This window comes from Lipophrys pholis (assembly GCF_963383615.2).
Source record: "Lipophrys pholis genome assembly, chromosome: 11".
Classification (NCBI taxonomy): Eukaryota; Metazoa; Chordata; class Actinopteri; order Blenniiformes; family Blenniidae; genus Lipophrys; species Lipophrys pholis.
Window position 1 is genome coordinate 10,353,311 of NC_137631.1, and position 144,179 is coordinate 10,497,489.

General features: G+C 42.0%; 2 protein-coding genes and 1 long non-coding RNA gene across 3 annotated transcripts; 2 read left to right on the top strand and 1 right to left on the bottom strand.

Moving 5' to 3' along the window:
• Positions 1–21,971: 21,971 nt before the first annotated feature.
• On the top strand, positions 21,972–24,357 carry LOC308116452 (T-cell surface antigen CD2-like). Its single transcript, XM_080474650.1, is given in 2 exon segments — positions 21,972–22,568; positions 22,570–24,357. Coding segments are annotated over 2 exon segments (1,005 nt in total). The 5' UTR covers positions 21,972–22,068; the 3' UTR covers positions 23,075–24,357.
• A 17,018-nt stretch (positions 24,358–41,375) lies between these two features.
• LOC308117156 (A disintegrin and metalloproteinase with thrombospondin motifs 20) lies at positions 41,376–116,358 on the bottom strand (the record flags this gene model as incomplete). Its single annotated transcript, XM_080475847.1, has 39 exons — positions 41,376–41,486; positions 41,743–41,847; positions 41,961–42,052; positions 43,629–43,762; positions 43,849–43,943; positions 44,041–44,135; positions 45,652–45,781; positions 45,891–46,091; positions 46,369–46,539; positions 47,398–47,571; positions 50,706–50,873; positions 62,698–62,874; positions 63,344–63,505; positions 64,876–65,145; positions 65,716–65,880; positions 67,606–67,713; positions 69,547–69,666; positions 70,665–70,835; positions 71,407–71,571; positions 71,882–72,092; positions 72,179–72,305; positions 73,017–73,146; positions 73,312–73,478; positions 75,482–75,577; positions 79,880–79,997; positions 80,242–80,378; positions 81,194–81,375; positions 81,570–81,715; positions 90,417–90,521; positions 91,030–91,171; positions 94,144–94,290; positions 97,761–97,866; positions 98,114–98,154; positions 98,228–98,352; positions 99,353–99,436; positions 101,808–102,061; positions 110,936–111,104; positions 115,637–115,998; positions 116,268–116,358. The coding sequence occupies 39 exons, from the start codon at positions 116,356–116,358 to the stop codon at positions 41,397–41,399; spliced, it is 5,733 nt and encodes a 1,910-aa protein (XP_080331973.1). The 3' UTR covers positions 41,376–41,396.
• Positions 116,359–129,265: 12,907 nt separating this feature from the next.
• Positions 129,266–131,826, top strand: LOC308116323. Its single transcript, XR_013935768.1, has 7 exons — positions 129,266–129,359; positions 129,464–129,557; positions 129,651–129,969; positions 130,212–130,502; positions 130,591–130,881; positions 131,450–131,561; positions 131,687–131,826. It is a non-coding gene; the product is annotated as an uncharacterized lncRNA (long non-coding RNA).
• Positions 131,827–144,179: the final 12,353 nt, after the last annotated feature.

Below are 144,179 nucleotides of genomic sequence, written 5' to 3' on the forward strand. Positions count from 1 at the left end.
CTGCAGCTGCATGGCTGACAGGCCCAGGATACAGGGGCAGGTGTGAAGACCGGACCACCTACGGTCCAAGCTGAGAACACACTGTTAACATTCCCTTCTCCGTCCCTCATAAACAATGCAGGTGTGCCACCACATAACAGTCAGTGACATGTCAGGGTCATGTGAATCTGACCTTTATAACTCTCTGTGTCCTTTCACCATATTTACATATTTCTTTTGAATTGACAATACTTGGCAGTAGCTGACAGAAAATATAATGTTGAACGCGGAGCCTAAAATTGCTAGATATATAGATTAGAAACATCTAGATGTGTTTGTCCAGCTTTTTAGCATCTAACCTTAATACCATATTAATTTTATCTTGCTCACGCTTGGTTCAAACAAGCATTCTTTGTGTGTTCGATCAGATGAAAGGCTGATTTTAGAGGCACATGGGAAGAAATTGAAGTTGTCCACAAAAGAAGGAACCAGCAAAGTCCTTCTCTTTATAACCTTTCATTACTGCACCCTGATCTACTGTCATCTCATAACACCTTAAAATGACAATGATATAGCTTCAGTCACTGTGAAAGGGAGAAAAATCGCATCTCCCCTTTGATAGAAATCAATCAATTGGGTCAACCAGAGGGGTCGTACGCTGGACTAATCCCCTCAAACAAATTGCACCCTGTAGAGAAGGTCTGGTGCATTGTCATTGTTTTGCTACAGTGTTGATTTTGAGCCTTATGCTGCTACAAAAAAAAAAACAACTTGTTTGTGACATCACAGTTTTAATATATGCATACAGCGAATTTGAGGCAGGCTGGGTGAGGCTGTGATTTGGAAAAAGATAATGAATGACCAAATAATTATTACAACTTGTGAGCATTAAACTTAGCCATTGATGACAATGTCATTAGTTGTTCTCATCCATCGTAAAACCCTCTTCTGCCCTGAAGTCATGATTTACAGAGCAAGAGGCCCCTCGGTAAACTGAGGGAGCAGACGTACTGCTCAAGGGCTCCTCATTCATCTCATCATCCCAAGGACACTGACAGCTGGCCTTCGTGACGGGACAATGAGTCCAAGATGAGATCCAGCAGTGACACGCTGGCCAAGGGCCCTTTCTGCTCTCTCTCTCAGAAGGGGTTAAAGTCTTAATCCGCCTCTATTCTCTATGGAATAAGGATTAGCCAGACAAAGTTTAATGCGCACACCTTCAGGTTAGGGACCAGGGCACGATCCCTGCTCTGTGGCTGCACCGACTGTCGACTGTTTGCAAACAACATGTGGCCTTCAGCACCCGTTGGCCGTGGCGGTGCAGAGCCCGTCTGTAACCAAGAGGGTGACCACCCCAATTTCAAAGCCTTTTATGTAGAGAGAATGGATTATGTGACTTGTCCCTCTGCCCTTTCTGCATATGCGCTTTGTCACCACTTAACCCCTGAGCTAGGTCATGATTGAGATAGAATTTGCATTCATTTGCAATTAAACAATCGTTGGTTATGTAAACAAGGGTATAAATTGAGCAATTTCACAGCTCCCACTGCTGACCCTCAGAAAGGGTTTTGTTTGCTGCAGCTCAGAAGTATATAAATATTCAATTGCCTGTTAGCCACGGCTGCTGCTAATCCTGCACAGAAGTCCCTGCCAAGTCGGAACATATTTGAGGGCAGCTGGATAATAAATCACAGGAGCTGCAACACAGAAATATAGCAAAGAGCATGTTGTTTATGGCTTTTGTTCTGGAGCGATGACTGTTGTGACAGTGGGACTCACGAGACAGGCGACTAAACCCACCAGGAATGCGAAGCCCTGCGTGGACTGTCAAAGCTGAGGCAGGCAGAATTAAATGACACTCGCTGCGCAATAAAGTGTAAAGACTGTAAACTGGGTACTGTGATGTTTTGAAACTGATACACAGGCCCTTACACAGTGGGTGTCAACATGTCAGGTGTGTGCCAGGAGGGCTGCAGTGGGAAAAATCTTCAGGTCGGGAGAATAGCTTTACCATTTGGTCTTTTCCTTTCAATTGGTAAGACGAAGGCATTAATTTAAAGAAACGGGTGAAATGTAAAACTTTTTAAAATACATATGTATATGTGTATGTATCTATATATATCTATATATCTATATATATATATATATATATATATATATATATATCTATATATATATATATATATATATATATATATATATATATATATATATATATATATATATCTATATATATATCTATATATATATATATATATATATATATATATATATATATATATATATATATATATATATATATATATCTATATATATATATATATATATATATATAATGAGGAAATTATTTCCCTCTGACATTCATATGCGAACAGTTGTCTCAAAGATCTTACAGAGTCTGACTGAAAAGCTCTAATCACACAAGTGGAAAATTATTAACGCTCCCAAACACTAAAGGGAAAATTGCATGCCGGCTGCCTCGACTTTTACTTTTTACAGTACAATAATTCACTCAAACTGTTTATTGGCTTGAGCAAGCCGATACTGGTATGTTGTGTAAGTGAAAACAGGTGTCCAGTGCCGTGGCTGCATTGAAGACATACACTCTACAGTTTGTCTGTACTGAAACATATGGTGTCCTTCTCGTATCTCTGATATCCATCTCTAACATTCCCTGTGTGGACTTTTGCTTATTGCTCACGTAATCCATATAAAAACAAAGTTTTTGAACATGTGTGAAAACCTTTAGCAGTAGTATGTACATTGGGTATCTGGGGAGATATCGAAAATTAGGCCTACAATAGCCAGGCAATATTCAAATTTGGTTTACAGCTGACAAGCAGACCACATATTCCACAGAGAGACACTGAGACAACTCTGAGAATATTGTGGCTTATTTGTGTGACACTCAGGGATGTAAATTGTTGCCTTTGCTCACGCCACTGTTGTCAATCATGTCAGATTGCCACAGCGAGCAAGCATGTGCTTGCTGAAGCAATGTCTGCCACAATAGTATGTTGAGAATGGTGAATGGAAAATCCAGCCAGTTCCTTCCAAAACACAGACTTTAGTCCTCATGGACACAGAGAATATTTGTGATACTGATAGGGAGGATATTGTATACTTCCTTCACAAATGGAAAAGCTTTGGGTAAATGCTGTGTCAGCACTTCTCAGTCACCCACATTTCCACAGACGCCCGAGTGGTACGTCCCAACCTACCCATGATGTCCAGTGGGCGGCTCTGCTGAAGATGAAGGCGACTTGACTTGAGAACCAGAGAGCAAAAATACAGAAAAGACTCACATTTACGTAAACGTTGCATACTGCTGGATTTTGAACTGGTCGGGACAGCCAGATAAAACGTAAGTAAACTTTTTTTAAGAATAACGAATCGTAATAAATAATATATCTAATAAAAGCAGAAGAACCATTTAATATCTTAATTTTTAATTTGTTTCTAAATATTATTCTTTCAGAATTGTGATATGATGCCCTTTTGTTTGCACTCATCATTGGCCTCAATAAGTTTCTTTGTTATCTGTGGAAATACATATTTGGCTTTTGATTTGAATGGTTATGAATGTTAAGATGCTACAATGTTAAGTGAAATAATACATTCTATTTTGTCTCAACTTAAAATGCTGTGCCTCAATCCAAAAATGCAGAAGAATTATATATATATATATATATATATATATATATATATATATATATATATATATATATATATTCTTCTTTATATATATATATAACAATAGAAACTCCATTATCTGCTAATCTAAGAAAACTCAAAACACAAAAAGGGTACGAACCAACAAAGAACTATTTCTAACATAAAACAACCTACATGGTACAAAATGTAAATGGTTCCCCAGACTTCCTGAATCCACAACCTTCCTTCACAAACCTTTTATTTCTAACAACACCATCAGTGTCAGTCGTGTGATCATCTGGTGAGCTCTTTTGTTTTCAGGGGCTGAAAGCGGCTAGGCTGGCTCCAGTTTGCGACAGCCAATAGTGACGGCCTCCTTGAACCCCACAAGTGGACAGCAATCAATTACCACATACCAAAACCTGGCACAAGAGAGAAAGAGACGGAAAACACACCCACAACTGGCACATAGCAATCCATACAGGCAGAAAATGTTCCATTTGAAATGAAAAGCACTTAAATGACAATACGTACATCACTCATTTTAGCTGTATTGCTCTGTTATAAACTATTAGGATTAGTAAAGTGCTTACTCTTGGTTCATTTCCTTTACTGGAACACAATCAGTGGAGCATTTTCTGATAAACTCAAACAGACCAAATAGAAAAAAATGTGTGTGTGCTATGGCCTCCAAATAATGACACAATTCCATCTGAATGTGTTCAGAAAATCAGTTAAAGTCACCTACACAGGGCTGACCACACACCTAATGTCACAACAACACTATTGAGTTACAACTTTGAAGTTACTTGTTACTTTTAAAGAAGTCACCATCTGAAATCACAACCCTGTTATAGTCACAAAGAATTCATCGATTATGAATCACAAACCATCCTTAAAACGGGATTTTTCCCAAACACATATACTGTCCTCTTGTTTTACATTTCCACACCATATCCCCGCAGGTATCAGGGGAATCTGTGGAATGACAAAGTGGTTTGCTAACATCATTATGAGATTGGCCTGATCTACCTGTAATCCCACTAGGAGGATGAGTCCATCCATCCTTCAGGTGATATGAAGAATACCTCTATTCATCTTATCAATGAGAGGATTCCTCTGTAAAGCTGAGAACTTCTTCTGCTGACCAAAATATCAATCACTAGTCATTAGGACATGAGTGGCAAGTGGATAGTGCCAACATGGCTAAGCCAGGTGAGATTCTACCGCTGATCCAGGCAGGCAAGTTAATCCTCAATTCCAACTCTCTGCCGGCCGAAAGGCACAATGCACGATATCAGTAAGAGAAGCCGGAGCTTTAGAGGGCGGCTTTAATCCGCAGTGAAACCAAGCGGCCTCTGTCATCGAGCCTTGTTTATTACGGGGAGGATTAAGGTATTGCTAGGTTAAGAACAACTTTGATCATGACCGCCGGCTCCTGGAATGCACAATGGTTTGAGCATAAGCCAAGGCAACAATTACCAGCCGGCTGTGGGTCATTAGAGTAAGAGCTGCTGCCCACGTTCCAGACATCTCCCCCCTACCCAAAATAACCATGACCTATCAGGACCTTTGATAACATCAGACCCAAATCTACCCGTCCAAGCTCTGCCACACTCATGCCAAGCAAAGCACGCCTCGGCCAGATCCTGATCCGGCCATCTCTGCAGTTAAAGATGAGAGGAGTGGCTCAACAGGAAGTGTCCAGGGTGGGCCAGAGTGGGCCGCTGTGAGCCCTTGGGTGGTTAGATCCATGGAGAGCGGCTCAGATGTGGTTCAAGTGTGATGCTATCGTCCTCCTGTGCTTAATTTCTTCATGAGCTGATTTACCCAGGAGGCAATACCTTGACCTACAATAGGTACAGGTTTAGTGGTGTTTATTTTACTTTTACTGCTGTTTAGGGATTATTTCTTCCTAAAAACCAAGTAGGATTCTTTAAACTCTTATGTTACTTTAAAAAAAAAAAGAAAAGAAGAAAAAACAGACACATTTACAGCCGTACTCTTCTAAATAGGAAACAGCACTTTCAGAGTTGGGTCTGTGAAGAATTTTAAAGCTATGAGCTCAGTTTAATAACATTAAAGGGCTAGGCTACATTGATGTAATTACAAAGTTTCTGTTGTAAATTCTGATTTCTATCTGAAATCAGAGACACGCAACAAGTTAAGAATGGATTTGTTGTTTATTTTTTGATAAGGATATATGTCTCCATCTGGATTACCTCTGGTCTGAAGACATTGTGTACTCTGACTTAGTTTTATTCAGTTCAGTGGTTCGCACTCGCCAAAGAGTGAGAAGGTGTTTTTGTCTGGAGTCTGAATGTTCTTCTTTTACATGACAAGTAGTTTCTGATAAACTAGTGACAATGTTGCCAGATCTTGCAAAAGAAACAAGCAGCCAGGCGTCTTAACTTGCAGAACTTTAAACCAATATTGTCATGATTTCAGTTTCGTTTCCAGTGTCTCAGAAAAACAAAAAACAAACAATTAAAAAAGAATAAAGGAACTTAAGAGCAAACATGGAGACATGTGTCACAAGCAGTGCAACAGAGACGTCAGAAGAACTCAAATATGATGTGAAAGTGTATTTTTTTGAAATTTTCCATCCACTTTGGTGGTCCACTTTTAATGTCCATACTTCCATTTGAATTAATCAGTTATAAAACAAATAGACTGATTCACTGTGCGACTGATTGCTGTCGCAGGTTTTCCTCAAAACCAGAACCAATCAGAAGCAAGATGCAGGTTGTTAAGTCTGTTGTCCTTGTTGAATTGTTTGCTGTGTAGAATTCACAGATATATCAATGTATATCTGTTTGGCAGATGAGAACAAGCCCGACTAAACAAGCACATTTTACAAAGAAGCCCAAACAAACACAACATGCAACTATGGATGTTTACAAGAGCCTTCATAAAAAGAAAAGCCCAAAGTCATTTGCTGTGTAATAAGTGGACTTGTTAATCCTGCTCGGGATTTTAGACTTCCCATCGGTGTTTCACCTGTTAACAGGGCCTCAAATCCAAGGCTGGATAAAGCGGTTGAAAAGATGAATGGATGGATGAATATTTAACGTGTTCACCTTTTTAATTATCTATTGTGAGTGTGTGACCATTTGTACTTTCTCTCTGAAATACTCCTTTCAAATCATGTCTTGTCACAAAATGCCCCTCCAGCTGTTTGTCTTCCAGGTCTAACCACTGCACTTTACTTTGTAGGTGGAATTCAGTCATTCACACAACAATAGTGGCTGCGGCCATGCAATGACCTTGAAGCCCATCGTGAGCAGTCGGTTCAGTGTCGAGCTAAAGGAGACTTCAACATATCAACAAGAAATATCTGGACAGGACTGACCAACTGAGCCACACAAACGAACACGTCTTACTTGTAACATGTATGTTGCATATGTTTTGTTTTGGATAAAAGAATCACATAAGGTCAATGTTTTACACACCGTCGCAATGTCTTTGAAATTGGCCTTCTTAACACAATCTGTTTACTCTTCTTCATGAAAGTTGTGTTCCATTCATCTTCTAAAGAAAGATCACCAAGTGCTCTGACCTTACCAAAGGTCATTAACCATTCCTTAATCATTTTAAGCCTTTAAAGAAGAAGAATCAACGTGCCTGAAATGTATTCTCTAGATGTCTCGTCCTGAAAAGCGAGTTGCCGGAATCAGAAGGACCTTTGACCCACCCAGTCCTTTTGCCCTCTTGAGTTTTAAAACCTAGGTCACGGATGGGTCAATGTACCTGAAAACAGGGAAGTGGATAACATCACAAGGCTGAGCTTCTGTTAAGAGCCTGGCAACGTTTGAGAGTACTGAGGGTCAAGTCGCTGTTACATTGAATTTCAGTGTAATTTAAGAGGGTCAGGAATTTGGGGAACTCTGCTATTTGTATGAGTGTCTTTAGTATAATTCAGAACAAAGTGTGTTAAACTACCACCAGCTGGGCGGATTCCAAGTGCCAGGTCTTTCTTCTAATCATCCAACTTACAGCGTTTGCTTTGTCTCAAAAAAAAATGGTTACGTAACATCTGAAGCCCTCCTAAATCTTTGAGTCGCCAATCAGAATTTCAACTCAGCAATGTTTGTGAATGAATAAGCAGCATTGACATAATCAACAGCACTCCCTCTGGATTTGATTATGCCACAAATTTATTCAGCCCCAACAATGTTTTCCACCCGCTCTGGAATTATTGCTTTCAGCTGGCCAAGCTCCATTGATCCCCATCCCGAGCGCTCATTGTGCAAATCAACCGGAAACAAATCAGCAGTGAAAAAGCCGCAGTGTTTTGATTAAACTCACATAGACTAAGTGAAGACCGGCAAGAAAAAATGTAAATAAAAGCTTGGTTTCTGCCCAGTTCTCCCACAGGAGCCGCAAAGGCTTTCATTTTGACAACCCTTGGTGGTAAACAGAGAAGCATCTTGAGAGAATGGGTCATCAGCAACAACCTGACACAACATCTTGCATTGGTTGTAACGTCTTGAGAAAGATAAAAAAATGTCCTTTAATCCAGATCTTATGTCTTTAAACAAATGAAAGCATTTACAGCAAAAAGCTGCAATAAAACAGCAACAAAAAGAAGTATGCAGCTGACAAATGTTTCAAGCTGATGTTTATTTAAAGCTGCTATGAATTACTCATACTTGAATATCTTCCATGTTGCTGTCAGGAAGACAGTGGTTTAAAGTCAGGACACAGGAGTTTAGGGAACTAGTTAAGGGAAACTCTCCTGTTAGCAATAGAGCTAATAGCTTGAGAGCAGGTGTGTGAGAGACAGCAGCTCTGTTTATGCTTTCATGATTGACCAAATCAATGAGCTGATGGAAATCTCAGTTAATCTGTTACTGAGCCATTACTTCTAAAAATAATTATGTTATAGTAACTTAGGCCCCTTTTACATGACAGGACGTTTTTGCCTTTTCATTTCAGACAAGTTTGGCGTTTACACGGTAACGTTTTGAAAATGATGTCAGTTTACACGGAAATGGCAGAAATGTTGAAAACGATGTAGTTCGCATGTTGGGCCACTAGTGGGTGCTGTCTCACACAGCAGAGGACATTCCGCTATAAACAGAAACAATGGCGAGTACACAGACATCGCTATTGACAGATGATGAAGTTGGATTGTTATTACAGGCGACTCTCAACTATGGGCCACTCTGGAGGCAAATATTGTTGTTATTACACAACTATTACAAAATTTAAAGATAATACATACTATCAGGCTTTATTAATCCCACATGGGGAGATTTGGATTTCTTGCAGCTGAGCTGACATCACAAGAATAGTCCTCCAACTGTTGTTACCACAGATTCCATGTCAAACTAAAAGACAACATTACTAAACATTATTCATATTCAAAACTTGGGAAATCTGAAAAGGCCCCCTGATGCACTCCAGTATGTCATTTGTTCATCAATGCATCTGAATGCTGTGTAATCAGTATGTCACCTCCCACCACCCTCCAGCCACAATCTGCCTTCAACTCTTCAGAATAGAGAGACCTTGAGTCACGGCGAGAGGAGAGGCATTAATGTTCAGCGTAGTATCTGGCAATGGATCGTAAGCTTACACAAACATGCCAAATATGATTGCATTTTGAGTTTCCTGAGAGCTGTAGTCTTTTACGCAGCCCAAAGAAAAACACCAATTTACTTTCACTTGCTCAAGGCTGATTTTGGAACCATGGGCGATATTTTGACAAGGCTTTTGGGAGCGTTATCACAAACACAGCAAGCTGAGTGTTTCTTAGACCTTTGTTATCCCCAGATTATCTTTGAACTCTGTGTTACCTGCGGTTGGTAAGCAGGGCAGGTCCTGACACCGACATAGGTCAGATGACACACATTGCTGGCCTTTGTTTTATAATTTTTTGGGGATTAGACGTGGATTTGATTCATTTCTCTTTCATTATGACCATAAATGGAGTATAAGAGTTCCCATTTTATCTTAGATTCAGGGCCGTACTCATGTGACCAGAATCTCCTGCAGAATAAATGACCTTCTGGGAACCGTCTGCAACAGTAAAACAATTCTGCTGAGTGCACACATTTCATACTTGGCTCAAATATTGCCTGTGTCAATGTTTCTAAGTGGAGCTTTTCTGAATAGGGGGTTTTGCCTTTTCACACTTCGCCTCCCACTTATCTCTTCTGGCATACACGCAAAGTAAAAGTGTAGCATATCATTAGATCAGCAATGACTCCAAGGTCTCTGCCCTCATGGCATGTTCAGACTTTGCAGCGATTGCTGGCTCTTATCAGAAACAATGCTGCATTCCACCGCAGTGCAGACGGAGACGCATTTTTCCTCCATCTGAAGACAAGATTTACAAGTGCGCCCACTATCTCTGTGATTTGTAGCTACAACCAACTTGGAAATTATCCTATTTACCGCTACTCCCTCTGGCGTAACACAATGCAGAAATATGGTGATAAACGTCTGGTGTGCGCATTTGCACTCATTTGTCAACGGAAACAGATACTTACTTTAGAAAAACACACTTTTTTTTCCAAGCAATTATCATTACTATTTATTTATTTGTTTTTTGTATTTTTATAAATATGCTGTGTGAAAGATTTGGTAGCATCTAGTGGTGAGGTTGCACATTGCAGCAAAGTGGATGTGAGTATTGACTCCAGCTCTGTGCAGTGTTTGAGCTGGAAAAAAAAAGCTGGCAGAGAAGATAAATACATGGATGAATTTCTCCCCTCGTCCTCCTCTTACCATGCTCGAATGAAGCTCCAATGTTTTAAGCGTTTCCACGGACGGTGACCTACTTACAGAGTAGATATGAAGACTATTAGCACATCGCCACAAATCAAAACAGAGTTTAATTTAGTTTGTGCTACTAAACCCCTGCATGGTTGGTTTAATGTGTTCTCGGGTGAGTTTTTAGGAACAAGCTGGTGATCAGCACTCTCACAACCTGGTGGGAACCAAAACAGCCACAACTAGACCAGCTGAGGAGGTGGTCTAAGTTCAGATTCAGATGCTCTCTGGTTGTGTGAAAAGAACCTTATCAGGGGACACAAGGGCAAGGGAGAAAGAGGTGCAACAGAAGAGATTCAATAGATTGCAAGACGGACGTATGAAACGGGACAATGCAGAAAACACAACATGATGGATTCTTTTTAGCAAACACTCTCATTGTTGTGCATCACCTGGTAGTCAAGCCTGATATTCCCCCAAAAAAGTGTGAAACAGATACTGCCAGTCAGTTTGATAGTATGTGTGCCCAGTTAGTATATCAACTTGCCCATGTGTGTGCACACACTATCACATTTTTACATGCACAGGGATTTGATAGATCAGGCCCCAAATTTACTTTTTTCTGTGTTTGTTTTTGTTTTATTCCATGAGTGTATCACACATGAGCAAAGGTGGTTAAGGAATACAGTGGCTGAGCTGAGATTCAATGCAATCTTATATTGTTAATAAATCCGTATGTCATCATAGAAAGGGGCTTCAATCACATTGTGCAACAGCACCTCAAAAAAGACACACACAAAAGCAACCGAAACGTGGAACATACCAAAATGTACGATACAGTCTATCGAACAGGAAGAAATGGCGCAGTAAAAGGAAAGTATACTCCATCGCAAGTGCATGATAACTCCTTATAATGTCATAGAAACATTGTGCTCTGTCAGTTGGACGAGAGCAGAAAAGGTATGGCTGCAGACCAAACTCCAACCTGTCCCACATTGATATTTTCCTTATGCTCCAGCAAGTAGTTTGCGTGAACAATAAGATACAAACGGAATCAATATTTGTGCCGTTCATCCTGAGACCAACAACATTTTGCCTCTCAAGCCATTTATGGAGAGAATTGCTTCCTGCAGTTGTTTTATAGACTCTGTATGCTCACCACCAAAACATAGAAGCTCCAGGGTTCAAATAATGCTTGGAAATATTGATTCTGTGGAGTGATTACAACCCATGAATTATGGAGCACAGGGATTATGAATAAAAGACAGAACTTTGAATCGAAGCCCCCTTTCTGTGTCTCTTCTGGGTCCACAGATAGCCATGTCCATGCTGAAAAGGGCAGGCAACCACACCATGGGGCCGTTTGCTGTCTGGCCCACATGAAAGTGTCACAGCAGGAGAAAGCGGCCTGACCTCTCCTTCCAGCTCAATGTATCCTTCCAAAAAATGATCTGAAGTTCAGCTCTGTGTTAAATGAATCTCTGCTCTGAAAAGATAAGGCAGTCTTTTGAAGGTCTCGCCTTCATATTGGTTGGCTGATAAAAAAAATTGGTTCCATTGAATTGGTGGAAAATATGAGATATAATTCAGTTGTCTGTATTATTGCAGAAAGAAACTCTTTTGGCCAGGTGGTTTGAACCCCCCCCCCCCCCCCCCAAAAAAAACCCCTCATCTTTGCTATTTAACTTCACAAAAATTATTTATTTGAATCCTGGATATGTTTTGTTTTTATTCAGTCAATTGCAAAAAATCATTGGACTTTGTCCATTTTCAGTGTCATATTTTTAAAAACAAAACACTGTGTGTGTCAGGCTTAATAAACTAAAAGGTAAAGCAAAGAGTTGGGACAAGCTAAACACATATAATTATACATTTTAACTGGTTCATTTATATTAGACACACACTCTCACACACACACAAAAGAAGAACAAAAAACAACCCAAGGAAGACCGGATATCTGCCCGGATTAAGACTGAAACTGTTTTATGATAAATGCTATTCAAGGTATGCCCTTGAAAGAGCCCATCCTTGTCATTCTCACATAGATGATCAGATGGTTGTCAAAGACTTCTAAAGATTTGGTTGGGGTTAAAGGAGGAGGAGGGCAATTTCTGTCAAAATTACTGGTTTCCTTTTTGGCTTATCCCCTTTTCCGAGGAATGTCGCATATGTAAATAACTGTTTGTGGATTTGATGGGTGGAGACCACACCCCAGTATCCCTCAGGCCCCGCTGTCTCATCTCATGTGTTGGAATCCTGAACATCTTATCACCTGAGCCAAGAACACTGCTTCGCCACGGCTCTATCAGATTGAACTGACAGACATGACCCACAGCTCTATCTCCTGGATGCGAGCAGGATTTTGATCTTTTCTCACGTTGCCAACCACATCAAAAGGCTTCAAGCCATTCAGGGAAGGTGGAGAACATGACATCCTGTCTTCATGTGAACTAATTCAGCCCAGGTGGAAGAAGAAAAAGGGAATAAAGAGTGATGGACGGCCCAACATACAGATGTAACCTGCCAAACTGGCAAACCCCTGGACATGTCACTACTGTTAATACTAATGCTTCAGCACTGCATTCAGTCTTTATAGAAAAAGAAAAAATCTGGATCCGTCTCCAGTGTCACAGTCATGTGCCTGAACGTGTCTACCATCCACTTAAACACCACTGCCACGCCAATGATGCTGAGCAACAATTTTAAACTGATTGACCAATCTTCCCGCAACGAGAAACATCTTTAATGTCATATTAACTTATTGTCTGGGAGACATGAGTACATATTAATCATCATGTGATCGTTTGTGACAACTGTGGGAGCAACATGGACTTTTAAACTGTGGCCACAACCTCGGTACTCTATTTCCAATTTTAAGCCTTACTAATTTAATTGCCACCTGACTATAAAACTATAGTTATGAATGAAATTGAGTTGTTTTGATCTTATTCTATAAAGCTCATCAGATAAAAACGATGTGCAGTAGTTTGTGTTTGTAACGAAACCCCACAAAGAGAACAATAGGCTATAAACACATCAGTAGCAAGAATATGAACATTCGAGTGAACAGACATAAAAGTTTGATTGCTATGAGGTGACTGTCAACTCTAAAACGACCAACTCTCAGGAGAATATAGCCTGGGAGTGACTCACTGAAGCAACTCATTAGATTTTAAACAATGAACTCAGCTCAACATGGCCAGTAGGAAATGGAAAGCTCAAAGAACAGAAAGAAATCGGGTGCCCTTGTCGGCAAAAGGAAAATCTCCACAGTCATGCCAGCGACTGGATAGATGAAACTAAAAGATTTGTACTGCGTAAACTTGAGCATGACCAAATTACTTTGACTTTTAATTTGCTTTCCCTTTTAAGAGCTGGCACCCGCTGTTTATAAAAGATCCAACGAATGATATCATGTTTCCAGATTCAAACATTACTGTATAAACTGCAGCCCATACAGAAGCACCGCAACATTTTTAATGGTTTTCCTTCAATAACTTTTAAGCGTTGCGCCTAAGAAAGCGGCTGACCCAGACTATGAAATAAATAAAACCAACGTCATCTTCTTTTTGGGAAATGAGCACGAAGAAATTATCCATTTTTCACAGCACTTAGTCAAGCTGCTCTTCCTCACCTCCAGCCATGCAGTGATTTACGCTCCGCTCTGTCTGTATGTCCTGCTAGTTTGTTGCACGCCGTGTTTTATCTTGTTGAACAAAGTCACTTAAGTAGATAAAGACGCGTTAATCACAGGTTTCCACGAACGTTTCTGTGGTACTGAGAGTGCCACTGTTTTGGGAAAAATAGTTCCACGACGAGACAACATCAAATCATGAGCAGGTAATTATACATCCACCTATCCCCTGCAACACTTGGGCAAAGGCAAGGCACTTGACAGGCTGCCTTGCTTCTAATACAAAACCTTCTTGCTACGCGCCTGTATGAATTTTCCACAGATAGTCATGCAAATTTAAAATGTAGATATTGGTGAAGAGAACAAAAATCATCAATCAACATGACTCACTAACCCACAGTTTGTTTTGTTAGCTTGTTTTCTTTTCTTTACACGTAGATTTCGAATTGAGCCCAAATGAAAATGGTCACCAGTCCATCCCAGAGCGAATGTGGCCAATGTACAGACATCGATAAGCATGTTTTTGTTCCGTGGGATGAAGCCTGAGCACCACACATCCATGCACGAGTAAAGATGAAGATTTAAAAATCTATAAAATATAAAGCAGAAAAAAAACAACATTTTCAACAGAAGAACAAGGGTGTTGAGTCTGTCAAGTGAATGTTTGACATGTACACTATTAACAAGAATCAAAACGCAGAGCAATATGTTTTCCTGGTGTATCTGCAGAACGTTTGCAATATGCGGCAAACAAAAAAGACCTGGAAACAACAGAGATGCTTCATCTGTGGAGGATTAGTGGGCCATTAGTCATGAAAGCAGAGTGCAGACAGGATAACCTCCAGGCAAGAACAAATGACATAATCTGTGGTGAAAATCTCTGAAAACAAGTGTTTGTTTCATTCATTCCAGCTGTCCAGCAAACTTTGTTTTAACAGAGTTTTTAAGTTGGATTTGACGGATTTATAAACGCTGTTTGGAGGAGAACAGACAAGTGATTGTGAAGAGATGGTTTTGGTATAAACTCGCACATGTAGGAAATGTAGCTTTGTGACTGAACTAAATTACACAAAGCTACATTAACTTGATGGAGTGTATCCCGTGTCCGGAGCTTGTGGTCAGCCACAAAACATCTCACTGAAGTATCCTCCTGAGCCTTCATTGACTGAGGAGAACAGAGAGTAGATGTCCTGCGGCCACATAGAACAGTAAAAAAAAAAAGGGAACAAAACAATCTTCCCATTTGTTTAAACTTGAACTCCGTCAGACAGGGCTCGGGGTCATTGGTGCCGGAGTGCTTCCCCCTCGCTGCGGAGCCCCTCACATCAAAGATCCCCAGCATCAGCAGATAGCTGGTCAGCCTGGTGAGAGAAAGCAGCTGGGCTCCAGCAAAACAAAGATGATATAAGCAACTTCCTCTTCGGTGGCGGCTCCAGAGCGGTCAGCAACGATAAGCTCCAGTCTATATTGTGTTTGAAGCACTGCGCCTCCCCCACCACCACCACCACCACCACCTCTCCAACGGCAGCACCACCAAAACCCAGACAATTTAGAGCTCCAAGTAATGCAAGAGGAAATATAAACGCTGATCCCTTGAACCCTGTCAAAAGAAAAGGGCCTGGCTTTTGTCTCTACAACCATTTTGTAGAAGTAGTGGGAGTGACTTTAACGTACAGGGACCGTGATCAAAACCTTCGAATATCCCTTAATGTCAAGTAAAGGGGAGAATAAGTGAAGTATAACAGACTCTATGGAGGCTATGATTGGATATGAAAAAGGCGCAGACACGAGGGATGCCTGACTTTGGTGAAAAGCCAGACAAATTGTTTACTTGTTCTTCTGCTGCCTGAGTGGAACATGCAATGAGCGCATTTCATTTGAGCCTCAATAACAAACAGTACTCAGTTTGTCCTTCATCAAATAAACAAGACAAAACCAAGCTCTTAGTATTTCCTATGAAGGCATTTCAACACATATTGTCTCACAAATAAAATATGAAAAACATTTTCAGGGCAACATTTTTTCCCTTTTCAATCTGGGATCCATCTGACAGCGGCCAAATGATTTCAATGATTCTTGCAGAGAAAAACAGCAGACTGTATAGTCTGCCATTAAATTGACAGATAGAAAATAAATCCTGGATTGTGCCCAATTTAGAGGTAAACATTTCCAAGTGATATGCAATTCCCCGTTGGATTCAGCTGACGATGGCTGAGGCGTGCATGACACCGGGTTAACAATAATCTGTCTTTAGAGGCTGCCAGGAGCAAAATTTCCTATTTGCATACACAAGATCCATTTCTAAACCACTGCAGTTTAAGTTACTGTGTTCCCTTAAGTCTTTACCTGCAGTTAACGACACCTGAGCTTTTTCTGCATTAACTCTGACACTCTCTTATTATCCACACAAAATTACAAGGTTATTGGAGCAGGGATATGTGAGGGATTAAGCAGTGTCATGTAAATGAGGGGGAAAATATGATTATGGGTGCACACATTGTAGGCTGATAGGATTACATTTGACTTTGAATGGTGAATATGCTTAATTTCCTTGTAATATGTAAATGCTTGTCGACATGTCAGTTAACTTGCCACCTGGGTCTGGACCTCATTATAATTGATCATTTTTAAAAACACCTTCTAATCTTTGTTGACATTGTTCCCACATTCTTTGAACATCATGAGATGGACACTTTTAGGAAAATAGGCTGCAAACCGTTAATTTCAGAAATGTCCTTCTTCCTAAAGGTACCCACAAACCGTGCAATTTTCACCCGTCGGGGTCTTCAAAGCCTTCGCACTGTTCATGGCTCTACCAGACAAATCAAAATAATCGTTTTTGCGGACTGTTCGAGCTGAATCTGCGCCGACTCGACGTGATTACACAGTCGCCGACGTGATTCGACGCCATTGCGCAAGAATTAAAACGCCATGAGCATGCGCCATCCATTCAGGGAAAATAAAGGCAGTAAAAATGGACAGAACGGGATCTTATGTTTGGAGAAAAATCCCCAAAAAAGAAAGAGGAGAATAGGGATGCAGTCGTGTCTCAGAAGGAGAGGCGAACTGAGGATGGTAATTTTGCAAAGAGAGATTGAAGTAAGTACTTGTAAGCATGTACTAGCGATCCAGTGTCACGTGGATAGCTACATCATATCATGCTGCATTTCTATTGGTTTGTTTAAGTGGACATGATCGCTGTTGCCGCTATGACTCCCCAAATTACAAACGCATTCGGATAGTGATCGGGGGCTTATGGCCGATACCTGAGCTGTCCTAGAACTGTACACAAAGCCTGACCGACGGCGGATTTGACAAACAATTCTCCCACGATCCGATCTTTCGTCTCAGATGGCCGGAAATCGCGGGGAAATTTGGGGAAAATTGTGGGAGCCTTAAATTAGAAGACTGTCAGTTAATGAGACATTGAAAACCATCGCAAAATACACGATCAAGCAGTTGTGCTATATATTATGTGGGATTTCTAGAACTAGTGATAATGTTAAGAATGCACAGCACCTTTTCTTTTCACCTATCATGGTAGCCTTAACAGTGTTTTGCCTCTTTGCCAAATGGCAAACGTAACTCCCACGCATTGATGTATTTAACGTGAAAATATGGATAAATGTGGAAAATGGCGTCATTATATTAAAGCATATTCACTGTGCACAAAAAAAAAATGGTCAAGTTAAAGTATTTGCATTTTAACAATACATCAAAGTGTCTAAAATGTCATATTTTTTAATGGAAAATGTTATTTTTTGAAAGTTTTCTGCTTTCTGAAATGCAACACGGTCGTCGTAAATTATTCTTTTGCACATGCTCAGTAGATGGACAATAGTGCAATGTTTACGCTAGAGTGTCCAGACCCCTCGTCCATTTTCTCCTGGGATTTGGTCGTTTGTAGTTAACAGTCACCTGTAATAGCAATGCAAATTCATCGTCCGTCAGTCCATACCAATGCCCGTGTAGTTGCTACTGCTTGTGCGCGGTTTCATTACAAAAATAACCAATAGCACCCAAGAGTGGCCCAGCATGAAAATCTGATTATTTTTTGTGTTTCTGCTGTTTCCATGTAAACGGACAATGTTTTTCACAATGTTGCCGTGCAATCGTGAAACTTTTCTGAAACAAAAAGGCCAAAACGATGAGTTTTCACTTGAAGTGTTGTGATGATATGATATGGGAACCTTTTACTTCAGACCATTGACAGTTTAAAGCTATAAATAGTGTGATTCTAAGTATTTAACAAGCACTATTTGAAGTATTTCAGTGACTGTCCTATAAAAAGTTACATTTCTTTTCATTTGACTTTATTTGAATTCCATTAGTAAATTTCAAACTCAAGCCAAACAAAGTGGTAATTCATTAGGTACCTGCTATCTAAAATGTTTAGTCACACTATAGTGATTATTAAAACTGGTGTGCAAATAAGAGATAAGAGGATATCTTGTGTGCTGCATGGACATATGCATCAGAAACTACTGAATCCATCAGCTTTCTGTTTAGACTCGTGCTCACTTGAATGGAGGCCAAAATAACTCAATAACTGTTTCTTCAAATAATTTTGAACTTGGTGGATATTCTGATTGGGAAAGTGTTTTCCAAGCGCATGACAGGCTATCCGCAGTTTTACAGATGCAACAGTAACAGACCTATTTTATTTAATAATTACAGGTTGGCACTTTTATAATAAGTGTGTTTATTCTGGTTGTATCGCTAATGGTTATATCCTCATTCATCATATGAGGTCGTATGATCAATGTTCTTTTATTGTGCATCTATTTATCCCTCTTTCATACCACTCAGTTGTGAGCGTCTATATAATATTGATGTCTAATTCCATATACAAAAGGTTCTGTTCATTCCGCTCACACTAAGTGGGCTTGGCTCTGGGAAGGATGTCCTCAGGATTACCATGACTTTGGAGTGAAGGAGGGGGGCCCCCAGAGCCCCCCTACCCCACCCACCCACCCACCCGCCACCCCTTCATCGCCACAGACGTGTCTGCTGAAAGTGTGAGTCAAGGATGTCAAAGCCAGGCTGTCACGCCTCCATCTGGGCCCCTGAATTAAACATCAGCTCGGCAGACGGGCTCCCTGGCTCAGAGCTTGAGGGACGAGGAACTGGGGCCAATTAACCCATGCCTGGTCTATTCAGACCTCACTGTGTAGCCAATTAGAAGGGCATGTCAAAAGATGATAAAACGGTTGTGTTTGGTTTGCCATTAGGCACACTGGCCGACGTTTGCATAGAATTATAGCAGTTGAAGTGGTACACTTTGTCCTTGGCAGTAATGGCAGTCTTTATCACCTACGTAAACACATTACAAATGCTCAGATAATCATTTCTCCTTGTGTTTTTGTTTCAATTCAACTTTCTCGTGGCGTCGGCAATATTTCTCTCCAGTAAGTTGAGAGTGTTTCTGTTGTACCCCTGTGCTATGAATTGAAAATCTCGACATGTGTCAAAATGTTGTGAGATACTCGTCTGTCGTCACCGCAGCTCAGTTCCTCTGACACACAACCAGTTGGAGGAAATACTACTGCAGATAAGCTAAACCCAGATAAGGCAGTGGAAGCAGACTTATAACCCACGATCACTAAAGTTCTCCAATCACAAGCTTCTACCAGAAAATATTAGTTGGACTGGGATTGGGATCATTTTCACTCAAACAGGATGTGGGCAAAGTTCAACTGAATGTTTATGGAGCCGTGTCATAAATGCCCGGAAACAATATCTATCTGTTGAAATGATGCAGTCGGTAAGTTTTAACACAGTAATAAGTTTTCCATTGTTTTGGCTACAGTCCAGCCCCCACCATTGAAAATGAAACATATTCTGCAAGGTCAAGGTGAAAATCCTCTGCTTTGAGGGTGTCTGGGAGTGTCCATATGAAGACAAGATGAACAGCATCGCTCTCTTTAGCCACTGGAAGGAGTGGGACCGATGAGATTCAGTGTAACAATGTTTTCAGGCAATGAAACTTGTGAAAAAATTAAATAAAATCTCTTTCGAGGTCTGGTTTCTTATCTTTTTTTAATAAGGTCTGCCCCAGCACGTTTTACATTTCCACTCCCCATAAATACATCCACACATTCACACACTTGTTAATTCACGTGTATTTGTCATTGCTGATATTTCTGTTTGACTGATCTTAATGTTTCCAGTCAGCGGCCCCTCCCTGCGTTTGTCTGCAAGCCTTTGTTACCAGGTGCAGTTTTACAGACACTGATGAAAATAGATGGAGCCTTTGGATCAGGCGCTCTCTGTGCTTCATGCCAGGTCAGATACTGTATAAGCACAAGGCCACCATATGCTTGCCTGTCTTTCTTGTGTGTGTGTCTGTAAACCACAGGCACAAGCGCTTGTTAATTCACTCGCGGAGTCCTACTTGCAACTGGGAGTTCATTGCACTCGGTTCTCGGTGCGAATAGCAAACATTTCACATCAATCCGTGCCCTCGGGGTAGGAAAACGTGTAATGACGGTGAAACTAAAAGAAACAGGTGTTGTTCTCACTGTGGGTATCTTTGAAGGAGCTGAATGTTGCAGAAAGATTGTGAATCACTGCTAATTGTGTGAAATTACAGTTGTGGGGTGCAAACTTAACTCATCCCAGTATATCTCCGACGTAGTTGTGTAGATATAGCGGAGTGTTGCCGCTGTATAAATTATAGTAGGATGGTTTTATCTGCATGTCAAGCCAACAGTGAACTGATTCAGGTTGACTGGAAATGCTCCGGGGGACTTGCAGAAAGTGACCTTGATTATGGTGATTGGAGAACGTCTCAAAAGCAAATTGTTTATTCAATGATGCGAAGAAAAAATATGCCGGCGTATTTTCAGAAACCTCAAATTATAAAGCAGAAGAAAGTTCAATTATCTCAACTGGTGTGCCCCGAGGACTTTAACAGGCCAAATGAGTCAGAAAATTGCTGAGTGAAATTTCTGCACTGGTTTATTATCAGTAAAATATCATTGCGTGACTTTCTGTAAAAGTCTCCCTTTCTCTCTTGATAATTTCATCTGAACAATTTCATTTCATTGTGAATTGGTAGCAAAGGTGACGCCATCTCTGATTACATGTGCTATAGTGGAGCTGTTCAGCTGAAGCCTCTGAGACTAAAGTGTTAAACGAGGTTGTGGTCTCTCGTTGTTCAGCTGCTCCGTCAGAAACGATGTGAAAGCCGTGACTAAACTAATTGAGAGGAGACAAATAAAATTCATTTGCATTGTTTGACAGGCAAAAAACCAAGAACCAGGATAAATGATGCAAAACCCAGCAGGGAAAATACGTGACTGATGATGATGATTCTTAGCAATTTGACATGATTTCCATTACTATATAGACTCTGCATATTGAGATTTTGCAGTAATTAATAAATGAAGAATTATGAAATAATTGCATTGTTCGAAGTTGTTTTTTCGAATGATGCAAAATGCCTCAAAATTCAGTTATTTTTGCAGCTTAATCAGTTAGACTAAAAAGTTGACTGAATTGTGGCTTTTACATACAAATAATTGACTTATTCTTTATTCCTAATAATGTGCTGCTGATTTGACAACTTTGAACTGATGTGATTCATTTTCCTCTTCAGACAGACGAAATAAAAAGAGCAGATTTTGAAGCCTGTTGAGCCAATCTTCAGACGTGATCCTGATTGAGTAACAAAATGGGAAAAAAAAAAAAAAAACATAGCTTGAACAAAGTTCAAAATCACATCATGTGGTTTGAAGTGTTGACCACAGTTGTTTCATCACAACAGGTCATCCATGAAAATATAGACATTTATAGATGCATATCTGGGCCTCTTAGAGGTCGATTGCCCCATGACTTTCATAATGTCGTCAGTCATCTTTCGAGAACTGAAAGGAGACTCTTGAGTAATGTTTTCCTTCCCACTGAGGTTTCACTTCCCTTTACGTAGAACCCAGTTTTGTTGTACTCAGAACCGTTCATTTTACCAAGACTGTTAGTTGATTAAGGCTCTCAAAGGCAGCTGGACTAAGGGATTAGCAATAAGACTTTGTGACAAAGATCCAGAAGAATACCTTGGATCCTCAGGACATCTGTGCGGCATGGCTTGTTTTACCTCTGTTATCTTCCTTTTTGGATTTATCAACCTCTCTGCAGAAAACAAGGGCACCTGTGACGTCTATGCTGCCTTTGGACAAAGCCCCAGCCTCTCGTTTGCTAATAAAAAGCTGGCAAACTCTCATGTGCTGAGATGGACTCACAACGACACGATAGTTTTCTACAGACAGCAAGGCCGAGTGTCTGTGGGGAAACCAGACGACGTCTCTGCCACTGGAGCTCTGATGCTCAGGAACGTGAAATTCTCAAGCGCCGGGGCTTACCACGCAAATTTGCTGCAACCCAATGGCACTGTGGCTACAACGTGGGCCAGTCGCCTCTGCGTGATCGACAAAGTGCCAAAGCCTGAAGTCCGTTACGTTTGTGATTTTAAGTCGAGTGCTGTTAATCTTGAATGTGTCGCGGCCAAGCCCGAGGAGTTGGGGTTCTCATGGACACTTGATAAGAAGACATTACCAAGTGAAAGAAGTCAAAGGCTGAGAATATCTGAATCAGCTGAAAGGAGAGAGGAGCTTCACCTGCAGCGTGTCGAACAGAGCCAGCCGGGACACCAGTGACACTGTTTATCCCACCTGTAAAGCTCCTCCTCCACCGCCTCTACTTTGTTTCACGTCTAAGACTGTGATGGGAGCGGCGGCAGGAGGAGCTGCTCTGACCCTTCTTTTGATCACCATCATCGTGGCTTTGTGCTGCTGCGAGAGACGCAACAAAACTCAAATGAGAGTCAAGGATAAAGGGGAGCTCAGGATGCTTTCCATCAACAGGCGAGAGCTTGACTCCACTGGGCCGGAGTACGAAACGATGCACCCGACCGAGAACCGTCCTCCCCCAAGCCCCCAGCCTTCACCAAGAGCCTGTTACCACAAAGTTTCTCAGCCTGAGGCGGAGACTGCAAACACACCTCCACAGCTATCCGTGGCAGCTGAAGGTCAACGACCATCACCCGTGCCGAAGCCAAGGACGAAGAATCCCCAGACACCAAACACCTGAACGTGTCGTCCTCTCTTTCAGTCCCAGGGATTTTTAGGCACTGAGATTAGGAAACGCTTTTTTGTGTGTGTGTGTGTTTTTTTAAAGCTTGATAGTATGCATGACAAATGTGAAAATAAAGACAAGACAGTGTTGAATTTTGAATCAGCAACATCATTTTTACCACTTTCTTTTAATCGATAGTAGACATTATGTTGTTTTTCATTCATTCAGTACCATAGTAGACTGGGTTTCTTTTGATTTCATGACTGTAGAATTGTGAAAAACTGTGAAATAAGTGAGGGCTTCTGACATTTTTTTACAAGTTAAGTTCAATTGTCATGTTACTGTGTGTTATGCGTGCGTGTGTGTGTGTGTGTGTGTGTGTGTGTGTGTGTGTGTGTGTGTGTGTGTGTGTGTGTGTGTGTGTGTGTGTGTGTGTGTGTGTGTGTGTGTGTGTGTGTGTGTGTGTGTGTGTGTGTGTGTGTGTGTGTGTGTATCCTGCTTTGAATCTCATCTATGTGGAAGTACAAGTAAGCCAATGTGATGACTGGTACATGAACGAAGCATAAAAAAAGTTTTTGTTTGATAGTTTATTAGATTTGTTTTGTTTGTTTATTTTGTTGTGGTGGTATTTTCCATTTTTCAGATCTCAAACTGTCGAGATGTTTGGGTTATATGCAGAATGTCAATGGTGAGAAGATAAAAACATTGTTTTAGTGACTTTAGAAATTATATTGTTTTTTTTCATATTAAAAGAAACTTAACTAATCGGAGAATATCATCGGTGAATACAAGAATATGTCACGGATAAACAACGGTGTGTGATACATTACTGACGGTCTGGTTCCTTTTACAATGAGCCATAGAGATGGCTTACTTTCAAGAAATAAAAAAATACCTTTCAGATAAAAACAGTGGAAAACTACACAAAAAGTATTTTTAGACTTAAAAAAAAAAACTGATATAGAGTGACCTTGACTTGTTTCATTGTCTCTCAAACCCTAAAACATACTGCATGTTATAATCTATATATATAGAATATATGCTGTGCATTTATATACAGAATATAGTCAATTGTTATTCTTTTGTTTCTTCTGCAAAACACCCGGGCACCATCGTGTTGCAAATCTTCATTGTTGTTGAGGTAGTACTTTTAGCAAATATAGATTTAGAGCGGCGGCGTTTTGTTTATTTTCAGAGTTTGGAAAAGCATCTTCATAGACTTTTCCCTGTTTCCTACATTTGGTCTGAAATGTAAACTTTACGACGGACAAAACATGAAACAAACCGTTGATCTGAGCTTTTCATGATCTGACCTACTTTTGTTTGCATCATTTTTAAGGAAAATATTTTCTAGCTGGTCCGTTTGGCGTGTGTGTATATGATGTGCTCATACCCCGTGTTAAAATGTGTAATCAATTGTAATAAAGGTGTCACAAATGCTCCTGTTTCTCATATTAGTACGGAAAACGGCATCAAGCAGTGTCACCCACAGGCTTTTGTTCCAGCTTCTTAGTCGTCAGCATTCTTGCACTTATTAAAATTTGCTTACTTGCAAGAAGTTATTAAAGGAAAAAAAAAATCAATAGAGAAATGGATTAGCTAAGGCAAATATCTATTATCTCCAATGGGCGAATGGTAATCCACACATGAAAGTGTTTGCTGTCTCGCCTAATGCTGTGTGACAGCCGCATAATGGAATCCCCCTGAGCGTCATCGTCTAAAACTTACAAGCCAATGTCATCTTTTGTCAGGTCCTGCGCTCTTTACATGGCTGAAATTTTCTGTCCAGCCGGCAGGGATTTGGTAGTAAAGCTGGTATCTGCTGTTGGAACAATGCCCGCACCCCCCGACCCCCCCCCCCCCGTTGTTATTTTCAGCGTTTCCCCATCTCAGACTCAGTTTTCCTCAAGAAACATTGAGACTTGGCTGGCGGCGAGCCATGTCACTTCCTCTCACTGGCTAAAACTCTTTATACGGACAGAGAGAGAGAGATAAAACAACACATATGCATGCGCGTACAGCGTGCTTTGAAATATAGTGCACTCACCCATGGGGGACTATAATTCACGCTACAACTTAATGAAACACATGTCGTAAGTCCACCCTGGAAATGAGAGGGAAATACCTCTGAAATGTGTTTAATCAGTGACTCCTGCAGTCTAGAGGATATGCCCTTTTGATCTTGGTGTGCGTGTGTGTGTGTGTGTGTGTGTGTGTGTGTGTGTGTGTGTGTGTGTGTGTGTGTGTGTGTGTGTGTGTGTGTGTGTGTGTCCAGGAATCCAGGAACAGGGTCAATTACCCATGGAAAGTATTTACACTGATGTCAGGTCATTCTTATTAAAGCTCTGGTGTTGTCAAGAACTGCCAAGTTCGGGAAACGTGCAAACTAAAAAAAAAAATCCTAGTTCCGCCACAGCAATGGCCTTTTTCATCAGATACGTTTTTACATTTCTGAGCTATTTAGAAACCATGAGCATTTGTTTGTTTATTGTTTTGCCATCTTAGTATTCCTGACCTAAATTGAATTTTAAAAGCTAAGATTTCTCATCAATAAACTATTGAATGTTTGACATCCTTGTTTTTTTTTTTTTTAATAAAGTAGAATAAATTAACTTCTGACTTCCATGACATTACTTTTGAAGTAACAAGTAACAGATTATTATCATTATGAAATCTTTTCATCAGTGTTTTCACTTTTTTTTTATTATTATTATTATTTTTTTACCACAAAACGATGTGTAGAAAAGTACGGGTGGGAAAGTAAGAGGCTCATTCAACGTAATGCATGTTGGGGACAACTAAAATAAACAGAGTAGCAATATTGAATCAATAGAGCCCAATCTGCTTCTACATCTACGCGACAATGTTTCAAGTGTTTTGAAAAAGTTGTCTGTTACCTGAACCATAAGAAGACTCAAGCAGTCTGATTGCTGAAGCGAAAAAAGCCTCTATTGCCTTACTGATTAACAACAAATTTACAGTCAGTAGTAACGCATGGAGACTAATTGTTGGGAAAGATGATTTAAAAGCACTTTTGTGTTTGATGTAAATACTATTAACGTTCACAAGTTATGAGTCACTTTCTTGACTTGAATTCAGAATGATGACATTGAAAGTGACTGAAGCCTTGTGAGGACTTTCTAAAATCCAACATCTGCTGTGAATGTGAACGCAGTGTGAATTCTGGGGAATTTTGGGGGGGATAAAAAAAAAAAAAAAAGCTTTAGACTGGTTAATGGAGGTAATAGAAGCATTGGATATGTAATTCCTGATTCACTCGGAAAGTTTTCATCATCACCAGAACCTGAACAGCAATACAGAGCAGACTGGGGCTGAAAGCCACATGTTTTGTCTTCTCCTGAAGAATCTAGAGAGATGTTTGGGAGGATACAAACTCTCTGGTTGACGTCAGCACAGAGCTCAGTAAACTGTAGATTTAGTTGTTATTAATTTTAGAGAGGAAAAAAAAAAACCCCAGTGAATCCCATTTTTGTCTGCACCACACCTATTCAGGTGTGGAGCAGCTAAACCCTGAGAGAATCGACATGATCTGCCTGAAATCTCACAAGACAATGGCCACTCTTTCTTTCCACAATCCATCATTCTCACACGTCAACACATGAGTCACCACAGATTAGAGTTCTAGTCCATAGTATTACATTTTTAATGGCAAGAAGGACAAAGACGAACATCTCGGACTCCCGCTGAAATTTGATGTGCACAGACAAGTTCAAAAATGCAAAGAAATCCCTCAAGTTGTTTATGTAAACACCCACGGCACTGAAATAAGAATATTTCAATCCCGCTTGTGTGACTTTCAAATCCATCTCTAAGTACGTAAATGGCAAAAGGCCTAAAGTCTGAGAATGGATGTTTTTTTTTTTTTTTTTTAAATGATGTATTTTGGTTTCATGAGCATGCTGTGACAAAAACCTGTGTGTTTCCTCTGAGAACTGCCGTCAAAGTATGTGTCACTTGATGCTTTGGTGTAAATTTTGAACGGGGTTCACATGATCAGTGGGGATTAATTCTGATTGTGGACATGTTTCAGTCCAACAGAATGTCTGTTTACTACTCACTGCCGCCTTCTCACAGTGAGTTGCCATTGAGTAATGTGAGAGATAGCAGCGGTTCAAAGATCCCACGGCTGGATGTTTAATCCTGTGTGTCGTGTCCCTCGCCAGGTGTTTCTCTGAGCTGGTCTCCTTCTGAGGAGCTGCAATGAATTCCAGGCGAGTCTCTCATGCAGGGGATGAGTCCAAACAGCCATTGCTGGATAATCAGCTGTTGACAAAAGAAAAAGGGGGTAAACTCCCGTCCACGAATGCCGTGAAGGAGACCTATCATCTCCATTATGACTCTGTAATAAAACGGCTTCTATCGGCCAAATTACCAGTCCACGGTCTCGCACCTGATATAAATCAGATGGGAGAAAAATTCCACTTTCGGCTCTAATAAGCATCTTGCTCAGCGTTCATGCAAAGATCAAACATTTCTGTAACATTCTTGAAGGAATAGCATGCGGCGCGTGTGCCAATGCAAAATTACAACCTGGCAAAATAACAAAGATTGAAAACAAGAACCCTTGCTGCTTATGATGTACATTTTGCACAATAGAGCTTTTTTTTGGGGGGGGAGGGGGGCTTTGACATTTCAGGCACAACCATTTAAGATGAGTCTCCCAGATAGCCGTAATACCTTTTGATGAACACCCAGAAGAGATCATTTGGATAGTTTGAAGCCTTTGTCCCGGTCTATGGGCCTACCTCCTCTCAGAGAAAAGGATCCCTTAAGCCTTTTTGTGTGCGCGGATTCACGAAGGGATAACGGCATGTTGGCAAAGAGCCGTGTGACAATAGTTGAAGATGAGAGAGGTGTAAAGGTGCAACGAAGGGCTAACAACACCAGGTTTTGCTTTGGCTATGCTGTGCCTATCTGAAAAAGCATCAGCGTCACACTCTGGTGGGCGCCCTGCGTGTGGCCTCGGCTCTTCAGACTGCGCCGCTCTTTGTGGTGGTCTCACTCTGGTAAATTGCCCAGAAAAGCATTTTATCATTAAAATAGATAAGAGCTCCGAAAAAGCATGGATTTCTGAATGTTTGCTCCTTTTTTTAATGTATTTATTTTGTTGCCATAGAAACCACCTGGGGAGAATTAATGTGGATTTTTTTTCATCTTTCATTTATCATGAACTGACCTTTATGAGAGTTGTCTGCGTATTTACAGTTTGTTTTGTTCCTACATGTATTATCATTCATTCGTAAATATAAAGTTCTTTAAAGACGCATTAACATTCCCTTTAGGACGTCTTCGTACAACTCAAGTAAACTTCAGCTCAGCTTAATCACATCTACATTCACACAGCATTATTACATCAAGAGCTTCCAATTCTTCTAAATAGATTACTTGTTATATTTAGTTTAGTAACTAGTAAAGTAATTAGAAAGTAAATAATTTTTTTATTGCTACCACCTTGCTACTGCAATCCCACTCCACATCATTTCATATTAGTAGAAATGATATTCTGGCAATTCTAACTCAAGTTATTAACTAGTAGCCCAAGAAAAAAAATAAAAAATCTCAAAGCAATAAATGGGTATGCAAAGTTTAAAGCTGTAGCGCGACTGTCTAATTAGGAAGACATTGAATCATCTGTCTAACAAGTCTTCTGGGCCAATTAATTGGAGTCCAGTCTTGTCCTTATGGCAGCTGACAGACAGTCTGGTCAAAGTGGCTACTGATGCTGCGCCGTGCCAGTAAATGTGTGGCAGGCAGCTGGGCGGGGTAGGTCGTTGAGCTGCTCCACCATATGGGGTGCTAAAATGAAATAAATCCCGCTGCCACTGTGACATGTGCAACGCTCGTGAATCACTCCGCCATGGCGCGTTATCCCGCAGTCAACACTGTCTGGGATATCCACGTGCTAAACGCAAACAGTGTCTTATGTTTGGGACATAAGGCTCGAATTTGAACATGGAAAAGCTTCACTGCAGACGTTGTCCAACGTTCATCCAAGCAGTTATGATAAGCACCAGAAAGTAATAAAGAAAACCTTTTTTAATTTGGTTGTTCAAGAGGAGCCAGACATTTGATTTATTTCTTGTTTGCTGGAGTTATTAGATCTGGTTAAAGATAACAAAAAAAAAAAAAAAAAAAGTCTCCAAATTAGCTGAGAAGTTTGCAAGGCAATCAGGGTAATCATCTCAAAGCTCACACACACAAAAAAAAGAAAGAAAGAAAAAAATGGGGCCTTGATCCACGTCCCACATGTCATTTCATCTAATCTTCAAGTGTTTACACGTCTCCAGTCAGGCCCCATCCAGACATGAATATAATCACTTGTAAAGCACACCCCTCACTGAAATTATGGGTTTGGAGGATTTTCTTTCCTTAAGAGAACACAGTTTTTAGCATCTAAACATTAAGAAGTCGGATCAGTTCAAGTGCTGCTTTTCACCACTTCTTCTCACACGGTGTTATCAGAGGACTCAGACGGCCGGTGTTCTGTGTCTATTTCCAGATGCTGCATTAAAGTCAAAGGCAAAAAAAAAAAGTGCCACTGATCATTTACTGGTGATGCCAATGGACAACGACATCGTAGCTCGTTCTCTCGTTCAATGGACATTAAATTATGACTTGGCTGATGACTTTAGTGACTATTTCTGCCATTGAGGGAGTTGTAGCTTGTTGAAATGTCTTTTGTCTGAGTCACTTCAATCCCGATTATCTCCTGGTATGGATTTGTGACTCAGCTGATTCTGTCTGTTAATGTTCAGACTTCCCTTGGCTCGACGCCTCTCCTCGTCGAGACGTCCCCTGACATTTGGATTATAGCCTTTTAAACTTTCATGAATTGTTGTGAAAATGTATAAATTGATTAGCTAATTGTGTTTAGCAACCAATGATGGAGAATAACGTAATAACTCCAAATAATATAAGATCTGGACCATTTTAAATGGAATAAAGTCAACAAAGGGTTATCTTGCCAATGGAAAAATATACTTATACATCCTCAATTTAATATTATCATATTATTATTAATAAAGTCCATCAAGAATACTTTCCAATATTTCCTTTTTCTAAAACACAGATGCATACAAAGTGCAAGAAAAAACTATTATTTCTATTACTTTACATTATTTGCTGCAGTTTTTACATTTTCAAAGGACATTTTTCAATGCTACTATAATTACCAAGTAATTATCAGCCAATAATGTAACATTAGTATTATGAGGCTATTTTATTATAGTATTGGAAAATGATTACGTGATTGGCTTTATTACATTTAGACTAACAAAAATTATTACATTATTGGCAATAATTAGTTCCTCCATGCCACCCGATGAGCTGAAGCTTGTTTTCTCACAACATTATTAATGTGACAAATGTGTACATAATCTAATGAATATTTGTACAAACATTATGAACCCAGGAAGTTCTCGGGGAGCCCTTTTCAAACACATGTCAAATTTAAAAAAAATAAATAAATAAAAACTTTTAAAAGACTTTTAAAACAGTTAATAACATCATCAGCATGTGCTTTGGGGGAGGAACTAGATACAGGAAGTGGAACATGTTACATCTCAACCAAAGTATTCTCTAATAAAATAGAAAAGTTGACAGATGGCAAATGTGGGCTGGAGACCTTGAAATCTTGTTGTTGGCTATTGTCCTGGTGAAGAGAAAGCAGCTCGGAGTGTGCACGAGATGCCATAGAGATGATGAACATATGACAGTTTTTTTTTTTTTCTTTCAATATGCATATATATGTCCAAACACAAAGATCCTCGATAGTAGATGCGTAATGTGATTGAGACAAGCAAACATGCGTATCATGGGACCACAGGACTCCTTGAAAGAGAGAAAGAGGGGCGACATGCGATGCTCGGGGGTCTTTTGAAGAAACAGTGTCTGGATGATAGAAGAATCAGCTTGAGGATGAAAAAAAAAAGATAAAACCTCCAATATTTATCAGAACAGTGTGCAGTCAATATATTTATCTCATGTTCATATATTGTTTTTATGGGAAATAATTAGTAAACATTTCTTTTTGGACAAAAGAGGAAACTGAATCAGAAAGTGAGTCAGTGGGTGTAGTGACTGATGTGAGTTAACCCCCGTCACAACCAGGGTTATGGATCACTGCAAAACAAGACGTAAATCACTTCCAAATGCTTTCACCTCCCACGGTTAGATCACACTGAAACTTCTTTGTTTCCTCCAGTCTCCCATTCAATGTCCAAAGCGTGTCTTTCTTCAGTCAATCTCAAGGTATTTTTAGACCGGCAGTAAAACTGCAGCATCATGCACAGTACCCTCATGAGCTCATAGTAAGCAAGGACTCTCTTTCTCTTTCTTTGCTACAAACTGCTACTGGAAATTGAATAAGGATATAAGGATATATTAAACAATTCCATTTACTTGACAACAGTCACAGTCAAACCCAGAAAACTAAGTTCCCTGAACAAAAATGTACTATCAAGTCATCATCCTCCCCCTCAGTCTGGCCTTTAGCAGATCCTGCAGAACCGCCACCACCTCCACATTGTCGTCACACCGTGTCTTGTTCTTACGTGTCAACCAAATGGCCAACTTGGCAGTGGCAAACAGGAAGTTAATCATTGTGTGAACATGCTTCTTCCTTGCACAATATTTTGGACTAAAAATAAACAAACTGAGCAAAAAAAAAAGCCCTCACCAAACCCCTGAAACCACCTGACATTTCGGGGAATAAGGATATGTGATGACACTGTATTTTTATAATTTTTTTAGGTACTGTTTCCACACGTGATTTGCCATGACTTCATGTCATCCAGTTTAAAAATGACACTTGTAGTTGACCTTGCTGGAGGTAAAACCCTTTTTACAAAAACAGAAAAAAAATAAAAAAGACTCATTTATAGTGACTGAGCACAGGAAGTCACTGGAACGTGCACCGGAGACATTGGAAAGGCCTCAAACATGAATAAAGATCCTGAAACATCTTGAGACCGATGTGTGGAATTGATCACAATTATAAATTTAATAACACTGTTACAATTACAAAACCTTCCCTGAGCTTCTCACTCGATGGCTTATCTGGTCATGGTTACTTTTCTAGAACCTCCTGTTCACTCAAGAAGACACAAGATATTTATTCTTAACAAGCTCCATCGCAGCAACATGAAAAATGTCCCAAAGAAGTAACATACAGTAAGCATGAGCCTGCGTCCACATGATTTATTAGTTAAAAGAACAGTTGATTTCCATAATAAAAGCATGTGGGTAGTTTATCTCAGCTGTTTTATTATGTCTTCTTGTCTAAAGAGTATAACTCATTTTCGACTGAGAAGAGATTTCTTGTTGAGTTGTGGCACAAAATAAAGGACTTTAAATATAGACTTTAATAATCAACAGAGCAAAATAACATCTGTGAAGCACCATGCGACTTCCAGATGACTGATGTCACTTCAGCTGCGGTTAATGACTGAGTCATGAGACAGTCACAGCAAGAACTGTAACAATACAGCAATGTGTACATTAATGATATTGTGAGTGATGAAGGCGGATTGAAGCATTTCTTTCAGACTCATGTGATGATGCCGTGGTTTGAAGAGAAGCGAGCTCTTCCTCCGAAGCATGAAAACATGGACTTGATCTATTCTGTGCCCTTTTTTTTGACAAGAATTCCCTCCTGACTTATAGCATCTATTTTGTTAACTTTCGAAACATCTCCACTGATCACATACAGACTACCACTTCCTTCACATGTGCAGTAAGACATCCTAAACCATGCTGAGACGAATCACAGAGACGCTTGTATGGGCCTGTTGTCTGTGTGCCATCACATGACAGAGTGACTCACATTGTAATGTACAGCACCGCTCAGGCCTCCTGAACGTGTGAGCTGCAAAAACAAAGGAGACATTCTGCGATCGGGTTTAATATACCCCGGTGACGTGAGACACAACAGTGTGTAAAAATGTACAGAATGCCCATTTGATTGGAGTGTTAAGCTGTTAAAAATAATTAGCCTTTCTTTCCTCTCGACTCCCGTTGTCGAGTCTGGCCTGCGAGCTTCTCGCACAAAAGACCAGCCACGGCTCGACTACGGCCGCGTCGGGCCTCCGCCTCATTCATTCTAACTATGCTGACGCGGGGCAACATTTTCCAGGCTGCTTAACAGCCTAAAGTTTTACAATGGGAAAGTATTTTCGACAACAAAAACACTGCCACTGGTCATAATGTGTGCATTTCCTAAATGACTGTCAGCAGGCTTTTTACGGCTGCGGTACTTCACCCGCAAGAAGCTTGTCAAGAACAGGCCTCGTTACTGTGCGTGGAACTCCTAACAAAGCCCCCACCGACCCCCACCTCCCCCGGCAGACATGGAAATCCCTCAGTGAGTCTCTTCTGTTCACTGTCGGGCTTAATGTGAGATTCACGCCCCAGTCTCACATTCATGGATCAAACAATGTGAGCCCATTTTTCACCACACCACATGTGCATGTGGGCTATTGGCACATACTTGCAGACCCCGGGGGTCCAACACTAACCACCCTCTTAACACTTTCATATCTCCTCCAGTTGGACCGGTTTGTGACAGCATATCAACCGACCCTGAGTGGTGAATAGGTGGTCAGCTTTGGACCAGGCCCGCAGCCCCCCCCACCAACACACACACACACACACACATCGCATGCAGCTGTTACAAAATGGACACTCTAGACGTGTAACACAATACCTAAAAATGACCTCATTCAGTCTCAGCCAGTTAAAGTCAAAGTTGACATGATTTCCTTCAAAAGTGCTGGCAGCCAGGCTGACAGTGCAGTCTCTATAATGCCCGCAAAGGCAGAGTGCCAACAGCTCCTACCCCTTAACTACCGATAGTCCAGTTGGCAGAGGAGTTAACTGCTCAATCGTGTGTGGTTTCCACGGGTTTTAAAGCAGACATGGTGCATCAAACGATGAAACCGATACTGTTCAAGGCCAACTGTTCCACTATAGGATCTGTATGTGCATCTGAGGAGGGAGTTCTGTGTGTACACATGTGTAAGGTACACAAGGATTTGAGTGTGCTTAAGCAAACCTCCTATTCCTGCAGCAGCTCTCGCTGGGAAAATCTCTTCAAGGACTGCTGAGGAAAGGATGTTTGTTCCTGCTGAAGCACAGGAGGGAAAACCCTGCGGGAGATAACCTAAACACATATACACAACAGATTTTTGCTGCCCATACTCATAAAAACAAACTATGTCAGCTTCAACAAGAGCTATGCCAAAGATGACACACGCTGCCTGGTGGTGCAGCGTTGAGCACGCTTTCCTCGGCAGCAAGAGAATTTCTGCAATCTGCATGTTCTCCCACCACGTGTGGCTTTTCTCCAGGTACTCCTGTTTATTCCCACAATAGTAACTCCAGATGCTTTGCTCTCACTTTGTTCAAACTTGACGGAATCCATAGAAAGAGCCAACGGGTTTTCTAAAGCTTTTACACCATCTACTGGTCAAGATGTACAAGGGACCCCCCCTCCCTTTTTTTGTTCAGGCAGAAAACCACTGACTCGTTCCTTCTGGTGGTCACAGCCTCACAGCAGAAGTGTAGCTAATTAAATTACAGAGAGGTAATGCTGAGTCATGATCAGGATCATGGTTTTCCACATGCTGACCTGGTCACACAACTCCCAGAGATGCCTGGATAAAATAGAGCCATTGTTAATGTTATGAGTAGCACCTGCATTTTTTGAACAATGACACACTGATGCCAGAAGTCTGTTACAATATTGTAACGCAAAGTACTTTATGAATATGAGCAGAGGAGAAAGGAGGAAGTTCTTTAGTCACCCTTCAGTATGTTCAACTCCCTCTAGCAGGAGTAGCAGGAAACCTTGTTTTCATTTTGAAGCATTTAAGGTGCAGGTCCTCCATGTACAATTTTGACCTGTTTCTCTTCGAGGCTTAAACCTTTAAACCTAACGCCAGAGCTTTTCATCTATTCTTATGTCATATAAAATCTAATTTGCTCACACAAACTAACATGAACTCCCCTCAATATCAACACACACACATACCTGTAACAGCACAGCATGAAACAGGGTGGTGGCGCTTGTGCAACATCATTAAGGTACTGTATTCAGTGATGCACTTTGCACTTTTGCATTAATTTTACCTTCATTATTCTGTAACTAAATCCCCTCATGCTGCCTTTGTTATTGCCTGTCAAGGGACAGAAATGAGCTTTGGCTGTAATCTTGCTGATTTAAAACTACAAATTCCTTCAAATTGATGGTCTATTTAACAAGTAAAGGAAAAGGTCACGGTAAATCTAATTGAAAGTTCTCTATACATCACAAGTCATAATGCTGTTTATTTAGCAGGCACAGCTCCATAAAGGTACTCGTGTATAATCTTCACATGATACAATAGGTAGTTCTGATTGGTCTTTTAGAGTGCTCGCAGCAGTACGAAAGGCTAATATATATCACAAACAACAGTTCCCTCTCATTCCTGAGCTGAGTACATGAAACAGAGAAACACAGATTAAAATGATTCAAGAGAGCAGAAGAATACAATGATATATAATTAGAATAACTGAGGCAGGTGCAGAAGAAGAAAATACCCATTTTAGTGTTAAATCCCTGTTAAAAACACACCTGATCAGATCACTTTTAATGTTTAACTGCTTTACATTTTGTACACCAGATGCAATAAAACAAATATATAATAATCAGAACTCTCGCCTCACATTGAGAAGATCCTTCTTTCAATCCCCAGTTTCGGCTCGATTTCTGGATGAAGTTTGCATGTTCTCCCTGCACATGCATGTATCTCCAGCTCCCTCCCATAGTCCAAAAAGAGCCGTTTGCGTTTAGCTGGTCACCTAAAATGAATGTGAGTGTGTGTGTTTGTCCGGTGACGATCTGTCCAGGCTGTCCTGTGACCTCTGATTGGCTCAAGCAGGATAGAAGAAAGGATCTCTGGATGATAGCACCAGTGCTCTTGCTGTTAACCAATAAATAAATGTGAGTGTAAAAGCAGTATGATACTGTAAATCTCTTCTACCTGCAATTCCAACAGCACTCCTTCTGATATATTGCTTGATTAGATCAGTGATTTCCTTCTTGACCTGAGTGTAAAGACTCACTCTTCATCAGGCTTTCTGCATGTAGGACGGTGTTTCCTCCAAGACCATTCATAAAGCATACAGTGTGATATTTTGTACACAAGGGGTCACTATTTGCTCAGTTTGGGGACTCGTGCATATCTGGAAGTCTATAGGAAGGAGATTCACCATCATGATGTATTTGAAGTGTCTACTCATAACGTGTTCCACTTAACCTTTCGTACTGTGTTAAACCCAATGCAGCTGTAGTTTCATAGATGTTTTCATCTTTAAAGTCAGATCTCACGGGGTATTGTCCAAAGTAAAAATAGGGGGAAAAGCCACTCGGATGTGATGATTGAAAACTTGACAAAACAAACGTTTCATAGGATGTCAGCTCAGAAAGTATTAAAGCTTGCAGATGTATCAGATTAACTTTTTGGGTGAGCTTTTTCTGTGTGTCTGTGCAAACCATTCCGCTCTCTGGAAATGTGCCCTTTCGAGCAGGTTGCAGCTGCAGATTACACTGGAATGTCTGCACTGTGTACCTCAAAGCAGACTGCGCTTCATGGTAAACATCAATCATTAGTGTTTTTTTATGGGGATTCTCAGTGCAGGTTTGTGCTTTTCAGCTCCGTCATTAAAGACGTATGGTTTATGCTCACAACAAACAGGGAAGCTGTTTCCTAACTCGCCGACAGCCTAAAGAGTCTGGAAGGACCTCATCACAGCTTGATTTCTCCTAGAAAAATGACTTTTTAGAAAACACGTTGTCGTGCTTCAGGATTCCTCCAAATCCTTAGATTAGATTTTGGGAACCAAGGCAGGCTTCTGGCAGCAAATCAAAGCGCCTTCTGAGGAACGCCGGTATCTGTTTTCATTTAATGTACAAAGCTTATCCCTATCTTGTGCGTTAAGGCCTGGAAAAGCGGCTTGTATATAAACGGTTCTCCTCTTTTACCTGCATCTTCATTACCGAGGCTGCTCTGTGACACGATTCCTCGAAGATTGTACCCTTTTGTGGGATTTTCAAAGTTTACCAGAAACTTACCTCACTCTGATTTGACACAGCAATTTAATGAGTCACTGAGTTGTTGACAGCTTCAGCTGTTTCCAGGACCTAGGCGCACATCCGCATTAGTGAGAAATGGATTTGAAAGCACTTGCTCTGTTTATGTGTCTCTTAAGTGGAAGTGAACTCCACAGAGTCGTGTTGTGGAAATGCAGCCAGCTCCTCTAAGTGAATCCACATGGTGCTGCAATCTGGTGAGCACAAGCACCTTCAGCCAACACTGACCTGCAGTCCTTCTCTGTTCAAGCGTGTGACTTTGTGGCAGCCGGAGAAATCCAGAGGTCAGGGGGAATGGCTTTTCCCAGCATGATTTATTTCGGAATAAATCTTGCTAAATAAAAAATAAAAATTATGTATGGTGGAAGAGAGATAAATTAATGAAATATGCTTTAAAAGGATAAACAGATACTTGAAATTAAAAGTCTAAATATCAGTTTCAGATGTATTCGGTGATTACAAAATGAGATTCAACAAACAATGATTTAGACTTTATACAAAACTTTAAAATAATGACTTTCAAGAGTTTGACATCCATAAAGATTGCATATGTGGCAGTTTCGTTTGTTTTGAATGTGGATTCATCAGGGTGGGGATTTCATTGTAGCACTGAAGTTTCAGTTCTGGTTAAGGTTTAATGAGTTTATGAAGTTACTAACCCTTCAGAGTAAGGTGCTCACTGCTTCATATTATGAAATAATAACGCACTACTCAGAAGACTCAGAAGTCAGAAATCTTTTATTCTGAAACTTGAGGTTGAGGCTCGATCTGGTGGATGACGTTGGAGCTGTGGTGGTCGGACAAACTGATTCTGAATACTATCATCTCTTGGTGGAATGGCTGCAGGTATGGCTGCTGTGACATCGGTAATCTTCATTGAGCAGGTGTCGGCGAAGGACAGTGTGGACTAAGGTGAACTGACATACAGTCCTGGCCTATTAGACAGAGCTTCATGAGCAAGCTCACAGGTCTCCCTTCATAATGGAGCTGAGGAAGACTCAACTGTTCAGCAACACAATCAATATAGTCCTAGAAAGATTTTAGAGCATTTGGGTGGTGCTCTGATCTTGAAAAGAAAAAAACAAAAAACAAATTCATGCTGTTCAGAAATAATAATAAAAAATTAAAAAAAAGCACAAATCAACTTCTGCTGAAACATGTTTTATTCTTACTTTTTTTTTTTTTTTTTTTTTAAAAGAGCATTAGTATAGAAACAAGACATACAGTAATTGTATGATTAGTAACAATAGCACCAGGATCATTTTTTTTTTCTTTTACAAGAACTACACACATACTTTAGATACATATGATTCTTAAAAATATCTTTGGATAAAGCATGGCAAACAAGCACACTCTTTCTCTACCAATGCCCATTCAATACTTAGCACACTGTTTACAATTCAAGTATGAATATTAAAAATACACATATATCATAAGTTACAAATCTCAATGGTTGTTACAAAAAAAAAAAAAGAACAGGATTACATTTCTACGAAATTCATAGCACACAGTGCATCAAAGTATTCTTTAAATTTCTGATACAGACCTCATAGTACAATTGACCATCATAAAAAATGAATGATAGCCAAAGATTTTCTAGCTGCTCAATGACTTTCTTTTATATTATTATCAGCCATTCTTTAAATTAAAAGAAGCTGCATTGTCTGAAGATGAAGAAAAAAAAATCGGCATCTATTGTTTTTACTTTGGTTAAAGCTTAACATGAGCGTACCAGCATGTTAGTCCATTTGATAAAACGTAGTGGTCATTTAAGGATGAGTAAAAAAAAGCTGTTTCCTCCAGTGGTTTATCAGATATTTCTGGCAATTCGGCAGCGAGATTTTCATTGATAAAAGAACCGCAGCACGCTTTTAAAAATACAATAGATCCAACACGTGCTAAAGAGTCCTATCAAGCTTTGCCACAGTTCATTTCATCCCCAAATCCCCAGTGTCTTCCTTCCCAAGATTAGAGGTAATTCCAGTAGTTCAAAAGCACCATTCAAAAGGACCCTTATTCAAGGTTAGTGGTTATACGCTGCCAAAGTAGGTTCGCACAAATTTTAGCAAAGCGGATGAAATGGACCAAAGGTGACACAGCGGCTGGAAGGCAGTCCTTGTACATCAACAAACAGAACAAGTCAAATACAGAATAAATATGGTCAAACATAAATATATTACAACACATATCTCAAACAGAGCATGGATGTGTGTGTGTGTGTGTGTGTGTGTGAGGTAGGGGTTGCGTTTACCCACAGTCGGCACAAAACGGAGCGTGGGAGGTGAGAAATCCCAGCTGATACTGGGTAGCGGTGTAACCGAGGAGAACTTTAAAAAGCACTAAAAACTGAAAATCAGTGTCAGTGTACTTCAATACCAGGAAACAAACCGTCTCTGAGGACTTCAGTAGTTAATATCTGACAAGACAGCAGACAGACAATGAAAATAAAAGTGTTTGCAGTTGTTCTATTTTTTTCTCCTATGGTTTCACCTCTGACATGAGGCAGGTCAGGAAGGGTTTCAGTATTTTGTTGCTTGGTTATTGGGAGGCTACTGTGCTAAAGAAAAGAAAAGAAAAGAAAACCACAGAACCTACACCTGCTTACTTTAAAGTGAACATTGATGATACTGAAACAAGCCTGTTAGCTTCTTGTTTACTGAAACACAACCATTCCTAATATACTACCGTAGTGTCTGTGCAAAGCAGTGCTTTTCCAAGTGTGAGTCGACCTGACCTAGGGGGCGCCAGAGAACTTCAGTGAATTTTTTTTTTGAATTATATAAAACTGTAAATTATTTTGTTAAATAGGAAAGTGACCAAATTCAATTTCAGCTTTCCTATATACGACTTCCAAAGTAACACTGATAAGTTATTGGTGGTATCTTTGCTGCTTCTGTATGATTTTTAGAAATGTTAAATCATAACGCTTGACAGCTCTGCCGGGCGCTTCTTGTATTGTCATCAGCAATGTCTTTGTGCAGTTTGAGACCAACGTTGATCATATGTGAGCACAAAAAAAATACTACGGCAAGACACAGCGCAAGCTCTTTCAAACTCCATTTCCATCATGTACTGTCACAAAATAAATGTAGAACCTTCAGCAGAAATCCAACCCAACATGTATCCAATTCAGAGAGAAAATTGTAAGTTTCAAATTGCAACAAGTATATTTAAATAGTTGTAGTAGACTTGAAACACTAAAGTTGAAACTTTTATTTCAGCGAGTGCGAAAGAAAGACTAAAAAACGCTTATTTAGAGCTGAGTTTCTAGTAAGTGTAATGGAGAATGATTATAACGAGAGGCGCCGTTTAGACAGTTGCAAACTATATAATAAGACTTACCGGCTTATTCAAACGAAATGCAACAAGTAGTACAGGAATTTTGCTCTTATTACCTACAATTGGCAGCCACCACGTCATGTGAAAACCATGGAGGAGTGTGGCATTCAAGTAAAAGATTACTACTTGGCATTAGACAAAGAAACAGCTTGAGGTTTGAGGGGTGTAGTGCGGTTCTAGCTTTGTAAGTTGAGTTTGTCCCAGTCGAACTGTAGCAGGTATTACAATGTCTTTCGTGCTTATGGTGTAACAGTAAATGTAAATATCTATACAGGGGAGACAGTGTGACAACCCTCGACTACTTCTTCTTCTGAATGAATTCTGAATCGTGAACCTTAATTTTTTTACAACTAAAAAAGTTGTTCTGTTAAGCTCCAATGATTTTCTTTTTATATAAGTCTGTTTCTTTGCTATTTCTGTATCTCCCTCCATAGTGTGTCTCCGTCCTGTAACCTTTTTTTAAAAATTCAAAAACAAATGCTCAGCAGACCTTAAAAAAACAAACAAACAAACAAACAAAAAAAATCTATTTTAGGTTCGGCTCTGAAGTGCAGATGTGCTCGATAGCCACTGCAGGACTGTTGCAGTCATCACTGGCTCCTCTTCAGCGTGAGCAGTTTGAATGGGACCTGATGACGGCCCTGCAGCACTGTACACTGCACACTCGGAGGCGGTCTTGTCTGCTTTAGCTGCCATTTGGGAACTGTGGACGATACTTAAGGATGATAACTGTCAGATCCTCGTCCACTGCGCTCGCAGGCGACGACAGGATCCAACAGGATCCAACAAATCACTCTTACTGTGTTTCTCCTGGGTTACTGAGTTCAAGACGGATTCATGGGTTTGGTCTCAGTGGACCTGAAGGAGAAGGCCATTGTGAGCCTGGGGAATGCACTTCCCACAGAAGCCACCACAGCGGCCGTAGATTCTTGTCCCGTCCTACATGTGGAGACAAACGAGGAAAGGGAAAATGTGGGCAAAGGGCAAGGTTTTATGCAGACAACGAGCGCCTCATAAATGTCAGAGGGGATTCCTCTTCGGTGAATCAGACACAAACAGCTCAGCGATTCAGATGACATTTCAAAAATGCAATCGTATTCTCACACTCCAGATCCAACATGAGGCACAATTGCAACTCAATGGCATCAGGCAAGAGCCAGACTTAAATAAACCAATGAAGAAATCCACTTCTCACCTCAGACCTGTGGACTTTGACGGAAACATAGTTGCCCTGAGATGTCCATTTGGTGGCCTGAGCCACTTTGAGACCAGTGCCAATCAGATTAATGCTGAACTGGCCCTGAAAACACAACATAGAGTCATTTCATAAAGGTCCTTATTGAGGGCATCCAAGTATGTTCACACAAATGACATAAAAACCAGGTTTTCACATGTCAGAACTACAGCGCCTACCTGTGGACACTTGGCCGCACTGTAACAATCTCCAGCTGTGGCAAAGGGCACGGGTCGACCAAGAAGAGTCTGCGAAAACTGGAGGTCTGTGACTGACACATAGTGAAGTAGAGATACAGATTCAGATCCACAGTCATAACATGCAACACTGTTCAGAGGAAGACAGCCTCACACATATCTGCAGAAAACCAACATTAACAAATCTTTGCAGGATTAATGTCACGTCGTTGACACTTTTCCATTGAAAGCTTCCTGGAGCAGTGAAGCAAAAATGACAAACATGTGGGACTGTGTGAGGATCTAATTCAGATTACCTTGACAAGTTCTTGAAAGTGTTCTCAACTTGTCCAACAACAAGCAGCAGATGGCAACAGTGCCTGTAGCTTTGCAGCTTTGACAACGAAGTACAACTAGTAAAATATCAGGGGAGCGCAGCAAAAGAAGCACACGACTTCCACCTGCGTTAGTCGACAGAGAATCAGTGTGGCGGGTGAGATTTTAGATTGTGCAACTTTTCTCAAAAAATGTCAGGTTAGGCACAGAAAGATCTTGAAATGTATTGTTTATAGAATGTGAGTATAAACAAATATGCTAAGTAAATCTGTTTTTGTTCAATGGTGAGGCTAATTTAAAAAAAGCAGTACGGATGTAAATCAATGAAAATCAAGCAGGTTATTAGGCATTGTTTACTAACTTATGCTTGAAACTACAAATCATTCTGAAACCTGTTTTCTTTAGTTTTCTACTTTAACTTGTCATTTTTCTGCTATCCTGGAATACTCCATGTTGACACTGTCCAGGCCCCTTTTCCTGCCCTGCCTTTGTGCTTTGTGTCGTGTGACAATAAAGTTTAAGAGATGTGCACTGCGCACTGAATTATCACATCTTCAGGATCCTCCCGGCATCTTGAACTCATTATCTCCCCCCCCCCCCCGCTCTCCTCGAACCATCAGAAGGCCAAAAGAGTACCATGAGGAGGGAGCGACGGAACATGTGCTGTCAGAATCCAGACGAGACAAAGGAGATGGAGGGATGACGGTGGAGGAACTAATCCGACTTCCCCTCCATGCACACACACGCACGCACGCACGCACACACACACACAAATGTAAGCATAGCGCCCCTGTCCACTCGTCCACATTCTCTAATCAAAGGCACACTTGGACACAACAAGGCAGGTGGAGCTCACTGCACTAACGAGGAAGAGGATATCGTCTGAAGATGTGTGTGAGTGTGTTGGTGTACAAAGTGTGTACCGGTGATTGCGTGCAAGTATAAAACTACAGAAGTGTTTGATACTGATGCAATTGGATGCACATTTGAGTGCGCTCACATATTGTTTTCTAAATGAGCGCACACCTCTGTACGTGCACACATGCAACCCGTTTTTTTTTTCTTCTCCCCCCTCTGCTCTGTGTTTGCCCCGACAGGCACGACTACAAGGGTTTGCCAAGAGGCGTGGACGCAGAGTGCTGAGAGGTCATTATTTTGATTTCACCGGCGAGAGTGTGAGGGGAAAGCGGCGTTTCACCGCTTTTGGGAAGGTTCAGGCTCTGGGACCTGAGTGTTACTGCTGTTACGGGACGAGATGTGTCAGGGTTAACGCAGCAATGATGTGCGGTCTAATTACGGGAAAGAGTGTAAGATAATCACACGGTAACTACGCACTCATTATCCTCAGAGAGCTCAAGTCCAGGCGAACTTTGTGGAAGAGCGTGTATCCTGCTGCTGAATAGTCGTTCCTGCAATCGCAGTCCTGTCTCCGGCTTCCATTATACGGACATTCAAAAGGGTTCAGTAACCTGGGTGGTAAAGAAAAGCAGTAGCACTTTAGAGTCTCACACTTGGTATTGCAACCATAACATCACACACAGACACACACACACACCTGTGCCCATACACCTCCGAGTAGTTATCCGTCTGACCACTGCGTAACGTCACATACTCTTTCGGGAAATCAGTTTGCATCTCGGCACAGTAAATCTGAGGAAACACATTGAGACAACAGATGAGATCTCAGGGGAAGCTGCTGGTTGAGGTCAGGACTTGCACAGGAGCAATTCAGACAAAAGGGACATACCTGTAATATCCGAGACTTGACTTTTAGATAGTACTCCCCATCAATCCTCACGCCCTGTCTCATCTGGATCTCTCGGCAGGAAGTGAACAGCTGGCCTGAGGAGAGGGTAGCAGGGCAATGACACTGAGGTTGTGAGTTGTAATATATCGCCACTCCCAGTGCGCATGCTTCTACACTCATCATTTGCCAGCAAATGCCAGAACACTGCAAAGGCCAATAAACTAAGCACTTCTGTAGGAGAAAATCCTGATCTGGCACTTGCTTCCTTCAACAAAAGCTATCTAAATGTCTTGTTTGTGTTGCCTCCCTGGTATTTCCAGAGTGCTGTCGAGCTCATATTATACTGTTGAGCTGATTAGCTGATTAAAATGAATACGCGGACCACGGAACTGGCCGTCACCCGAGCATATCATTTTAATTTCGTCAGTGCCTGACTTGGCAGAAGCCAAGTCGAGAATGATTAGCCCAGTGCGGACTGCAATGTTTTGAAATGCGGGTGTGCGAACCTGCAAACTTTGGCTTGCTGTGTTCCAGCCCTCCAGAGTCTGCCTCAGTACACGCGTCCGCCAACCAGCCATATCACAATTTGCAAAAACTGCTGAGTTTATATTTACAGTTCCACCAAGTAATCACTCAAATGTGCTAAAATAAAGCAAGGAACTTGACTTATTGTAAACACAATCCAATATGATGTTGGTTGCCATATACAACACAGTCCATTTCACGCCATTATGCCACAAAACCTATGTTTACAGTAAGAATCAGAGCGATCCAAAAAGTTGGACAAAATGATGAAATGTGTGAGGTATGGAATTAAAAAGTAATCAATACCTGATAGTCGTGATAGGAGAAGAGAAGAGAAGAGAAGAGAAGAGAAGACAAGAGAAGACAAGACAAGACAAGACAAGACAAGACAAGACAAGACAAGACAAGACAAGACAAGACAAGACAAGACCAGACCAGACCAGACCAGACCAGACCAGACCAGACCAGACCAGACCAGAGAAGAGAAGAGAAGAGAAGAGAGGTTTTAAAAGTCCCTTTATTAAAACATTTACTGTACAACAGTCACCAACCGACTCATCAAAAGAGTTTCCTTAATCAAAAACTAATATTTAAATCATCGTCGTCCCCCACCGAACACAAAACCCCCCCCAACAGCCCAAATCTCCTGAAAGGCCGTCACATTGTCCGTCATTTTGTAACAAGAGAAGAGAAGAGAAGAGAAGAGAAGAGAAGAGAAGAGAAGACCACAGAGGAGGGTCAAAGTGGGAATATGTAAGAAATAACTCAAAGTGCAGATCGTGAAAACGAAACCTGAAAGAAAAGATCTGGAATTGAAGACAAGATGAAGAAAGAAAGTAGGAGATTAGAAAATTTAAGCAGAAGATAAAATGTAGAACATTTAAAAATAATACAGATGATCCACGAGAAAAGGTCCAGAAGAGAAATCTAGAAAAGAACGTGGACAATAAAGACGTAGCAGAGGAAATCCCAAAGAGGAGATTCATAAGGGAAGACGGATATGGACAAGCTCTCGGCAGAAGTAAAGATCTGGAAGGCAAGAGAATATCTTCAAAGTTGTACAATCAAAGAAAAAAACCCGCTTACATTCTCTCTCTTGACACGCAGCTTGAGATTCTGGTTTTTCAGAGTGACGGCAGTGTTTGGACAGATGGCCTTTGGGGTTCGCACACTCCACCCTGCGCTCCATCACTCCTGCTCCACAGGTCTGCGAGCACTGACACACACAGTCACAAAACCAATCAGTTCAATGAATCAGATTTATTGAAGGAACCGTAAAAACACATGCCTTTTTTTTTTTTTTTTTGGTGTGTGATCAGGCTCACCTTGCTCCACGGGCCGACTTTCCAGTAGGTAGTGTGAGGGCAGTCTGTGAGGAGGCACGGCCGGGTGCCAGCCGGGTGGGGCTCGGGGCAGTTTGTGCTGGCGGAAAAAGACTGAGCGTACCGGCGCTGAGTTTGAGAAGACGGCGTCACCGCGCAGGAGACGATACGCTGCTGGTAGCCAACCCCACAGCTGGCTGAGCACTGCAACACAGACACATACGCAAACTGACCATTAAATACACGATCGCACAAAATGCTTCGGTAAAGAGAAGTCACCAGCTATTAACAGTGTTGATCTTTTCTTGAAAGTAGAATTTAAAAAATCTTACACAGTCACACAATGGGAAGTTGAACATAATCTGCATTGATGCAAAGGTCTCCTTCTTTGTCACATTCATAAAAAGATTGTTTATTTTTTTCATTTTCAGTCTCAAAGGGCTGATGTTTTGGTTTTTTTTGTTTGTTTTTTTAACCCCACCTGTGACCATTCTCCTGTAATCCACTTGTAGTGACAGGGAGCCTCCTTGCAATGCTGTAGAGATGAAGGCCGGGACGACGGCTCGCAGTAATCATCCTGGGCAGGTGTCATCCCGGGACCGATGCACCCCAGCTTCCTGCTCTGCACGCCCTCGCCACATGTTGCGTTACACTGCGATGAAGAAGGGAGAACTCAGTGAGGGTTAAAGAGAAACCTGCACTCCCTAGTGATACTCATTACAGGAGGTTTACATTATTGTAGATGATTATTTTGGGACAATGGCAACATCGATACGATCACCAACATGTACTTATGTGACTGTAAAAGTTCAACAGGTTTCTGTCACTCCTGATTCACAGAGCCAATTAATATGAATAAACTTGTACAAAAATGAACATTTATTCAAGTAAAAGTGTAAATGTTTACTCAATGTTGATTTTCCTAATACTTTGTGGGAATTTATGAGCCAAACTGTAAGGAAAAGCGGACCGTATGTTCTCGAGGCAACACAGACAGGAATCTGAATACTGCAAACATTCCAGCAGGAGGACACAGTGCGAGGTCCCTACATGGTGCCCTTCTTTTATGCCTCGCTTTTCAGGACAAAGCACACGACATTAAAGAAAGATGAGCCGGGAAGAAAAGCCGTCTGCTGGCGTGACACAGAGCAGTGACATCCAGGACAAAAGGAATGAGGGCCACCAGTTCTCGGAGGTTTGATACTGTACGATATGACGAGCGACGGTTATCACTTAAGCCACCATGACTGACGGCGGAGATGAAGGGCACCCGCAGGTCAACCGTTTAATGGTGCAGAGAGAGAGTGAGAGAGAGAGAGAGAGTGAGAGAGAGAGAGAGAGAGAGAGAGAGAGAGAGAGAGAGAGAGAGAGAGGAAACAGAGATTGCAGCCAATAAAAACCTTAATAAGCTGGTCAAACATCTGTACATCTGTTTCACGCTAAGACACCTAGAAAAGGAAATGTGGTGCCATAAAGAAAGAAAGCAAAATGAATGAGACTCTCTACTCACTCCTTCCCATTCACCAGCAACCCAAGAGTAATGCGTGCACTCTGCAGTTTGGCACGGTCGGACAATCGGAGGACGAGCGTGAGCGTAGCATAGATCCTCTCTGACTCGCCCCGTCCCTTTGAGTCGGCAGTACACATCTCGGTTCTGCACGCCGACTCCACAGGTCACAGAACACTGACAGGCAGAAAAAGAACCACACATTTCAGTAAGGGAAAGCAGTACCAGGACTCTGACAAAATGACTTTTATTATATTTTCTGGTGAGTGAAAACAGAGAGTATGAACCTCGATTTCATGGCGTTCAAACGTTAGTTAGTAGGTGAAGCTGTGGTGGTTTAATAATTCTACACATGAAATGTCATTTTCTTGCCAGGAGGAGTTTCACTCAGCCTGATAAAACTGTTGTAAAATGTCTGAAAGAAGCCACCCGTGGTTAATAACGCTGATCATGTCGCTGGGGTTATTATGTCTTGGGCTTGCACGCTTAAGAAACAGCAGAAGGGTTCAGTTTAAAACAAATAACCATTTATAAGCAACAAGGTTCTAATAAAAACGGCAAGTTCACTGATTCGGCAAAGTCTATTTGAGCAATGACTAATGGTAATGTTTGTTTGGTTTTTTTTTTTACTACTTGAACTGAGGAGGTCATGATACTTGGTTGTAGGACAGTCCAAGAAAGACCCCCCCACTTAATTTTGAGTCTGACCTGGGACTTTGTGTGGTTTGCATTTTATATGTGTGTGGTTTCTTCTGGATGCTTCATCTTTTTCCCAAAGTCGGAGAAACATGCATGCTAGGTTAAGTTAGACAGAGTGGAGACCCGTTCAGGGTGCACACTGCTTTTCCACCATCGTAATTGTGTTGAAATTGTACAAAAAAATACAATAAATAGTAAGCAGTTCACAAAAAAAATCAAATATAAGAATATATTAAGAGTCAATTTGGTTTTGGAATCTGTACGTAATTCAAAATGACAGCGAGAACAACAGGCACCGCACAGAGCTGCTGAGGTCCTTTTACGATACGGCTGACCTTTTCTAGTCGGTGAGTGTGAATGTACTTTGAGGGGAGGTAGTGGTCTGTTAATAATCTGCTGTGCCACCCTCACTGGTTCAGATGGTAGAAAATATGGAAAAATCTGACAATACATTGACTCTATATCACTGTATAGTATTAAGTAAGCACCTTTTTTGACGTTACCTTAACAGTTGGAAAGTAAAGTAGGATAACAGGATGATGGGAGCAGATTTGCATTTCATAGAGGATTGTCCCTGGAAGACGTCTGTACTCTTTGTGAGTTCTTCTAGTTGTTCATAGGCTCAAAGTATTACCTGCATTTACTTTCAAAAAGTTTCTTAGACTTTGATGGACAACAAACGTTTGTTTGGTCTGCTGCATCAAAGTTCTGCTGCTCTGCTGCATCTGCACAATGCACATAATAAATCCGAGGCAGGTTTGTTTCTTCTCCGTAAGCCGTATATCTGGGATCACACAAAGGTCTATCTCAAACATCTCTTTGATGTGCTTCGAGAAGCATACCTGCATACTGAGGAAGCACTCTGCAAGGCTTTAGCCGATCGGGCCTGTTTCTCTGTAACTCCTTTAAGCAAGTCCTCAATGCACAGTGTGAGGCCTCGTCTACTTCATACCAGTCAGAGAACTACACAGCTAGAAAGTCTACGCAAAGTCTCGTCAATGTAAACTGCTTCATTCTGTGAGAAGATGTGCCATAAGACAGTGTGGGGACAAGCAGAGGAGACAATGAGAGGATTATTTCAATATGCTGGGTCTGCATCTCCAACAGTACAAGAATGTTTTCATACTTCCCAAGATGTTTAGATTCGCTCTTAATTCTGGGTTACATTTTCAGCATACTGAAAGTCTTTGGGCTTCTCACTGCTTTAAAAAAAAAAAAAAAAAAAAAGACATCCGATGACACCAGAGACCTTTTACTCCATATGATCCAAAGAAGATCATTGTAAGTGACATCTTTGAAACTGCAGAAGAAAGACGCTCTCTAAAAACAATGACAGGATGATCTGTGGATTGTCCAGCGAAACAAAGACACCATCAGTGATAGCAGATGTCGCCGATGATTGGTCGCTTTGATTTTAAATATTTTGTTTATTCGGAGTTTCTATTGGCAAAGGCAAAAAATTCCGAATGTCACATGTGAGAAATGTGAAGCTAAACTAGAATAAAACGGTTGGAATTTCACTGGCTATGTGAGGAGAGAAGAGTTCTTTTCTTTTCTCTTTTTTTTTTTTGAGGGGGGGGGGGGGGGGGGGGGGGGGGGGGCAAATTCTCAACAGGCAGCAGCCCTGACCTCCTCCAGCTCCTTTAACATGTTGCCCATTACATCCCCCCGCGGAGGTGACTGAGGAGCCTGGGTAGCTGTGGAATAACTCAAACTCTGGGCGCTGAGGTTTCAAAGTTGTCACATGCACGGATATTAAGATATAAAACATGTCTTTATGCTCTAGTTGAGGATTTCATGGTTGCTGGTGGTATGTGGAGGAAGATGATTGCTTCCAGACACCGGCAAGCAAAGACCGAAGCGGGGAGGAGGACACCCTCAAAGAGTGGGGAGTGGCAGGAGTCTTGCAGAGGGGAGGGAGGGAGCCGAGTTCTCATGAACCTCTTTGGATTTTACTCTCAAGGTTGGACAGACTTCTTTCTCCCTGATCACCCAGAGTGTGAAAAACCATCTGACTCTGCAGCCATACTTAGCTGACACATCTAATCAGACGAGTAAAACACAACGTTGGGCTTTTAATGTACAAGTAAGTGGCCAGTTTATCATGTTCTAAGTAGATAAACTGCTGCGTGATTCAAGATATGAATCATTCTTAACATCCTGCTTGTATTTGTAAGTGACACGAAGCTCTGCCGAATCCGTTGCGCCTCTGAATCTTCTTGTTTATTATTTCGTTCAAATAGTGTATTGTGTATGCATGCGGTTAGTGTGTGGTCTGATGAAAAGCTTTCAGAGGAGAGCCGGGCCAGCATAAAACTCGCTTTACACACACTTTTTAAGATTTGGCCTGAATAATTTAAACTTGAACTATAAATGTCAAGTTCTCTGCATAAACACTTTTACAGATCCAGTCTGTGATGCTTAGTTTACACTTGAGGAAACTACATCACTCTCCAATAAGAGCAAACAAAGTGTTTGATTGGACAGGTGCTCTGTGTGTACATGTCCTACATCGGCAACGCCTGGGAAGCTCTCGGCTTTGTGCTTGTGTCTCAGCTGCTCGCCGCCGCTGAGATGTTGGGCGATTATATGAGTCCGAGGAACAAACATACCTCCCGCCACCTGTTGGCTTTCCATCCGGGACATCGCTGAGCCCGGCATGCCTTCTCCGCCCGGGGCCGAGGCAGATGACTGCAGAGATCCTCCTCTATTTTGGTTTGGTTTTGATAAACACAGGCTATTTCCCGCTGTTTGGTCCCCTGACCACAGCTCACTGAGCACTGCAGAGGGAGAGAGAGGGAGGGTGGTGGGTAGGAAAAAGGAGGGAAGAAGAACATATCAGTGAACGTTTGAATAAAACCAGTTTAGGTAGCCAAACTACTGCCCGTTGACAAACTGTGGCTCATGAACCGTTTTTTTATTATTTAAATATTAAACATTCTTCACATCTTTTTTGAATAATACTGCCTGTTTTAATATTCTCCCAATAAGTGAGAATAGTTTGAACACGGTCAATTAAAATCAATTAAAGAAAACAAAATTGCATGGAAATTTTAGGGTGTAATGTGATCTCACTGCAGTTCTTAAGAAGTGGACTGCAAAGTTTAACCAGACAAGTTCAAGTTAGATTTCAATTCTTTATTTCTACAATAAGGTTATTGGTTTGGCATTTCTTTGTGGCTGATCAGTTATGATTAAAGAAGCCGCTCATCATTCTGTGACTTATTGTAATGTTCATATTGCTATAAAGCTACCAGAGTACCAATTTGACCTGTGGCTACCTTTTACATTATCCCGTCCTTCTCTCCGCTTTACAACATTATCCAACATAGAGTTGTGGAGAGCTGGATGAAATGCCGCCAGTTATTCACCCTGTAAACACACTAATGGAGTTTTTTTTTTTTTTTTGTGGAGCAAGTAGAAGGCATGTAGAAGGAAAACATAGATGGATAGTTATGGTGAGACGATCATCTAGTATCAATAAGAAGGTTAGAAATTTTTCAGGAAAGCTAAACAACGAAGAAGGGAGATGAAAGAAAAAGAATCATAATGAATAAAAAGCAGACGCCCCGATGAAAGCTCTGAGGATGGCCTGAGATAGTCGATGGAATAATTGTAAAGACTATGGTCCCCGTGAGGCCAGACAGCAATTAGAGTGGCTATTTCTGCTTGACGAGTGAGCGCCCCTATACAAAGCCACTCCAAAAATGGGGTGCTGGAATCAAATACACAAGACGAGGAGAGTTACATTTTTTGTCTTAGCATATTTTCCAGTCCAGATAATGAACATAATATTGCATTGTCCTCTAATTATGATCTCAGAATATTGCATAACACCCACACAAACTGATGGTGCTGATGATACCACTGTGAAGACCTATGGAAGGAGGACTTTTTTAAAAAAAATTTTAACCCAGTTTCTCGAAGCTAAACTGCATACTTTGCCTATTAAAAAAAAAAAAAAAAGAAAAAAGTTTTAAGCAACTATTTGAGGTCTTCAAACAAAGCCACCTCCTGCTTTTTCTTCCAAAGTGTGGTGCAGGCTGTGGATGACACTACATACACATGCATCATACAGGTTGTAATTACAGAGGCATTTTAAACACAGGGCCGGCTCAGCTGACGGAGAACATCAAAGCCCCAGAGACTAGTCCTGAAATCTGGCAGATTCACATACTTGCTGCACACTCGCTCAAAAAAAAAAAGAAAAAAGAGAGATAACTGAACTCCCTCTACCTCAGACAAGAGCAGAGACAAGCAAACATGTTGGAGAGAGAGGGTGGAGGGGGTAGCCCCTCCTCACTGCTGTAAAAGCAGGGAGGGGGAAAAAAGAGAGAGGAGGGAAAAAAAAAGGAGGAAGAAAGGAAATCGCAGCCATACGAGCTGTGCTCCCCCAGCTGAACTGTATCTGCATTTTTTTACCGGTGGAAGAAAGAAAGAAAGAAAAAAAAAAAGACTATATGGCGATGAGCTCCTCCTGCTGCCCTGCCAACCTCATCTGTCAGCCATTAGTTAATCAGGGCCGGTAACACAGCACACAGAGAGCTGGCACGGTGCGTGGGACCAGAGGACAGTTTCACCTCTGGGAGCAAGAGGAGGGCAAGGACTCAGGGACATCTGCTGCACTGCACCCATCCACAGCTGGCTTACTTCACTCAGCAGCACCCACTCAGGTAGGACTCTTCTCTTTATCGCTCCACTGCTACAACTGTGACAACTCACTGTCTTGCTGCTTTGCTTTACCTAAAAGTAGTGGCTTCCGCTTTTGTACAGGGTGAGACTTTCAAAGAAAACCTTGCATGAACATGAGTGGAAGATGATAGTCAAGAGGGCTTATTCTGTGCTCAGATTGCATTTTCTGATGGCAACTTGTGCTTTCATGCTGGCGCTTATTATTCAGTGAGTTATACTGAGAGTGTTGGACAACTGTGCAGGGGTCCCTCTGACATAAAAGACAATAAAAAAGTCCTTGAGAAAAACACATAAATCAATGGGTCACATGGTAAATGAAGCACTTGCTGGGACATATTTGACCTCCCACGTTGTCCCTGCAATTAATTTCACATGATTAGGTGGGTTAAATCCAGTATAATCCGCAGAGGTTCATCTGAGCATAATGTGGATTACTTTAAAAAAAAGGAATGACTCAATCGCTTAAAGTTGACAGCTGAAAACCAGCCAAGAAAAGCAGCTTTTGTGAAACAGTTTTTTTTTTTTTTTCTATGAAAATCCCAATTTTTTTTTTCACTGAAGGACATAATTAGCACTTAAAGCCACACGAAACAAACTCCTAATCACACTGCTTAGTGGCTCCAAAGCTGCTGACTAGAACTGGTGACGTTTCACAGTCCTGGAACAAATCACATAATTGAGTGTTAAACCATACCCAGTTAATTCATGCCTTTTTTTATTTGTGTTAAAGAACCATGAAGCGCCCCCAGAGAGTTTTGGAAACAGATGTCAGATTTTTTTGAGCGAGTTAATAAAATGTGATTTCGTACAAGCGGATTTCTTACAGAAACAGTCTCACCAGATAATCACACTGATATCAGATCCTTTTGTTTGTGCAACAATGTCTTTTTGTAGGACTGGCAGGCGGCCACCACCGGACAACCCCGCCCACTGCTTCCCTCACAACAGGTAAGCCAATAATTCTGCTCATGTGAAGTCAGCCACATCACAAAAACACATTAAAAGAAAACATTATCGCGAAAAAAAAAAGAAAAAAAAAAAAAAGCTGCATTGTGTATTGATGATAATTTGAGTTTCTGAGTGAGTCGAGATCTCTCAAAGTGACCATCAAGGTCAGATTCCAGTCACACTGCAGCACGCTTGCAATGCGGGAGGATGGTAATACCAAGCATATGGTAACTGTAGTCACAAAGAGTCTTCAAAGGAGCTCCGTGCTGACCCCGGAGCAAGAGCAAACTTGCCAGAGCAGTGTGCAGGAGGAGGGTGCAGAATTATACCCTGAGCGACACGTCGTCAAAGACTGAGATACAGTATCTTTCACCAAACGTGTCAGCTCTGCGTGGTCAACCGTGTTCATTCAAGTCCTAATTTGTCTCTATTATAACATGAAACCTTTCACTGACACGACTAGGAACACAATGCACTTTGACATAAAGTTGTGTTGTTTTTTTTTTGTTTTATTAATGCTGAGTGCCGTGGTGTTCTCTGTTTCAGAGATAAGAAGATATGGTGCGAGAGACTATTTGGGTTTCTCTCTTCAGGGTCTTGTTGGGCGAGGAGTCAAAACAACACATGTTATCAACATGGGAACAGCTGGTAAGAGCGGAGTCATGGGGCAGAAGAACATCAAGAGGCATAGATCTTTTCTCCACCGGGCCAAAATACCCACCCCGACTCAAAAACCACACACAGGAGCAGGGCGAAATCCCAACATTTACACATTGAACTCATTGCACTTTATCTAAAACTAACTCCCTCCCTTGACCCTATAGGGTTAGGAACCTGCGAAGAAGTCAAGAAAATGTATAACCAAAGGCAGTGATGGAAGTCAAAAGTGACAAGTTGATTTTTGCTGTGTTATTTGTGCCAGGGTGCGCACGATTGTACGGCGTGGAAATAATTTCCTGTCTCCGTCTGAGCGGTTTTTGACAAACTGTCAGCCGCAAGAGCCGCAGAGAAACTCAAATCAGCTCAAAGCTGAGCAGCACGCACCGTGCTCCGTGGCTCGGTGTGACTTTGCCATCTCCGAGGAGTTAAATAAACACAGCGCTGAGTAGGCATATACACGGTCTCCAGCACAGTTTCCCTTTTTAAGTCAACACCACTCAGAAAAAGGCACGAGTCACCATGAGTGGAGATAAAATGACAAAACAAGGCGAGTTTTTCCCCTACGTCGAAACGTTTCACCAAGACTAGTTTTATTTGTACTCAACCATCCAACAAGCACGAAATGATGGCGAAAATGAAGGGAAGCAGGACACGTCACTGAGCCACGCAACTTCGATATGACAGAACCTGAAAAAATACAAACAGCAGACCAGTTGTAAAGTAATAAAATAGTGACCTTTGACATGCGGCTTCCAAGTCTAACTCCCTCTTCCTGCTAAATGTTACACAGCTGCTTTTCTAATCTGCCAAAGCGGCCGGCCTGCCACGGCTTGTGAGGGGAGACGTATGGAAAAGTTGAGAGGGAGAAGACGATCTTGACCTTGCTTTTGTGTTTACAAGGGGGGGAGAAAGAGTTCCAACGCACAGATGCAAGAGGATGAATGCTATTTTCCTGCACTTTCTTTCTTTAATTAAGGTGACGTTGGCGATTTGAGAGTTTCACACGCAGAGAGCTTTGTTTATTAGGAGTGTTTATACATCCCTTCAGTATCTCCCCGTGCAAACCTCTTTGTCAACCTTGTTTTGCTTTTTGTAGCGCTGGTCTCAGTCCATGGATGCTTCCCAGTCTTGAAACAAGGTGTTGCCTCCAATCCGAGGAAAAATTAAGCCATAATGAAGAGAAGCCAAAAGACCGGTGAGGGTAAACTCAAACAAAGCATAACGAGTATCTCCATCGGAAGGAACGACTTTCGATACACATGTAAAGTTTCTCAGGGAATGTGGTAATAACTTTGACAAATCCTGCAGTCGGCTCCATTTGACATACGGGAATGTTCTTACATCTGCGGGCCAGTGGCCATAGCTGACTTAGTAGAAGTGGAGAACAAGTAGAAACAGACCTGGCAGGTAGCTGCATCACATGGAACGTACAGCGCACACACACACACACACACACACACACACACACACACACACACACACACACACACACACACACACACACACACACACACACACACACACACACACACACACACACACACACACACACACAGACATAGAAACACAGAAACAAACAGTGTGAGTACAGTTAATCTCTGATAGAAAGAAAGTACTCTGACACAGAGGGTTAAACATTTCGGTTCAGTAGCTTTAGGTTTTCCAGTTAAAGTAAAGGACTCTCGCCTCCTTGTAGAAGTGGGCTAGAATTACCAAATTTATCACTGTCTCTATTACGGGAGGCGAAAAAGCAGCAACAAACTCCACCTCACTTCATCAACTCGATAACATCGACAGGCCCAAACAGGACCTGGCCCCGTTAAGTCTGAGGCGGGAGCGCCGTGTGAGACGACTTTGCATTGAAGTGAAGGATACGAAGCGACTCCTAGAGGCTTTAAGACACTTTACAGTCCTTGTTTTGTTCTGAGTTAAAGCAGACGCTCACTACCTGTGTCAAATTGAGGCCACGTTCCCTGTCATCTGCTGGGCCTGGGCTAGACCAAGTTAAACACTTCCAGACTTTCATGCCTTGTCTCTTCTCATTTTGAGTCGCTGCACCCCTTCTCAACGAGACTCACGCACCAAGAACCGTCACTTCTCGACAAGACTTTATTTTCACAGCACAAACTCGTCAGAGTTGATGCTTCCTGCTGGGTTTCATCCAACATTCGTTGAAGGTTTCTTAAACCTGAATTATGAATGAATCAACCTCAATCACAGAGTGGAATATGTTACTTTTCTGTCACCAACAGGCTTTATATACAAGGAAATTCCATCCTGAGGTAAAAAGCCAAACATTTGAATCTTTCAGATAAAATCTCACTGCATCTGGTTTTCCTCCCAAAGTCCTAATGGTTTGCTAGAACCTGAAGGCCGCGGTGCCTTGACTTTTAACTGGAAAATCATCAACTGGACTTGTTTTGCTTTCTCTCAAATGCCGAAATGAAACACAATCTACCAGCTCAGAGTTAGATTAAAGCCACGAGAGCCACCCTCAGGAGCACTGTGCAGGGACCCTCTGGTCACGGCTCCAATTGCTCACGCACACACACACACACACTCACACACACACACATTCAGGTGGCATATGGGCAGGATCAGGAAACACAAGTCCAATGATGTCACAAGCGACTGACCCCGAGGTGACAGGTTTGAAGAGCATTTGTGCCTGATGCCCTCAGGCCAGAGTCAAGTATGTCAATGTTGTACATGTGGATTTCATTTGAAGCAGCGTGATTAGCTCGCAGACGCTCGGCTGCGATCCCCCTCCCTGGGAAACCCACACTCCACAGGAAATGGTATGTTTTGGTTAGCAACAAACAGGCATAAATTACTAAAACGGTGCCTCGGTTGACAATTTATCAAACACAGCCGCATTGTCGGTGCTTCCTCACAGCTCACGGCGACGTTGTTTTTGAAGTAATTACCATTAGTTAATGATATTTACATTCCTGATAGTTTAGGTTAAACTCTGTGTCGGCAGGCCTTCATTTGTGCAATAAAAGTGGTAATTGTTTTGTGTCTTTCTTTTTCGTGTGTGACAAATGTGTTTTGTTTGCCTGTATGTGGAAAATTAACATCGCCGTCACTGCAAGATCAGAAGTCACCTGACGTGAAGACCTCACGGGATATTAAAAACAAACTGAGGAAAAGAGTGATTTGGTTTGTTTCAGTGCTCACGTGTGATGAATGCTGTAATATAGGAATGTTGTCATTCAACAAAAATGGTAATGTTTCTGTGGTTTTGCTATATCTTTGGATTTATTTTCATTAATGTAGCTTGAATGTGGCATAAAGTGAAAAACAATATAGTGCTGCTGGAGTAGGTTGAGTTTACATGAAGTTTTTTGATACACAATAGTACTGAAAATAAAAAAAACGAACGTTAAAGAGACAGCTTCCCGTTATGAGAAGGATTTCCTTCATGAGCTCCAGCTGATGTGATACTTAAGGTAACCATAAGCAGGTAAGACGTAAAGAGGTGAGACAGATTATTTAAGCCATGAGTTATATTTTGACAATATTATGTAATAAACAAAGAATTCCAGATTGTGTTTTCCTTATCTGGCCTCAAAAAGAGCATCAGCTCTGAAACACCTTCGCTTTTCACTGGGACACAAGTTTTGATTTAATGAACCAGAAATCTAAAGTGATATATTGGACTTTTTAATGGTACGAAGAAGCAGATGATTGAAGTTATATAGAAGTGTTGTAATACATTCATATTGAAGGTGAGACTGAATGGATTGTTTTGAAACAAGTTGTTTAGAGGACAGTTTCAGTGAACTGTCCTGTTAAAGTTGATTATTGAGATTTCATGCCATAAAAGCTGAAATATGATCTGTTTCCGTTTGTGTGAGACATCCGATTAAATGTCTCGGTCGGAAGTCAAGCAATAAATGTTGTGACGTAACAATAAAACCTAAGACTCTAATAAATGTTGTGAAGATTTACTTTATCTTCTCCTGTCAAAGTAAAAAGGCTCTGCTGCTCAGCTGATATTTCACAACCACCGTTTGGCGTGACGCTTTGCTTTATTTAAATTTATTGAACATATTTATCTGATCTGGTGTGGCCTACTGGTGCTTCAAGATAGAAATGCTTGAGTGAAATGCAGAAATAATGAAGGGTGGTGGAAGGTCCTACATTTAACTAAACACTTCACATCCTATGTTGTTTAAAGTTCTTTCGAGGCTGTAGTGAAACATTCACTTGATTTTTTTTTTGTTTACATAATTTAAAAACTGTATTTTTAGTACTCCCTCTCAGATGCAGATTTTCACATATTATAGAAAAACCCAGGGCCTTTCAGCTGGTCCTCTTTTGGATCTGCTCAGCTAACCATCAAGCCGGCATGAATTAATACCAATTATTGCTGTAGTAAAAGTAATACTCAGTGGGCCTGCTGCCAAATGCATCACAGAGGGCTCCATTAATACAATGGTAAACAGATGTGCAATGCCACCCAGCGCCAAAGTTTGATTTGGACTGTGTATGCTTTCTCCAGGGAGATTACTAAATAAAATGTGAAACACATAAAAGGAAAAGGCCTGCAGTGTTTTTTTTTTATGCTACATTACGCCAGGGTATGTGCAGCTCCACGGATACTAAAGGAGCAGAATATAAGTGTGCCCCCGAAGACTGAATTATTACAAAGATTCCTCGAAAAGCCAATCAGGGGTCAAACACTAAAGTAACCCATAACGACCAATGACTCAAGACCTTTATTATGATGTGTTTACTGGACCTCAACCTGCATTGTTTGTGTATTTTATCCATGAGTTTTATGACTAAGTTACTACATTACATTCTAACGTTTTGCATTAGGTCGTCTTCTTTTTTTTTTCTTATATGTGTTATGTGCTATTCTAAATAACGTTTTATTCCTTCAGAGCCCAAAGTAACAATTGAAGCAGGTCAAAGGTCGACTGCTGTCTTCTGTCTGTCATTAACATATTGCACTGAGAAACAACACAAATGTCACAGTTATGTTTCTTTAATAATCTTTACAGTTGAAAAAAAAAAGCTAATTTAACATATTATTGTTTTTTGTTTTTTTTTTGCACGTGAATGAAATAAATAACAAAAAAAAGAACAACAATGAAACAAAATATGCAAAAAAATTTAAGAAAAAGAAAAGAGTTTTCTTGAGTTTGTCCAACTTTGCACCACAGGGTTAAATAACAGATAAAAAAGAAGAGGGTGGTGGCGGTAGTGAAACTGCCATGGCTGAGGAGTCTTGGTTGTAGTGGAAGTCTTCACACACGCACACGCACACGCACACGCACGCACACACACACACACACACGCACACACACACAATTACAGGGAGAGCGAGGCGCAAACACACAGAGGGAGACTGGAGACATCCTGACTGGAGAGGATACCGACAGAAACATAGAGCTTACTGCAACACTTCACCTGAAAAATGTGTCAGAGTAACTATACGTAACCTTTACCTACAAAACAAATATCTATTTACTTGCATGTCAAATTTTTTAAAAGGTTTTTAAGGAGGCTGAATCTGTTGAGCAAATCTAGTAATACACAATGTCCACGAGGCAGAGACAAAGGTCACAATCACACTGGAGCTCCATGCTTACCTGCGCAGGTTATCAGGTTGGGTCAAGCTAAACTAATTCACCTGCAGTATCTCCCAACCTCCGATCCAATATCTCTTATCATATATTGTTTGGTGGCTCTTTAACTTTATAACCATTCACACACACTTCGCACACACTTTATTCTAACCTGGCTTATGGCCTGCTGAGAAACTAACATACAGGTAACCCTTATGAGCTCTACAACAGGGGTGTCAAGCACATCTTAGTTCAGGAGCCACAAACAGTTAAATTTCATCTCAAGTGGGCCGGACCAGTAAAATGGTGCTGTATTATCCTTTGAATTTAAAGTTGAAAGGTTTTCTTTGTTGTGGTGCAAAGCATTTGTGCTGAAAATGTCTATTTGGCTGCAAAATCAAACAATTACTACCAAAAATGGTCATTTTAATGATACCTGCTGATGCAAATTACAGTGAAATGCCCCCAAAAATCTTCTCCTCTCGCTGTTGAGTTGCAAAGGTTATTACAAACTCAATCTAACAGCATAGCTTTGAGCGACAAGATAGCGTGCGTTCATGAAGATATCTCAGTTCATGTCTCAGTGTTGCACTGTGTCCGCTACGCTTAAGAAATGTGTAAAATATCACTGTTTTTCCTGAATCTTCTACAATTTACTAGGTTGTTTGGTGGGCCGGATTGAAGCCTCCTACCGACCGCTTTTGGCTCACGGGCCTTATATGTGACACCCCTGCTCTACATCAAAGATCAAGAGTAACAGGCACATGGGAAGCTCAGTATTTATAACAGCGTAATACATTTCAAAATAGTAATAGAAATTACTAATGTGTTACTCCCCAAAACTGGTTAGAGCACTGAAAGCTAAAGCTAAAGCTAAACACTGACTACTTAGGAAAGAATAATAACTATTTTTACCGAAAGTCAGGTAATGGACATGTATTTATTTTTGCTGAGTCATATCCAGATGGCTAAAGTTTCCCATCTGAGACCCTCAGTGTTGCACTGTGGGGGGTCATATGATAAATTCACAGCAAAACTAGAGGCTCAAACCAGAAATGTTCAAGTGACATGAGTGTAAAATTACAAATAATTCAAGCAAAGTGTTACGCCAGCCTAAACAAATATTAAAGCTGCAACAATGATCAATATATTGTAAACGAATAAATAGGTTTCAATTGAAAATTGAAAAATAAAAAAATCCTTCAGAGACAGAACATGGCGAAAGGAAGAAAAAGAGAACAGTCGAGTGATAAAGCGGAGGTATCTGTGTGCTTAGGCTTGTTTTTGTAGACAATGATAGAAGCTGGAAAAATTACAAGAAAAAAAAGAAAAATTCAAAAACGCAGAAACTTTTTTGCTTTGATGCCTCTTAACTGAAAGTTTCAATAAGCTGCTCTCATGCTCACTCCCCACAACGGAATAAATATGTTTATTCTTCGCTGGGAAATACGATGAATTTCTGGATTACACAATAGCAACAATGTACCTTTATGACGTCTCATTGAACAGCACCTCATTGTGATTAACAGCACCTTATTATGGCGAAGTAGCGCCGATAACTACTTCATGATGAGTTGGATGTTTCAGTTGCTGCATTTTTGTGGTTCGATGCAAAAACTGAGTTTCTTTTCCCCCACAAATATGAGATTATGATTAAGTCTAAAGTGCCCTTAATTTTTATTTTGTCAAGACATGTCTTTGTAATAAAATCAATCTATCTATCTATCTATCTATCTATCTATCTATCTATCTATCTATCTATCTATCTATCTATCTATCTATCTATCTATCTATCTATCTATCTATCTATCTATCTATCTACCTATCAGGAGAAAATGATAAACAAAAAGCTCCTTATTCTGGTTATAGTTGCTTTACAATGCACTTCTGTTTAATCTCTTTTTTCTGTTGTGCTGTTTTCTTTCCAGCGGTGATCGTGTCGATGTTTCAGATGTTTGAACCTAACAGAGATGAACCCGTTCTACAGCACACTAAAAAAAAAAAATAGAGCGTGAAACATATGTTGAAAATATTTTCCTCTGTACAAATTGCATTTACTCAAAGAGAGAGATACGAGAGGTCTGACCGAGAGCACCAGCAAAAAAAATATTAAATATTCAATAACGAAAAAAAACAAAACAAAAAAACCCCCCCGAACTGGTTAAAAAATAAAATCATACTGTACAAAGATACAAATACAAAATACACTGACAGTCATGTGTTTCTGTTCAATAAAGGTAATAAAATTAACTCTTATACACAAATATACACTTGTGTACTTCGGATACAGGCTGAAGACTGCAATAACAACAAACACTTACTTCACGCCTCATATATGAAATAAATATTTTCTGGAGATATGCCCCCTACAAATATATGGCAATGTTGGTCAGCACCGTCCTGATTTATAGGTTTCAATCTGGAGTCTTGGCTCCAAATGGAACCCATGTGTTTCTGATGATTCCCTAAGTGGAGCAGCATTGTTTTTGTGTACTTATTTGAATCAGCACCATGCCACTGCAGGGCTCATCTGGGTGGGCTCAAGCTGGCTAAGTCACCTCTACAAACCCCCAGCCTTCACTGCACAGTCTTCCACCGTTGTCAGGCTTGAAACACACTCGGAACCCACAGGTCTGAAGTCGCTTTAGCACCACGTCTACTCACAGTGACGCACTCTTAGTGCGGAAGGTAAGTGTTGAAGGAGAGCGGTTTCGTTCTATCGTACCGGCTTCCACGGGCGGCGCTGCCAGGAGGCAGAGCCCGGGCAGGGCTGCAGGTTGCACTGCTCCATGTCCGGGGGCTTGTCCAGGACGTCGCAGTTGTAGTCATTGAGTCGTTGTCCGTTGGGCCTTTGACACGCCACCAAGCGAGTCCTCCTTCCTCCGCCGCAGGTTTGGGTACACTGAGGGGAAACGGCGAGGAGAAAGATAAGTTTGGGACGCGCAGAGAGTCTGCATACAAACTGTAAACAGAGTCTCCAAGAGATCCAAACATTTGCGGGGATTCGCAATTCACTTGTGTGACTTGTAGCACGCGTGCATTTTGAACCTGTTGACAGAATATTCTTATAGTCATGATAAATGTATTCAATTCTTAGTTTAGTTCATGTCAGTGGGAAATGGGCATTACTATGACATTTAGGTGAATTTTAACCCAAATTTCAACAGAAGCTTGTGTGATACTCTTGCAATATTCTTATGACAAATCAAAATGTTATTTTGAGGATAACTTGTTACAAATTTGCATATTTCGTCGTATTTTTTCTTAGGAGCAAAGAGAAAGACAACAAAGGAGACAAAACATAAGTTGATGACGGAAAACACAAGTATTATTTTAAATAAATGCCGTCTGTACACCAGCTATATGCTCACCTCTCCCCAGACGCCGTAGTTCCACAGCGGACATGGTCCAGAGTCACAGCTCTTGGACTCAGCGGGCTTGACCCTCTCATCGCAGTAGCTGTTACTGCGGCCATCTCCATCTTGACAGACCACCACCCTCCTCTGGAAGCCGCCTGCACAGGTACTGGAGCACTGCAGAGCACACACAGGAGGCGGCGGTCTTTACGGAGAGATACTGATTGTTGAATCAATTCAAGTGTTAGGTCTATGTACTTTTTGTCACCAGGATAGAAGCACTAAGGATTTCTGCTTTGGGGTTTTTTCAGTCATAATGAGGACAATCTGCTCTTTCAAATATTTAGAAATCACGAGGAAGTGAACATAAGTCAATCATGCAAATATGTAATCTCAGCGCGATACGCATGAGTCTCATCATCACTAAACCTAAAATGATCTGGCAACAACTCAAAATCTGTCAGTGGAGGAGGACTTCAACAACTGGCCTACGCAGGCTTGACCCGAGCAGGAAGTACACTCTGCATCCAATTAATCTGACACATCTCCACTGTCAATGGGAGTGGGAACAAGGAGTGCTTTCTGTGTACGAGGGAGGACAACACAGCATGAGTCCAGCCCGAGCAGCAGTGCTTCCGGCCGTACGAGACCCCACACAGAAAAAACAATAAAACAACACAAAACAACAAAATATGTTGCTGAACCTAATCATACCCAACACATAAAAATACTGACTTTTAAAATGTCAAATAAAATTTCAATATTAATGATATTTGAAAAATTTCACAGAAAATGTATCTTTTTAATTGACGAGCTTCGTCTGAGACTGACTAAAACCCAAAAGATAACATCGATGTGTTTGGACTGTGGGAGGAAAACGGAGTACCTACACACATGGAGAAAATGCAAACTCCACACAGAAAGGCCCGGCCCAGATTTGAACCCACAACCTTATTGCTATGAGATGAGCGTTGCTAATTACTAAACCACCACACGCTCCTTTACTAACAAGTCATTTGTATGCACTTCACAGTCAATGTGTGCTTCACACACCTAATTTCATGTGAGCAATGCTGCACTGCAGAACTCACGACTTGCAACTGGAACATTTGACTTCCACATAATGTATTCAGTGTAAACATACCAGACTACATTACACAATGAAGTTGTGCAAGAGACAAATAGGAAACTTCTCCTTGAGCTAACCTGATAAATGGCCAAAATCTGTAAGCGCCTTATTGTTCCAGACTATCTTGAGTCGTTCAAGCTCTCCAGACTTTAGATTCTGCCCCTTCTGCGACACAGACTTTATCTTCAAGCCGAATATGAACGATAATCTGTGCTCACGGTTCTGTTTGGGTGAAGTCAGTTTGAAAGATCACCTTTTTCTCTGCGACCTTCCTCTCTATGCTCACAAAAATGCTCTTACGCAACAAACACGCAGACATGCCTTTGCAAACATCTGCTGCATGTATGGCCTGTACAGTGCATGCATAAGTGCTGATTCAACAATCCTATTTCTTCCTGAATCACATGGTACAACATACTGCGCCCCAGGGTCCGGTCCTCCACTGGTTGTCCGCTGAGGGCACGTTCCAGCTGCTGTGCCCGGGATGATGCCCGGGGTCTTGTGGGTACCCGTAGGGCTGGTCGTTGATGCGCTGGCGGTGATGAACAGAAGAGCAGGGCGCAGCGGTACACTCCTGCTCTGCTGCGGGTCTCTCCTCTGGGTCGCACAGAGACTGGTCCACCGTCTGGTGGTAGTTGGAACAGACCACCTGTCTGGTGGTTCTTCCCACGCCGCACGTCACTGAACACTGGAGCAGGGCACGGACAAGTCCAGGTTTAGGCGAAACACACATGCAACTAAACATTTGGAAATAGCTTACAAACATGAAGCTTGTGCAACTGAAAGAATTTGGCTTTGCTTACTTAAAGCACAAAAACTGTTTTATTGTATAAACTCAAATCTCATATTCTCTGCAATACGCTCATCTCACGAATCCTGTCATTAGTTTCTCTAAGACATATCTCAAGTTCTAAATCATCTCCACATTTACTTTCTCATACATTGTTTCATGATGTGAAGCCCTGTGATGAACATCCCCAGGAGTCCGGTCGAATTAATACAAGAGCAGAAATCAACCTAATGAACGTTTGCCTGCAGGGGATTTTCATTTCATTTGTTCTTTTATATTTGATTCCCATTCGCCTGCTCCCCCACATTGCACTGGCAACTATTTTGAATGAAACTAAATCAAGATTTAACTGTCCAGAATCATCGCCGCGGCGTCCAGAGTGATTGAAGTATTGAGCGGAGCTCCTGAGAATCATCATAGAGAAGAACATTTCTCCAGGTTGGACTCAGTTGTTTGTTTTTTACTCACAGGAGACCACTCCCTGGCATGCCACTGGCCACAGGGGCTGAAGCAGGCCGAGTACTCCGGGGGCCGAGGCAGGTGGGCGCAGTACGATTCGTCGGCCACGCCCCCCTGGGCATCCCTGCAGCTGACGTAACGCGCCCGCTTCCCTTTTCCACAGGACACCGAGCACTGGAGAGCATGAACACACAAGCAGAACTGGAATAAATCACTGGGAGCGTCTTTTACAAAATGATCAAATGGTTAAATAAATAGTGCAAATCTGATTACAGTATTATGCTGACTGACTGACTGAGAGCACAAATGCACATGCAGACACGCACAAGCAGACACATATAATTTCCTAACTAGGCTAAAGTTCCTCTTTATTTCTTAGGTAATGAAGTAGAACGGTAAACACATCAGAAACATTGTTATGACGACGCGTGACCATTTTTATTTGCAGTTGTTTGGAACAGGTTTTTTTTGGCATATTGCATCTTTTAACAAAAACTCCCTGCTGTGGAGTTTGCATGTTATTCTTGTGCATGTGTGGGTTTCTTTGTCGGGTACTCCCATTTCCAAAAACATCCACATAACAGTTAGATGGGTGACTTTAAATTAAATGAGAAGATGTTGATCCTGTCAAGTTTTGACTCTTCTTCTTCAGAGAGCAGAAATATATTTAGTCAATTCTGTATCTTGCCTGTTTTTTAATTTTCTTTTTTGCACCTGGGTGATACCTCCTGGCACCACGTGTTTATGTCAGGCATACCCTAGGACCTATTTTCTCAAGCCGTAACAGAGCAGGCAACATTTTTTCATGACAGCAATATATCGGAGCCTCTTTGCCCGGTGTCACAAATAAATATTTAGGATATTGTCTACCATCGCTGTTGTCCTGAAATACCTCCCAGATCATCTTTCACCTGCTTCTACTCTATAGGTGCAGCGCTGACATCTCAAGAGGAAATGACGGTAAGTATTTCTGAAGGGATGAATATCTAATGCAATCAAGTGGCTCCAGCTCAAACAGACACGTTAATATCCCTCTCATATCAATGACACTCTGAAGAGGATGGCAGATCTGCTGCCTGGGGAATCTATGCATGTTTATGTGTGTGTGTGTGTGTGTGTGTGTGTGTGTGTGTGTGTGTGTGTGTGTGTGTGTGTGTGTGTGTGTGTGTGTGTGTGTGTGTGTGTGTGTGTGTGTGTGTGTGTGTGTGTGTGTGTGTGTGTGTGAGTATGTGTGCGTCTGTCTGTGAGACCACACTGGCGCTGGCCTCTTTGACATGTGATCTTACACCGACGTTCAGATTGACAGACGGGGTTCAATCTTAGAAACCGTACACTTGTGTTTAGATGGAATCTGGTTTTCATTTGCCACGAGCAACAATGCAAAGTATCAGAGCGATAAAGGGGGCCTCTCAGCCCAGACACTAGAGCCTTGTGTGTGTGCACATGTGAGTGTGTTTGTGTGTGTGTAGTGGTGGTGGTGGTGGTGAGGGGGGGTGGGGGGGTGGGCGGTGCAAAGGAAACAAAGCCAAGGAGGATCATAGTGTGCAAATAATGTTGGGATATGAAATAAAGTTGAAAATGTCTATCTGAAATGAAACATGTGCTGCAGGAGCAGCATTACTGGGGTGTGGTTTCGTCATCATCATCATCATCATCATCATCATCATCATCATCATCATCATCATCATCATCATCATCATCAATATTCTGAATTCCCATTATTTTGTCAAAGTCTGATTGCAAAACCCAGCAAATAATTTCCCCTCGAGCTACAGTCGGCACGAAAGATAGAAAAACCAAAAGTTTGCTTATTGTCTAACTAAAACCGTATAATTTTGTTCCATTACAACATTTACAACATGCTCCCTTGAACCCAGTGAACCCGATTTGTTTCCTTACCGCAGTCCAAGAGCCGTATCTCCACTGTATCAGGAGCTGAGCAGAGTTATCAGGACGAGGTGTGCTTTGTACCGGAGAGGCCCACGGGCACGCTGGCATCTCACAGTCCTGTAAACATAAACATGTAAACACTGTTGGTATGTTGGCAATTCTGCAAGTGGTGGAATCAGTGGGAGAAAATCTCTCCTGGATACTAACTGGTACACAGTGGAATGACGAGTTCTTCAATTAGTAACGAGAAAAGAGAACCAAGCGAGCTAAATTAAAGTGGAGGCTCATGTGTGGATTCCAGCCGTTTAAACCTTAACAAAATGTGTCAGTTCATATCAAGATGAGCGTAATTTGAAAAGCAAACACAGTTCACCTTTCTGGACACTTAAAGGTCATGAACTCTGCCTTCAGGGTCCATTAGTGTCTCTTTAATGGCTCCACTACTGAAAAGTGTGTGTCTCTCCTGGGTGTCCATGGTTATTGATGATGAGCGTCCAAACACTGACACAAGAATCCTGCCTGCCCATTCTGGCTTTAAGGGAGTGGTGTTTCTTCATTCCTAAATTGCACTGCACTTATGAATATGATTCAAACGTTGATAGTCTTGGTCTGGAAAGAAAATTGCACTGCGAGGTGGTCAGGTAACAAAGGTTAAGTGTGGAAAATGATCCAGAAGACAACTTACAATCAGCAGCAAAGTTTTGCAATGAGAATAATTTGATATCCTTGGATTATTTCAGTGAAAGGGCGCTTACCCCTGCCATTGAATTCAAGTCTAATCACACAGGCTGCAGACATGCAGTTCGTATCCACCTTGACATTTGCTCTAGTTCAAAGCAAAAGCAAGGCACTTACACATTTCAAAGGACTTCAAATCTAAAAGACCCTGGAAAATGATGCTGAACTGAATTTGGCATTTCGTGGTAGTTCAGATAAAGAACACACTGACTGAACAAATGAATCAGATGCAGTCGTGTCCATCCACATGTATTAGAATATGCGGGAGTCGGAAGTAAAAATAGCTCACAAGATCGATGAATTAAGTTCCGGGTTGCTAATGTGAAGCTCACAACCTACCAAGGAACATCAGCGATATCAAACACTGCACAAATACATCTAAGTTGTCTTCTGATCATCTGAGTATTTTGTTTAATTAGTCGTAAGGACTCACGTGTGAAGCACAGAGCTGTTTTTTTAGTGGAATAGTTTGCATGTTTCTGTGGCGCAGCTAAAATGTCGGATATTTCTTTTGATTTATTTCTTGGTGGTGACCAAACCAGAGCAAATGAGAGGAAAAATAAAATGGGACTCACATTTTAGTATTTATTTGTAGTTCTAGAAAAAGAAAAACATGACCCCCAATGTAAGCTATTGTGACTCTGTGTCTGTTAGATAGTTAAACATCAAATGTTTACTCAGGTGACGACGGACAGATGTTATGTTTACGGCTCTTTTTTCAGCCAGAAATGATTTCAGGCTGCTGAAAGTTGGATGCTTTGGGGCTTAAATTCATTACTTATCTAAATCTGGCATGCCTGTTTGCAGGATTTACATCAATAATCATCATTTCTTTCATTTCGATTCATTATTTCAGAGCTTTAAAATAGGCTCACGTATTACAACATAAAAACAGGGAGACTTATTAAAAACAATATCCTGCTTGTTAAGTGTACATCGCATGTTGTTAGAATTACTCTGAAACCGTTTTAATGAGCCTTAATTAAGCATCTTTACGATGTTTTCTTTACTCACATGATGCATATGGCATCTGCATTCAATGATATATGTAGCATTTATTGTTGTTGATCTTTTACGACTTGCATTTCATGTATTTACCCCCAAGAGAAAAAGGAGTAAGTACCCTTGAATGTGAAGTATTTAGCAATTTCAGCACTTTGTGGTGTGTGAGGAGTCCGCATGCTTTTTGATTGTATTTATTTCTCAGTTTACCTGACTGTCTCTGGGTCTCACTGCAGCGTTGCACTCCCGGTCATCCACCGTGTTGCCGTAGTCCCCTGACACACACCTCACAGCTCTCATCTGGTAACCATGCCCACAGGTCACCGCACACTGAAAGACAAAATTACACACATACATACACACAGACACAGGGAGAGAGATGGCCAGTCAACCGCAAGTTATCTCAAACTCTATCTAAGCATGTCAAGGTTGATATGTTAGACGGGGCCTCAGTCAAGGTCCAGCTCAGCAAAGCCTGGTTAAGACCCTGACACGAACACACACACACGCACGCACGCACGCACGCACGCACGCACGCACACGCACACACACACAGTCTCAACTCGACCCTTTACCCAGTTCCTTGCTCACACACAGAGGCCATCCAGTCACAATTAGGCACAACATGAGAGCAGAGGAAGTGCAATGGGATCGGTTTATTTGAGCAGCAAATTATAATCACACAGGCGATATATTCCAGCTCTGTAAATACAACTATTTGGCTTCATACAAACACACGTGGGAGGTAATTAATATGTGAAAACTTCACTATGAATAGCCAAAGACATCCATTGATATGTCCTTTTGGTTTTTTGCCAAACCGTAACAGTGTAAAATCTAACCATAAACCTAGAATTGTGAATACAGAGAAAGGTGAGTGTTTGTGTGTTTTGTGTGTGTGTGGGGGGGGGGGGGGGGGGGGGGGGGGGCACTGCAAGTCAGGTTTAGTCTAAGAGGATATGAGGGCAAAGTGAAAGTGCCACAGAGGAAATGGCAGCTGGAGTCACAGAGCACCACACTGCACCAAAACTCTGTCGGTTATCAGGTTACACACACGCACATACACACAAGCTAGAAATATACACTGTCATTCATACACACCACATTCTCGACCTGTGTGAATGTGTGTGTGTGTGTGCGTGCATGTGGTCAAACACACGTGCAATACGGGAGACAAGTCAAAGTCTGAGACTACCGCCACACATGAAACCCATTTTCTCAGTCAGACACAACATCAAGCCATCGTACTGCCATCTTGGATCTGTGTGTGTGTGTGTGTGTGTGTGTGTGTGTGTGTGTGTGTGTGTGTGTGTGCGCACGCCACTCACCGCTCCCCAGACGCCAACCTGCCAGGACGCACACTCAGGCAGCTCACAGCTTCCCACAGCGGGGGGTTTGCTGGAGGAGTCGCACAAGTGCTCGCTCAGCTTCTCCTCGCCGGCTCCCATGCTGCAGGACACTTGGCGGTGCTTCATCCCTTTCCCACAAGTCACCAGGCACTGTCAAGCAGAACCAAGAGGAAAAAGTGTCCAGACCGTGGAAGACTTTTAACATGATGTAGTCCCAAATTAGACAGAACATCCACTTTCCCCATCTAAATTCTGTGTTTAGGTCATTTGAAAAAGTGCAAATATCAAAAACAGGTTTGGAAGCCTTAAAATCGATCATAGAGAAACATCTCTGACTCTAAATATATGCTTACAGACAAAGGATTTATAGCAGAACTTTAAATAACTTGGCTGAGGGGAGCTTGAAAAATGTATTATATTTTATGGGGATGTGGTTGAACTCCCGGACTATATTACATGATACTGTATATACACGCATGACTTCATTGTTGGTTTCTTTTTATACGTGGCTGTGCTTAAGGCAAGTTTTATTGCACGGGGTGAACTTTCAAGAAATGATGCCTTTTTTGGGACTGAAACATTACTTTTTTAGACTTTCCTGTTGCATGGCTTGTTTGCGTGCATGCGTGTGTGTGTGTGGTGTGTGTGTGTGTGTGTGTGTGTGTGTGTGTGTGTACACTGCTAATTTTGCATGCATGCACAGGTGTGTGTCGGTGCTCACCTCACTCCATTCACTGACAGTCCACTTGGGGCACGGCTGGTCATTGCAGGGTTCAGTAACCACTCTCTGGTATTCACTGCACTCCCTGTCCACCAGCCGCCGGCCCAGATTGTTCATGCAGTAAGAATCTCTGCTCCGACTCCCACGTCCACACGTCTTGGAGCACTACATGCAGACATATACATCGAGGTATTATTATATAATTGTGTTCAAGGTGTTGATGTGTAATTTGTACTAAACAAGTCAACAAGTGATCTTGGGAGTCGACCTTTCTGTTCATATAGAGGTTTCCTTCATGTACTATAGATTCCTCCCCACAGCTCAATGACACGGTAATTGTTGACTTCAAATAACTCATTGTCATGATTGTCTGTCTCTCTTTCTTAGCGAGGTGACCTGTGCGTGGTCAGTTGTGCTTGGCTCCAGTGCCTTTACAGCCCAAACCTGGATTAAGCTGTATAGAAGATGGACGTACCTGTGACCAGGCACTGTACTGCCAGCTCTTGAGCAGACAGTCTCCATGACAGGACTCTCTGGTCTGTGGTTTGGCACTGTCTCCACAGGAACTGGCCTCCACCCTGTCACTCTGCCTTTTCATCCGGCTGTACTTCATACACTGAACGTCCAAACTACGGAATCCCGGGCCGCATTTAGCTGAACATTCGCTCTTTCCAGCAACGTGCCACCTGCGGGAGAGGATAAGTAAAGGATGGATGGGCTGCCCGCGCTCTGTGGGAGCTTTGTGCGAGTGCAGTGTGCTTGCTTTGTCTACCTGACTTCACAGTCAGTGTTGCAGGGCTCAGTCACAGCAACAGGACGAGGTAATTGTTCACAGCGTTGGTCTGACACTTCCAGGTGATCACTCTTTCGCACGCATATCGCTTTGCGACGCCGCTCACCTACATACACACATCCACAAAGAAAAAATTATGTTCAAATCAGACAACATATGGAAGGCAATCTAATTGTCCAAGTATCACATTTCCTCATCTTTAACAAGTATAATCAGCTTACTGACATACAATCTTTCATAACTTAGCCTTGGGGGTCTCTTTACGGGGTCACAATGTGACCTTTGAGGTGCCTGACGGCTTCCAAAGGGAAAGTTTGAGGGGTTTAGTTCAGCTGAGGATCATTGAAAGGTGAAGGTGTTGAGCAATGTGATTGGCCAGGTTATACAGAGGTTAGAAATTTGCCAGAAGGGGTACTTAAGATAGAGTTTGGCTCTGAATGCAAAGTGTGTTTAATGGATTCAAGGGAAATGCTGATTTTAATGTGCACTGACACTGAGCTCTGAGCTGGAATAATGACATTCTGTGTAATAAGAGCTGGGAGATACATTATTTTCTCAATAAATTTCGCACTTTTGTTTTTTGCTTGAGTAATTTTCATCCTTTATATTAGCAGCGATTCTGAAGTGAAGCCATATGACACTTGAGCAATAAAACTTTCCTCACAAGAGCGTATAGTACAATTTGTGGTGTGAGAACTGGCTGGGAGATGCATGAAAACAGCTTTCTATCTTGTGCAGTGGTAAAACTAAAACTGAGATTCTAAGGCGGAAATTCTAAGATTAAGGGGGGGATCTGGACGCCGAGCTGAGATCTTACCCTGACAGATGCGGCTGCACTCGAGCCAAGAGCCCGAGGGATCCCACACAAACTGCTCCCTGTGTTCCTCGATGGGTATGTTGAAGGAGTAACGTACGTCTGGGTTGTAGAGGTTTCCCACGCACAAGACCTGAGGAAACAATAGGGTCAAAGGAGAGGTCAAAGGATTTACCTGGCCGCTGTTTAGTCCACAGACACATTGCCTCGTTGGACAGAGGGATTATACTCAGCAGTTCTACCAGAAGGAATGAAAACGTTTCATGAATGACACATGACTAAGAAGTTTTCCTGATACCTGTAAAATGAGCTCCTCCTCAATGCGCTCGGTGCAGTTGATACGCTCCACTTTTGTATCAGAGCCGCTGTACTCGATGACAGTTCCCTTGAAAGTGATTTCCCTTTTGAACATGGCCACCACAAAGTTCCCATTGAGGAGGAAGTTGGACTGACTATCAGATAAAGCTGGGATGAGAAACACACACACACACACACACACACACACACACACACACACACACACACACACACACACACACACACACACACACACACACACACACAGATCAGAACAACAAACAGTCCTCGAGTCGCCCTGCTATTGTTCTGCAAAACCATTGTCGCAGGGGAACTATGGCAAAACACTGAAGGCTCCAATTTGCAGTCATTTGGAGTTGGACTGCGTGACTTTCCTCAATGACTGACACTGCAGCGCAAACAAAGGAACCCCACTGACTGCAAAGACAAACAAATACATACGCATTAAACCCAGAATGAACCCATACCACCTCTTTCTCTACCTAGAGCAAAATAGTTCCAAGAAGCATGCTGTTAGATACAATCCCTCCACTGCATGCCAAGAAATGTATGTGATTAGGTCTTTAGACATGACTCTGTTTACAGTCAGCTCTGCTTTTAGTTGGATGCCAGCCCGTTCATGACAACTGACGGGGATCTGCGTCTTTTTCTCATCAATGACAATTAGCATCACGAGTTAAATGAGCATTGTGAAGTCCTGTTATGCAAAGTACACCCTTGAAGAAAACTACTTTATATTAGGTTGTTACGTTGCAGCACAATATAACAGTACTTTTTTTTGGCTTGAGCTGTTAAAGAAATGCAAGGCAAAGTTTTAAAATATCTTCCGACTGCAGTCAGTGTGCTACATTTATACATATTTTGCCAAATTCTAAGGCCACATTCACCTCGTTTTATGTACCCACTGTAAACATGTTTCACAATGTTTCGGTGTGAGATGTACTGCTTCTATGTGTTAGCTGAAAAACTCAATTTTCTGAAACGTTGAAACATTTATCCATTTTAAAATTTGTTCCTTGCTCTGTTAGGGGAGCTCCCCTGACTTTCTGTGGAATATGCATATTCACGTTATGAAGTATCACCCTGTCTATGATATATCCTATTTGCCCAATGCATACCATAACATGTGAAAAGCAGGCATAGAAGATAAATTAGTAGATTGATGATATCACACAGATTAGATTTTACTAAATGCTTTCACAAAAATAGACAAAGAAAAGCATGAAAAATAAGTAAGACCCACTGCAGAAATAAAATATAAAATTCAAAGTTTTTTTTTTTTTAATCATACATCAACAGTGACTTTCTAATGCAAACAGCTACACCTTCAAATGTGTATTCAAAAGTCTCCTTTCCATGCACTGAGGGCTGAACTTCCCACAAACTGTCTGCACACTTTATTATTTGGAGTGACACTTTTCAAGGTGTTGCAAATATCAACCACATTTAATATGGAGTGCCTTGACTTGAGGTGCTCTTAGAAACAGCAGGGGGCCGACCTTTTCACAGCAGTGAGTCCACAAAGCTGTGCCAGATGTGTTTTCTAACAATTCCACAGAAATCATTTTGAACCTGACCTGAACCGACTCAAAAAACGGTCGCCCACCCTTACAGCATGGGCAAAAACTCCACTTCAGACAGAACTCCTCACACACCAATACACACATACATGCTGAGCCCGGTAGGTCCACCTAACCCTACACCCCTATATCTACTTTCACGCAGCCTGGGCTCCACATGCCTCTAATTAGCACTTATTGCTGCCTCATTTATCTTTCTCAGCGGCTGACACTCCATTTGCTTTTCCAACCAACCCTCAACCAACCCAGATGGACCAACGCCCCTCATGTTTCCTCCATATATACCCAGAACAAATGGCAGTTTCCTTTCATTTATGAAAACAGCTTGACAACAGTTTGACTCATGTCTCCATATCCTCTTTTATAAATACCCACCTCAACAGGTTCAGGTCACCATGTTTAGATACTTTATAGTTATGTTAGGAATAATGGCATTGACCTATGAGATGTGACCTCATGGATGTTGGACTGTTTCCATTTCAGATTGATTCCCCCCCAATAAATCCTGAAACTCAATACAGCGTTGCTTGAAACCAAATCCCCGTACTGAAACACATGCAGCACACTCACCGAGGTAGTTGTCGTCTTCTGGCTTTCCAGAGTAGCTGACCTGTTTGATATCAATGTTGGTGGCTCCAGCTGGGATCCGCACGACGGTGTTGTAACCTCAAGAGGCAAAAGAGGAAATAGATTGAGACAGAGTTGAATAGTTTTTAATAGGTCTCAAAAGGGGATTCAGTAGCGGCTTTCACAGCCGTGAAGGGACCATCGTCTTTGTTTTCATAATAGTTTCACGATGCTACATCAAAACCCTTGTCAGCAAAGTCCGGTTCCGCCCACGAGGGATTTAAATGTCACACTTGGGAAAATACTACCAAAAAAAAAAAGAAAAACCTTGAGAGATCTCAAATAACCTGCAAGGGGCCTTGATGCAGTCTCTGAGGCCTGACCGTGAAATGATATGTAATTATTCCCTGGACCTACTTTTAGCCTGTAATTACTACGCTGGGCCTGTTGTCCTATGATAAACTAACACAGAAAACGAGTGAGTATGAGGGAGAGAGGCCATGAAAGCCAAGAGGTGACAAGAAAAATGCAGACAAAAGCCCCGGGAGAATAGAATAAAAACAAACAAAATCTAAAGAAAATGGGTCAATTTAGAGGGGAAAAGATAACAGATTTTAACAATAAATATATATCACTACTGAAACATATGTAAGTGTAAAAACTGTAAACTCTCCATGAACTTTTAAGTTATTTCTGCATGGGTTTGTCTTTATTTGAAAAAGTAAAAAAATAACTAACAAATGGGATTACTTCAAATTCAGTATTCTGAATTTGTAATGATGTGATTGCCACTTTTTGTAATATTGATGAAAACAAGACAGTACAGTTAATGTATGAGACAAAATGCATTCATTTTGAATGCTGAATGGATTAAAAGCAATTTGATCGGGCAATTAGGCTGACACCTTGAGCCACTCGGGGGCAGCACTTGATTTACACACAGATAGATACAATACGCCTTATGTTTTAATGAACTCTGAGGGCACTGCCTCAGTTTACACTAAATTCTCCAAGATTTTCTTTAAACTTGCCATAGCTATAATTTAGTTAGCCCTAATATGATTAACACATTGCAATCTTAAAACTTGTGACTGTCTAAAAATTAAATCATTACACTTATGAGGAAAGAGATTGTTGTTCTCCCGACAAGTGTATGACAACAACCCCACACACAAGGATGCACGCACGCACACACACACACACACACACACACACACACACACACACACACACACACACACACACGTTTGTACAGCATTATTTGTGGGCCACTCCGCTGCATTTACACACCGCATTCCCCAGCCTTTTAACCAAACCGAAACCATCACAACTAGGTGCTTAACTCTAACTCTGCCTTTAACCTTCACGTGACCTCAGCCTTAAAAGCACATCTTGAGATTAAAGACATGCAATAAATTGTGGGGCTCCAGCAGTTTGGTTTCCACGAGTGTTGGGAAACATATTGTTCTGTCAGGTTTCAAACATCACAAATTAAGTCAAACAGGGACACACAGATAAACAGACCCAATGGAACGGCAGCCCACACCGCAGTCCGTGTCCACACCGCGGTCATAAACTGAAGCCACAATAGGAAGGAAGCTACTATACTGCTGTTTTCAGGGATTAACTGCAAACATTAAACTGTCTCAGATAATACATTACATTCCTAAATAAATGTACTTTGTATGTTCGTTTTCAGTCGATTAACTCGGAACAAGACATATCGTACGGGATATCACGCCCCCGGCGAGGCCTGCTGAGGATCCCTCTGTTCACGCCTTTACGGCAGATAATCTATGATGATGTATGTGATGCTCCGCCTGCAGATATAATCCAGCTCCATCACAGTCATAACTCAGTTCTGACGTTCTTCACCTGGATAAGAACAACTCCTCGAAACGATCCAGCCAGCTACCACTAGTTAGCTTGTTCTTATTCAAATTCTACTGCTGGCTTGAATTAGTTTAACGGCTCGTGTTGGCGTTAGCCACTGCTACCTCTGTAGCAGCATGACTGACTAACTCAGCGCTAATTCAGACCACTTAAGGCCCAAGGGAGGGATGAAGTTTGACGTGCGACCCTGTCCTCAAGGGTGCGGCTTCTCCATACAAAGTGGTGACCATCATGAAGCTCGTCCAGTCTTCTTGGGTATCGTCCATGTCTGGAGGGCAGTTTTGTCTCCAGTTTCAGCGATCGACCCTCGAGCAGCGGGTTAAGTTTCTCGAGAAGGTGCCGGGCTCCACGGCCGCACTGCACGGCCCTCTCTTTCTCCGAGGCAAGGGACACAGCTACGGTGCCAGTCAGGCTGCTGAAGATGCGAATCTTCCAGCGATGGACTTGCTCTCATGACTGTGTCCTTCACTTCATCTTCAAAGTAAGCTGACGATAACGCCTTTCTGCTTACAAGCTCTCCGGCCGTAGAGGGAACCCAGTCTGCTGCTTCAAGGTTCTCCAGTGTCTTTTCACAAAGTGGTGTCCACAGATGCATCTCTGAAGGGGGAGCTCTGTGCAACGGGGCGATGGTGAGACGAGTCTGGTCACCAGCTCAGTGCTGACTTACGTCAACTCCGTGGAGCTGTTAGCGGTTTTCTTAGCCCTGCAGCGATATTATCGGATCCTGACGGGCCAGTATGTAATGGTCAGGACAGATGATGCAAAAGTGATTTCTTATGTAAACAAGCAGGGAGGAACACGTTCACTCCCCCGTTAAGGCTGTAACAATGCCAAGAAGCGTATGGCTGGAAGACGAGCGCCCGGTGACGTCCCCTCAAGACCCAGGTGGCAGGCAGATATGGCTGCCAAATAAAACTTTATTGTGGAGGAGAGACCTTATCCAGCAGCTCCCGAAGAAAAGGAAATGAACATTGTATCACTGCAGCAGAGGGTGAGACTGGTTGTTTTTTGTGGACTCACGTTTGAACCCGTTGAGTTGGTTGACATGCTTGCTGCATGCTCTGCTAAACGAATGGATGATTTGCATGCTTTGTCAGTAAATCCCTCTTGTACCCAGTTCTCTGGTGATGGTGCTCGAGTTTCCTTACGCCTGAATGTGGAGGTCATCCTTGTAGCCTACAGTCCCATGGCCTTTGAGCTCCTGAGATTTTGCCCCCCTCCTTTTGAGGCCGCGAAACAGAGGAGGTTACATTTATTGTGTCCAGTACGGCTCGCCGCACTTAATATTGAACGCATCCAGTGCGTGCATTTATGTGACCAAACATTTGTCTGCTTTGCGAATTCAGAAGAAGAACTGAGTTATGACTGTGATGCCTCTGGATTGTATGTGCCAGCAGAGCCTCACATACTGGAGGCCTATAGAATACAGAAACATCAAGTCTCAGTGTTAGTTTCTGCTTTTTAAAATGACTTGACTTGGGCTACACAACATAATGCAAATTGATCTTTATTGCAATAACATGTGCAAGAGGCGCATCGGACAAGCACAACTGAACGGATGGATGGATGGATGGATGGATGGATGGATGGATGGATGGATGGATGGATGGATGGATGGACGGAATGTCAATGTGCCACTTGACAAAAAAATAAAACCAGTAACTCAGTGTATCCACTCTGCTGAATAAAGTAAAGGAAACAAGCCAAAAGAAGAAGACAGAGTCTTAAAGTCTAAAAGATCAGTAATGAGAAAGCCAGAGGAGAAGAAATGAAGAGACATAAAAAAGAACAAGAGGATGAAAGACTGAAAGACAGGCTGAAACCCAGGAGCTGAAGAACATCCTGCCTGGGCTTCACTCCCACTCCTTTTCTCTTTCTTAGGGTTAATCCAGATTTCCAAGGCTGAGCTCAGTGCCTGGTTTAGGTCAATACAGCCCTCAAACTCTTTGCCCCTTTACAGCCAAAAGAGCACAGAGAGAAAGCAGATGGATTGAGATGCTTAAGTGCATCACCAAATGAATGCAGGGTAAACACGACAGAGACACACCCAGGGCTTTTTATGCTAATGCTCCTGCTGTTTTGCTGCCCAGACTTAGAACAAAAAGGAAAGAAATTGGACGCAATCAGCAGTTGGCCCATGTTGAAGCACTGCATTAGGCAGGACAATTCAAAAAGAATGATGTCAGGTTTGCGTTCACCATCAAAAGCCCTAACAGAGTGTGATCACTTTTTTTTCTTTCTAAAAGCTGAAGAAAAAGATTGGTTCTCCGAAGCAAACGATGTTTTCTGCAAATCAAGCTTAATATGTTTAAACATAAACAGACACGAACTCAGTAGAGCCTATCGTGCGTCACTGTTGTAGCCACGTGGGAAGTCTGTATTGACTTCTTGATGTTTATTGTTTATCACGTTTATCAAGACTTATCTGGGGAAGCGAGTGATACACCACGCCTCTATTTGCACCACATGATTTCAAAACTGTCTGCTAATGTAAAGATATCAACTCACCATACTGAGCATCATTGAAGGTCCCCGCCAGAGTTTTACATGAGGAGTTGTCCCCACCACACACTCCACACTTGTCATTCTTGGCCTTCGAGTTGAGCACATGGTCGCAGCCAGCTTGCTGAAGGACACAAATGAAAGAATTTTTTTTTTTTTTTACGTCATTAACAACACAATTAAATGTCATTTTGTACTTTGAATAACCAAATATGTTTATTTCAAGGAAACAATGCAGACTTCTGATAGGACAATGTTGGTTTTTTTTCACAATTTGCAATAAAATCCAGATTTTCTCTCTTGTTTTGTTCTTAATATAAATGGACAGGCTTGATCAAGAGGAAAAATAACTAGACACGAAGATATACCCTGCAGAGGCCTTGAACGCAGATGTCGTAAGTGTCTGGCCCACATGGCGTGCCGTCGATGACGCGGTCTTTCAGCTGATAGTACGCCATAGTGCCAGCAACTCGGCAGAAGAGCTTACACCGATCCTTCATGAGTACTGGAAGGACAAAGAAGACAAATGATTAAATGTACGACTAATTAACATCAACCACACCAAGGAGGAAATCTGAAGGCCGATTTGTGAGAGATGATGAAATTTAAAGGTTAATCTTAATCTTTATCTCAAATGTATTTATCGTAATTTGCTAACTTCTGCAAATTGTTCGAGTCATTGCCTGGAGAAAGTATTTTTTTTAGCTGACAGAGCTCTCCCCCCCAAGGCTTGGCTTGCTTTCTTGTATAACATCACTGAAGAGAATGACTCAATTGCAGTGGTGCTGCCCGGTGGCACTCTTGTGGACAACAATTGATATACGGCTGCAAGTAGGAAAGCTGCCAGGAGGTTCCTATAGAAGCTCTGCAGGAGGCATTATGATGCTGTTGATTATGTTCAACTGAAAAGTTACTCTAATCATAGGCACAGCCAACAAGAAGCTCAAGCTCAGCTTATACATTTATCAGTTCCAGTATTTGCTATCTCCACCGTATATGTTGTAGAACTGTGCGTTACATTTTAATACAGCACAGAAATGCAGCACAGATGTCAGAATTTCCTCATGCCTTGATCTTCATATCCTTCCTACACACAATGTGGCTTTACCGCAAGATCGCATGACAAAATTCCACGAGTAATTATAGGTGAAAGAGAAAAACTGAAATCAGAACACAGACATGGCGCATTTAACTTAAATGCAGCAAATACATCACAGGCCCAAAGCTACATTGTGTAGGTAAATGTAAATAGGATCAATCTTTGATGTTGCAGCTCAGGTTGCCACAGAACATTCAAATTACATGCTTGAGTGTACTCACTGCCACTGTACTTGGGGACCCAGCGCACGGTGGGAGGTAGACCGTTGATGTTGAAGTGCTTGCCGTCGAAATGGGAGCATTGCTCTTCCCGAAAATCTTTCCGCCCTCGTGGGCATGGCTCAGTGTTGCAGGAGCGGAACTTCATCCTGCGGCCCACACAAAACTTACCACCATTTCTGGGCCTGGGGTGGGAGGAGATCACACATTACATACACACTTAGAATTTAAGGATCAATAGAATGGCTTACAATAAAGTTGAGACACCAAATAACTAACAAAGCAGACATGAACATATTTCCCCACATTTAATACTTTCTTCGGTTGTGGCTTATCATTTTGTATATACCTATCCACGGCATGTTTTTGGTTTCCTTACTCAGGCTTGTTGCAGTCTCTGGTGGTGCTTCTTGTTCCTCCACCACAGGATCGGGAGCAGACGCTGTAGGGCCCCCAGGGCCCCCACTCCCCATGGACTGGTTGAAGGTCCAACTCCTTGTTTATGCACATTCCATGTCTGCAATACTGGATGGAAATACACACACACACACACACACACACACACACACACACACACACACACACACACACACACACACACACACACACACACACACACACACACACACACACACACACACACACACACACACACACAGACATCAGGTTAACAACTCGTCCTGAGGGTTTTCTTCTGCTGCCCCACCGTCCATCCACAGCTTAAAGACATGCTTCATGGATGAATTGGTAATGGTCATTATGATTTGGCTGTTGCCATGTGTGAGTTTATCTGAGTTATACTGTGATTTGCCCAATACCTGTGATTTATTTTAAAATTTTTTCAATTAAGTAGGTCTAGAAGATAGGTCAATGACTATTTATCCATGTGTTTGGTTTGTCAGTTCTAGACTATTGGTGCAACACAAAGGTGTACACAGAAAAAGAGCAGCATCTAATTTATGTGTGAGAGGTCCTTATCAGGTAGCAAACATTTTTAGCTTGTTTTTAAAATACTTACGGGTCGTACTCTTACTTGATTGTGTGATTGCCCTGTTTGAATCAGGGTTAGGCTTGCAGGGGCTTTTCTGTGTGAAATGTCCATGTTTTCATTGTGTGCGTATGAGTTTCCTCTAGGAACTTTAATTTCCTCCAATAAACCAAAAACCTACATTTGGTGACGACAAAACTGTATGACAGTATCTAGGATAAAGGGTGTGGTAGATGGACGGATGGAGTCTTCCTCAATTTTAGGTAGTGGTGAATCATTGTTTATACTGACCTTAAACCTATTTAGAGATGATGAGAAACAAGTTAAGGCCCACATAGTCAAGAAGTGGTTTCTCTCATTTCACAGCGGAAATGTTGCTGGTTCAAATCTCTTCCCGGGTACTTCTTTTTTTGGAATTTGCGTGTTCTTCTTGTGTTTTTCGGGTACTTTCGTTTCCTCCCACTAGATTTAAATGTGTGTGATTGATTCTCTTTTGTTGCCCTTTTGATGGACTAGTGAAGTAGGTACCCTGTCTTCCACGCATTGTAGAGAGATGGATGGATGGATGGATGGATGGATGGATGGATGGATGGATGGATGGATGGATGGATGGATGGATGGATGGATGATATAAAGGTGATCAGTTCATTCTGTATTGGTAGCTGTGCACACTAATTGGACTACAAATATTGCACACTTCTGTTTCATCATTTACTTCATTAAATATAACCAAAACAGCTTCTGTTTCTAAAAAAACAAACCCAAAAACATCATTCAGTATTCAAAAGGAAAGCATCTTATCTCGAAAGAAACTAAACAAACATTTACCTTGTCACAGGCAAAGGAAAATCTAAACTTTATTTTTTCTTTTAATCACTATTAGGTTTGATTGCAATGCATGTTTAAAATAACACTGAGCGTTTTACAGCTGCTCCAATGCAACGTTGTGATCCCAGTAAGCGAATTTTGCCAAGAAGTAATAACAATGCTTTCATAAGCAAATTACGACAAGGCACATTTCCCTCTGTGAGTAACTGAATCCCCCTCTCAATGACTAAGATATCGGAGGGCCCTGTTCAGTGAAAGAATGCAGGACAAGACGGCGTCTGTCTGAGTACGTAGCCCGCCGTCCGGGCACACAGGGAGCAGTGGCACCACGATAAGGAAACTCTAGAGTTGTGATAACAAGAGGAACAAAGTTCATAACTGGCTCTACATCAGGAACTCCCTCCTCCTGTCGAGTTATGCTTTTACCCAGGTAAATAATGATGTTCTGAGTGGGTTACCAAATTTTCCTCATTTTTATACATTGGATTTGTAAAGTTGATGTGTAAACTGTCTCATGTTACAAACAGGCACTTGAACCGAAATTTTAGATAAAAATAAGAACCTGGTCTTGAAGACTGTGGAGAACTCAGAGACACTTCAGTGAATTTTCATAATAACCCATTAATAAACCAGAGGATACCAATAAAAGCAATTTTTTGGACAAGGGTTTATCTGGCCTGCCTCCCCTAACACAACCCACAACCTGCTGTGACTGAACACCTGCACAAGTGCAAAGTTGTACAAACAACTTCATGTAAACACTCCTTGGCAACACCATTACATCCTGACCCCGTTTGCATGAGTGTTTTACTTGCTTGTGGCTCTCATGATGCGGAGTAAAGTCTGTGCACACAAGCAGGTGTTAGCAGCTGCAGGGCACAAACAAAACAAGCCAAACTTTTCAATAATCTAGACCCGGCTGGAGTCATCGCTTGGCACGGTCCTTCCATCGGAATGCACTGAAAATGCAAACTGACAAGACTGATAATTTTGTTTGGGCCCAAATAATGGATTCAGAGAAGAATTCTAAGAAAAGGCATTGGAAGAATGTGGTAAAACGTCCACATGAGTCAAAATGGCTTCCACACCGTGAAAAGGCAAACAGGTGCTGGGCCTTCCTGGGTTAGTAACCTCTTCAGACAAAAAAAAAAAGAGAGAGAGAGACAGAAGAAAACACATTTAAGAAGTCCTAAAGCTTTTCATTGTCACAGCAAAATAGTTTCCCTCCCCATACAGCTCCCAGTTCCCCTTCCCCCACTTCAACTTAAAGACTGTCAAGCCGGACCTGAGCATCCCTTCTATACTACCTCTCACAGCCACCCATCCCCCTCATCCCCTGATGGGAAATTGCAAGGGCCGTGCGGAGACCACCACAGTGCAACCAGGCAGCAAGACCCAAGGAGCTGTCAAACACAAGGCGGACTGTCTGTCACAGAGGACCAAAGACTGTGTAAGCCTCTGAGGCATTCCACTCTCCCCGCTGGCACCCTGTGTTTACTACCGTTTTGTTTGCCTTGAAAAGGTGATGTGGGTGAAGAAAAAGGGAGGCTGGCGGAGAGTGGAAGAGAAAAAAACATCTGTGTGTGCGTGTGTGCGTGCGTGTGTGCGTGCGTGCGTGCGTGTGTTTGTGTGTGTACTGTATATTTCTAAGTAATTCTTAAAAGAGGGAAACCGTTAACAATCATATAATGGATGGAGATGGAATGGGGACAAAATAAGTTTATGTGAGTCTTAAGCTTAAGATGAAGACGTGGTGTATTTCTTTTAGTCACTGTAGCTTATCTGCTTATTAGGTTATTGCTAGGGTGAGGCTTATACAAGTAGAAGTTATGGTAAAGGTTAGAGTATAGGAAATCAATGTGTGTGCAACACAGATGTGAGTATGCGCTGAACTTATGAGTGTCCGCGTGTGCACATGTGTGATCGTATGCTGGGAGTGAGTACTGCTCGGAGTCCAAAAGCATCTGGGGGCCACGCTCGATTCCAATTAGCCTCTTTCTGAAGTATGCAAACACACTTGGAAAAACACTGAGGTGAAAGGCAGACTTGCCAAAGCTTAAACAAGCATTAAGGACACTGACCAAAAAAAAAAGAAAAAAAACCCTTTCCTAGAAAGACTGTTAAATGTTTCTCTCGGATGGGAACATGGGCGAGACATTTGAAGGTCTTGTGAGAAACCTGCTGTGACTAGCATGTGTTCCAAATTAGGAAATCTTTAAAGACACATGCCGTCTCACCGACTTATTAGAAGATGTGCAAATGTACACGTATGTACAGTGCATGTCAAACATGCACATATTGTACATAGATGCACAAATACTGCACGCACAAACAGCGTGCCAATGGCTCTCAAATCACACAACACTTAACCAAGTGACCTGTACAGCAAATAGGGAGGAGTCACCACCGAGCTCACGCTGACAGTGGGAATAGTAAGAGCAGCAGCATCTGCTCTGAGCTCCTCAGCTGGCTGGTTTGGAAGTTAGCGCCCTGTAATTGCCAGGAAACTGTTGCAGAGAGCACCTCATTTCTGAACCCAAGCCATACATCACCGAAGGAATGAGAAGGCAGAGCACTGATTCCAAAAGCACTCCGCTCTTTCATTTTGACACGGTCATTTCCAAAAGGCATCACCTTTCATGTTGCAGTGTCTCTGTCATGGCTCTGGGTTAGGAGTTCACTTTGGCCGTGGCGCGTTGGGAGGGTTGAGTATTTGTCACTCATAATGTAAGGGGTCCTCTTGGGTGTTCGTTAAGTCAATTTCTCGTATTTTTTATATTTTGATCCGCCTGTCATGTCCCCGTCTCCGCACACTTGTTCGTCCTGTGTACCCTCCCTCTGTGAGCCGAAACACAAGAAACAACATGACGCAACCTTGACCCCAACTAACCCCTTTTTTTTTTCTTCTTTTTACTCTGTTTCCTGTCTACTTTTCCACCTTTCTGTGCCCCCCTCCTCCCCCTCCATCTTTCCAAGAAATGTAAGGGTTGTCATTAGTGTCAATGAGCAGTTAGGCCCCATCAGCTGTTCTCGTCACCTATTTTCTTAAGAGACACTTTCATGTTAGTCTTTGTCACTTGTCTGTCTCTCTCGCTACTGAAACACACACTTACACGTGTCAACATTTCACTTCAGTTACATTTTTAGCCAGACCTGATCAAATCTGAGGATTTTGAATAAATGGCTTTGTGTTTCTCTATGCTGAAGGCCGTTGTGTGTCTTCACGTGAACATGTTAGCGGCTAATGGCACAGTGAGCAATCGTTAATAGTGCTATGATTACTAATTCTTCTACTGCTGAGTCTATCCAAACCAGCTAATTGGAACCTGATTGAGGATGTTATCACCTACTTCCTTTGAGTGGCCACCAGGGATCACAAAAAAAAAAAAAACACACATTTCATAATCTACTGCAGATGTGAATTGTACATTGCTTTTACTTTTAATTTGCCTGATATGTATGTTTGTGACAGTGCATTTGTCAGAACACAATCAGGTTGAGGGTCTGCAGCCTTTCTCAGTGGCAATCTGGGACTTTCAGAAGGATAAAGGCTGGGAACTACAACTCAAGTCTTCCAGATTTATCGATCTTTCATCTGACTGACGATTGAGCATGATTGAATAATCATTCAGTTTAGGGTTCAGGTGGAAGAAAGAAACATACTGCTTAATATTTGCAAAAAGTGCCGATAGATAACTGCTTGTGAACACATGCCTCCATCCATCCATCCATCCATCCATTTAGAGTCATCAAAAGCATGTCTTTGGAAAATTAGAGGAAGTCGAAGTTCTTCAGGTGTCATTTTGTAATTTCCAGAGACTATGTCATCTTTCACACAGAGCAAGACACATCAAAGTCCCGACACTGTACTGTAATCAAGCAAACATATTTCTGCTTCTACAACGTGAGCAATGAAAGCTCCTCTCACTGGCTACCGGACACAGTAATTCCATCAGCAAACTATGTGAACGCTAAAACAACAATCCTCTTGTTAGCCCAAATCCGCAGATATGTCTGCGATGATGGCGAATCAAAGTGGCAACATCCTGCAAATATCCAGAGATTAGCTGAGAGTGACACTGATACCAGTCTCACAATCCCAAGCTCCTATGCACGCACACACACACACACCACACACAGCAAAAAAAAAAAACACATACACAAACACGGACTCAGCCCCGGCATCGTACGACAAGTCTGTCAGGCTGCCAGTGGAGCTCCAGCCAACACTCACCGCCTCCGCCAACAGACTCCATTCTGCCCTGGCTTCACTTTTCAAGACCTCAGTATCTCGCTCTAATTGGCTGAAACCAGAGCAGGTTGTCATTCTTTTCCGGGAATGTTCGGGAAATAAAAAACAACTTCCGATCTATTCATTCACTCTAACTGCACAGTTAAGCTCATATTATTGCCACAATCAGAAAGACTATTCAAATTTTACCTTCATTCAAAGGAAAGCCAAGCAAAGAGTCATTGCACCGAAGAATATGAAAGTCACTAAAGCAAACGTAACCGATCTTTTTCTCTCTGCTATTAAATGAACAATAACAGAGTGAGAAGTCGCACAGAAATCTTCCAAGGGGCAAAAGATGCAGGACCAGGAGGTCCAAGGTATTGACCACTCTGGCCTTCCTATAATGGACAAACATAAATGCACACGCCTACATGTTTGGACTTCTACGTAGTTGATCTCGCAATACTCTGTGCCTCCACTCACAATCAAAACATACACACAAGGCACGGTCCTTTTCTGAGGGGACTGAAAAGGGGCGGGGTGAAGGAGAAAGAGCTGAAGAAGAGGAGATGGAGGGGGGGGGGGAGTGGTGGCGGTATTTATAGACAACAAGTGATGGGATGCCCTCGTTAGTGCATGGTCCACTGAGCCAGATGACAGACGCGCCGCCGAGAGGTCATGTGACCGCATTACTCACTCTGGCGCCCTGTGAAAGCAATAGACAGTGAGGGTGGGAGGAAGAGAGGCGGGCAGGAGTGGAGAGGTGGAGGGAGTTAGAGAAGAAGGGAACAGAGAGCGAGAGAGAGAAAAAGAAAGAAAGAAAGAAAGAAAACTACCCATGGTGCTCATTGCCCTATTTTAACTGACCAGTATACAAACAAACTTTTTTTTTTTTCTTCTCATTTCGAGGACGTGCCTCTCCCCCACTATTTGGGCACTGACCTCAATTGCCCAATGGGATCATAACTTTTGTTTCATAACCCAAAGAAACAAACACAAGAAATAACACTGCTGTGATAACACAGGCCCAAGAGGTGACTACCATTCAGAAAACAAACTATTTACAAGATCTCAAGTCATTTCTATGAATGGACTTGAGAATTTGATTTTAAGAAGCGGATCTCTGTAGAAGAAATGTGAATGCTAACTAAGAGAATACCTGCTGGTACTTTTCCCCCCATAGGGGCCAAACTTGTAATCCTACAGATCTGACACCTTAGAGCCAGGAGTTTGACCCAAAACCCTGCAAGGCCTCAGACGTGAACCTCATGATGTCTTTGTAGGAGTGAAAACAAGGAAGCGGGTCAGAAAATGAACTGAGGATGTGTGATAGACGCATTAGAGTAAGAGTGTTAAGGAATGTATGACTGAAAAGCATATACAGATACAAATAAAAGACATCAGATGCAATAGTGACACAAAGAAATCATACAGAATCATCGGAGTGTGCGGCTTATCGGACTTGTGGGGCATTAAGACGAGCAGGAATATACTCACAGACGTGCAAGCACGCCACACTGAGCGACCACATAAAAGAGCACTTGTGTGGGCAGGTGAGTGTTGGTGCAGGGTCCCTCTCTCTTTCAACTCGCACTACTTCAAACAGCACCCTGCATGAAGATGAAGCCGGGGCCTCAGCACCACAAACAAAGGTGCTGCCACCAATGACGCACGCATGGAGGAATAAACCCCCCCCCAAAAAACTTGAGTTATACTTTCTGCTACATTTGCATTGAAGCTGTTGGGAAAACGATCTCCGGTGATCTCCTTGTAATAATGAACGTTGTTATTTAAAGTTAAACTAATTAATTATAGTATATTTACAAATCCGTGTTTATCATCTCAGTTTGGGATAAGAGTGAGTTCGGTCAGCTTAGTCAGCGTGAGTGGGGTTAAGAGGTTGTGTCTTACTCAAGCAAACATTTTGGCGAGATTAGGATCCGTTTGTTTTCTTTAACAGAGAGGCTGAGAGCGGCGCAAGGACGACAATCCCAGGACCATTACTGTTTAGTCTGGTTGTTGTAGTTGGATTAAGATGTTAGCTATCCCCTGTTAACCTTTCCTCTCTAGATCAGGCGGATTCAGGACCTAACATGGTGAGAGGGGGTAGATGGTGCCAGATGAAAGGATACAAGGAGTACAAGACTTACATGGGCCCACACTGCAAGACTCCTGGAGGGCAGAAGGTTAAAGAGACAAGAGGACCCTCCTTCCCTTGGTTCCTCTCTTTCCTGCTCTCATGCGTGTTCCGAATGCTAAACACCGGCCCACCATATCCTCATCCCCCTGTACCTCCTCCGCCGCTCTTTCCTCCCTCCTCCTGCTCTGCAGAATCACTGATGTGAGGTCTTTTGTGAGAGCGCTGGCTGGCCTCAGCCTGGGCTCTGTTACGGCCTGACCACTGACCCACTCATTCGCCTTTTAAAGAGGTTTTAGGGTCATGGGTTCACAACAAGGTGACTCAACTGTGAACGGCGGGCGGCATCCTCTTTCAAAGGGTCCATGTCTTCACCTTTCCCTCTCAGGACTCGGTCTCTCCCTTTTTCTTTTCCTCTTTCTCTCCCTCCGTCTATTTTCCTCTCCTTCTCTTTGTCGCCGCTCGGCCCATGTATCCTCAGTGACTGACCCGCCGCCTCGGCTCTAATTAGCATAGCATCCCAGAGCGAGGAGAACATGAAGGCTAATGGGGGTTGGGGGCCCCATAACAACAGCAAGGGTAAAGCTTCAAGTTTCTAACTAGGGCCATCACCTGACCACATTTACAGGGCTTTCTGCAACCAAAACACAGGGAGCAAAGTAATGCATGATAAATTATTCTTTTTTTTTCTTTCTTTCTTTCTTTTTCTTTTCTCAGTAGAGGAAGTGAACTGGAAGCAAAAGGCTTCAGGATCGAAAGGAGCAAAGCTTCAACAAACAATGCTAATCAGAAAGTTGTTTTTGTGCGATATAGATGTCTAACGACAAGCCATTGATAAAAAACAACGCAACGATTTTCAGTCTCAAACATTCACAACTAGATTGTACAGGCACTACTAAAGATACACACCTGTCCCAGCATTTTTGGTTTGTTTTAATATCGGGTGGTTCAGGTCTGCCAGCCTGTGTACAAAGATGCCTTTTTCCCATTAAAAAATAACAGCCTTAAGCAAAATGAATACGCAGGTTGACTGACTTACCATTCCAAGTCCACATTCAGTACCATCAGCAAGTGGCATGTGCTGAGTTCGACAGCCCTTATGATCCCCCTCTGCACTGGTACACCACAGCCGCTTGCATTGTTTCTGTGGGTAGACAAAAAAAAAGCAGGACAATTAATAATTCCATCCTGAATGCAAAAGTAATCTTTTCAAAATGTGAAAACCTTCTACAATATGCAAAAACACTCACTATCTGTGACTAGAAAAAAAAATATTCAGGGACTTAACTGGAGCTATTTCCTCTAATACCATCTTCCCTCAGGGAGAGATTATCTACTAATATATTACCTAATTTCTATTTTCTATATGTGTCAGTTTAATTTGCACTTTCTTTTGTGCCTTAATGCTTTTGATAGAGAAGTAGAATATATTTATCGCCTAGCATCAGCATTTGATTAGGACAATTTACCTCCAGTAAAATATACAATACAATGTCCTTTACGGAGACAAGGGACTGTGTCTTTCATGCTTGAGTAGTAACAGCTCTTTTCAAATGTCTCTGTTTTTATTTTAAAGCCAGATCTACTTGCACCTTAAGTCTTCTTTACTTTTTCAGCACGGTTTTTCATTCTTTGATAGCAAGCCAACTCACCATGTAGGGGCAAATTTGAGAGCCGGGACCGAACATCAGTTCACACTGTCTGTTGGCGTTGTAGATCTGACCGGGGAGGAGGGTGGGAAGCTCATATGTCCTTCCAACAGGTTCATCAAGGAGGCACTCACCATAGCCAGTGCTTCAAGAAAAGAACACATCGAATACAGTCAATTAAAAGAAAAACACAGAATGTGTGAAGCAGCAAACTGTAATGGTTTTAAAACATGAATGGATACGACCCAGTGTTGTCTGACCTAACATCTCGGTCATAAAAGAGAAATAAACATCCCTATGTAATTATTTGCGGTCATCCTCAGATGTGTTTTCCCTTGTGGGTGGCCTGTAAAGTAGACCAAAAAAAACAAAAAGGCTGATTTTACGTCATCCTGAAAGCCTGTTAGTAAATGCTGTCACTGTGAACCTGGAGTTGGGCGCTAAAGACTGAATAAAGCTGAATTCTGGTAGATCTACATGGTGACCGCATTTTTATCTCAAGTGCATTTTTCTCTGCTAAAGATAAACACAAGTTTTTAGAATCATAAAGCCTTGATTCAGTTACATAAGGCACACAATTGGAGTATGATGACAGATTGTTCTGTATCCGAGCCACGCCCCGAGCAGCGATACAGTCACAGAGACAACAAAAGCACAGCTGGACCACATCTACACTGTACACACACCAGCAGCCTGCATTTAAAATCCTCTGCCTGTACAACTGCAAAAAGACACAAGTCAAACATGTTAGCTGAGCGTGCTGAGCCACAAAGGATCTCTTCTTTTTTATGTTTGCTTTGGGAAAAGGAAACTTTCAGATGAGACGTGTATAGATGTGTAATTACACAACGTGTCTGCACCGCTCCGACAAATTTCCTCCTGGACCGAGCTGCTGAAACACCTGCTCAACAAAGCACCAGCTGATGTGACAGGCCAATAATTATGCAGGATTATCCTCAGTTGCCATCACTGTGTTTCTTTACCCTTTTATTTCCTGCCGTAATGGAAGAAACTGTGGAGATCGCAGCCTGGTGGCGGGGTTATGATTGCAAAAGAAGAATCCAGCAGCAGGGAAAGACACAGTGAATGAAAACTATGGCGGAGCCTGTCAAGGAATCATACAGACAGTCCTATATTACAGTGTCTTTCAGCAGTTGGTCATCTGTCTAATCTGTGTCCTGGAATCTAATGGAATGATTATTAAGGGCGAGACAGACAGACACAGAGAGAAGGGGTCAGTTTTTAAATTAAACTTCTTTCTTTAAAAAAAAGATGGAAAAAAAGGACTTTCGAGACAGTCAGGCGATTTCTTTTTCCAAGAGACTCCGCACCTGGCAGCTATTGGGAGATTTGTGAGTTTATTTACAAGGCGACTTAAAGGTTGCCTGTTGGACGATTGTTACATGAGACAAAATAATAATAGTTCCCCCATGTATGAGCACGACGCATGACTTTGCAAGGTGTCTACTGATGTGACAGACCAATGCTTTGTCTGGGCTGAATGGCACGGAGCATCACTGTACAGAGTTTGATCAAACAGTGCCATGTAAACTGCAGCACTCCTGACATGTTAGAGTTCGGTCTCAGACAGCATGTACCAATTATTGTACATTGAGCTGTAGAGCAATAGAATGGCAGAGGCTTAGCTGAATTTGGAGGACCATGCAGTTCTTAAAGATCCATCTTGGTTTTATTAAGACAAAAGGAAAGTTCATAATGATTGAGTTTTGATGGATTTAAGGTAAAATGTCGGGGCTTTCCCAATGATAATGTTGTGTGGTTACAGTCTGAAGTCAGGGTGGCAGCAGCTGAACATTTGCATTTTACTTTTATATCTGTATTTGACAGATTAAATCAGACGGCACGGTGCCAGGGAAGGAAGAATAGTTTCTTTATGTTGGCGGTTGACACATAGTAATGATGCACTACAGCCGGACACTTTTCATCAGCTCTCAGGTGGGGGAGTTCAGTGCACATTATTACAGCGACAGTGAGACGGGGGTGGGGGGGATTCCCTCAACGTTTGAAAAGGGACGGTTGAGAGGTGGCGCAGCCTTTTCATTTATTAAGCTGGTAGAGGAGTGGCGCAGATTGAATTTGCTCTTCAGGGAGAATGAGCAGTCAAAACACTGACGTACTTGACCAGGTCAGTCCACTGACCAGCGGTGGTGCTGTAGAAGTAATACTTTGAATCAATGCTCCTCATTGTTGGCTGGAGACGGACTTCAAAAGCATTCGGCCCTGCACTCTCAACAACCTTTTCCCACCGTTGTGGCTCCCACAGTGCACCAAGTGCTGCTTTAATCTCCCCATACCTGCACTGCTTGTAACATAGCTCATGTGGGTAACCACTGTTCATCACAAATGTTGTCTGACATTTACGTCATACTCTTGGATTTTGAGTCGCTGCAAACAGCAGCCCAACTCGTACCCCTCGGGATAATGAAGACGTTGACTGAGGTCCTCCTCATCTTCAGCAGGATTTTCCAACCGCTCAATGTTGCGGTCATTGCAGAGACTTAATGCTTCATTCGAGGCCAAACACTGCATCCTATCAACAAGGCGGCCTTTTGTGAAGACCTTCACAATTAACAGAGTGAAAGGAGGCAAAGATTAAAGGGTCATGTCCATGGAAGATCTAATTATAAGTGACATTTCCCATTTTAAAGGGAAGTCCTTCACCGGGATCAGGGACGTCGGTGCGGGTTACAAGTTGCTGCATGAGCCGTTGCCCCACGTTACATGTTGTGTAAAAGAGGCCTGTGACTGGATCACTGTGTGCCCTGCTCCCTCAAAGCTGGGCTCTGTCTGAGTGAAGACACAGCTGAAGAACCTCAGAAGATCCATCACTCAGGTCAGCCGGGGAAGACCCCCGGATTCAAACAGGAAATAGTCTTTCAACACCAGGCAATAACAACTCCACACAGTTTACATTGCACTGACCTGTCTGCGGCGCTCAGAGGGAGACATAGAAGCCGTTTGTTTTGCAATGCACATCACAACAAGTAAATGCTGAGCATCACATATGGATTTCATATCATAGCCCACCAACCAAACAACCATTGCAAAACTCTTATTTCAGAATAGAACATTTTGAAAAATGCAACATGTACATACTCAAGAAACTCTGTGATGTACTTGCGGCTGCACTTGGACCAAGACCAGGGATTGGTGTCATAGTTGAGGGTGGGAGCCATGACGTGATACTGGTGCTTCACGCCTGCCTCCCGGCACTTGGGGTTGTCGTCATGAGGCATGTTGAACCTGGAACACAGTTGGATATAAGCAAATTTTAATATGGCTGCTTTGCGGCCACGTCACAGTGAGAAGAATAAATGTCACAAGATTTACTTTCAGCAACTTTTAACGGGCGTCCTGCACCATCTCCACTGATGTGGCAAACAGGCCCATCTGTCAGTCATGCTACACACTTTGCACCTATTTGCTCCGCTTGTCTGTTTCCTGTTCCACTCCTCAAAGCATTCACAGAAGTGTTCCACTTCAATGTATTTTGTTTTTAACTTGTTATGTTTGAAATAAAAATAAATGAATGAATGAATAAAATGAATGCATTTGTGAAATCTCCAAAATATTTTGATAGTGAAATCCTAAAAAAGCTCCATAAAACTTAATCTGGCCAGTAGGTGGTGCAACATTTTATGGAAAACTTCACTCCAGATCCATCAGCACCTTTTTCCTTCACTATCATAGCCAAAATGCCAAAGAGAATCACCTCAAGTTCACCCCTTAGAGGTCAAAGTTCGCAATCTCACATTCTCAAAGGGCTTAATGCGGACAAGAGGGTAGGGGCCATTACACCACCTACATCTGTACACACATGTTCATGTTGCTTGCAGTATACATAGAAAAGTAATCAATCAAATCAGTGTCTATATTCCAGCATCATAGAATGAATGTTTTAATATTGTCTGTCAAAGTAAGTCTGATATCTAATTGTTTTAGCATTTTTCATTAGTCCTCAAACAATAAGCAGTCTTCACAGTAAAGACAGCTGCATAAAGTGAAATACACAGCAAGACATACGAAAGTTAATGAATTCATCCAAGCTGTCTGTTGCTGGCAGCCTCATAAAGCAAGTTTTCTTGATCGTGTCCAGAGTAGTGCAATCCAACGCGGATGTCCTGTGTTGTGCTGCAGTTTGGTGTTCAACCCACAAATACATGCAGCACATGTACACACGAGCACGCACTCATTTATACACAGGGGATCCCATGCAGCTGTATGATGTCTGAGATGTTTACAACAGGATGTGAGCCAGTGCTGGGCTCTAGGCTGGAGCTGAGGGTCAATCCATACCGCCACACAAACAAGACCTAGCACGGCTGGCATGGGGCCCACCCTACAGGGGCCGAGGGCCTCAGGGCAAACACCCAGGAAATAATTAAGCCTCTGGCACAGTAATAAGCTCTGTGCACATGGACCAATAATACTCACAACATCAAATTTGACGCAAATGGCATTTGAAAACTATCCATTGTTGGTTATGATGATACACAGGTGAATCAGGGTGACAGAGACACCAATAGGCCAGTTTCCAAACACTTGAACAATCAAAAAGAAAATGAACAAAAGGCTACGGTCCCACATAAGTGGATTATGCTGTTGCTGTGTTTGGAGATCTAAGGATTTGTGTGTGTTGTGATTATTTATTTGTTCAACATTTGAAAGGAGCACATTAAGATCTTAGTTTACAATCCTAAACTAATTACACTAAAATGCCTCCAGGTCATAGATTGGGCAGTTTTATGACCAGGTCAATATAGGAGGATGTTCCAATTAATCATGAGTAACAAAGTCGAAACCCATAAGAAAATTTGTTTCGTTTTCACACGTCGCTCGATTAATCCAATGCTGCCATCATGTCGGATGGATCTTTGTCATGACAGAAACATACTTTTATGATTAAAAAGAAAAGGCTTTGAACAACACTTCAGAGCAGAGCACAGTGGCAGGAAAATGCATGCCTACACTGTCAATGAATCAGCCACAGCCACTCCTAATGCACCGGTCCACAAGAAAAAAAAAAAAAGAAAATTTTTTTTAAACAGTCCCAGTACTTTTACCCAGTAATTTACCAAAGATATGTGTGACCACAATGACAACCGTAAAACAAACGTGACATTATGTGACGTGAAAAATGTTTATATGACTGAATAATAAGCTACTTACGGCCACAGACGACCGTTTTGTGATCAAATGCACTTGAAGGCTGACGATCTTGATGCATCAACTTTGAAAAACTATCCAGTGACAAAGCCTCGCCTGAAAATCCCCAAGATGGTTATTAGTAATCACACGTCTGCGCAGTCTTCTGAGAAAGGGCTCCTATCCATGATCCTAAATCTTTCTTTAATCTGCAATGCGCTGTCATTTCCCCCCCCGCTACCTGACGCTGGATTTCCCAGAGCGCGAACCACTCGGCAGAGCTCACGCCCGTGAATGCAGCGGTGAGCCATGCCAAGAGCCAGAGCCAACTGGGCCTCCAGCTGCTTGAACTTTAGCATAAACAGATCCACATGAGATGCAGGGAGGAGGAGGAGGAGGAGGAGGAGGAGGGAGAGGTGGGAGGACTCATCCATCTGCTTCAGTCCAATCTCTCCACTGGAAGAATGTATGAGCGTGACAGCGGAGATAGAAGAATATCTTTCATTCTTAACCAGTGGGACACAGGCTCACACTGACACCACTGACATTGGTCCTTTTCATTTTCTACTGTTCCCACAACTAGAAAAAACAGAAACAATCTCTCATGAACTTACAACGACCGTGATAAAAACACATATGCTTCAACTTTCACCAAAAAATGTGTCCAAAGGTGTGTTTGCTGAAATGGAAAAGAATGTGTGTGTGTGTGTGTGTGTGTGTGCGTGCGTGCGTGCGTGGGTGCGTGCGTGTGTGTGTGTGGTAGTAAATAGCCCAACTTAAACTTAAACCATAATTTCACCTCAGACGCGTGTTTAGAATAGGCTCTGCTTCACGAGGAAGATAAAGTTGTGTGTTTTGACGTGGTCGTTTGGAGACAAATTATCCATACAAGCTTTTATTTTCTTCACGTCACGCATGTGGCAGCGTTTGAGCATTGCGCAAACACTCGCGGGGCAGACGGGGTGTTACGATAACCCTGCCGTTACCCGCCAGCAGACAAGTTACACAGCGATGGCACTGTGACATCTTCAGGTTTTGTGGGGCTGATAAGTGGGGGGGGGGGGGGCAAGCCAGCGATCAAGCACTAAACACAATATTTAGCCTTGTACTGTCTGATAAAGCTCAGCGTACCACATCCAGTAAACTCTTTGAATGTATTCTTTGTATTTAGAACAAAGATCTTTCAAGAAAAATTGCTCCCGTCATGGATTTTCTTTTTTTTTTTTCTGAGCACGCTCAGATTAAGTTTCACCTGAGCTTGTCGTCAAGGTAAAGCTCAGACACGCACAGGGCTAACTTCTTGAACTTTATAGTGGAGTATTAAAGGTTGGCATGTCATTAAAAGTCAACTTTTTGTACAAAAACCCCCCCCAAAAAACCTTATTATGCTTTGCACCTGTGTCTGCTGCACCCTGCGTCTCTTGATAAGAGGGCTTTTGTTGTCAAGGCTGCCTGTGAAGGGTGAGATAGACTGTGTGAGTGTGTGTGTGTGCGTGCGTGCGTGCGTGCGTGCGTGCGTGCGTGCGTGCGTGCGTGCGTGCGTGCGTGCGTGCGTGCGTGTGACTTACACATGGCCCAGCTCGTGAGCAATGGTGAAGGAGGCGCTGATACCGTTTTCCTCACTGATGGAGCAGCTCCGGAACGGATCGCACATGGTCCCCAGCTCTGCCAGTCCTACAGGAGCACATACACATATGCAAATACACACAAAGTCATTAGGAACCACAATAACATGTGAGAGGTCAGGAAACCACAACATCTTTGTTCCTTAAGTTAGATCAGCACAGCCTTCCCTCCCTCATTTCTACTGCTAGACTATTATTTACCAGCAGAAAACTCTTTATTGTACAGTTTATGAATGGAAAGCCAACAATGAGAGACATCAGGTGTAGATATTGTGCCAAAGAAACAAAAAATTTACCCAAAGTGTCACATTTATCTTTTGCCCGACAGATGTCTTCCCTGCAAAAGAAAAAAAGAAAGTTGTTACCCGGCCGGATTTGTTTTTCACGCGGTGCGCATGGGAGACGAGTACCTGGTGATGAGGAGAGCGGTGTCATGGTGGGAGGGATGGCTGTCGTCCTGGACGTTCTGGCTCTGCTGCCAGACACAGAAGTTGTGGAGTGTGGTGGCAGCATTGAAGCTCACTGTGGGGCCTTCCTGTGTGGGCGGAACACAGGTGGAGATGAAGATAAAGATGGTTGCTAGTAAAATCTCAAGTTAAGTCGTGATTTACGTGGTTTTAATGTTTTTTGTCGACAATGTTCTGTTTGCTTCTACTTAACCTTTTGAGATTTTATGACACCTATCACACAGAAAAGACTTATAATTTAGGGGATGAAGGGCGTTATATCCTGCACACGTGCCACAAATGACCACAATGGCCACACATAGACACAGATTGCACGTCAATCCACAAAATAATTTGTACATAACTGAACTTTTCAATCTATCGTATTCTTCACAGTGGAACAAACTGAAGTACTTGAAACATGATTTTACATTGTCGATTACAGGTCCAACTGCGAATGTATGTGCTGCTGAGAGAAGGGAAATATGCCTTGAATCCAACAATGATCTGACACTTTCCCTTTTTATTTCTTCTCTTTTATTAATATCTTGTGTAACAAGGATGCTGCATCACCATCCATGCTTAAAAAATTCAGAAACACTTCCATTTTTCTGAGGTGTTTCAAGATAAGAATCTTATCATTTCCTTTACATGATTGTAATTGTTTTATTTGCTGCCTTATGAAGCACTTAGAGCTGCATTATATGTTTGCTAGGATCTATAAAGTAGACCGTTTTTAAGCCACTCGTAAAATGCTCTTTACCCTGAGAAAACCCTCTTCAACCCAGCTCGATAATTATTCTTCCATTTAGGTTAAAAATGCCACAATGTGTTGAAACCTACTTAAAAAAACAAATGAGAATTAACTCTTTAGGCACAGACGTGACTTGCAGGTGGCTCGCCGCGCTACTACAGTATCGGTTGTTGTCCGTTGAGACCTCTCCTGAGACTTGAGACTGACAAGAAAGGCAGTCTCCTTTTCAAAGAGGCCCCGACGGAGAAAATCCTGGGACACCTGCAATGACGTCAGCCACACTCCCGCGACAGACCTGCATGTGGGCACAGCATTTCAAGAGAGCCCATGCTCACCGGTTCATTGTGGACGATAACGAGCTTGACAATCACGACGTTGATGAGGTTTCCTACGCTGGGGTCCCTGTACACTGCTGCTACCTGTAACAAAGACAAAACACACAGACAAAAAATGCAAACCTCCACTAACCTGAGCCAGAGCACAAATCCACACAATACGAAAGCTACTTTACTTCTCTCCCTTTACACCACAGGCATTACTTTTTTTTTTTTTTTTTTTTTTTTTTTTTAGTTAAGCTCTATTTGGTTTAATCAAAATAGCAACAGTTCACTGAAGTACGAAAAGCAAAAAAAAAATTCTCCTTCGGGGTAAGTTTAATCAACAAGGTATTAAAACTAATTACATTTTCCTCCATAGACCTTTGAAAAGGTTTTGTTTTTTTTAAAAACTAAAAATTTTGGCCAACTATAAATGTGAAGCTGCAGCTCTGAGCCCCTCAGTGAGGACAGCAAAACATCCCAGCTGTAGCTTCCCCCCTCCGCTTCTCCGGCTTCACTCGTGCACCCCTGTCACGGTTGGCCAGCGGTCTCCTGAGGTCGTGCGCAGCCTCATGACAGGAACTCATTAGTGCACTATAAACATTTAACTTGTGCTAGCCCAGAGGGAGGCAAACGTGGCCCAGGCCTTACTGAAGAAGGTGAAAGAAGTCCGTCTTTGTGTATCTTTGTGACACTGGGACACAGAACACGCTTGTGTGTGCTCTCTGACCAGGATACATCATCAGTGCAAAAGCAGAAGTGAGGGGGACCTCTTATGGGCAATCACCAGTTTATTTCACTCAACCTGTTAACTTAAACATCCTCAGAAGGTACAAGGAAGTAGACATCTGTATTAACATTTAGGATAAAGCGGTATTAACTTTACTAATCTTGTGATATTATTACCTGCTGCTGACTTTTGTGCGGGACTTTTGTTTATAATAAGGTCATTTATTTTACAATATTTAATGATATTTACTTAAGTGAAAGATTTGAGTTCTTGTTCTTGGGTAATAAAAGATGTCAAGACCCCTGAACTTAACTGTGATCGTCACTGAGGTTAAACTCCAGATCACACAGCATGCAAAATGACACTGACACTCATTAAATTGTGGTCTAAAATGGAGTCGCCACTTGCGCGTGACCCAGAAATAAACTTGAATTAAAACCAGTGCAGTGACACGGTCAAACTCAAAATCAAAAAGAAATCACAAAAGTAATGCGATTCTGCACGTGAAAGAGGAGCGAGAAGTGTGTGTGCGTGCATGCGTGATAGTGTGCACGTGAACATAGCACAGACGTAAACAGCAGAATGTATGTTTTGACTCCAAAGTGTGGTTTCCACACTGGCTGTACTCCACAAAGCTCATGTAGGCTGACACTTCACCGACAATCATTACTGCTTCATGAGTTAATGAGTGTTTCCAGCATTGTGTCTGTCGCATAGACGTCAGAACTGAAACAGAGTCCAGTACAATTGATAACTCATCCTGCTTTAACACACTTTTACACGACAGTCAATCACAGTGTTACCAGCTTCATTAGCGGCCTGCGCCCACTGTCAGATTTGGGACTCGCAAAGAGGTCAAGCTGCTGAGTCAGGACTGTACCGAAGGGCCACTTTGGTTTATACTGCAGCATGCCGGGGTCACATTGGGGTTTACAACCGCAATGTAAAACCTGAGATTGGCAATGCTCAGACTGGTGTTTACTCTTTGCAAACAGTGGGTTCCATAGTGCACAAATGACAAAATAGTCTGTTGGATTTTTTTTTCATGTATTTTTTTCTAATCTTGCTTTTTTCTAAACAAAGCAAGTGATCTTTTAAACCATTCACTAGCTAACGTGTGTTTCCAGACTATTAGAAAAACACAGGTCATTCCAAAATGTCTAATGTTTATTTGCAACGTCACTGGACTATAAAGTAGCCTGTTACTGTAACACTACTATTAAACTTTAATACCTGTTGAAGTTAACTCAAACTCACTAAAATACATCGTGAGTGCTCCAGCATTTCACTTGCAACTGATGAACTTTCAACTGAACTTCATGACCCAAACAGCGCTGACAGCTATACTGCACATTACCAAAACACTCTTTCAAGAAGAGACCGTTAAAACCGATGCAATTCCAACTAACTATGTACTTTTTACTTTCAGTAATAAATAACAAGTTAGTAATTACACTATTTTTAATGAAGTAACTAAAACTGATATCAGCAACTCATTATTAATAACTTTCAGAACAAAGTTTACTCGTGAACTGCTCATTATTTCTATTACCATAGTTCTTATCCAGATAAATCAAACACTGTTTACTGATTTCTGGAACGCAGAAAAGTAAACTGATATATGGTAACATAAATGAGGATCATAACAAGAAAGCAATCAAATTATACAATCTGTGTCATACAAAAGGACAGAACTACAGTATAAAATGGGGAAATAATTTTTAGAAACATTATTTTACTTACTACTGACATGATTGTTAGGATGTAGTGCTCCAGGTTGCGTCCATGATGACGCACCATTTTGGCATCAGCTGTCACCATCAGCTCCACGTAGCGAGGATAGGAGAGGAAGCGCTTGCGCCGGCGTGACGACTTGGGATGCACGTTGGTGGAGTTGTTTTCATGACCGTGTTGCTCATCGAATGTTGCTCGAAGAGAGTCCAGCTCCTCTCCCATATTTCCTCGCCCCTCATAAGAGACTGGCCTTTTGGATTCCTCTGTGTTGGAAAGAAAAGGAAGGACAAGCGAGCTAAGAGACTGCGTAATTAAAATATTCATCAACTACTGTGTAATGCAAACCAAGTACTCTCCGGTGGTGAAGGTATTTTCATTGGGGGGCCCTGGCACAGTCACAGTTCCACATAACAGAAGCACGCTGTACTTCGACACCATAAATCAATGTGTCTTTCCAGCGTTCAGGAAAGCAGTTTGCAGTGAGAGACACAAGGTCACTGGCGAGTTTTGAGAGTAAAAGTTTTTAGGTCAGGGAGTCTGCGATTCCTTTGCCTCACTTGCCAGTCACATAAACTCTCGACAACAGTTTACCAACTCACTGAGGAACTGACCTCAGCAAGCAAGGAAAAAGACGTGAAATCCTAAAATTATCTTGATTCCGCATCCCAGGACGGGGAAGAATGAAGGGCGACACAATCGTTCTTAAAGGAATCAAATCTGTAGTGCGGCATACTGAAACAATCAGCAGGGTACAGATGAAAGCCTTCATCTGCAGTCTCAGAATGACAAGCATATAGTGTGTATACTCTACTGAGTCCGTTCTCTCAGCTGAACTGCACGTGTTGAGCTGGCTGCGAGCAGCAGATTCCTTCACCATGACAGAGTGGGGTTAAAAGAGAGAGCGAGAGAGAGAGGCAGAGACACACACTACAAGTGTGAGCAGCAAATTTTATTGGAAGAAAGGAAAAGCAAATCTTGCAAAGCCTCACATTACGCTGATGTAATTACACATTAATAACACTGACAGGTTAGTTATAAAAAACCCTAATAGAAGTATTTTAATGTTGGGTTTTTCTAAACCCAAAATGCACTGGGAGACAAAAGTAATACTATGTAAAATTTACATGTTAGCAGTAAATCTTCAAATGAACCTTCAAGTTTTACTTATATTTATATTTAGTACAATCATGACTGAAGTTACAACCACCATGAATATCCAATCCATCTTTATTAATAAAGCACTTAAAATAAACTGTATGCAAAGTAAATATTACAATAAAAACTTAAAATTACTTCTTAAAAATTCTAAAAAGTACGAAGAATACACAACATAATAATAATAACATTAATAATCTGACGATGTGTTAAAAACCAAGGAGAAAATAAACTGGGAGAAGGTGAATGACTCTTCAATAGAATTGTTCCCTCCACAGTAAGGAAGGCAAACTGGGAGATTTCCATTCTGTGTTATCGCAGATTTAAAGGCACCATTTTTGGAAATTTTAAATTAAATAGAAATAGCCACACTACCTTGTTTGCTACTGCCCTCAAAATAAATAACAAATAAATCAATGACTTTAAATGACACTGGCACTGCGCGGGAGCCAAGCATAGCTCGGAGTCCGTCATCCTAAACAACCTCCTCAACTTTGTACAACCCGAATATAGTGAAACGCTCCTTTGTGTTCTGTAAACTCAGTTTTTCCAGACAGTCACACAGAGAGAGATTGTGTGTAACTGTTAGGGAAAAACAGCAACAAAAAAAAAAGAGGAAAGAAAACTCATTGAGAGTATTCAAGCGATGCCCCCAGTGGGCACGCGAGGCGGAGCGTGACTCCCTGGCACAATGGCGCACAGCTCTTGCTGCCGTGAGGCCCAGCCCTATGCCAGCGCCAGTATCCGAGTCAGCGCCAAGCCCGCCTGTGCCCGCGCGCGCAGCAATGGGCAGCTGGGCCAGAACGGAGCTTTGTATCACCCAGGAGAAGAAAAAAAAAAAAACCTCCATCCAAGGCCAAACCCCTCTTCACTAAACCCTCTAAACAGACTCATCACTGCAGACAGTCTGACATCAAAGGGATTATCAAAGTGCAGGGGAGGATCTGCATCCTCAGAAAGTGGTGTTAAGACGAGGAGTAAGCGAGTGTGAGATGAAGAAAAGGAAAAGAGGAGGAGAGGTGAAAATATGCTCTCTGTTATAATAGCCTTTGAATCGGCACAGATTATCCACACACAACCTATCCCAAATCGCCTTATGTTAAAATCCCCTTCTCACTGGGTAGTGAGCCGCTACTTACACCATGAGAAGACAGGGATGACTGCCCTGACCTTCAGGACCCACGCAGACATGGCGGCACACAAAGGCCACTGGGCTCACAATAACCAGCATCAGCAATGTCGTGGGTACATGTTGAAAATCACTACCAATTACAAAACCATGTTAAAAGGCATTTCTTCTTTCACCTAAGAAAGACAATAAAAAAAACAACCAATAAGCACAAGCCGATAACAGCAAGCTCCAGCATAACAAAGAACAATAAAACGGAGCCCTGCGCGGCATGAGAGTAAGCTTTTATAAACTTTGTAATTTGGTTGGCACCAGCGTTCACATAACTGACACAGATCCACACCACTCTCACTTTTCTGCTTCAGCGCCTACTTGACTTGCTGTGAACGTGTAAATCTTTCAGCCACTTTGCCAAAAGTCAGAAACAATGAACAATAAAAGCCATGTTTATCTGCTCACTCAGTAACATACTTAATTGCATACACAGCATCTCACACACATTATTAGTGAAGCACTAGAGGCATATTTATTCAAGGTGTCACGTGGGTTTGAATGTGCACATGTAGACGTGTTTTTGCAATTATTCATCTGTTTGTACAAATTCAGAGACATTTACAGTCCCCTTGCATTGTTGCATGAGCAGTTTTTGTTTGAGCCAAGTCATGTACACCAGCCTGTCTAAATGGATCTCATTGAGATTTTGACCAGATCAAAGAGCCACTCTTTGACTTTCCTTCAGTATTCTGTCAAAAGTATCAATGCCAGGAGCCAAACAATGGGAAACCCACATTTCATTGTTGAACTAATTAACATTCTTTCTCCGCAGCCTGCTGTGAGGCAAAGCGCTGTATTCCCTGGGTAGCAATTAAATAGACAGTAGCTATACCTTACAAGGAGTATAGATAGGTCAGACACCCTGATTACTGGAAATTAACCGGCAATGTACCAAGAAGAGAGAAAATGTTTAAGTTCCTGCAGACCGAAGCACAATTAAGAGCAATTCTGTGGCTAGACAGAGAGAAGCAAAACGGAGGCTAATTGTTGGTGCTGAAGAAGGCTTTTTAAAGTGAAGTGGCTTTTGACCTCACTGGAAGACACCGAGCTTTGTACACTCACAGTGATCTACGTTGTTATTTTCAGTTCAGAGACATGCTAAAGACAGCATGGTGGTCAGCTGAAGAATGTGTTTGGAGTAGCAGGCCTCCTCACAAGAGAGAAAACACCACTTGTGGGCCCGGAGTCCTTATGATGGGCACGGACTTGCTGTGTTTTCTTCAAGCCATGATCAAACTAAAATACGTCTGACATTCAGTTTTAAAGAAATTTATCCAAACACACCGTAGATTAAACAGCTGGCAGATGTCTGCAGCTCAAGCTGGAAAGCCATCTGAAAGTGCATACTTTCCCCAAAGTCCTTCAAGGTCTTTTAATTTTGTGTTTGAATAAGGGAAAAATATTTAAAGGTCGAGACCTGGTTCTGCATCAAACAATTCTCCTCATCAGTTCATGACAGTTCAAGAATACCAGCTGTCAAAAGACTTAATGTTTTTGAGTTTTACACAGATTTGGCAAGATCTCACAACTTACTGAAGAGCTGGAGTTTATGTAACAGAGACCCATGTTTACAAGAAAAATCAAGAAGTGAACACACCTTTTTCAGATTTGCGTAAATAGTTCAAGTACCAAATCAATGAAAGTCATGTCCGAAAAGAGCAACAGAGTGCACTGGTTTGATCAGCAGGTTCAAAATACCTCTGTACTTTCTTGAACTTCTATTCCCCTCAGACTGTCTTGACATAAACAAAGCAGGTCCACAGTTTTGAATGATTCCTGGCTGCTCAGATGATACACAGCCAGACTTACGGGCGATGACGCCATTGTTTAACTGGCAGGTTCTTGGATTCCCCCCTTTCGTCCAGTCCATCTCACTAGGAAACTGTCGCTCACCTGTCACCCCCCACCTCTGACTCTCCTCCAAGCCACCATGCAGTCAGTCACTGTCACTCAGATTATTCTAACCACTCCAAATCAGCCACCATTTGTTAAGCATGCCCAGACAGTAGACAGTGGGAGAAAATAGCCCCAGCTGGAATCTGTCACGGGAACTCCTGAGACAACACAACACATCGGGTTCAATAGGGCTGAGGCCTCAGGGCAGGCGGACACATGGCAGCTATTAAAGTTATAGACTGCATATAGCTAACCAGCCTCTTTTGGCCCTGTTCAGAGTATCTGTTATCTAAAAATCAGACGACAATGAGAGCAATGGACCATATTATTAGCGGGTTGCACTATCTGTCATGTGGTGTTATGAAATTTGAGGCAGGGAAGAGACAGAGCACGATGCATGAAGGGAAAACATGTGCATTGTAGAAAACTCTGACACATGTTGGTTCAAAGTCAGTGTAGTCAGAGTAAGGACAACACATTTTTCAACTTGCCCGACAATTTAAAAATCTGTGTCATCATCTTTGACAAATACGTACATTTACAAGAGAGAAATCGGTAGTAGGAATTCATTTTCTTTTTCCAGCATGTCCATTGTTCAACAGGGCGAGGAAGCAACTTTATAGTAGCAGGTGTAAGAGAAGAAAGACAGGCAGTTGGAGCTTGGGAAAAGGCGGGGGGCCGCAGCCAAGCTCTGTAGTAAGACCGACAGGCACATGCAGCGCAGCCCAGAACAGCTCAAAGATATGAAGAGAAAAGTTCCTTTCTCCATTCCTTTGCGCTGTTCGCTCAGCCATTCCCAGCACTCAGTGGGACACTTCGTTCACTGACAGTCCAGGGACATGACATGCACTTTGACACAACCACATCCACAGAAGCGCACAAAAAAACACAAAACAAATGTTTTTGCTGAGCAACAAAAGGTACTTCCTGGATTCCTGGATTGGGGGAGGTTCAGTTGGGCCAGGGGGCACAAGGCCACAGAGCAAGTCTAAGCCTTTTGGAGCCATGTGACATTCAGAAACTTCACACCATCTAAAACCAGTTCCTAAAGGTGAGAGAGGTTGTCTGAATGATCAGCGCTCACCCATCACACCCTGACTGACCACTTTTCCTCGCCCCTGTCAAAAGCCAGAGGGAAACAAAGAGCTCAATGCCTGCATGGTTCAAAGTGACTTGCAGCAAACAAGCTGGCAAGCCCAGAAACCACGCACCTCGAGGAGGGAAAAACTCAAGGTCACATCCAACTGTCCAGTGGGTGACTCCGAACAAAGAGGAAAGTGAGGTCACAATCAACAAGTGCTTCCATTCACATACATGAAAGCGCAAAGGGAGAGCGGGCACCGATTCAAGTCGGCTAGTTCAAACCACAGGCGGGGGAGGGCATTTTTCCATACAAATGAACCCATTGACCAAAAACCTGATGCTAGCATTTGCACTACCATGTATACACAGTGGGCACCAAGGGGGAATCCTATACAATGACTGTGTGGAGGGTCAGGGGGCACAGATGCCATGTGTGCCAAGTACTGCTGCATCAAAGCCAGTCACTTTGCCGTCCCAGCTGCCCTCAGTCAGCCAACAAGAAATCAGGTGAAACGCTTTACAGCCAACACTACACCATGGGCTTGTTTGGGTTTCATTTTGCTGTCAAGCTGTCTGTATTTTCGATTCACTGTTTCTAATTCAGACAAAATAAGGCACCCCACAGCTTCAGACTCGCAGCCAGTGACTGTGAGAAAATAGACAGTCCCTCTTGCCTCTGTCACTCGTTTGGCCTCTCGTGGATTTTGGAAAGCAAAGAGAGAAGAATCTGCCCCTATCTGCAGCCACCCTCATCTCTGTGGTTATCTCTGCTGAAGGACGACGGAGGGATTCACATGCAAGCTCTGAGACAGATACCCTGCAGAATGTGTCATTAAAGGTCGGCGCTGTGTTGTGATTCGAGCCTGGCGAGCTTCTTACCCCGATGCTTTTAAAACGTATAACCTGGCACGAGAAGGCCCTCTGCGGCTTACAAACATTAATCACCCACTCAACGGCTATCTACAGCAGAGGTATTCCAAACAGCAGGGAAGCCACCCAGGTTGGCTCGCCGAAATGCCAACCAATGAGCCCCGAGGGAAGTTTAAAATAATAGATTTGCTTCTCTATTTTTGATTTACACAACTACTTTGAAACCGTGATAGATTCTTGAAAGTGCCATCCACTCGAAAGCACATACAATGATGCTCCAGGGCTTTTCTCAACAGTGCGTGAACACACAGAGTGAAGAGGCAGCTGCAGACAGGTATATAGCCATGTCGTCAGTGCTGGAATAACAGAATATCCTTTTCCATAAAGGTAACACTTTAAAAGCCCTTATAAGTCCACTTCTACCCCTGACATCTCACAGGCAGTGACAGAATATGTATGAAACAGTCAAGTATTTGTACGTTTGCGAGATGACAGGCTCAGGGTTCAAAACAAAACCTAATCTTTGTCGAATGTACCTGCGTGGAAACATAGGCTTCCTCTCCTTTCAACACGTTTTCGAAGAGACTGTACAAACTTTGGAAACTTGCAGTGCATCCAGATACAAAAGACCCCGTTGTTTTTCTGACACACTAAAAGCAGCACTCGGAGGCGTCCTATCTAAGGGAAACAGTTATCTTCCCCGAGGTATCTGTCGTCTGATACACTTTTTGTTTCCTGGAGGTGTGTTTGATAAAAAATACAACTGCTTGTTTCATCTTTGTCGCATTCAGAAATATGTCAGGGCTCAACAAAAATAAAAGCGAATGGAGAAGAGTATTCACCTGAGGAAGAAAAAAAAATAGGTCTTGTAAAACAATTTCTTTGCAGATGGAAGAGACTGCCTGAAGGCAGCGACTCTGCCTTTCCATGTGTTTGGACCTCGACAGGTTTTACACCTCCATCTAAACCTCTTCAAAGTCTTGAACCTGCCAAAAAAAGCTCTCAACACTCCAGCTCCCAATTTTGATTTAAGGCAAGGGTCCCCTTTTCAGAAACATAAAGCAGGGAAAAGGAACAAATGGAGGAAAGAGTTTTAAGATGATAAACCCTGAAAAGAAGCAGAAATGTGCATCTTGCTCACATCACATGTTCTTTATTTGGTCTCGTTTGAGCGGGACAAAAAAGTGGAGCTCCATTTCTTTAACATGGTACGAATCAGGACTGCATGGACGACTCTCAAAAGAATGTATCTTCATATAAAATATCATAAAATGTTCGTCCAACCAAACACTATTTCAGATTAACCGTGATGACAATTTCAGATTCTTTGATTCATTTCATTCGTCATTCTTAACGTGTATTATTTGTTGAATAAAATAAAGATAATGACATGACTTGCCAAACTTTCCAATTTTTCCTCCCTGTTCTTGTTTTTACAACTTTATTTTAACTTTGCAGCTGACAATCTAAGCAGCAATGTGCATTTTAACCTGGTGGCCATCTCTCGATGTGTTTGTTAAAGATGATAAGGAGCCTGTAGATAGAGGCCTGCTGCTCAAAGGTGCAACTCAAGGAAGTGAAGACAATCAAAGAGATACAGATGCAAGTCCAGAGGCAGGAGGAAAATGTCCAAACACAAAGCCAGAAACAGAATACACATGAGTGTTTTGCAAGCAGAATGGCACGCGCCAAGTCAGTGTTTACATCTATCCTGCTAGTCGCAGCGTGCAGTGCGCCTCTTCCCATAAAAAGACAGGACCGTTTTCCTAGTCTTAGCCTTCAAAGAGTCCGCTTATCACTGCATCTGCAAAGGGACCTATCTGATGAAATTGAGGAGCTACAGCCTGGGACGCCTCACAGTTCTGACCCGGGCCCACTGCCTCTTTTCAGCTTGCTGTTCTTTGTTTACTATCTGGCCTTTGATGAAGCCCCCCAGGTCTCAGATCTCAGACATCTCATTCCTGCCTTACATTGACGATAGTTTCTACAAAGATTTGAATTGACATCATGACATGGGAGATGTATATGCATCTCATTTGAGGCTAAGTGGATGTCGACAATGATTGCTTACCACGTGAATGACAAATGAAAAATTCCAATGGATGTTTCAAACACTCATCAAAAGTCTGAGGTCAGTCACAAATCTTTCACCAGCCCAGTTCCTAAGAAAGTGTGTACTCAAAGTGGGGGCTGAGAGACCCTCCAGATTTCTCAGTCTCTGTTTACCACACACAGACTGGGAGATTGAAAGGGTGAAGCATATTAAGGCGGTATTGGCCTCTCCATCAGGTCAGCCCAAGTTTTTTAAACTGCCACCACACACAATGGCCACCATCAAGCGACAATGGCTGGGTTCAGACAACAAGCAAATCAAGCAGTCTGCCCATAAAAGATTTATTGCGTCACACAACAAAGGCCGCCCTCAGAGCTCCGTGTGAGGACAACTTTTGGATCTCCCATCGAGGTGAAATCCACTCGGTCACCCTGCTTTCTCTGGAGGGCCTCTCCTCCACCCTAAGGCCTCAGCCATAAAAATTCTAATGAAATTGTGTGTGTGTGTTGGGGGGGGGTACTTTCAAGTAGCCTCCCAAACAGAAAACCTCTCCTGTTCTTTTAATCGCAAGTGCAAACTAAGAAGAAGAAAAAAACAATTCCTTCCCTCTGAGCTCCAGCCGCAGAGCTTCAGCCTCGGCAGCAGTGAAAACACCACTGCAGGAGAGCGTTTTGGCCTAATTAAGTTGAGAGGTTTTTCAGGAACGCCCCTTAATCAACGCTAAAATCTTCTGGGTATCCTGTGAGCCAAAGATCGTGACTGAGTATAATTTACATTTTAGGACTGTGTTTATTGCAGTAATTCCGAAAGTGAATGCAAGTGATAAACAGGTAGGTGTTTGCGGGTGAAAGTCAGACAGACAGTGGTTAAAGGCAGTATATTTAGGTAGTCTGTTACCTGAGGCAGCGCAGGGCCCGGCGTTGTTGTCAGGGTTCGAGATGTTCCTGTTCTTCTCATGTCGGTAGACCAGATGGGGTTTGTTGTGTTCTTCATCATATTCCTCCCCCTCAGAGGTTAAAAGAGGTTCCAAGAAGTATTCGCCATGTTGTGTTGTAAACGTTCCAATCTAGAGGAGGAGAAAAAAAAAAAAAGACGTCAGTGATGCCTCTGGTGATGAAGCATGCGCTTGCATGTATGCATGTCCCGTACGTCATGTGTGAGTTTGGTCTCCAAATCAAGGCGCAGTCTTATCTACTAAGTCTGATCTACTAAGTCTAATCTACTAAGTTGTGAATTAATTGTCGTCGTTATGTTCTTGCCTTGGGCACCACTGTACACATTACTTCCATGCTTTTAAACAAGCCGTGTTTTCTGACAGCTGCACACGCACAGACCATGCTGACACAGAGAGGTCAGCAAATATGTGTAACAGTCCGTGTTGAAGTTGGCTTTTGAAAGTACATTTCACACCTTCCTTGCATGTATCGATGCACAAGTGTTACAGTGGTGATGGAAACCATTTTACACAGCTGTGAACAGACTGTTAAAGTCAAGCTGGTTAGAACTGTGAAAAGGCATTTTCCCTCACGTCCTGACACTGGCAAGAGTGACATCATCATACATGGACCGAGTTGCTGACAGAGGAATGCTAATATTGATTTGGCAGGTCCGTTCTTTGCAAAGCTCTTTAGCTCACTCAGCCATGAGGCACAATGGTGTTTGCATGGTAATTTCATGCACACACTTAAACAGGATATTGGACACAGGAATGTTATCTTTGAGGCAGCGTTACTCACATAACCGTCCACGCGAGTGATGAGCACTTGACAATGAAAAACATTGAAATCGGATGTTGAAAACAGAGAAAGCTGGAAAGGAAAAGTACACATAGAAACTGTATATGTACTTTTCCTTTCACCTTTCAAAGGGTTGAGGATTAGCACTTGTACATATACACTGTACTTCCTCAGAAGTGCCATAGGCATCAGGTGCTACACATTTCCAGTGACACAGTGTAATTACAAGGTTTTAAAAACAATACATATGATAGCAACACCTCTGAAAGATTAGATCTTTTTCCATGACTTCTACAACTGTGCTGCAGCAATGTGACTCCCTCAGTTCTGCAGAGCAAGAAGGGATGTATTGGCTTCATACCAATCAATGTACTGACTCTATTTATAGCCAGGTGTACTATGAAGTGAGCCAGCCTGTGCTGGTGCCTTTGTTCAAACCAACCAGGGTTTTTTCTAAAACTGGAGTCAAATGCAGTATTTTAAAAACTACATTTACCATCCTGAGTATTTCCGTCACCACAGTGACAACTACTGTTGTAAGATGATCCTGAAATGGAAGCGGGTCCCTAATTATCTTTATAGTCTAGTATGTATTAAATAATATATGCACCACTCCTTTGTTTGTGCACTGAATACTCCCTATATCACAGCAGCATTCCTGGACTCACAATTTGACTTAACGAAGTAGAGAATTGCTCTGAAAGAAATTGTTTCCCAGCTGGTGTGTTGACTGAATTCTTCATCACTTAATATGCATAAAAGTAGGATAAATCACATAAGATCACCAATTGTGAGTTTCTGCTAGAAGTCTAGTCATTTCTGTCATGTTGACTTCATGTTGTCCTAAAGGTGTAGACTAAACACACATAACTAGCAGCCCCTGCATCCACGCCTCGTGGCACTTTACAATAATAGTAGAAATTGTTGGTATATGAAATGGTGGAATGGAGGAATGATGGAACAAATGATCTGGGTCTCAATTAAAATTATTACAAATTATTATTACTGGGTTGTTTCATAACAAAATAACCTATGCATGCACACTGATTAGGACCGAAGACATTTCATGAAATTACTGGCCATAATTCTCACAGATTCTTACAGTAGACGTGTTCAGTCAAAATGTGGCTCCTGGGTTGTGAGGATTGTCATTTATACAGCCGTCACAACAATCAAAGTCGCACGTCCCTGCTGTACATTGATGTTTATTTATTCTTGGCCAATGATATAACACACCTTTTCCAACCACTGCTGAAACATAATGGAGATTTATACAATGTAATGGATGTTTTCCTGAGTCCTTTAAACCACTATTATTAGCAACATCTCCAATTAGGCAATTTCAATTGCTTGTTTTTGAAGTCTTTATGTGGTGTTAACTGAAGGCTGAACAGATAAGTGCTCTGTTTAGTCAATGTTGGGGGGCGGGGGGAGGGGGGGGGGGGGGGGGGGGGTTCCAGGGTTTCCCAGTATTAGTTCAGCTCAAAACTGGCAGAAGTTTGGGCAGACACAATAGCTGCTGTTCAGTAGTGGGTGCTGAATCGGAGCTTACAACTGAGAGACTTGTATTTCAAGCGGGGTCGTACTCATGACATGGGGTGCAATGACCAATGGCACACATTTCCCACAAAGACACAATGCTGAGTCACCCAGGAGTCACTCGCTCATTTGCAAGTTCCTCTTTAAAGGTAAGAGGACATAAATGTTCCCCGAGCCTGATCCGCACATGGACTCACATCTCTTGACATTGGAATGACGGTAGATCCTTTCCTCGGTGCGTCTCGCCTCACCACACACGCCTGTTATGTTGAGTGAACTGAGAGAGCAAGTGCCTTCAGGAACGACCATTTCCCACGGTGCGAGCAGTCCCTAAGTTCCCGGCAACCTTCATTGGCAGTTGTCTCCTCTTCAGAGCACTGCTCCTCTCTTTCTGTCCGTCACAGCTCACTTTGAAAAGGCCAAAAGCTCCTCAGCCCCTCCCCCTCAATTGCCCCCTGGGGATAGCTTTGAGTAACTCTGGACGAAAGGGGAACCTGCTTTTTTCAGAGTGACCCCTTTGTTTTAGGGTTTAATTATTCCTTAATGACCTCATCCCAACAAAATGTGCCCAGCCATTTAGCCCCAGAGATCAGATACGGACACATTTATGACCCGATAGCTCCCGGTGCTGTACCCATTGTCCTGTCATGCTCAGTGACTGATGATGCGGTTAAGCAACAAAGATTGTTGAAAAGAGGATGCAAACATGTTTGCATAAGTGAGTCATACATCAATAGGCTCAGAGGGGTAATTAAGAACTCATTACCCCGATAGCTGGAACACACCTTGTGCATTACTAAGCTGTATAAACAAGGAAAATAATATTTGATTATTGCCCCCCCCCCCCCCACCCCCCCAAGCAAACACAAAATTTGCCAGAATCCTAGGTGATAACACATAGTGCTGCTAATGTCTCAGCAGGAGTGCAATCGCTGCACGCGTTCTAAAACTACTAGTTAAAAAAAGCCTCACTATGCAGCTGATCCAAATTCTCTAACATGCTATCCTGGCACTGCACACATTGCGCTTATCTAAAATAAGTCACTGATAGGGGCAGTGACGGAGGGAGGGAGAGGGCGAGAGAGAGAGAGAGAGAGAGAGAGAGAGAGAGAGAGAGAGAGAGAGAGAGAGAGAGAGAGAGAGAGAGAGAGAGAGAGAGAGAGAGAGAGAGACTCTGAAGCTATGGCCACTCTGTCTGTGTTGCTGTGTCCAGCTAAACACTCCCCCACGACCACCACCACCATCACCACACACACACACACACATATGTAGAGTCCAGGCCAAAATCTGCCTGGCGCGACTGAGGTTAACCCTCTGCCCCTGGACCAGTAACCTTATGTGACCCATGAAGTCATCCCCTTGGACAGCTCTCACATTCTCTCACACGGGAGTCAGCAAACTAAACGATTCGAGCATCAGGGTCTCTGTACGGTATACTGGGTCTATAAACTCATTATTAACTAGTGACTTCATTCAAGAATTTTATGATATATGTGAAATGACAAGAAATACAAAACAGGAGCATTAAACATAGTAGAATTGAATAATTGAATATTTGAGGCTGCTTGTTGGCTAAGTTAATAAAAATTAACCATCTCTTTTGGGGCTATGAGAGTGTAAAATTAGGTTATAAACATCCAGAAAGAAGCATCTTCAAATTGGTGGTAGTATTATGACATTTCCACTAGTTTTCTCCTAAAGCAGGGGTGTCAAAAGTACAGCCAAAGGGGCAGAGGGTTCATTTCAGCTGGTGGGATGACAGTGCAAAGTGGAAAAATTGAAAGCCATTGACTTCAGAATAAAATGTAACTGATTTGACCAACATTGTTTTGGAGAGTGTGAAAGACACAATACAATATACGAGGTATGTATTCATATCTATTTGCAGGGGAACATTTCGAGATGATGTAAAACTTGTTTAAGCTATTTCAGCTGGTCCAGTCCTCTCAGGATCAAACTGGAGAGCATGAGGCCGCTGCACAAAAATAAGATTGGTAATCCGGTTCAGCACCCTGCAACCCTGATGAAAATTGATGGGTAAATCCAAACGCATTGGCACGACAACAAATGATCTAATTAGCTCTTGCTTGCAATCTTGCAATGGGATTATACAGCCACATCAACCTCAAGTCTTTTATCCTGATGCCTGGAGCCTGGACTGCACCGAGCACCGAGCAGCATCACTCCACAGGCATCGAAGGTGTCATTATTCTGGCAATTCTTGGCTCTTGGTCCACTGCTGCACACGCTTCACCTCGGGGCATGCGTGGACGGCGGAAAGTGATTCTTGAGTTAGGAGACAGTGGTAAAGCGAAATACTCACCAGGCCGGTGCACAGGCTGAAGACCGCGGGGTACGCGCCGGTGGCGTTGACGTGTCCGCGGAAGAAGCAGTGGCGCATATCGGCCGGGTCATGGAAGTGGGAGTCCGTGTCGTTGCTCTGTTCCGCTCCCAAGTGTGTCACCGCGTAAGAGGGGGCGATGAAGCCGGAGTCCGCCGTGAGGTTGAGGTGGAAGCGATCCCCGAACGCGTCGATCCTGTAGTGAACCCGCAAGCCCGACAGGTCGTCATCCAAACTCCTCCGTCTCCTCCGGTAGTGCAACTTGTGTGGGAAGGATTCTCCGAAGTCGTTGACGCGGAGCGGCGTGACGATCTCGTACGATGACAGCTGCTTGATGAAGCTTTCTGCAGAGACGTCGGGAGAAAGTGGAGGCTCAGAAACACACACCGGGAAATCAAACGAATGCAGGCTGCAAGACTGACAGGCTGAGAGTCAGCGGGCATCATGCACATAGAAGAAGAAGAAGAAGAAGAAGAACAACAACAACAACAACAACAAGAAGAACAAGAACAAGAAGAACAAGAACAAGAAGAAGAAGAAGAACAAGAACAAGAAGAACAAGAACAAGAAGAAGAAAAGTGCTTTGACTCAAAAAGTCTCAACCGAACGCTACCTTGTTTTGGATGCAGTCGGTATTGGAGGGTCTCCCGGACAAGCGCTGACAGATGACACATTAGTCCAACCAGCCAGATTGCAAACTGCATGATTCCCTCCGAAGGAACCCGGGCTGTCGTCTCTCCAAGGCTGTACCCTCCGTCTCTCCCGAGCGGCTTGCCCCCTCTCTCCCTCTGCTTTCCCCCCCCCCGGCTTGTCAGCAACAGGTCGTGGGATCCGCGGAGGCTCTCTGCAGCGCAAGTCTTGCAAAGTGCATTGGCTTCATCGCATTGCTCCACATGTATATCCACCACCCGCTATAAAGACCAACTATTTATGACACATTCGTGCACCCCCACCCGACCCCCACCCTCCCCGACGCAAGGGGAGAAAGAAAGAAAAAAAAAAAAAAAAAAAAAAAACTGCTGCCTAATGTAAACTGCTGGCTATACTGAAAGGAGGGATCAGTGCCAAGTCCGCTTTCCCTTAGCCATCCCTAGAACATCCCGTGCACCCTAAGCACTGAGCCTCGGCGAAGCTACGCCCCTCCCGGCCCCGGAGCCAATGGAGAGGCCGCAGCGACCACCACACATGGGACAGCCTGCAGGGGCTTCTCCCAAGACAATCCCAAAAAAATAAAAATAAAATAAAATAAAGTCATCTCTTCCATATCAGGATTTTTATTTTTTTTTTCCTTCAGCAGAAAGTTTGCTGATGCTGTCAGTCACATACACACTCTGGATGACAGCTGTCATGAGAACTAAAAAAAAAAAAAAAAAAAAAAAAAATCCCTCTGGCAAGTAATAATACAGATTATCACATCTATTATTAGGTAGACTTGAATATATATGAGGTTGTAATATTCTAATTTGGTTTACAGAACATACTGACCGAGGTCCTCAGTCAATGCAGAAAGCACTGCTCATGAATGTTTTCAAAGTCCTAAAACTGTATTTAATGTTTCACTTCCAAATGTAACATGAAATGTTGTCATTTTAGAAATGTTTTTTCACATATTTTCCATGTTTTCGCTCTTTCGGCTGTTATAACGGGCGTTTTTTTTTTTTTGTTTGTTTGTTTTCTTTTCTATCCGTGTTGGCTGTTTCAGTTGTTTTAGCCATTTTAAAGCTAATTCATGCTCTATTTATATTAAAACACATTATTATGGTCACTACAATGTGGTGACGTTTTATTTCAGTTGGAGCGTCTTTAGGCTTCTATGAACATTTGGCAATCCATCCACCAGAGGACGCTGCTCTAAATCAACATATTGGCACAATACCAAGAAAAAGAGAATTCATAGCTTAAAAAAAAAAAAAGGAAGTTAATAGCTGCAAGTACAGGAGGTAGAACTTTTGGAGACAGGCCATCAGTGAGGCCGTTACCCAAGGTGTCATGAGGCCAGTCCGCGAACACTTCCACCTTATCGTTACTTTTAACATTGTTAAGGCCCTGTTGGTCCATATCCGTAAGCATCACAAGAAATACAAAATGATCGCAGATGGAAACAATGAACAGACTTAATTATCTGTATACATATTTAAAGTCAACTACAAATTAACCTCTATATGTTTTAGCCATTTTAGTAATTTTAGCATTTATCAGTGTAGCAATTTTACATTTATATTTTGTCCAGTTTTTCCAATTCAACTATTAGCCGTGAAGCTCTTCCAATGTGACATCTTTTGTTATCATTGTTGTTTGCTATTTTCTCCTCACATTTCAAACATAGAGATTAATCAGCATAGTTTTTTGCGGTTTAGGTGGTCAAAGCAAATGACTGTTCATTTTGATTTAAACTCTATTCTCCTCCATAGCTTTTCATAAAAGGTTACCTTACAGAGAGGTGGGGGGGGGGGGGGGGGGGGGGGGTCCATTTAAAAGCTGGGCATATTTTAATGCCGTCCAGGGTGTATCCTATCCTCACCCATATATATGTGTGGCCCTCCAGCCCCTCTGTTGCTTTTCATGAATATACATGGAAATATGCACGTGTTTTACATCGCTCCAGATGCCCCTGCGGGCTTAACACTTCATATGTCTTCGGCACATTGTAACGTGAACAGATAGCAAATATTCATACGGTTCACATTTTTCTAATGTGTCTCCACTGGGAGGTTCATTCTCCAGAGTGCGCTGACAAGCAGTGTTGTGTTGTGCACGTTATCAGGTTATCCACTTAAATGATGAGTCAAAGTTGTTCCATTAGAAATCACACTGCATTATATGTACATAGCTAAATGTTCATAAATGGACCTCACAGTTGCAACGTAGTCCTTTTTTTTTTGTTACTTCAAGACATAATCTACAAGTGATTCAGATATCTGCTCGTTTTGTTCAAAGTTGGAGGCCACGAGTTGCTGATAGTTGGTAAAATCATTTAAAACTAAAGGTGGCTGCTTTTTATAAGATAAAGAAATATTTTTTTGTCCTTATGTGACTTGCTTTAAATGCAGATAAAGTTACTTGTATGTGTGTTTAACAGAGCCCTTGACTCACTCCGCTGAGCAATACAATGATAAAAGCATGTGTTTAATCTTTCAAAAGCAAAAGTTAAATCTGTGATTTTCAAAATAAATATGTCATGATCTTATTATCTTATTGTATCACATTTCACACAACCTACATGTAAAACTATTACTGGTGATTAATAAAGTATATAAAGGTTATATAATAGTATATCATTTTGTAAACAAATGTGGACATTAAACAGGAATATTTCCAGACTTTTTGGAAACAAATTTAGAAAAGAAAGGTTTAAATACTAATGAAAGTACAAGTCCACATGAATGTTGGTTAATAAGCCAATTATTTTGTAATTCGTGACTTCTACTGTTTTATCTCTCAGTGTCATCATCATATATTCAGTCTCAGCTGGCCAATTTTAGACTGCATTCTTACTTTATACACGATTGAGCTGTTTAACATTATTGGCTTTATACTGACAGAGAAGATAAAATATCAGTCTCTTATTTCCCGCTACCCATAGATGCACACATGCAAACTTTCCATTCACTTTTATTAATCCTCTCCAAAATGTGTCAAGCTATAGAAAAATTGTATCCACTCTGTAACTACAGTTCCAAGAACTCAGAAAGATCAAATGATGTCGTGAGCCTTCACTGAGGAAGGTTTTAGAAGAGGGCTGATGTTCTGAACTCCCAACATGCCACTGCACAGTTGTATTTAACTAACTGAGAACTGAGCTCGCAGCAGCCTCTTACACACTCATCTCCGGGGTTTCCATAAAAATGTCAGCGTTACCTCCACCAGTAAGGACTTGTAATACTATAATGTGAGTGTAATTTCAATGCGGGTACATTTTACTCCAGCAGAATCACCGGTGTGTGATTGCAGGCTTGATTTTAACAGTGTTTTTATTGTAAAATGCACATTCAACCGGGTTCAGAGCGCTCTCGACACCATGTTAGTCTTTTAAAATACCATCAGTTCAATAGCTGATATTGATCCACTATGTCTTATGCATTGAGTGAATTCTCTTGGTCGGCAGCAGAGGTTAAAGATAACTTGTGGGAAAATATCGAGCAGTGGGGTGAACAAAATAATTCGGACACAGGCCATTATGAGCCATTCTTCACTGTCATCCATTGGTGGAAGTCGACTTCCTTGGCTTGTGATGTGGCCAGCTTCTCGTTAATCATTCGGGCACGTAAAGTCCTACAAAAAGTTGATGGACATGTGAAAGGAATCTTGTTTTTCATGTCCTTTGAAGACTAATGTCACAGCATTGAGAGTAATTAGACTCAGTGGGCTCACCGGAAACACTTTTGGATCCCGTAAGCTCTTTCTTTGATACAAAACATCTCGTCTCCAAGTCATGGCTATTACTTTTTTAAAGTCTGTCTCTCTCTCTCTCTCACTCTCTCTCTCTCTCTCTCTCTCTCTCTCTCTCGCACTTTTCTCTCGGCTAGTCTCCTCCTCTGTGTCTCAACTTTTACTTTTTTTGGGGGGGGGGGGGGGGGGGGGGGGCTAAAAATCAAAGAGTTGTCACTTTCATACCAACTTTGGCACTTATGGATCAACTTCCTGAGGTTTTGGCTGATATGCACCTGAAAGAAGAAACAAATAGAACGTCTTCCAATCTCATCAGTGGCTTTCTTTTAATATTTTGGGATTCATTTTGTCGCAAATCACATCAATTCTCATTCAAAAAGTTTCCTTGTCATTAGAACATATATATATATATATATATATATATATATATATATATATATATATAATGTGATGATATCTATCATGGTTAACCTTTTTGATGCAAAATTTAAAGAAAGAAGTGGTACAAACTCTTTCAAATGGAGGAAAAAAAGAGTCCCACATTACTTTTCTTTCTTTCTGGCAAAATTCAAGAGTGGGTGCACTACAATGGTCCTGTGATGAAGTTATTGTGATTTTGGGTGAAGTGTTTCCACTGTAACTGCTCTGATGCCTCCCTGATGTGTTATTCATTCAGCTTCTCAGCCTCCTGTGAGGCTATTCATTCTCCTAAGCCACTCTCACTGTGCTCCCGCTATCTTCAGCCAAGCGAGTACTCACGAAGTTGCATTTTTAAGAAACACAATCGTCGTGTAAAAGAACTATATTCACACATGTGAGCATATTGCAGTGACAGAACACACAGTTTCCTATTTGTTGATACTGTAAAACTGCAACAAAAGACAAAAACAAAGGAAGAATGAAAGAAAAATCTGAAAAATTACTATTAATAAGATCCTTTTTCGGATTAGGAAATGCTTAAGTCGACTTTATAATGAGAAGCTCCAGATGTGGAGCATTTTCCCACTAAAACAACCATGACAGGAGGGTGCCTGGTGGACTCTATACTGTTCAGACAGGTGCTGATGCCTCCAGCCATCACTTCATCCACCAGCCACTCACTTGCTTTCATCATTTATGCCACATTTTAAAGTCATCCATATGGTCGCTCCTATTAGCATATTTAGAGCTTGTATAGCTGCTCATGAGCTCATTAGGTCTGCACAGATGTCCCAAGGATGAAACACCCCCTGTTTATACAGGATGAATACAGGTGGGTCAACTCATTCATTTCCTATGATGGAACCTAGAAATAAATCCTCAGATCTGGATTGTACAGCAAAAGTTGGAGCCCATTTTGTTTATGGGGATTAATGGCAGTGAAGGGCACACATATTCATCAGTCTTCACTTACTGCCACTAACCGGTGTTTTCCTTATGTCTTTTATAAAATGCAGTGGGAAGTTCAATCTCAGTCAACTTATTTGTGCACATACCGACTTTACCTGCATTTTAACAAAATTCCGATCAAGCTTGCTGTTTCCCATGTGTTCACCATCTTGTTTCAAATCTATCTGAGTCTGATACTGTGCTCTGCAAAGACTATGATCTCAGTTTGGCTCTGAGCTGCAGCAGACCTCGTCATGTCAGAAGCACAGCACGGCTTGTGAGTTTGGCAAACAGATTCTGGTGACTCTGGCAGAATCACAGAGATGGCACCGAAGCACGGTGGAATGTATAGGACCCTTCTGGACACTAGTGACGATGGAATAAAGTCATAGATCCCTGAATGGGGCAATAATGTTGGGTTGGGTTCTGTGCCTGAGATTCTGGGAGGACATGTTAAACGTTCAAAGACGCAGAGCTCATTGCCTCCAAAAACATGGCTCATTGGACCAAGAATGGTCACGTTGGAACTGATGATCAGGTGATTTTGACATGAAAGTACTGTGGAACTGACTCAGAGGACAGTCCGACAAGAAAATATTTAACCTCTTCATAATTTCTGGAACAGAATGATAGCAGGCAGATATTCATTATTAAAAGTTTAAGCTTCATTAGGATGATAAGATTTTTTAATTGCATCGAATCATTACATCACATCTTCATCTGCATCATCACACATTAGTGTGCAAACTATGTCTTTTGTAGTTTCCATTCCATGTTTAAGTATCACCCAAGTGTGTATTAACATATAAATGCATTTAAAGACAATAAAAGAAAAATGTGGTTTAGGATGTGTCCACACTGGCTGTGTTGAACCAGACCACATCATACAGGAGACCGAGTGTGGGACCTTCAATTAGATTTAATTGGGTAGCTGCAAATTATGTTATCTTTATTATTATAGACATATAGTTGAACAAATGGTTGAAAAACATGGACCTTATCTATTCTCTCTCAACCAACGGTATGGTCTTTGTCCTTTTTTGTTCCTTTTTACGTGTTTTAACCAACATGTGTCATTTCCTGTTTTCAGAAATGAAGAGAGTGCTAACCACTTCACCGCTATCCAATCACAATAAAAACATTTCTCCCCTTGAATCTATAAAGCTTTAATTTGAATTTAATGTAATTCAACTTTAATGAACTTTAATAACTACACAGGTACTGTAAATAACAACAACTATATGCCGTGGCTTGATCAAATTGCTGTTCTCCAAATTTGAGCAAAACTGAGGGCGAAGAGCTCAAACAGCTGCACTCAGCCTCACACGCTTCACTGGTTTTGAACTCCCGCAGTCAAAACTTACATCTCGACATCCTGATAATTGCCAGAGCCTCGTTTTCGTCAGCCACTCTTTTTCAGTTTCACAACCCCTCTCCTATTTAACACATACTGTATTTGCAAGTGTAAGAGGTCACAAGCTCAGGGATCGTAACTTCACCGCAATTCCTCGTAGAAGGGGAATCGAAAACTGCAGTACATCACAGTTGTTTATAGTTTTATTTGGCGATGACAATCCACAGAATGCCATGAAATACTCTTTGACAGGCCTCTCGGAAGTGAGAAATTGTGTCTTAACGGGGGTTTCCTGTAAAGATGAATGTTAAAATTAAAAACAGAAGTTGTGCTACTCTTGAATCAAATTTCTCTTTTCCGTCCAAGAATGAATACATCCGCTAAGAAGGAAAGTGAAGAAGCACACCAATAGTGTGCAGGTTATTGTACGACTAAAGGAGTAACATATTAGCTACACCTTCAATCCCATCTCTGCTCCCACCATCCCCCCCACCTATGACCGTTCAGGTGGTTCTCATGGCGCAGTGATCAAGGAGCTCGACCACCTGAGACTTGTGTTGGCTTGTAGTGCAGATTAAGCCCGTGAGTCTTCCGTCCCCCCCCCCCATTGCTGAAACGAAGCCCCATAAGCTGCTGAATTCCAAGTGCCCTTTAAACACAGTGGTCTGTCAACCTCTTTCCTGGTCTCATTGAGTGAGGCATTGTCTGTCCTAGCCCTGCAGACAGCTGTAAAACAATGTCAAAGTGGAGCTCCCTCACCACTCTGCTCAGCACTGTTTTATTGCTGAGTCATCACGCAATGGGAAATTGACCTTAAAAAAAAAGAAGAAGAAAAAAAGAGGGTGACAGAAAATAAAAAGTTTTCTGTTTGCTTTGATTTTTTTCATTGCGGTGAACCTTTAAAAGACAACAGGCTGTTGTAGACAAGTGCAGATCTTTTATTTTGACATCCTCTTTTCATAGCGGGGTCAGTGTTTTTATTGGTGTCATCCTGCAGTCATGGCATTACCGGCGAAAAGCTGCGGAGTGATTCGGCGAGTTGGGGCGGCATGAGGCAATAATTACTCACTTTGGACAATGCACCAATTTTCAATTATTAATGAAAACAACATTTTAAATTAAGATCTAATAAAATCCAAAGCTCAAAAATTTCCATGGCCATGGTGAAGGAATCAATATTTATTTTGATGGTTACATCAAGAAACACTTTAGACACCTTCAGCTTCAACATTTGTTAAAAAGCATGACTATAATTTTTTTTGACAAAAGAAATTTGTGCTTTTGAACATCTTAACAGTCTCTTCAGCGATTTCATCAGGAATTTCATCACCTCTTCAAATAGCAACGAGACACCTGAGTTGCTTTAATTTCTGCTTCCCTTTACGTTGTGCAAACGCATACAAAATTGGATTGACTCTGTAGCCTCTTTTGAGTTTAACAGCAACCTGATACTGAGCGGGCCAGAACGTTTCCATCATTCTGTTCTCTCCGTGCATTTATAGATGGTTGTTTTTACAAAAAGAACTAAGCACAAACTGGTGGTGTAAGAAGAAAACGACAGCATCATCAGCCTTTCTGTGACCGCTTTCAAAATGTGAAACTTTTCTGAAAGGAAATTGTGAAAGCCATGCAGTTTCCTGTCAGTCATCATATTAACGTGCCCCGTTAACATTTCATAAGTGACAATTATTGTAGCTTTACCGTAATCATCGACTAACTTCAAAAAATTGTTGGCAACTTTGACTTTTTCAGAGTCTCTGCTGACAGCAACACTTTAAGTGACAGAAAGCATACGTTCAAAGCTGTGCCTGCAAGTCTGGTTAATACATTTTATATTAACATCTTATGTTAAATCAATCATTATGTTGTTATAATGATTGATTGAATCAACATGAGCACCTTTTTTTTTTATTAATACATAATCTAAAAGTTAATTGTTAGTTTTGCATCACTCAGCAGCGGTTTTAGAGTAACTTGGTACATTGAAGTCATTTGCTTCCCGGTCTTCTTTGTTCATACAAGCTTTCAAGTATTTGAAACGAGCGTTTTACACCCTTCGAGGTGTTAAATTGCCTCCTTCGGTTTTCAGTTCGGTCTTTTGTCTGCCCAGATTTACACCGCATGTGAGCTATCTTACTCAATAAACAGGTTCAACCTGGAAGGCAACAACTTTGTTTCGCATAAGCATTGTTTGAAGCTCCATCGTCTGTAGTTTTAAACTTTTTTACTGGCTCTGTTTTCCGTATCAGGGACTGTGGAGATCTTCTGAGTCAATAGGGTATTTATTGACAACAGCGGGTCGAGAGAAAAAGCAGGGCTCTTTCCCCACATGCGAGTCTTCTGGTCGTAAAATGAACCAAATTTAACACCTCGCGTGATTATATCGATTACTCCCAAAATGAGAAGAGAAATCATGCAGCCAAGCAATGTGAGATCACGTTTAATACTGAAATAATTGACTTTAAAAAGCCCAGACACCAAGTCATAAACTGCAAGAGGACATCGCGCTCATAAACGTAACGCCGATTGGACGATGATCTAAACAGAAGGTATGCCAGTATTTCACACCCGGGATGGATCCAGCACAGCTCCGCTCACAACATGACGCCCGCTACACAAGTCATGTGATGCTCTCTGGCCGATTGAGTTTCACTGAGAAATGTATTCCCTTTCTGCAGTTGTCTTCAGGCGGTCGTACATCCATCCCCGACACAGAAAAAGTGGGTGCTGATGTTTTTGACATTCATCTTCACCGGTGTTGATTTGCTCCAGTATTTGATCAAGCGGGTGGAAGAGGATTTCAAACAAATCCGCACTTTGGGGAAAGAGCCCTCGCAGAATGAGCTTTTTGGTTATCTCGGCCCTTTATGGGCTAGTTGAAAGAGGAAACATCTTGGCACCTAATGATGGCACTTACTCCATGACAGACATCAAACTGCCACCTGATATGTCTTCATACCACGTCTGAATTCCACACTACTCATGAGCAATCATCATGTTTTACTCAAAGTATGACCAGAAGGCAAACTGCTGACCATTTCTCCTGTCACATAGTGGACTAATCCAGTCGTGATAAGTGGCACAGGAGATGCCGGAGACAGCTGCCTAGTATTTGGGATATTAACAGCTGGGAACTTTAGGCGGGCTGTGACTAGAGATTTGTTGACAGTCCAGTAGGGGTGCAATGGGATTTTGACTTGCTCCACTAAAGGAAAATGCCTTGAAGATATTCTTTTTATGATATGATAGGTAAAGAAGTGGCTGGTCTGACCACTATGGGTCAATTTGCAAAGGAATGTACTGATTTGGCTGCATTACCACCACTTTCAGGAAAACACATGAGACTAACTTCATGGTTTTGTGTCTCTATTTCTGCATGGGAACAATTGATTGACCCTAAAATATGATTAGTTAAAATTTTACTGTTGTCATTCAGTCTTGCAATTGAGCACCCAAGTTTGAGAAAGAAAATGGTGTCGAGGTGCTGTTTAGAAAGCAGATGAAATAACCTAATGCAGCTATATTTCAATACATCAACAAGTGAAACCGCCTCAGTTTAAAAACTTCCAAATGTTTGTGATTTGTGCTGCATGTTTAGCATGTGTCACTGAAAAGATGTAACAATACAGTATCAAATATAAAATACATGAAAAATAAAACCAGGCATTGCGAATTCTTTGTCATTTTTCAAAAAAACCCGAATGCAACTGGTCTCTATGGAGTTTAAAACAGTTTTTTATCAAAACATACATTTTAGAACTGAATTTATTATACATGTAATGAATCAAAACCATATGTGTATTGGATCCAATTGTTGCAGGGTATATATACACAGATGTATAGAATTAATCTACAGTAAAAGCCATTAGCAGACTTCCTACAGTCCATTTTATTATTTTTTCTCTCCAAGTTTAGATAGTCATTTTGTGATTGTAATGTGATTTACTGTGAATGTGGAGTCCTGTATTTGGCCAAAATAGAAAATAAAATGTCTATATTAAGTATGTGCAGTGTATGAGTTTAGAGTTCATTGGTTGAGTTTCCCGATGGAGAGTTGGCAGCACTGCTTTACTTAAAAGAAATTTATTTGGGGGTTTTTGTTCAGTTTACCGGTGAAGGAGCTCTAATTGCAACGAGGAGGGAATTTATGGTATCCTACTATATGGTGCAATCATTTTACAGACAAGGGGGTATGTTGAACAGACAGAGGAGAGTAGCAGCTGTGTACATTTAGAGGCGCTGATACTGTCAGTGTCTGGGTAGGCAGGATGATCAGGTGATCTGAGCCAGTGGTTTTAATCATCCTAATTCAACCAGAGAGTCACTGAGGAGAAAAATAGCTCTTTTGGTTTTTGAATGAATCACAGATTATCCAGCCAGCACTATTCAGCATTACGTCTCGTCACTTTGTCGGCTTTGTCTTGGAAAAGAAATAGTCACTGCACAGGATTCTGCGAAAAACCACTAATTGCTGTTTGTGCTGTGCTGTTATGATTAAAGACATGAGACACTGTGGTTAATTTGTGAGACACCTCAGAGCTCCTCCTTCATGACTTTGTGGAAAGGAACACTGTTTCTTTTTCTTAGTTTTTGCAATTATGATAGTTAGTTGCCCCCAAACTAAGTCAGAAAAAACAGACTGAGACTAGACTTTTCATAGACATCTCAGACAGTCAGCAATGTCTGGTTCCTCAAATGCCTTGCCTTACCTTCCCCTGTCATATACAAGCTATTTGCCTGTGTTATTCTAACAACCTATCATTTCCAGCAGTTAGCATAGGTCAGGGTTAACAGGTGATCCTCATATACCCCAAAGCACTCGGGGAAATTGCTCGACTCCATTTGCCTTCTGCTTAATGGCTTCATGCCTCGAGGTGACATCTATTCTGTTTATACACACAAAACACACCCATGCACACTTGCACTCATCCTTGTTTTTTCCTACCCCATTAACATGGGGTATGGTATCAACAGTGGCAAAGGTCGGGTTTCACTGCCACAGTATTCAATACATCTGGCTCTCAACTATGCCCCACAAAGATGCATTTGATATAAAAATGTGCTTGTGATTTCCTTATTTTTGAAATGAAAAGTGGACACCACTTGACAAAGTAAGAAATCCCCAGAAGCGTTTTGTTATTTCGGCTATTAGTCCCAACTGCTGCACTATTTATGACCAGCAACCAAAATAACAGTGAGCTCACACATGGTGGAAATAGATAACACCACCCAATGAGAGTGTAGCATGAGGCTTCTCTATGTCCATTATGGATGTCCAGAAGTTGAGCTCGCCCTGGGAAAAAAAAAAAAAATCCTTGAGCTCTTTCTGGGTAATTTGATCTCAGCACTACTGCTACACGTGCTCTGGGTAAGTAGAAACTAGTTATCTTTCCCTGGTAACTCAGCACTCATATCTGTATGATCGCTGTGTTTGAAATCCAAGTTTTGAGTGGTACTTTTGAAAGGTATCAGTTGGTGTAACTTTATAATGCCTAACTGTTAACAACTGGATATATATATATATATATATATATATATATATATATATATATATATATATATATATATATATATATATATGTATAAATATTTATTTTTTGTGAGATAACTAGAGAACAATCCCATGCAAACTGAGTTGTCTTGTGTCACTGTTTGTCACCAATATAAAGTTTGCAGCCACTTTTAGAATAACTCCTGCCTATGCCTACAGAAAGTGGTGTACACCGTGTGTGTGTGTGTGTGTGTGTGTGTGTGTGTGTGTGTGTGTGTGTGTGTGTGTGTGTGTGTGTGTGTGTGTGTGTGTGTGTGTGTGTGTGTGTGTGTGTGTGTGTGTGTGTGTGTGTGTGTGTGTGTGTGTGTGTGTGTGTGTGAACTATACTGAGTCTTGCTAATCTAATATGAAACTGGCAGGAAGAACACAGAAGCAGGAAGTGATGCATTCAGTTCCTCTGCATGCAGCTTTCCACTTCTTCTGCTTTTTCTTTATAAAGAACAACACAATATGCAACACAAGCATCAGTGTCTCTGAGCTTAACATTGATGTTTGATCAAGTGTGTTTGTGTGTGTGTGCACGTGCATGCATGCCTCCGTGCGTGCGTGCACAATCTTAATGTGAGACATAGGACCCTGTCAGTAGTGAGAGTGCCATCTAAGTCAATTGACCAGTAGATTTAAGCACTTCTATTGGGTTTGTACATTCGTGAATCTAATTTTGAAGAAGTCATTGTCTGAAATAAAGCACAACACTCAAAGTTGCTACCTTTGAGGACGAAAGCTGAGGTGGTGAGTCACCTGACTTTTGTTATTAATCACTTGGAGGATTCTGGTTTGGGCCTAAGCTCAAATGTGTTTTACTTTACATCTAAACATTTCAAGATTTTTGAGACGAATCAAATCTGGATTAAGTTGGTATGAGGACAATGTCACTCTGGTCCTTATCATCTTGTCACATGAACTTTCCGGAGTAATCCTACAGTAGCATGTTCCTCTTTTTGGGTGACAGTAACTTTTGCAGTAATTTGGGGTTTTCCTACAAGTGTCCACTCCTCAATTGTACCCAGCTTCAACAAGTAGCAGTGATACAGAAGCAGGAGGTAAGGCAAAGCTGGACATACCATGATTTCTTAGACATGTTTGGTTCATGCATCTATAAGTGAAGTGATCGGTTTTGGACTTACTTTGAGTAATTCTATCGCAGTGCTACCGAAGCAAAAACACGATGGTGCTGATGTCCTCAGTGGTTCTGTGGCTCTTTGTGAAATACTGCAGCTGCCAGTCGCCATGTATGAACGGTCAGACACTGTCTTACATCCGTCACTAACAGTCAATTCAAATAATCTACAGTTAGCATATCATTTGACACTATTTTCTTTTTTTTTTGACAGAACTTGTTGCTGACAGAGACTTTTCGATCAGTGTGGAAGAGCATATTGAAGAGGAAGCTGAGATGTGTATTTTAATCCTCCCTCTACAATTTGACCGTTCCTGCAAACCAAGAGTTCATCCCATATAAGAAAATATGGTTTGAAGGGAATCCTTCAAAAGTCAGAAACATGGAAACTGTGACGACCTTTGAATCTCAAACACAGCAGACTTACAGGATAAAGGGTCTACCACCTGGAGAGTATGAATATGGATTCAAACTAAAATGGGGCTGTAATCAAACCTACATCTTCCCCAACAGGGTCAAAATCTCTGTGAGAGGTTAGTAGAACTTTTCCCTTCTATCAAATATTGATTGACATTGATACTGACGCAGTATTACCAAGTTAGAATGGTGAATTGAGTGTACTCTGTACTCATCAAATACAGCTGAAAGCAAACAGGCAGAATTTCAAAGAGACAACAAAAATATTTCTTATGAAAGAATCTTGTCACTTGTGGTAACTGGTATCGACCATTGCAGTGTAGAACAATTGTTAATGGTTGCACTTGATTATTTTCAGGACTGACACAGAAACCAACACTTTGGTTTTCTCCTTTGATCGAGGGAAAAGCAACCACAGTAGGTTGCAGAGCTCCTCATTTATGTTCAGGTGGCGCAGATATCAAATTCAAGTGGACAAAGCACGGTGAACAACCACAAGACATTGAACAAAGGGATTTGTTGTTCTTCATGCGTCGGCGCAACCAAGTACAGATCATTCCTACTGCTGATGATCATAACACCACCATCACATGTGTGGCAGAATACCGGAATCATGCCATGAACAGTACTGTCACCTTAAATGTGCAGTGTAAGTACCAGTCTTGTTTGCATTGACTCCATGTTAGGGCACCCGCTACATTATTTGACAGCTTTCTTTCTGTGTTTCTTTCTGGCAGTTCCACCGAAAATCCAAAGAGATTCGCGGTGCCTGGTTGAGGGTGAACTCCTGGTCTGTGTGTGCATCAGTCGAGGGAATCCTCTGCCACCCATCACGTGGCCTTTGGAGATCTTTACAGACTATTCAGTCAGGAGCTACAGCAGCAGCCGCCACACAGTGAACAGCACCGTTACCCTGCTTCTTGGTAACTACCCCAACACCAGTGTGAAATGCATCAGCAGCAACAACCTGGGCTGGGACGAACTTGAAATTCAATTTCAAAACCTCCCAAACAGCTTCAGAATGACCGGTGAGTGAAAACTGTGGTCACATGGCATTAGTGTGTGGTGGAGGTGCATCGACTGCAACTTCCCTCAGCAGCTTGTTCGCGCCAACATCTTTTGTAATTTTTCTTCCTGCTCTTTGAACTACTTTAGCAGTTTTGGCCGGTTGCCCCTGGGTATGGTGTGATGTTTAACTACTGAAGTGAAATAAAGTCCACCTTCACCACAAGATGTACTGCTGCCCGCATAGCAGAGGGATCTTGAAACGTAACACAGCCTTCCCTGCTGTGAATTGGGATTCGCTGTTCCACAACCTTCAGGAGCGCCACAAAGAGAAAACTAATCATTGTTTTTCCCAGCAGCCACAAATGAATAATTGGATCACCAATCAACAAAAGTCATGTGCATAATTTGCTGTTAGTTTTGTCCCTGTTGTTCGTCTCCATAATCTCCAACACGGCTGACGCTCCTCCTCCTTGTCGGATTACTTTTATGAGTACCTATTCACAGTATCAGACCCAATACTTGTATCGGTGCATACCAATGGTTCCTGCTGGTATATAAATGTATAATATATTTCATGACTTTCCATAGATTCATTGGACTGTAGGCAGACGTATGATGCAGTCCTACTCTGGCTAACAGCTGTGTCTCTCAGTCTGAATGTTGTCCTTATCGCTGCCCTGGTGGTCTACATTTACAAACAGTAAGGAAGTCGGCCGAATATTCCCTCTAGCAACCAAGCAAATTAAACTGTTTGGAATTATCCGCATGAGCTGATAAGTAATGTGCTTTGATCAAAGTATAATGTTGAAAATGATGTGTTTGCAGGAGAAAAAGCAAGCAGAGGAAACATGCCAAAAAGATGGACGTCTATGCTTCCCTCAGAAAGACAGAAGTTGAGCAAGAGTATAGTGTTATTTCTCTACAACCCAGTTGAAACGTGCAAGACATTTTCTTTTATTCATGGAGATATTTTATGCACTTGCTTAGAATTATCAGAGTTTTATATATATATATATATATATATATACTGGTAACATCTTCAGACCGGCTCATTTGGAGCTCCTTTGCCTCCATTATTAAGCTATTACCTTTTGGTTCTTGCAGAAGCTGTTTCCAGTGCTTTTTGCCATTTGATGACATTTCAACATTATAGCTTCAATAACTAATCAGTCACTTGCAGCCTTATATTCCTAATTTTCTATTCGCTAAAATTGTAACAAGATGAAAAAATCATGCAACTGTAGTACTATCTTGTTTGGTAGAAATAAGCTTCTATTGAAACTGTTGTTTTATTGGTTTCTATCTTATAAAACGTCTGTTTGCTGACTGAATTATTATTAACTCTGTCATCCTGAGATGATAAAAAGATGCTTGACTGTAAAACCCATTAACATTCACTTATATCCATATTATCTATGATGTACTAACAGCTTTACAACATATAACCTTTCTGCTGTAACTTCGGCAACCTTTTATTGTCATTAGGTTTACAGGTTTACTTTGAAAAACAATCTTGTTAGGTCTAGGGACAGACCAGGTCACATGTTCTCATTGTTACAGAAACACATATGTAACAATTATGATTTAAAAAAAAATCTGGATTTCAACGGAAAGACATCTTGTCTGGTTGGCAACATTTCTGCCATAATTACTATGAGAATGACAACTGTCACAACATAACACAACTATTGTCCATAATGTTTGACCTTTTCACTGAAAATTAGACACAGTCATTATTTTTAGATGGGCCATGATATGGTTCACATTCAGTGTTCTTATGCTATTTTGAGATCTCTTGAGTTCAGGCTTCTTGAATTCCTCCCCTGGTGTCTGATTGTTATTCCCTGCCGTGATGTGTTTCACCTGTACGTGAGTGTGTGTGGCTGTGTTCACCTGGTGGCGATTGGGCCTGTTCATCTGTGTTTCAGCATTGGTTGTGTTCCTGTGATTACTGTGTTCCTTGTGCTATGTTTGGATTGCTGAACTTTTTAAAAAAAAATTGTTTCTCAACAGCGTGGTTTTGTTGGCTGCTTGCTCCACCTCCCATTTCCCCAGTGCTCCTAATAAAGCAACCTCCTGTGGTGTCTGGCCTAATGAGTCCTTTCCTAATCAAGTCAAGTCCTTTATTCATCATAAACAACAATAATACACATTCTAATGTGCAGTAAAATTATTTTAAGTATATGTTCCGCACCGAAAAAACAGCTTCAATAGGATGGAAGAATATAAATTTAGAAGACGCAATAATGACAATAGCACACAATAATGACAGTATCAATAAGAATAAGGAAAGTTAAGGCACGCAAAAGATAAAAGGTAAATAGATAAATATAGGTAGATCAGTGTCGAATAGTGTAGGCACGCAGTTTATACAAGGAAATTTGCCGGGTCTATTTTTCTAGGAACAGACTGAGGGATGAAGCTCGTCCTCATCCGTTCTGTGTTTGCCCTCAGGCAGTGGTAACGCCTCCCTGACAGCAGCAGAGCAGAGAGAACCGTCTGTGGCTGGGGTGGCTGGGCTCACTGAGAATCTTCCCGGCCTTTAACCTGCATCATTTGTTGTAGATGTCCTGCAGGTTGGGAAGGGTGGTTCAGATGGTGCGCTCCGTCCAGCGGACCCCCTTCCTCAGGGCTAAGTAGTTCTGCTGGGTGCTGCTGCCCATCCAGGTGATGATACTCCCAGCCAAAACTCTCAGAAGTGCAGGTGTGAAGGTTTCTGAGCATCTTGAGGTGGGAGAGATGCTGTCAAGCTTTCTTCACCAATCAGCGGCACTTGACAAGTAAAATGTTTTCGCAGAAGTTTTAATGTAAGAACTGAATAGATGACTTTCTCTGCAAAGCATGTTTTTCTGTAAAATGTACTTGTATTCACCATGCTGCTGATAAACAATTACAAGGTGGATTATTCACGTATGATGATTAAAGTGAAAATGAAGTCAACAAACGAGATCAATTCTGATGAGGAAAAAAAAACGTGTCGTTGATTAGTGACTTTTTCACACATCAAGACTCAGGATTAATGAACACCATTGATTGTACGTGAGGCGTGGAAGATAATCTGAAAGCTTTGACAGCGTCAGTCTATCTAAAGCTGGGCTCATCCTTTTACACACCAACTGAGCTCACTGCGACTCTGCACCCACACAAAGAATCACTCTGCTTTTCGCCCCATTTCATTCCCTTACAGCAGGATTAGGGCCTGGTAGCACAAAGGTGTTGTGTTCACATGCACACGCACCTGCACACGCGCGCACACACACACATTTCTTTATTTTCCTTTCTTGGTGAAACACAAAGATTTATTTCAGCGTGAGGTGCTGTTTCCTGAACCTGAATCCCAAAACCAATAGTTGGATGAAAAGACTTATTGAATACAAAGTACCAACCACAGGTGGATGGCTCATTTTGCGAATAAACTTTGAAAGAAAACCACTTTCCAAACTCCCAACAAAACGAAAGAACCAAGTCAACATTTCTTTTATTTTTGTCGATAAATTACATTATGTCCCAAACATTATGCAGACCGTGTGACTCTTCTGCTAAATTACTCGTACAGCCACGAGTGATTAAATGGATCCTCCATCCACGGTGAATATGGCAATTTCATCAGCAGATTGGAAGAAAAAAAACTATTTTGCACTGATGCTGAAAATCATCTTATTGACTCTAAAGTCACACACAAACTTTGTTTCTTGTTTAAGTAGTAACTTTTAACACAATCCTAAAATTCTAAAATAATATTCACGGTTGGGATCATATATGAAATGGATTGTTGGAAATGGCTCAAAGCCATAGTTATGGCTTTTTTTCCTAAGTTTACTTTATAATTGGAATGTGTCTTTGCATTCAGTTCTAAAATGTCTTAAAAAACCAAAAAAAACAAAACAGCTGTAGACCTCACTTATTTCTCTTTGAACATGATTTTTTCTTAAAGACCTCCCCCCACCCACCCAAATTGAACACAATCTACTCTCTGATAGTGGCTAAATTTCCCATTCATATTGTCTTCGAGGAAACATTTGGTATCAAGCTCCAGCCTCAAAATGATCTATTTGTAACACACTATTTATTACCAACATGTCCTCACTTCTGAAATCTGCACTTCTACTAGTTTAGGTGTCAGTATCTGGTAAAAGCAAATCTTTACAAACACACACACAACCAGACTCTCTGTCCAATGTCTGCTCTGTTAAAAGAAGCTTTCAGTGTACCAAGGTGTCCCTTGATGAAGACCTGGCTCTCCCACTGAAAGATGGCAGCGCTTTGCAGGACTCCAGGAACAGATAACCTGGCCTGAGAGATACTAGGAGGTCTAAAATTAGTGTTGTCAAAATGCTTCATGATAAGAAAGCTTGAGATTTCACACGACACACTGGTAAGTCACTTTGTTCAGGCCGATGTGATTTTGTGAATACAGTGTGAGTGAGCAAGACAGTGCAGGAACATGAATACATCAATAAATAAAGTTCCAATAAGTGTACCAGTTACATGGTTCAAACATGATTTAAAGTGTTGATTGATCACAGTTTAGCTACATTTAAGTCAAAACACTGTGGGTAGGTTATACTCTTTATTCAGCACTAAACAAGCTAACCATCCATGCATCCCTCCATCCATCCATCTTCTACATCAATTTATCTTGTTCAGGGTCACAGGGCACTGGAGTTAACCCCAGCTAATCAAGGGCAAAGAGACGGGACGCCGGCGACAGTCCACCAGTCCCTCACAGGGTAAACACACACAGAGAGACAACCACACACACTCACATTTACACCTGGGGCAATGTAGGCTCACCAGCTAGTCTATATACACAACTTAAAAAAAAAGTCCCAAATCTATACCAGAAGATTGAAAAAAAAATGGCCTTTCTTTGGAATCAACTTTGTGTTGACTTTTCTCATGATTTAATATGACAAGTATGGGAAAGCAGAACCTGAAAGCACACGAAGATGAGGCTTGTGGAAATGTCCAAGCGCATGTCAAAACATAGTTCGGTAATGAAATCCAGTTGTCTCCTTTGTTGTACAAACCAAATCGTAAAAAAAATCCAATTCAAACAGATGACTGAATCATATGTTAACAAAATATAGGAACATTTTAGGATAGCATATCCGGCACTCATGTTAGATGGGCAGTGGGCAAACCATTAACTGCAATACATTGGCCAGGTGTATGGAGGAGCTCTGCCAGCTTCATGGCATCAGAAACACACAAGAAAAGGTTCACTTTAACCAAAAGTGGAAAAAATAAAAATAAACCCCACACGCCTGTTTCAAATCCAGAACTGTGTAAATCCTGTGGCATGAGTCCATGAAGCAGTCCTCAGGAGGATGATGGTGTTTGGGGGATTAGCCCCAGACCAGGTGGTCTTCATTTGGCCCACTACCCCCATCAGGGGGCTATGAGCTGCTGTAAGAGCTCAGCACATGGTGGTCACAGCTCCCATCCGGTTCTGATCTAAAGTCCTTCCACTAAAGTGTTGTGGGCTGCTCTTTCTAATGTATATCAGTGCTATCTACCTGCGAGTCGCAGCGCGTAAAACACCGTAGAATCTGTATGAAGCATGATAGAGTCTATGATGGATTGCAACATGTTGGCCCTGTTTTACATTATGACCGCTAAGACTAATGTAGACAAGACAATCAAAATCGGATACATAGGGATCACAAGTGTCATCTTTGTGTTAGATATTATAGTTGTATTCAAATATTCCTCTACATTTTTAGTTTTACATTTTACAGCCAGAATGACGTTCTGTTGCAAGATCTTACAGTGATGATCATGCACATTAACCTAGAAAAAATGCTCACTGGAAGAATAAATTGTAAACATGAGATGTAACAGAAATTAGTGTCTTAAAAAAAAGAACATAAAAAAAAAAACCAAAGTGATAAGAGGCCACAACTCTTCAGGTCTGAATGCAGCCTGATGCAGTGGGCATTCCTGGAACTGACAACAGAGATATCAGGAAAAAGGAAGGGATCAGGAAGAGCAAAAAAAAACAGGAAAAGAGAAGTCAGTTAAGTGAAAGAAGATAACATCAATATGAATGATGGCATGAAAAGTAAACAATGGAACAAACTAGTAATACTTTTACAAATATGTCACCCGCTATACTTCCATCCTGTCCTCGGGAATGGGTCTCCCAGGTATTGTCTCAGCGCTCGCCGGAGTCTGGAGTTGTGTAAACAGGTCTAAATGGCAGGGAAGCTGCTGAAGATCTGAGAGAACCTCTGATCAAAGGCACCTTTACATGCAGCTTGTGTCAGTGCTGTGCATTTGTGTGTGTCCCACAGTGAGATGACAGACATAGATCTGTCTAGTGTGGTTCCTTCAGAGGCCCTGTGGCATTCTGACAGCCTCTGTTTGCACAACACAAACCGTGGAAAGCATACTCACCTGCACCGAAGCTCGTACAATGCCTCACGTGACTCCCACCATGTGTGACCAAATGAGGACAATTAAAACCATTTTTAAAGAACCACTGGAAACTAATCTATAAGATTGTGAAAGTAGACATTACACAACATGAGCTGAATAAGTGCTGATGGACAAACTTCTTTGTGATTTAGAGACACCTTTATCCAAGGCACCTCTGGAGCAGACAAAGGAAGAGAACCAAAAGAGAAAGGGTGAAAGACATATAGGCTGATGGAGCTGAGTATATGGCCGCTGCCCTGGTCAGCAGAAGCTGCCGTTGACAATCCCTTAAACAAAAAGAAATGGGGCAAAGTGTCTTTCCAGGAAGTCCAGACTCTGGAGCGATTTTGCAGATTTTTGTTCACTGTGACATTGCATGGGAGTTCTTTTGGCTGGCCTGCTTCCATGCAGTCCAATCCTGAGTTAAAGGGACCACCCATTAGCCTGGTCTGAAGAAATGCCCATTCACTCTGTCTGTCTATTCACAGAGCTGCCTGTCTCTCTGGGCATGCTCACAGCCAGGGATTGTGGCTGAGGAGTTGGGGGAGTGGCAGACTTACTCAAAGCAGTGGTCAAGGGAATGAAATCTGGTTGCTGTGGGCTGCCGAATGGGCCACAGCAAGTCAGAGTGAGTCGAGGGGGTCTCTGCTACGGGACAGCGGGGCTTTGATACACCACTCAGTTCCACAGCCGTATCCCAGAACAATCAACAGCCATAAACCCCAGGGGCCAGGCTTGGTGAGAGGAAAGGTTAGCGTTGGGGTGGGCGCATGTTGCGCATGGTGATGGCAGTGACATTGACAATGACAGAGGGACAATGTGGCAGCAAGCAGCTGTGTGGGAGGTGACAGCGGGGTGAGGAAAGAGGTTGAGTTTTGAGGGGGCTCTACAACAGACTTCTTAGACTGAAGTGGAGCTGTGAAAAGGGCAGAGTTTGTTTGTGGGCAAGCTTTCATTTTTAATGCTTGAATAAATGTGTAACCACAGACAAAGAACATGCTGAACTCTGGGGAACTTTAATACCTGTAAGCTTGACTTGATTTTATATATACATTGGTATCATGTGAGTCTCTACACATATAGCGATATGTGACAGCTGCTTGTGTAGATGTAACTTGGAAGAGGATGTTTATATCTGACTCGACATGATGTCCATTGCTCCAACAGATGCGATCAAGTCCACCTGAGTTCAGCCTCACGTGTCTGCTTTATATTACTGTTACCCTGCGTCTGACAATGTGGCTCACATTATGGGAAGCTGCAGCAGCACTACTGTGAGATCGGAAATTGATTCAGATAATGTGCGTTGAAGGGAATGACCAAATTACTTGGTAATTCATCAGTCAAATCAGACTATCCCGAGCCATTCACAAATGGATCTCTCCCCAGGGGTTAGCACATTTTATTGGGTGCCCTCAAATATTTAATTTCCTTGACAGATTAACGGCTTTTTAAAGTGACCTCCCCTCAACAGCTGGAATAAGGCCAACTTACACTGTGGTGTTGTGTTACAGCTCATGCCGCTAAGAGTCCAGTAGGCTAAACTGTCTGTTAATCTGAATTTACAATCAAGACCAATACAACACCAGACACTGGTCCTAAGGTTAAAACAAAAAAAACAACCCTCGTATTAAAGACTTATAGTAAAATAGGCATTATTCTGAGATCCACCAGCAACAACGGCTGTTTGAGGATATCTTGAATATGACAGCACAAATGGTTTGGAGAAGTTGAGTTATGGATCACATATGAGCAGATATTCCTTTATGGACTTTTACTTCAATACACCTGGTCACTGCACCGTTTGCCTGTCATATAAAGGAAAGATTACCCTTCCACAGAGTACAGACTCGATAGACACAATGGGAGAGGTTCATTGTGGATCCTCACATGTGCATACAATCTGAGCAACACATAAAACACAAGAACAACACAGTATGTCCAGGTGTAGCGCAATACATGCAGAACACCGAAGAGAAGATTCTCTGCAGCAACTGAAAGATTTGAGCCTGATTTGTCTGAAGGCCAGAGAGTGCATGAGAAATAGATTTCTGCATGACATCTTAAACAGGACATGCCATCACAGCAGAAACAACGTTGTTTTAAAACAGCCAGTTTCATCCTCAAAGAGACTCCGAGAGGAGAACACCTCTCTTTGCCTTAAGCTTGAGGGGGGCCCAGTGAAGGAGTCCCCAGAATGCTGATAACTCCCCCCACTATTCACCAGCACTTTGGTTCATATTTTTGTGGAGGTCCATTGACTTTCTCCTTTTCAGTCTCCCTTTAATCCCTGGGTCTGTGTCCTCGGTGGCTCTCTACAGAGGGGCTATTATTCAGGGCCTTATTACTGCGCCCCTCGCGGCTTATCTCCTTCCTGGTGACAGTCTTTTCAAGCCTCTCCCTAATGACCTGGGGAAGCTCACATGCTCAACTTCCCAGGGCTGCGGGGCCTCGCTGATGTCAGAGGGGGTGGCCCCCACGCAGGGGCTCCTGGTCCTGCCAAAGAATACGAGGGAGGCACGAAAAGATTCCGCCATGGCCACCAAAGTGTCACACATTCAAACTTTCAACGTGTCCGCTGCCTTGCTCTCCTTGTGCAGGTGAAAAAGCCCAGCTGGAGGTTGGTTGGAGTATGTTGACTTCTCAGACGGACCGGGAATCAGAGGAGCCCACTTCACTCAGAACCTGAGCAGCTTGAAGGTGGAGTCAGGGTCTACTGGGACCTGGCAGATCTATGCTTGTGAGAACTTACTGTCATGAGGATGAAATGCAAGTTTGTTGTTTTGCTGACTAAGGATCAACCCCCGAGAAGTATCTGCAAAGCATTAAGTAAATTACAAAAGAAAAAAAAAAAGCCCTGTCAGTGATTCCTTGTCATTTGTTAAGAGATCTAGGCTTGAAGATAACATTTGAAAGTGGTCTGCTGGCACACACTTTGTCACATTCTGTAAGCATTGATTAAAAGTCTGCTGAAGCCAACCATTCATCTTCGTGAAGACAAGAAAGGGGTCTGAATAAAAATTTATATGGGAGAACGTTTTTCATTCTGCGGAACATTTCTTTCCAGTGTAAATCAAAAGACTGGAGCTCCAGCCGAGACTTCTCCCTGGATCGCCTCGCACTCCATTCAGCGTGTGCAAAACACTGCATTGCAATGTACAGCAATATCATGCTTTGAGGCCATTGAGGCAAAGAAATCTCCAGCTGCTTGCAGATCAACTCATTCATTCATATGCAAGTTCAATTAGAAAGAGCACCGCAGGACTCAGTGAGGGGGAATAAACTGTCCTTTAGGTGATTGTGAGAAAACACGGCGTCCTGCTGGTGCACCTTCTAATTATCATCCCCTTTTCCTTGATAAGCTTCATGCCGTCTTTGGAGACGTTTAAAAAGGACATGGCGGGCAGCTAAGATTGGCCCCCACGAAACGATAAGCTGCCGACAATCAGTGCAGATACACTGGTGTCTGCTGGAGCAACAGATCATGGAAATGTGACACAGGTGTCTTCTTGCTGCCTCACATGGCATGCAGGCCTGGCGCCCTGAGGCCAGAGAGGAAACAACAGATTTATGTGTTTGTGTCTCTGAATCATAAACTCTTTAAGACTTTGGGAAACATGCAGTCCCTTCAGCTTTGCTTGTATGCTCTGATATCCCCCCCCACCACCACCACCACCACATTTTTTGCTTCACTCATATCTGGTCATTTGTAGAGCATTGGAAATTGCACTTAAGAATTAATGGGTTGAATTTGAAAATCCAATTAAGAAGGATTTTCGATGGTACCAGGTCAGGCAAATATGAAAAATCTGGGTCCTCATCCATCAATTTACAGTTTAGTTTATCACATTCATGCATGCTTACATGCACAAGGAGAGCATGCAAACACAGAAAGGACTCATGGTGTGACAAGTTAACTATCTACAACACTGTGAAGCATTTACAAGTGATTTAAAATGCTTGAAACATGAACACATGTGAACCTTTCCCTATTCCTGCACTGTATTATATTTACAATATATTTTAAAGCCAACAAAATCATTTTTGTAGTTTCAAATGTCACTTGGTCTTGTTAAAACTTTGTTGTTGTGACCAAGTGTCAACCCTGTTTAGTTAATAATAGCAGTGGATAAAGCTCTGCCGGTCGACTCAAGATCCCACATTGGGGCAGGGGGGATCCACCCATTGGGGCAGTGGTGGCCTAGAGATCAGGGAATCTCACTTGGGATTGGAAGTTTGGAAGTTCAAATACAACAGCGGAGATCACAATAGGTCCATGAGCAAAACCCTTAACCCCCCCAAGCTGTAATTAATTTAAAAGTTTAATAAGTACTTCAGCATTGACTAGAAATGAATAAATAAAATTCACAGTATCCGCACATTCACCTATAAATTGGTGTTCTCATTAGAACTTGTGGAATCTGAAAAGCCTTCTGGTGTGGCCCACTGATGACCTTTAACCTTGTGCTTTGACTTTTGACTTGAGCTTTCAGCCACACCTAAAACAGCTTTTAATTACCTGAAATCGCCTCCTGCTTTCATCAACAAGGTTACAGGGAAAAGAAAAAAGTGGATGCACTGAGCTGAAGTAAAGCCACAAAGGTGCTGAAATGGGCTCAGTGAATCAATGGGATAGAAAAAGAAACCTTTCCAAACATATTAAATTGGATAAACACCTGCACACAGGTGACTGGACAGGATTAAGCTCAAAGTGCCACACATGCCATCAGATTCTGTCGCAATCTACTGAGTAGTGAAGTTATTGTAGTCCTGTTAAAGAAAGATAAGTGTATCAGAGACACAGGCCCAGGTACCAAGTAACCTTTTCAATTCCCCTTTCCCAGTATTTGGAATAACAAGTTATACTGTGACATAATACTTCACAAATAATATTAATTCAACAAAAGCACATGTTTGAAACACGGGAATTTTAACTTTTTTTTTTTTGTATCCAACTTCAGATTTCTACTTGCACTAAGTGTCTGATAGTAAACTTCTGGATCCAGCCATGAATGATTTGCTAAAGTGAAAAGCCAAGCGCAGCGCTTCACTCTGATCTGTTTTCAGTAAACAGCCACAACATCTCAAGACTGATCGTAAATGAAAGTTACATACAGGGTGGTGTTGTCTTAATCCTGACAAGTCAGCAGTATATCCTGAGATCAGACACAATCATTCTGTCTCCTGGGACGGACTTAACTCTGGTGTTTATGGATTCTGACAACTCACTTGAGCCAAAAAAGACCCAAAGTCTGTGTTTCTGCAAGGTAACAACTGGCATCAAAGGGAATGGGGTAAAGGTGGCTCTGATGATAATGGAAAGTGTTTTGACATCCAGGTTTAAGTAATTATTGGATTTAGATAAGCGGGGAATTCCATCCGATGTGAGGTAAAACAAACAAAACAGGAGATTGCATATTATTCCACCAACAGCAGAAGTTCTACTGTAGCCACAGGGTGGGTAGAGCACACTCGCATTACATCATGGATGCAATCATATGTGGAACAATGGAAAAATACATGTTGGTGCAGTGCTGTAGAGCCATGCAGCCTCCCTGCAGGGTCAGGATCAGGGCGCAAGCATTCTACAGCATTGAGGGAAACCTCTGTTCTGTGAATGATCTATTTGTGAGTGAACAAATATATAGCTGTGAAAGAGACCGTACTTCACTGTGACTCAACTTGTTCCACATCCTCTACATCTGTGTGTTCTCTAATTAGAAATGTTCAACAAAATGTAACATGTAATCATGGCCGGGGAGGCACTGTTTTTTCTTTCCAGATGCTGGCAGCGACAAATACAAATTATGTTAAAGTAATCCCTGGGTTTTAACAGGCTGCAGAAATGCTACGCTGTAAAAAAAAACACAAAGAAACAAATGTTTTTTTGAACAAGTCTCCTACCTTTTGATCACACAAGTAGAAGTGTATCCAGAGCTCGAGCTCTCCCCTGAAGTTATCTTCCCAATTGTTTTGGAATATTGAGGTCCAGAACCAATGGTTGATTTTAATATTGACCTTGTGCTCATTGAATATGATTGATCCACACTTTAAATGTCCATGGAGGTAATTATCAATTAGTTTCACAACAAATTGAAGGCAATGTTAATTTTGACAGCATAGCAAAATGGTTGTTTTATAGTGAAAATGGTGGACTCGATCTGTTATTTTAAAGCCACACTGTCAAAATTGCTCAAATTTCCCTTGTTGCTAATCTAGCTTTTTCTCAAGCAATAGATCAGCCTGTGTCTCCAGTCACGTGCAGTTTGTGGCCTTTGACCCCATGTTTACAGTCTGGAAGGTTATTAGAGTTAATGACACTACTTCAGACATCACAAGAAATCACTGCTCCCTACCCTTGATTGAAACTGATTTTAAGCATACTTGCTATAGCCCTCTCCTCCCACCCCACTTAAAATATATGACCCATAGAAGCCCCGGTAAGTATCTCTCTTTGCATCACTTAACTGTGGCATCTCTCCGAAACACCTCAATTTGTCTTCTTCATCCCCGAGGACCTCAGTTGTGGGTATGTGTTTATCTTGAGAATAGCTTTACAACTGCCGTTAAGCATTCCCAGGTTGAGTAAATGCACATCAATCACCTTGGCAGAATTTGTGGTGTAAAACATCCAATGTGTTCTGAAAAATGCTCCAGGATTTGGCGGGGATAGGTTTTCCACAATCGAATAAAATATTTCCCCTGGTTGGACCTCCTCTACCCTCTCAGCATGCATGGTTCTATGTTTCTCCATATGATGATGAAATGTGCAACTGGTTGGCTGATCATAGCATTATGGTTGCTGCTATCCCGGGTTCATCCTCATCCTCGGGACATCTTCTTTCTAAAAGTAAAAATTGCATCGTTGTTCAAATGATTTCTTTCGGAGGTTTACCAG